This window comes from Micropterus salmoides, unplaced genomic scaffold (assembly GCF_014851395.1).
Source record: "Micropterus salmoides isolate LMB-PRFRI ecotype aquatic unplaced genomic scaffold, ASM1485139v1 Ms_hic_scaffold_17, whole genome shotgun sequence".
Lineage (NCBI taxonomy): Eukaryota > Metazoa > Chordata > Actinopteri > Centrarchiformes > Centrarchidae > Micropterus > Micropterus salmoides.
The window spans coordinates 3,698,691-3,816,159 of NW_024040817.1; the positions used below are offsets into that span (position 1 = coordinate 3,698,691).

General features: G+C 41.4%; 1 protein-coding gene across 1 annotated transcript; it reads left to right on the plus strand.

Moving 5' to 3' along the window:
• Positions 1–2,053: 2,053 nt before the first annotated feature.
• Positions 2,054–101,162, plus strand: LOC119908149 (glutamate receptor ionotropic, kainate 5-like). The gene is made up of 19 exons (XM_038725904.1): positions 2,054–2,206; positions 19,401–19,565; positions 24,155–24,252; positions 30,303–30,468; positions 34,741–34,919; positions 37,803–37,856; positions 42,451–42,612; positions 47,654–47,806; positions 52,364–52,468; positions 56,598–56,705; positions 56,799–57,002; positions 67,332–67,445; positions 76,778–76,887; positions 77,763–77,936; positions 80,272–80,437; positions 82,329–82,554; positions 88,835–88,963; positions 94,114–94,328; positions 97,053–101,162. The coding sequence occupies exons 1-19, from the start codon at positions 2,098–2,100 to the stop codon at positions 97,821–97,823; spliced, it is 3,408 nt and encodes a 1,135-aa protein (XP_038581832.1). The 5' UTR covers positions 2,054–2,097; the 3' UTR covers positions 97,824–101,162.
• Positions 101,163–117,469: the final 16,307 nt, after the last annotated feature.

Genomic DNA, 117,469 nt, shown 5'->3' on the forward strand with positions numbered 1-117,469 from the left:
GTGGTTACTCTGCAGAGTCTCAGCTGCTCTCACCTGTATTGTGTTTTCATGAAGTTGAACTTTTGATTTAGGTGTTGTAATCAACAAATAATCCAGAAATAGAAACTTTTTTTTAATTGCTACCACTACCATGTGATCAAATGATCTGACCAGAAACTTGATGCCAACTTTTGTTACAGTTTTGGATATTCTGCGGTACGGCCAAGTTTCAGTTGGTTCCAAAAAAGTACTGAGATTTGACACTGGATGAAATGATCCGATTTCATTTGTCATTATTTTTGTTTACTTAGTGGTAATGAATCCTCCTGTCCACCAGGTGGAAGTGCAGACAGCAAGGAGACGTGATAAAATGAGCAGCCTGTCCCTACAGGTCAATTAATATACAGACACCCATTATTTATGTTATTAGCAACCTCTAGTGGCCAAACCTAGCACTTTCAGACAGGAGAATGGCGTTTAAGTCCCATGTGAACCCAAGTAAGTGTTTTAAAGAGGTGGTTTTCTGCTTTTTGCCTTGTTCCCTCTCCTTTATTGACTTATATAGGCCTACCTTTTTTGTGCATGTACTAGGTTTGCAAAGGGAGTTCCAATCTCCCAGAGAAAACTCTGCTCTGAACTGCCTGAAAACAGCTCATTTGTAGTCCGGCCGCTTCCCTTTTGAAAGCTAAATGCGCCTCATAAAACGCTCGCCAAGCGGCTACTCCGACACGCCCTCAGAAACAGCGAGCTGCAGCACACAGCTCTCCTCTCCCTTCCAAACACTAGCTACCCTCCAGGCAGTCAGTGGACATAAAGTTGATCCTGTGATGTAGAGACAGAGCTCAGTTAAAACTTTATGGATACAGATTAATAACTCACCGCTCTGAAACTCTCGCTCCAGTCCGTGTTGCCAAGCCGGTCGGCAACACGTACGTCTGAACCCGAGCTGTTACCGGCTTCTCGCTGACCCGCCCTACTCTGCTTCTGATTGGCTAGTAGTCCTTAACTAGGAACTGAGCATGTGCAACTCCCAACAAAGATCATTTAGAGACAAGATGTATCACTCCATAGCTAAAACGAAGCCTCAACACAGGATGAAAAGAGGAGCTGCAGCAATGTGCAGTATGACATGAAAATATGGTGTTTTTGGAAAATTAAACCATGTAAACTTGTTCTGGTACAACCTCCGAATAAGATTTAGAACCTGAAAGTGAGCAGAATACCACCTCTTTAAGTTAAATAGCGTTTTTGACTTCCGTCACGTGACTTTCGTAACTTTAACCCAACCAAAGATCTCCTCTTAAACCTAACCAAATAGTTCTGTTGCCAAAACTTATCCAGACTAGGACCCTTTTTAACAATGTTTTCCATGTGACTTACATAACATACTGACTGTCTGGTAAGCCAGACGCTGTCACTAGACTGACACGGCAACTGCGCATATGTGTCGTTGGACTTTCCAACAGCCACATGTCATTTTGGGACCTTTGACAATCGATCCAATTTTGTTGTTAAGCCATGAGGACGTGTTAAAATTGAGTGATCACAGGTTTGTTGTTGCAATGGCAAAAATATGAAATACCTTGATAGACAATAGACCAAAAAGCAGGACGTATAAAGCATATGTCTGTCGCTTACAATTCCAATCAGTCAACAGTTCAAACAGAGTCATCTCAAGAGTAAATAACAACGGCTCAATGGTCTTCAGTTTTACTTTGAAAGTATTTTCACTTAACTTCTCACAGCTGATAAGGTTTCTGTGTCTGTGCTCCTCTGTAGCTGATGAATACAATGACAACATGCTGTGAAGCTCATGAAGATTGTGACAGTGTGGTGTGTGTGATGCTTGTTGTGATGTTTGCTCATGGAGCGGCTGTGTTGACTGTCAGCAGAGAGATTTGTATGTCTGAAGGATGTTTTACAGGCGCTGGTGGTATTTAATGATCCTGTAAAACATGTGTAGCAGTGGTTAAATTTCAATAATTAAAATCAAGACTCATAGTCGGCAGATTGTAATATCATACGATATGTTCTACATGTTGTACTAATGAATCATCCTGTCCTGCAGGTGGCGGTACAGGCAGCCAGCAGACCATTCTCCATGAGGAGCAGTGGAAGATGCCGGCTCTGCCAGCACTGCTGCTGTCGATTTACGTCGCCGTCCTGCTGCTGACCATGGCACCACTCTCCTTCAGCCAGGCCAACACCCTCTCTGCTGTCCGGATGGGTGAGTACATCACCACGACATGGGTTTGAATCCAACCATGTCTGTTTTTCTGTCTGCTGTAAACACCGGTGCTGCTAACACGTAAACATTTAAGAGGCTTAATTTTGTTGTTGAGTGAGTCTTGATACAGAAATGCTACATAAATTCCCAATCATTTAGATTTCTTGCCAACAGTGCAGTAGCCTGTTACAGCCAAGTTATTTTCACTTGAATTTATCTCCCAGAAGATTTAAAGTCAGGCAGGATAAGAAGCCACGTCTGGTTTTGATCTTATGACCCTCTGGCTAACAACCACAACACCATGTCAATTGAGGTCATGTCAGTGTTGGTAATGTGGGAGATAAAAACCCTCAGACCGGGCCAGAGGCCTTATGGGCCTTCACTCTCACACTCAATTCTCTTAAATGTAACTGTAACTTGGACTTAGATGGATTGTAGTTATTTTAATATAAATGGTATTCTTTTCAATGAGACACAGATTCCAGGTTCCATGTTCTTGTGCTGTGCCACATGATGACCTTCACAGCCTTCAGAGTTGCAGTCCACTTGCAAAGGTCTTTTGTATTCATGTGTCTTGTATTTTATCAGGCCAGAGTGCAGGTGCTAGCAACAGTTTGTTAAAATCCATAAAGGGCCCATTGTCCCGCAGTCGGAAATACAATCAATTCCAAATTATAGACTGAGCCTCTGATACGGGCTGCAAGCAAACCTGTTCAACTGGCCGGGTGTGTGTGTTCTTTACAAAAATGTGAAGGCCATAGCCTGAGAGCAACAGGCTGTGAACGTGTTAAACATTACCCTAGTATTTAGTCGTTATCAAGCTAGTCATATGGAATATTCATCATGGCTAAATGCAAAATAAAATCAGTAAATTATCTTGATTCTAACTTTTCAGGGTCCCTAGATATTTTGGCGAATCTGGAATCAGTTTCCTTTCTTGTGCACAAAGTATTATGACTTGCCTACCTGTGCATCGTTGTGTTCCATCGCTGCCAGATCCAGGTAGCGCTTCCTACGTTGTTTTCATTACTCGTACTGCTTACCGTTCCTTCTACTTTAAGCAAACTGCTCTATTAAGCTACGTGATGACATCGGAATGGGTGGATAGCAACGACCTGTTGTTTGTCTGGGGGATTTTAGATGCTAATAGAAGATCTGACAGAAATAAGCTCCTGATAGAAAGTGTCATTATTGACCCAGAATCCCACAGTATCTATGAATAAAAACGCACACACAAACAGATCTTCTGCATTAATCCTCTCTCCTGTGTGACGGTGTTAACATATAAAAACACACACGTCGCCTCTATTTTTGAATGCTCTTCCCTCGCTCGCTCCGTTTTGTTGTTTTTCTATCGCTCTCATCTTGTGTTTCCTTTATGTTTTGTTTCTCCTCACCACCCATCGCTGTCTCTGTTTGCCATGCTGAAACCTCTCACACAATCTCTTTGCTTTGTTTGCCCCCCCTTCCCCACCCGAGGCTTCCCTTTGTACCGCCGCTTGCTCTGCGTTTTCATTTCGTCTTCCCTCCTCGTTTTGTTTCCGTCCCAGGGTGGATAATTTGTAAGTGCAAATAAACGCGGCAGAAACTGGATCAGGAACGTCTCCATGACTTTTCTTCATGATTCTCGGCGAGACCTGAGCGCCGCTCTGCTATCAGCGCCTCTTATTTCCCGTCTTCATCATGCCCCGCAGAGGAGGATTAACTCCAGTAACTTTACTTTACGTTGGAAGTTCAGCTCCCTCCCCGCAGCAGATTAGAAAAAAAAAAAATCCTGTTCATCTCTCAGCCCTGTTGGCCCTGAGTTCAAATCCCTGTTGCTTTTATCAGGCAGGGCTGCTGCAAAACCGGCGGGCACTTACATCCAAGCTGCCATGGCAACCGGGTCACCTGGCAATGTGTAATGGCTCACCTTTCACTCTTCCATTAATTTTAGCTGACTGCACCACACACTCTCCCTTATATTCTTTTGTCTGATAAGTGGAGTTACAGAAGTCTCACTTTCACCCTCACAGATGATGATATGGAGAGGAAGTTACTGTTTATTTAGAAAGAAAAAATAACAATTGATCTTTAAACAAGTCCCAAATGTCAGTCCGACTCTCAATATTTCCTGACTTCCTGTCTGTGGCTCTTAGGTCCAAGCCCATTGGCTCTCCCTGAAGACATAAATCTTTAAAAATTCACAAATTTATAATTTCAGGTTTCAAAAGGCTCAGTAATTTCCTAAAACAGCTGCTCACTGTAATTTTTATCAAACAAACAGGAGGAAATGGTGCATTTAGATGCATTCAGATTTTGCTCTAGTGAGTGTCTGGGGCAGCAGGACAATGGATGTGGCACTGAGTCAGAATAATTGTAATAAATTACAGTGTGTGTGTTCATGGTGATAAAGGAACAAGTCAAATTATAAGAGTGGAAAGTTCTTGTTGTTTTTTCCAGTTCATTATGAATAATTCTCAATAAGACTTTATTGCCCCACAATGGGGAAATTCACTTCAGCAGCTTCAGATACAACACAACAGATACGAAAATACACATTAATTAATTAAATAAAAGGCTCAAAACTCAGTAACTTGCTAACTCAAGTAGACATCTGACAGGAAGGCTGCTGGTTACACTGATTTTGAAGTAGGAAAAATAAGATAATATCTATTGCTGTTTCCAAGTTGTTGAAAGACAAAAAAAAGGCAAATCAACAGACTGTGTGTGTTTGTTAAAATTCAGCCAAAAATGCTTTTTGACTGTGTTCAGGTGCATGGATGTTTCCTTTTAGCTGCATTTCTCTCTTCAAGTGGTGGAAAATCTAATTTAGTTCCACTCAGCTATAACCAAATTCTTTTCAAGGGTCGTGATTCAGCAGCTGAGAAATAAAAAGGACTGTGTGAAAGTGTTTTGTCATTCAAGGACTCGGGTCATGTTGGGAAACAGCCAGCAGTCACATGCTGGTACAGTTTGTCCTGCGGCGGATACTGTAGGGCAGAGTTATGTGCTGCTATGGCAGGTAACCAAACATCAAGCGATCATCAGGGGGCACACACATGTTCATCTTTGATCTTTGCAGGTGCTGGCTAACAATCATCTGAACAAAAGATAAAAATACCCGCTCACCACTGTCTCATTCTCAATTCTTCTATGTTCAACATTGACATGACAACATTTTGACCACAAATGGCCTTCCTCAGGTCAGTCAGACCTGGAAAACCTGTGCGATCAGCCTCTATACAGCCAAATGATGTATCATAGGAAAGAAAAAAAGAGTTGTGGTGAGTCAAGGAGCCGTCAAATTGTATCTAGATGCTTGACGAAGATGGCGTCCTTTTGTGTCAATGCAGGTTATGGCAGGGCAGAAAAGAAAAAGCCACCACTAGTTTGAGAAGCAAATGGTTGTCATAGATAGACAGCCCTTAGAAGTCAGCATCTCTGCACTGTAAGACATTTCAAGGTCGTTTAACTTGGAAATGCAAGTTCACCTGCTCCCTTGAAAATAATAAATAAGTTAACTCAACATGACGATTGCATTTATTTCTACTAGCAAATTAAAGTCGATAGAACGGTCTCAATGTTGCTTTTTTAGTTGATTAAACGTTTTGTAACTTCTTTAAATGAAGATGATTTATATTCCAAATTTGTTTTTATTTAATGTATAGGGATTTTCTCAGGTACTCACTCAACCGGTGGCATTAGTCTTTTCAGGTTTTCCACAAAAGTGTCTACATTTAGTTGGAAATTAAATACATGACTTATCGGTAATGTATAATTAGTTAATTATTATGTCCATGCTTTAACTTTGTGATGGTCAGGGCTGGACTTGTAATCTGGCATACCGGGCAAATGCCCGGTGGGCCGACGCACCTTTGAGGCCGGTGTAACATAAATTATTTATTTATATAACTGTTTTTTAAAAATGGGCCAACAAATGACCCATGAAGCCAAAAATGCCAGGGCCGATGTTTTGTTTCTGTCCAGCCGTGGTCATGGTTGAAAGAAGATGCAGTAACTATTTTTTTCTCTTGCTCCCATCCTTACACACCCACCTTTTTTTTTCAACTGATAACATACCCAAGTTCAATCAGCACATCTGACAACAGTCTCAAATAGTCAATACAAGGACTGAATGCAAGTTTAATTTTTTAAAACTTGCTCGCTGAGTTAAAAAGAAGTAGTAAGTTGACGTATCTTAACAGGGCTGTAATGAATAAGAGTGAGGGGTTAGCACGTGTTCTTTATCATCAGTCATTCACTTTTTTATGTTATTTGGAATTAAGTTCAGCAGTTGGAAGTCAGTTTATTCCTGTAAGAGTCAAAATGTAACTAAAACTATTTGGTTGAATTTGAGCTTGACAATGTTTTTTTACATGTTCTTTGTCAGTAGACATTATTTGATCCACCTCACCCCTGTTAAGGTCAATTTTTAAACCAATAAGGATGAAAACTCCTCCGAATCATGGTGGAAAGCAAGTAAGTGGACTGTGTGATGAGATTGTTCTGTTACTCAGTGGCGGTCTGGCCATCTGGAGTACTGGGAGTACCTGTACTTTTTTACTAATAATAAAGCCCCGCCCCATCCGTCATGCTAACACACACCCCAGTGACACTGACAGCTGGGAAAAGAGCTACAACAGAAAATGGAAAAGTAGATTTTAATGTTATGTTAAGAGTCGGGCTGAAAAGTCCAGAGACAAAAGAGTCAAAGGTCTTTGCTGAAATGCACTTCTTGGTTAAGGTCAGGTAAAGGCCATGGTCAAAAAAACTATGCTGACTGTTGACAAGATACACAGATAATTTAGCAAATGAGGATACTTTTGGACCTTCTCTTCAAAAGTAGATGGACAGAACAGATTTTTAAAAAAGTGCTTGAGAAAGAAACACTGCCTATTTCACACACTCCGTCCTATTGCTGCATAAATTGTGTTTCAGAAAGTTCACATGGCAACAGGGTTCGGAGAGGGAGGTTGGTACGAAATCTGACAAGCATTTTGTTTAAAGCAAACTGAGACCTGAAGAGGTTTTGCATCTGTAAAGCATCATGTGACTTCTCCCTTTCTGCTGAGAGAGGAGTTTGAGGTGTTTTGAGTAAACATCTCATGCTGATGTTTGCTGGGGGAGGACAGTATCTGTAGAAAACAATTTCTCATTTGTTGAATTTGTTTTTGTGAGTGGCTTCGATTGTTGTACTAGAAAAAAGGCTGAAAATGGGAGTATAATGATTTTGGTGCTCATGTACTTTTTAAGTAGCTTCAAATCATCTTGTTTTTTAGACTACATCAGACCTGTAACTGCTAAAGTAGGCATATTTTCCCTGCCTGAGGAAACTGAAGCTCTTTTATAAACAGGTTCCTATGATGAAATTTCTCTTTTTAAGTATATGAGGAAACAATTCTCGTGTACAAACCCATGAACACAGCTTGCCTGATCAACAGTGATCCCAGACAATCTATCTATTTACCCAACATAATGACAAACCTGGATACCTTAACGAAATTTGAAAGAAGCCAAAACACAAACTGCATTCTTCTAACAAACGAGCAAACCCGTGTGCCAGTGAATTGTATTTACAAGAACAACATCTGTACAAAATGTGTCCTCAGACGACTCAAGCATCTCAGTACATTGCCAGTCTTATCCATGGAAACAAACCGTCCAAGAAAGCAATTATAACCAGCACTTCACATGAGCAGCAATCAATTCACAAAACAAGAACAACCCAGCTTTAATTATCAATCACATACGTTTAACAAGCAGATTCATCGCTGTCATGCTGAGAAACAACCCAGATGAGATCAGGAACTGTGACTGTAATTAGAGCACTTAGAACTTTTTGTTTATGTTGCAGGTCTCCGGCCCAGCCGCCACACCAAGTCCCAGTCAAAAGCCAATTAGTGTTCAGAGAAACTGATACAAGAAGAGAAACAAACAGGAGACATTCTGTGTCCATCAGATGGTTGACCAAGAAGTTATCACTTTAGCACAGTTGATTCCAACAGTGTGACACGTTGAGTGTCTGAAGGTGCATAAAATTGTCTTCAACTTAGTTTTCAACAAGACTAAGGGGAGTTTCACACCTACCTCGTTTGGTCCGGACTTTCTAACTTTTCAGTCTGAAACAAAATTACAGATGTGAAACCTCCCCGGACCATGGACCGGATCAAACAGACAAAATTTGGTCCAACAAAAAAAGGCAGTCCGGTTCATTTCTAGTGTGAAAGCATTTTCTGCATGGTTCAGACATTCAGACCATTTACAGGAAGGTCGGTGGTCTCTGTGTAAACCAGCATTTAAAGACAGTATTAATAATCTCCCGTGACAGCTCATCTTTTGAAACAGACGACCACCATAAAAGCAAACTACCGCTCACGTATTTGGTCTCTCCTCGAACGGAGATGGAGAAAGATGGCTTGCAGTGTTCTCCTGCTTTCCTGCCGATATAGGTTAATGTTTGCACAACGAAGATGTTCATTTGGTGAATTTAAACTAGCCTCGAGTATAGTTGGTGCTGCAGGTAGTAATGCCATAATAACAATATACAGGCAAAGATGTGCATCTCTCATTCAGTCATTCTTATTAAAGCTACCCATGGAACTGTTTAAAAACCAATCAGTGTCAAGGAAGGGGAGACCTTGAGAGTGGTTTAACTATTTCTTGACGAACAACAGTGCAGTGACTTCAGGGAGTCTTGTCAACCAATGAATGGATTGGAAATAGTTATACAGTATAACCCCCTCTAAAACCACAAGCAACCAGATGTGCTCTTTTCACATCTCATACAGATTCAACAAAAAACAATACACCATGTTTATAGGTGAGCTTTGGAGTTGGCAGATATAGGTGGATTTTTGAACTTTGGACAGTGTCAGGCTAGTTGTTTCCCCCTTCGTCCACTCTTTATGCTAAGCTAGGCTGAACACATTCTGGCTCTAACTTCAGGTACACAGACTGATTGATATTTACCTTTTCATCAAACTCTCAGAAAGAAAGCAAATGGTGAAAGCATGGATGTTTTAAAAGAGCGGGACACCATGCAGTCGCAAGTTAATTTATTTCTCTTTGTATTACATGTATTCAAACCAATGTTGTTTTCTGCGTGAAATAAAAGTCATCCTTTAATGTTACTTTAATGTAACTTAACTTACGTATCTTTAAGTTTTTTACCCCTAACCTTTTTCTTAAACCTAACCAAGTAGTTTAAGTAAATTGTGATGTTTGACAACGTTAACCATTAGTTTTGTTTTGAAAGTCTAACCAGACGTTGCATTTTTATTATTTCTAACTTGACCAGACATTGCATATTCATTGTTGCTAACTTGGGGTACCCGGGACGTTAAAAAGCGACTCTAAGGGGTCTTGACCAGGAGTCCATATGTGACGAGTTGGTGAGTGAGAATAAGTTGTCTTTGGAATTAATGGAACAGATCTGTCTTGTATCAGTTCTTTTACATCCTTGCATCAAAAACGTACTGCAGTGATGTACATGTGTACACCAGGAGCCTGCGGCATTGATGTTACAAGCGCTTACAGGTGCAACAGAGTACACTTTTGACCACAGCCAAACGTACCGATCAGTGATGCTATCTGTCGTCAGGATTGCATTACATAGCTGTTCATGTTCCAGAATCTGTACTGATATAAAGCGGTGACTTATAGTGTTGAACATCAAAAGAGCATGAGATAAATCTTTAAGTGACATCAGCGTGCAGTTACTTTCTCCTCTGGCAGGATTAAAAATCAAGTCAAGGGCATAAATATTGTACTGAAGGATTTTAACGATTCAGCCGCAACAGTGTCCTCCAGCTGCTGCTAAAAACCTCCATGAATTACTTAAACCTGTGCCATCAGTCATTCTGAACGATTCATTAGCTTAAGTTCGTCAATAAATATCTCTAAACTACAGAGGAGCCAGTGTGTAAAAGGTAGTTTGTCACCGCAGTACGTCTGTAAGAGTAATCCTTCCAAAATGAGCTCAAAGTACATTTTCAGATTTGGGGCATACGTCATTTTATAAGTGAAGGTGTCAGTTTTTATTTGAAAAGGTGAATGTCTCATTTTGGAGGAAAACCCCTGAAAATAAATGTCATAGGTTTTGGGGAGGAGACTTGTTTTCTATTCCATCCGACCTCTGAGCCTCTTAATAAACCCAGAAGCTCAATATTAAAGGTCAGAAACATTACAAATGTAGTACAGAAGTAAATAAATACAATACAAAGATAAATACATTGATGGGAAGAGAAGAAAGCACTCAGAGCGGAAGGAAAGAGAATCAACCCTCTAGAGAAATGAGAAGTAAACTAATCCTTTGTTGGCCCGGAGCTTTAATCTGAAGGACTTGCTGTTTGAGAAAAGTACCGACTTTTTAAAAACACACCCTGCGGCTCGACTTTAACAAAGTATCTCTGCTTAATGCCTCTCAGACTACAACTGCAGCCTTTGTCTGTGATATGAATGGTTTTACTATTTGGGAATGCTGAATATCAGCACTTTTCCCAAGAAACTGGAAGGCCAAAACTGAAGCTGGATTTAATCAGAACTTAGACTTAATCAGAAAGTTAGATAATGGGAAAGTGATCAAATTAACTCAAGGTCCACTGACCTGGGCTCAATATGACATGACTTAACTGGCCAATCAGACTTATGTGCTTGTGTTCCAACAAACTAACAGTGAGTAATGATTTTAAAAAAAAGTTTTCTTTACCAACAAAAAAGTTCCCTATGCTTAAAACAACACAACTTAATTTTTGAGTGTTCTGTTTATGTGTAAATTATTGCTACACAATGAAATACACAAAAGAAATTGAGGAGCTGCAAAAAATGAAACAACATGTGGATTGTGATGACGAGGCTCCTGAAAAAAAATCAGCGTTAAAAGCGTTATGGATTAAATGGATTAAAGGATTTTAAGAGACTGTGGTGGGTGAGCGTCGGACCCTCTCGGGGGGTCCGAGGGCAGGCCCCCACTTAAGAAAATTTTGTACATTTTAAAGTTAAATGCATTAATTTGGTGCAAAATCAAGAGGCTATCTATGAAGAACTTTGCACTATTGTAAACAATGTTGTGCTCTTGTAATCTATTTGATCATAAAACCATTGTATCGCTATAAATGGTGATGAAACAGCAACAAAAGTCAACAAATTTATTTAATCTTTTTTAAGAATAGAAAATAGAATAAGTAATTTCCCGAACATTTTATTGTTGTTGTTTTATTTAATTAATTATTTAATTGAATATAATCCAATTAATCTTATTTCCATCCTGTATAGACACCTTATTTTGAAAACCGGGCGTTGTCACATGTGTATGCTCGCGCTGAATTCATCCAGTCTGACCCAGTTTGATAAATAATGTTGTATGTGGTTCTCGTAAAATGAAGACTTCACAGTCTCTCTTCGGGCAGGACTCTCATACTGCAGCACTTGTCTTTGTAAAGAGACAAACTGAAAGGATAAAGTCTCTAACCTGCCTGTCAGCACGCTCTGGGCCGCTTCACTTACCGTAAAGGCTTGAATATGTGTGCACTGCAGCCGCAGTTGCTTTTCTCCTGCTGCACAAAGTTGGAACCACACTATTGCCTGGTCTCAGATCAGTCACTGATCTCAGCTCACAGTAAGCTCACTCAGGTAGAATGTGTCCGACTTGACGGCGCCGTATTTATGCCCCGCCCCTGCAGTCACATGCAGCTCACATGAGACTATCAAGTCGCGAAAGTCAGCCGCCGTCATCTCGAACACACCTATTATTACAGTTTATCCTCATTTCATCACAAGCCATCCAACAGATGTTTTAGTCTGGACCAAAGGGGTGGACCAACTGACTGAACTTACCATCCCTGCAGACACATCACTAGCAAGCCTAAAACATCTCAAAAATGGTTCCAGATTTATTGTGAAAGTTCAGAAGACTGAAGAAGAAGAAGAAATAAGAGTCTCCAAGCTCTCACCTCCTTGTTTACCTCCATGAGTAACTGAATTCTTCAGGTAACAGTTTTCCTGTCACATCGCAGCTCTCCACTTAAACCAAATGTTACATTGTCAGGGTGGCCCACTCAGAACAAAAATCAATACATCTGTTAAAAACACACTTTTATACACTGGACAACACACACAGAGTAGTGTTTTCCTCTGAAAGGACAACAGCCACCAGGGGCCGACGGAGCGATTTGTTGTTTTTAGACTCTATTTTGTCTGGTCCCGGGGAATCTGACGAACTACCTGCAGCCCACAGAGTCCAGACTTATCAAAGTATGTCAACTGCATGTAGCTCAGAGGTGGGAAGTGACAAGAAACCCTATTAGTCATTTTTACCTGAACTTACAACGCCTCCAAGGGTGAAATAAAATCAGTCTGAAGAGGTCTGTCTGCCTCCATAAAAGGTTTTTTATCGCCGTGTCTCAGGTTAAATCCAGAACAAAACGCACAGCGGCGGCACTTCGACTCGCTCTACAACCTCTTTACATAAATACAAGATGACGTTTGTGCACCGGCAGGTAGAAAGATGGGAGCGAAGGTGTTTCACCACAAGGGTAAGAAGTGAATTTGAAACAGCATCATTTGATATTAAGTTTGAGTGGGGCTTGTTTTACTGCTCAGTTGGTAAACAGGACTGTCAGGAGGTAATTCACAGGGGAAAAAAGGAAACACAAAGAGAGGAATAAAACAGAGTGAACAAGTTTATCACAAAATGCTACAAATGGGGTCAGAGCAGTGAGTATTTGCAGATGCTCACAGTGTAAATGGAGAGGAAGTGAATTTAGAGTGTAGGAAAAGGAACAGGTGTTTCATTTTAAGAACCTGTTAGTTGTATATAAAATGATAAGTAATTTGCCTCACTTCCAGAATCTATGGGAGATGTTTCTCACACTGCCCTTAAATACATCAGTGAGAAAACATTAACTCCTACAGATAAATCCTTTAAGAAAGTTTAGCTAATGAGTGAAAGAATGGCTCAAGAAATCTCTGTGCTTTATTTGTAAGGGATCAAATAAAACTAGAGCTGGGCAAGTTAACGCATTAATTAATAAACGCTTTAAAAACGCTCCTGCACTCCTCAGGTGAACAGACAAGGAGACAGGCGCTCTATGGATAGTAGGGGAGAGCGGGGTATGTTGTCACACTTTTCACACCATCTAATATTTGCTGAGCAGCGTACATCACAATGGTACAAATGTCATACCAAATGAAAGAATGAAGTTTTGTACTCATTACATCTTCATATCTTATCTCATTATGGAGCTGTAGACTGTTGAATAGAGAGTGTGCACTTCAAACTATCAAACAATTAGAACACTTAATTGTGAATATTGATTTCAATTTCAAATTTTAACCAGAACTAAAAGTAAAATCAATCAACAATCAAGCCTAGAGAATTTGGAAATTAAATAATTTAATTAAAAACAAAAATGTTGGCAGAGCTCACATTAAGTGGGACAACCTCTTTCTTTGAACTTTAAATTCAAACGTTCTCTGGAGTGCAAATGGATCTGTCGTAACTGAATGTGATGCTGCAGATGTTTTATTATATTATTATTATTATTTTATTATTAAATGTATAACTTTCAGTTATAGTTACAGTCTCTCTTAAAATGAATTGTGCAGCGCGTCCCGTTCAAAAAGTTCAATACAATTCAACTTCAGCGGCGCTTGTCGCTACGCCTTGTGAACTTCACCTCACTCTAACTGGGACACTTGCTAGAGACTGTTTCTCCTGCTCCCTGATAGAAGAAAAATGTTTTTGCTGAAAACTTTACTACTTTAGAATTCATTATTGAACTTTGTGCATGACAATAAGATGAATCTCAATTAGAAAAATGTATTGTTGCCCAGCAATAAAATTGAATAAAATAAAACTTTATTTACAATGCAAAATCACCATGCAGCATGGTCCCAGTACACTTTCCAAGGAATACAGAGGATAAAATGCAGAATACACAAGATGAAGCACAGCAAAAACAGCAAGAAAATGAATAATGCTAAATTTAAAAACATCAGATAAGAGGCACTGGATCCAACATGAATTCTAGGAGAGGCTATAATGATTTGAGTATATGTGGACTAAAAGGTTTTCAGTCTTGACTTAAAGATCTCTACTGAACGTGTTTCCATATAATGGAAGGTCATTCCATAAATAGGGTGCACTGTCTGCAAAAGCTCTGTACCCAGCTGATTTTTTGTTAAACAAAAGAATGACCAGGAGACCAGTATTGAGCAAGCAGAGAAGGCATGCTGGTATATATAGTGTAATTATCTCAGCTAGGTAGGATGCTAAATGTAAATACTCTGTATTTGTATAGAGCCTGTCTTAGTCCGACCACTCAAAGCGCTGTTACACTACATCGCATTTACACACATTCGGACTCTGAGGCTAAGTGCTCAAACAGAAGTATCATTCATGACACAGCCATCGGGGGAAATTCAGGGTTCAGTATCTTGCCCAAGGACACTTCGACACGGAGGAGCCCGGGATTGAACCGCCGATCTTCCAATTAGTAGGCAACCCGGGGCTGCTGGAGCCACAGCCGCCCCATTCATGGATTAGAACTTGTGATGGGATTTTGGCAGTGTTAACACCTTCATGGTGTGTTTTGGTTCCTTTTGTCTCTCGACAGGTAAATATTAACGAGCACTGAGCCGGTAACAAAGATGGCTGCGCAGAGCATCATTACAGAAAGAAACCAAGAGAGTGGCTCCACTCCAAAACCCTTCAGGACCGAGTTCAAGCGTTTGACCCTCTGTGATTACTTCATCTTCTCTGTCCAGTAGCTGTATGTGTGTGTGCGTGTGGTCGCAGTGACCCAGAGAACCAGATATTGTGTTAACACAGATAGTGTCTGAACAGACTCCTGACTCCTTATCTTCCCTTTCATCTTCATCCTCCCTCTCCTCTCATCGCCTCCCTGCCTCTGATCTTTCTGGGAAGATACTGAGCTCCAACTCTCTGTCCTTGTTTGCTCCAACAAACCTCAGCTTTTTCCAGTGAGACTGAAGATACTGGCTGCTCTAACTCAGATTTATACCAGGATGTTGTCAGAAATATTCCTCCTTTTCTGGCTTGTTGACACAAACTGTGTCTCAGTTCCAAATTAGGGGTGTGACGATACATTTAGCTCACGATACGAGACTATGCACAATATTGTGTTCATGAGAACAAGTTAATTTTTTGAATTCTGGAGACATTTTCTGCACCAGTATATGGTGAAAATGTCTTTATTCATATGAAGAAAAACACAAAATTCAGGTGACAACTCAAAATATTAAAATATATTGGAACATAATGCAGTAATCAGTAGCTTGGTTTTTTGGTTAGCCTATTTTTTTTGACATTTGTTTCTTCTATATTTACACGGCATTGCATGTTTTTCTTATTATGCAAATAAATCTTTCTCAAAGCATTAACATTTCTTGTTGCAAGATATTTTTCAGAACATTTTTAACAAATGTTTTCGAAAAGTTATGGGGACAATATCACTCATTTCAAAAAGTGGTGGGGACATGTCCCCAGCATCCCCAGTGTAAATGACCGCTATGCATTTACTCTAAGCAGGTTTTGAGCGTGTGATGTGAACACACAGGCTTTGTGACAAAAGTAAATAAACTTACAGATATCAGTATATAAACTAAAGAGAAAAACAGATCTTAGAAATTGAAATATACATATTAAATTGTTTGAAACATTTATAGTAGTAGTAGTTAAGTACATTGATTTTCAAATAACTGCAACTTTAGTACTGAACTTTAGTAAAGTATGTACTTTACTAAAGTTCAGTACTAAAGTTCTGTTTACTGTTTGTTAAAAAACACACCAGCAGTGTATGATGCGTGATGAAACACCTGCACCCGCTCACACATCAGCAGCATCTTGACCTGCATCGCTGATGTACTCTTCAGAAAAACAGCTTTTTTCCTTTAGCTGCAGTAATTTGCACATCTGTCTCTTCTTCTAGATGATGTGTCCAGTGTGTGATGGACATCAGATGACATGACGTTCCACAGTTCAGCCAGTGTGTGCTGAACTTTTGAATGAAATGCACTTTTTATTTATACTAACTGGACTAAAACCTTTTGAGAATTTGGATCAGCCTGTAATGTTTTTTACTTTCTTCTTCTGGTGCTGGTGGTGGATTTTGTTACCGCTGGAAAGAACCAAGCTAACTGTTTCCCCGTATTTTCAGTCTTGATGCTAAGCTTACCAGCTGCTGGCTGTAGCTGCGTATTTATCATACAGGCTTGGGAGTGGATCTCTTCTAACCCTCTGCAGGAAAGTAAATAAGCTTGTTTCAAATGTTTCCTGTAATCAACGGATTTAGTAGCCTGGACTTAAAACAGGATGCAGCACATCTTCAGTATCAAAGTCCTGAGCTTTGATAACCCACCGTTCACCTCAGCCACCGTCCTCCAACTTTTGTGTGGTACACGAACATTTCCTCATTCAGAAAATGTTGACAGTGAACATAATCCAGGCAGTGATGATGTTTCCTCCGAGTCATATTTGGGCGACGATTTAGTAATATATGAATGTTATGGACAGGGTTGCTCAATGGGAAAAGGCTCTATGTACCTTTATACAGATCCTCAGATATTAGTTAAACAGCCTCAGAAACTACCAATTTGTATTTTTGTCCTTTTTGGAGTTGCGTTCCTGAGGACATCACCACACCATGGCGACTCAGAGAGCAACACGAACCATCTGTCTCTCTTTGTATTTTCCTAAACTGCAAAAACCCACAACAGTCTTTTTGAGGAAGGACACGGTAAATTGCCTCCTAGTTCGCCCCGAGAGGCGTTAATTATTTAAGAAACACAAATCAAATCCAGAACAAACCCCAGCGGCAGCAGCAGACTTTCTGCTTGTTACTGAGTCTCAGCAGCATATTCACTTTGATTTTTAGTCTTGTTGTGTGGTGTCTTTGCTCTGCGGCGTTACAGCTCAGTGTCCGCTCAAACAGGGAAATAAGGAAGGATGAATTATAGTGTAAAAAAATCCATCTTAAGGCTTGTAATCAAGTCCTGAGTCTGAAATTCTTTAATTCTCCTCTTCCTCTGTGGTTAAAATAGAAAAAAATTGTTGCTCTCATCTGCTAGTTTATTTAACACCTCCACTTTCTATATAATGAACTGCCTGGTCGCTCTCTCCTGAATTTCCATCTGCTATCTCTGTGCCTTCTCGTCCTTTGCATTCTGCCACCTCTCTCCGATCGTGCGGTCACATTTTGCAGTGTGCTCAATATTCAAAGCAGGTGAGACAGCGGGGAGGTGGTGACAAAAATAAACATGGCAGGTGTTACTGTACACAGGCACCAGGTACCCTTTCTTTACCATTACGAGCAGGAGGAAATAGAAACGATGACGAGTTGCTTTTATTCGCTGTTTAAATCCAAGGACGAGTGTTAAATCTATTTTTGGTACGTCATCTTGCTTGCTGTGATGTTTTCTCTTCTCACACGCTGTACAGGTTGTGTTTCACCTGGCGGAGCTCCAATCATGGTTGTCCCATTTACACCTGTAGTAGAAGGCAGTTCGTACCTGGTGATTCCATGTGTTTTTGTGCTCTGCAGTGTTTTCAGGTGAAGAAGACCCACTTTAAGTGACTCTGGGGTTCAAGAATGGGTTTTGATCAGTGTGCAAAAACACAAACTAAATACCATGAGAAGTAGACATGCTATAAATATTATAACCACAGTTCTAAGTCACTGGATGGTGTTTATTCAGCTTCACATAACAAATAGCGTACAAAACTAACCTAATAATCATTATTACCATGATGAAGGTAACTGACTTATCTCTTATGTTGAGACATCGTGGTCAAGATTTATATATCTCATCTAACTATAGATCACTTACACCATGTGTAGTCAGAATGTAGGAGCTCCTGTGAAGCGTGCATTTCCATCAATATTAATATACAGTCGCCTTTTCCAGATAAGAATTCATACGGGTTTTGTTTACTTAGGTTCCAAAAACAGCATCCTAAATAGTTCTCTTTTGTCCAAAAATACCATCAAAACCACGCACAAGTTAGTAAGGAAGTTTATAAGGAACTGATGACAAAAGCCGTCTGAACAGCCTGTCATTGGGATGAGGAGTTGCATGTAAATAGCCCATGAGCTGTCAAAGTATTTTATCTGTCGGGCAATTTCCTCTGCCAAACAGAAGATGCTAATGCAGAAATGGGTGTGAAGAGGGTCCAGTGAAATTGTTCTCCACCCCACAACAACAAAAAATAGTTGTCTGCCCTAAAATAACCATGGTAAACATGGCAAATATGACTCGGCACAACACCGGTGAAGCTGCGACTCCGTCTCTTCAGCAAGTGTTCCTCTGCTGCCACTACACACACACGCTACGCCTACAGGAGCGCGCTGACGACCCAGGGTTAGGGTTACAATTTTGGATTTATTTAGGCACTTTTATTGAAAGTTTTTTTCTTTCTACATGTTGAAATGTGTATTGTAATAGGCTGTATATTAACTTCTATGTACAATCAGACCTTGAGCACCCCCATATCGCCAAAATGGCGTGATCCTTGTTTTGCTGCGAAGCTTCGACTGTGAGATTGACAGTCGAATCAGGCTCCGCCCATTGAAGCAACGAATCTTCAACTATTCGGGGTCAGCCCTAGAAAATACAGTAGTTTAGAGGATAATATAGAGAAATGAGCGCATTCTGGAGGATTCTGGTTAGTTAAAATAGTGAAATAAAAAACTATAAGCTGTACAAGATGTTAGCAAAAACTGTCTTTTTCAGTAATGTCCTGAGAGCTGCCCAGCTCCACTGGGGGTTCTGGGTTGTTTCTAATGAGGGCTGCTATTTTACACCCCCACCCTGCCGGTCCGGCGATCAAATCAGCAACCTTCTACGTACCAAATCTCTGCCTTAACATTAGAAGTCACTTATCTGTCCCATTGTGTTTTTGTTCTGTTCGTCATTCTGACTCCATGATGAACCCACATGAACAGATTGTGATTAATCTGAAATTGTGAATTCTCAGGGTATAACAAAGACCAGCAGTTATGGTCTTGAGTCATTTTAAAACTTTGAAGTGAAAGCTTTTCCTTGGATTTCATGTCCTTTAACTTTTATCTCATAATCCAGTCACACCAGCTCCATTAGTAAAGTGACCTCCACTGTATCGTCTGACATCCACATAAAGACATAAACACATTTTTCATATTCATTTCTCAACCTTCCAACCTCTCTCTCCCTCCAGCGGCCATTTTGGATGATCAGTCAGTGTGTGGTCGTGGTGAGCGTCTGGCGTTGGCTCTGGCGAGGGAGAACATCAACAGTCTGATGGAAGGCACCTCCCAGGCGAGGGTGGAGGTGGACGTCTACGAGCTGCAGAAGGACTCCCAGTATGACACCACTGACACCAGTAAGTCACTGTCCTCTCCTTTAGCTTCATCGTGTGGCAGTAAGTTTCCCTTCCAGCTGCAGCAGCTCTTCACGCAATAAAGCATCAAACTTTATTTAACAAGGCAGGTCAATAGTGCGGCCGGTGCAAATGGTTCTTCCACGCTCAGTGAAGCTGCACTTTAAATATCACACATTTTCAGCAGAGCTACACACCAGGGAGGACACAGTCTTTACAATGAAGGGTTAAAGGTGCTTAAAAATGCATTTAGGCGTCGTAATCAATAATAACTCCCCTACATATAAATCTAGATTCCCTTAAGTCACAGACAATGTCATAATGACTTGTCATAGCAGGTAAAGCACAGGTGTGAATAATAACATCTATAATAACTCCCTGTTAACGATTTGCTCATTGTCCCCGAGCTCACTGCTTCCTATCCACCTCATTTAAAAACCCAACAGCAGCCTGAACGCCTCTGCATTTTAAAAACAGGAAGAAGGAAGAACCGAGGAGATGAAAACAATGACACACGTGCTGTAAAAAGGCGACGTGCAGCCGTTGGCAAAGTTATTAACAGCGAGACATCATGTGCAGTAACAATATCCACATCACTCTTTCCTGTAGACACTCCTGGAATAAATTAAGATAACATAAGATAATCCTTTATTGATCCCCCAGAGGGGAAATTGGGGTATCATAGCAGCACAAACACGAAGTACAGATAAACACAGAAACTCAAAATAAAAGTACGTAAAATAAGAATAGAATAAAACAGAAACTATACAAGTGCAATTAAACAAACTTGCAGGCGATAGCCGTACCCATAGAGTATACCCACAACTGGATTTGTAGATGAGCAGAGCGACTGTGCAGTACCATCTCAAGCAAACAGCCACCTGTTTTAAGCCTTGCAGAAACTGTACACATTATATTACATTTATTTAGATGCAACTTTTAGCCTAACGACATAGAATCAGTACACTCCAACCACCTGGATAAACTCCCAAAATGTGCAAGAATCATTCAGGTAGATCAATTTCAGCAAATAACTTCCTGAAGAGCTACACTTAGAAACAACAAGAGATAGAGAAAGGGTTGCTTTTTTATGGGCCTTTTGCAGTCTGAACAGATGTTTAACTCTGCGATGGACGATGTGTAGAGTTTCTGCTGTCCTGATGTCGACAGGGAACTTGTTCCAGCATTGTGGAGCCAGGACCGCAAACAGCTGTGATTTTGTTGAGCGGCGGCCGGGCCCCCCTCTTTGTAAGGAGGTAGAAAGCCAATTGGCTGTAGCAGAGCGTAATGGACAGGCTGTGGTGTTTGTTTGTCCACGTCCTGGATGTAGGATGGGTCTGAGCCATTCGCAGCATGGTGGGGAAGTACCAGTGTCTTGAGTCACAGATTCAGATTAAACCTGATTTGAACCCTGAATTAGTCGCCACCAAACTTTCCTTCTTTTTTGGAGGGTTCCAGCTACCCCCACAACCCAGTTGGTCTCCCTCCAGATATCAGATTAGTTGATTCAGGATAAAGTTAAATGTATTTAGCCATTTCTGATGAAACCAGTTTGAGTTAATCTGGTTCAGAAAGCTGCCCTCTGTAGAACTATTACAGCCGTTTTTAGGTGTTTAACTAATCAATAGTGTTCTCAAGTGACAAGGTTTGTCACACTGATGAGTTTCAGCTTGAACATGATGGAAGCAGACATACAGACAGAAGGACAGATGGATGATGGCGGTGTTTTACAGATTCAGATCATGTAAGAGCGAGGTCATCGTGACCGCAGAGATCGCGGCGTTCTGCACGAGCAGCTGCTATGGATGTTTATTGATTATGAACTGCCAGCGGCACACAGAGAGGCAGTTAATGTTTTCTGGCAGAGCAGAGCAGTACACACACATTCACACTCACACGAACAGAAATTGAGAGGAAGCGGGTACAAATTGTGTAGTTAAAACAATGCATTGCATGGAAAAACATACAAACCACAGCACAATAATGAAAACATCCATATTGATACAGAAACAATCTGATCCGTACGCTCTGTTCAGTCCATGTCTGCTTTACAACAACAAGGTAGTTTGTTCCATTCAGTGATGCACTCTTTTTTTGGTTATTTACCTACTGAGTGAGTGGATCTGACGTGTTTCTTTCAGAAATAGTACTGAAAGAAAAAAAAAAATACAGATAATGGTTTCCTTTTTATGTAAACATCCAAAAATATAAACAAGAATAATCTTATTTTTGTGAAGCAGGAAAAAGGGAAACCAGGGCCCGTATTTATCAAGCTTCTCAGATTTACTCATAAGAACGCTGCTAAGAATTGATTCAAGAGTAAAAAAATTCTTGGCTCAAAGCTGAGCTTAAGAGTTAGTTATCACGCATTTCAGTCCTAATTTAAAGTGGTGTGTAGGACTAAATGTTAAGTGTCAGTCTGAGAGCTGATTCACGACACTTTGCTGTGCCGCACACAGGATTTTGGATGACGACATACGCAATGATGAATCACTGAACAGTTTCCTTATTTAAAAATATTCTCAGATAAATTCACATTGAATGGTGAAATTTCTTGTAGAAGTTTACATTCAACACATTTGATGATAAGGAATTTTCAAGAGAACACGTTAAAACACATTGAAGGATAGTGCTGATAACATGGAGTGAACAAACAAAAGGGCCCTGGCGTCAGTTGCCAGTGTGTCTCTTAAGGTGTTGGGGAGTGAAGTTTATTCACTGCACAGCCTCACTGGCGTCCGTCACACGCGCTTATACAATATGTAAATGCTCTGTATTTGTATAGCGCCTTTCTAGTCTTTGTGACCACTCAAAGCGCTTTTACACTACATCTGCATTCACCATTCACACACTGAATGTGCTCAAACAGAAACTAACATTCATACACATTCATACACTGGTGGAACAGCCACTAGGGGCAGTTCGGTGTTCAGTATCTTGCCCAAGGACACCTCGACATGTCTGGGATCCGGGGATTGAACCACCTCCTGAGCCACAATGCAAGACTTTGGGAAAACTTCTCAGTTGTTTCTGACAAAAATGAATGTAATGATTTATGTCTGTTATTCAGAACGTTTAGCATAGCCCAAACATTTGTGTCCTTTTTTACTCTGCATGTCACAATGTTTGCAGGAGCCGGCGGTAACGGTCACAAAATCAGCGGCAGTGGGATCAAGTAAACAGTCCGCCACAGGTCTCTAATGTGGAGCTCTAAGTGCCATAAGTGTTTCCATGACTTATATATCGATGGTTGTGATGGCCCCAAATCATCAGCATTGCATTGCTGCATTTGTTCTTTGGCAAAGAAAGAAGCGTCACCACCACCTTCAGTTTAGCTGATAACGCATTGCTGTGTAAAGTCAGTGGTGAGATGACGTCCTTCACCAACTCGCTGACAAAGATTATGCCTGCGCTGTCCGACCCCGTCTTATTAACTGCGCGTCGTCAAATAATTCAGGAAGATTCTTCCTCTCCTGAAAGACTCACGCATGTCTCTGTCTCTGCAGTTCCATCACAAGCCCCTACTGGCAGCTCCTAACCTCTTGAGAGACCTCTGGAGCTGCCTTAAATAACTGGGAGAGTAAGAGTCATTCTTAGCTTTAAGAAATTTGAAACTTGCTTTTATTCTTAAGTTTGAAAGTGGGAGTAAATTTCATGAATTCTCAGCACAAACAGTAATTTAAGAAGCTTGATAAATACCCGCCGAGAGCTTTTCACTGACCCCAAAACAAATTCTGGTCAGGGTCAGGCAACCGTGCCAAACTGCTTATTAGTCTATTTGAGCAGGGATCTGCTCAATGGTCAACAGGAAAAAAACGATTAAAAAAATAAACAACAACAGTGCAGCTTCCACCAGTCAATATTGTTGCAGTATATCACATGATAATTAGCTACAGTCTGTACTGAATGAGCAAAGTATTACTGTGCCCTTACAGGATTAAGTTGTAAATGTGTTTTATGCCCTGGGTTTTGCCTCTGAGGTTATCTACAGGCTGCCCTAACATATCCCCTATTTGCTCTCCAGCTTGGCCCATTAACATAAAAATGTCCATTATAATCAATAGTCTTTATAATAATGTTGTATCAAATGACAATGTGAAAACAATGTTTATTGTAAAAGGGGTCTCTGGTAGTTATGAAGCTACAGAGAATCATCAGCTGACTCTGCAGCTTGCCTGAGCTTAATAGCTTCACTATAAAGTGACTTTCAGCTAATTGTTTATCTGTCTGGCTGCTGCTTTCTCGTTCTGCTTCACTCTCGGCGCTCGTTTCACACATGTGCCTCATTTCCAGAGACAAAGCTTTAAAAAGCTGCTGTACACGAGCTGCTCAGCAGCAAACAGCAGCTGGTGAACATAGTGGAGCATTTAGCAGCTAAAGAGCCAGATATTTCCCTCAGGAGCCGGTGGAGACCAGAAACAGAGCTCTACTGGACTCACGTTCATCATGTGACACAAACACGACTCCACATGAATGACCTCGTGGCTCTGTAGCTGCTGGATGTGGAAGCAGCTGTTTGCTCGGATGTCTTCCAGTTATTGCAGGTTTAACTTCTGATATATCTTTTTTTTGTCTCATGTTTTCTCTCTCAGTGTGTCAGATCCTGCCAAAGGGCGTGGTCTCTGTGATTGGCCCCGCCTCCAGTCCAGCCTCCGGGTCCACCATCAGTCACATCTGTGGGGAGAAAGAGGTGAGTCACATCACAGCGACACCAGATGAGAGCATGAGTACGTATGAGTTACGTATGATGACTTCACATCCACAACTCTGGTACTATAATAATGTGTACAAAGAGTAGTACTCTTATTATTATAATCTTCATTCACACTCCAAGAGCTACTATTAATATTACTAGGACAATACTATTATGTGTAAATGTTATTACTTTACAACTTAAAGATACTTTAATACAAGTAAAAGTCCTCCATTTAAAATTTATAGTTTGATGTACCATTTTTACCAGTAATAATACTTTCTGACTTGCCTTTCAGATGTGGCTTCATTAATGTTTTAGTAGCATTTAAATATCAATCTGTACCAGCGCATGCTATTTCATTAGCTGATCCCTTACAGTAACATCTGCAAAGTAACTACAGCCGTCACATAAATCCAGAAGAGAAAGATGTGTTATATTATTTCCCTCTGAAATATATTATTGTGTAAAGCTGCATAAAATGGAAATACTAAAGTTAATTTCCCCGTTCATGACAACTGTGCGGGAATTCATTTTTATAAATCTCGCCTGGTTAAATTATATTAAGGCTATAATATTAAGTTGTCAATAATTAAGAACATGGCTGCTTTGAGTGACAGGTGGGTGCTCTCTTAGGTAGCTTGCAAATGTTTAAGTTAGGCACAGCCAAGATGGCACCGGCCTGAGCCCCCTGGAAGCGCCCACAACAATGACTCTTCAGAAACCAAAGGGTCACGTCACGCCAGAACGAACACAGGAGCTCACACGTGGTCGTGATAATTGAATGAATGTAACCTTAGTTATTTAAATCTCATACTACGAGTAATACAAACTGTATTTTATGTGTGTACTTTATTTGGAGGTCTGTTTCAAAGTTAAACATGAGGCATGAAAGTATAAATTCCATTTTGATATTGCAGCTAATGTGGAACCATAGATGAAAACAGGTTTGATGTTGTAAGAATATCTACAGGAAAGGTGTCAGTTGCCAACGCGTTCTCATCTCAGTGTGTCATTACCTATGTTTTCAGACAGCGTGACAAAGTGTAATTATTTTACGCTAAAGGTTTTGCTACGTCGCCGCTCCGCTTGCTATGCCACTGCTCTGCTCATGGCCAATGTGCACAGCAGGAAAAGCCAGTCGACATGCATAAAGTCAGTGACTTAGATTTAGGCACTAAGATTTCTGATGGTTATGATGAGGGTAGGGGGCTTCGGGGGGCTGTCAACACCTTTAACACGAATGTAGCTAGCTAGCTAGCTAAATGCTAAATGTTCTAGCGTATGAGACGCCCCACAGTATCTCATCCAGAGCATCTCCCACAGAAGCTAAAGGGTACCTTCGTTAGCGTTGGTATTGGACGCCCTGAGAGGAGAACGGGCTCCAGTTGCAGGTGTTGAGGAGGATTTGACTGCAGTGACACTGAAACTGCGGAGTTTTAAAAAAGATCAGCTTTTTAAAGCCTTTAACTTCTGATTAACCATTTTCCTGCCTGAGTGAATCTACATGAGTCCATCTCCATCTCCTTCTAAGCCATTTAACCGTCGTGATATCCCCTTCCCCTTTTGCCTGACAGGTCTCATATTATTGGATTCTCTGCCTGGATTTAAAATAAGCTCTGCAGATCAGAGTGAAGCCCAGCTGAGCTAATTACAGTTTACTGTTTAAACCTCTGCAGGTACGAACTGAGCGGCAGATCACACAGGACGTTTGGCCCCTGACCTGATTCTTTATTCATCACTGATGTGATTAATTTTTCAATTTGTCATTAATTTTTCAGATTAAATACAGACACTGTCTGTCACAGGATCTTTGCTCTGTGGAGTTTAAATTGAAACAGAGCAGCTTTAAAACTCTGTGTGTGTGAAATCAGAGGGAAAAGCTCTCAGACTTGTTAAAGTATAGATTTTTTCATGTGAAGTCCAGTTTTCAGATGCTTTCCCACGTTTACATCCACGTTTATTTTTGGCGATCCAAAGGAACCTACTTGGCAACAGAACTAAACTTAGGAACTTAAAACGAGGGATGTATAGATGTCAGTTGCCGTCCACACTGAAGTCTGTACCCCTATAGTTCCTGGGCCATCAGAAGGCAAAACCTCAGTGTAGGGACATTTGGAGGCCAGGAACTCCCAACTCGTCACATGTGGACGCTTGGTCAAGATCCTTTGGTTTGGGTTAAAATAACTGCGTACATCAGTTAACACATAAGTTAACTAACATAACTTGAAACTGTAATAAAAATATTTAATGTTTATAATGTTGACTTTTTGTTTCACACAGGACACGAACCCCAGTCTCCTGGTTCAAAGTCGGGACTCTGGCCCTCCATCCACCCCAACCACCTCCTTTTTATTTTATTTTATTTTATTTTTTTTTTACTCTTTATTGAACATGTTAAAAGACAACAACAAAAACTGAATAAAAATAAACAATCAACAAAAAAAGATCATCTGCAGATGGTCCAAATAACAGTCATGTTCAAAGGGGGTAGGAAGAAGTTAGAATAACTTTTCTTGTCCTATCACCACTTCACTGATATGTTTTAGTTACCTAAACTTAACTAAATAAAGATCAAAAAAGAAAATCACTGTTCCAGCTCATATCCATCAAGGATTCATTTTTTCAATATAAGTTTCAATTGCAATAAGTTTTTACATAATTTTAAATCATTATTGCTGTTGTTCCACAGGATAACACCCTGGGTTGTTACACAGTGGAACTTAGTATTTGTTCGAATTAGCGGTCTACTAAACTTTGATATTCCTCTGAAATTGTACGTGTTTTCGTTTTTTGTGTGCTCTAAAAACTATTTGAATAGTTTTGTAGTCAGTCAGATCTTTCAACTTTAATATTTTGAATTTAATAAACAATGGGTTTGTTGATTCTCTATATGTAGTTTCATATATGATTCGAATGGCTCTTTTTTGTTAGATGAAGATTGGATATGTATTTGTTAGTATGTATTGTAAGTGTTCCCCCATACTTCCACACAATAAGTCATGTATGGGAGTATGAAGGAGCAGTACAGCATATTTAGAGAAGCCTGATTCAACAGGTCTTTGGTTTTATTTAATATTGCCAATGACTTGGATATTTTGGTTTTAATATACTTTATGTGAGGTTTCCAGCTTAATTTGTTATCAATAACTACCGCGAGGAATTTTATTTCAGATACTCGCTCTAGTTCTATACCATTTATCATTAGTTTCTTATCTGTGTCAGTTGATCGGTTTCCAAATATTATAAATTTTGTTTTACTCAAATTCAGTGTTAATTTATTTTCATCACACAAATCTTCATCCTACTCACTTCCTTTTCCATGGTATCCAGTAGCTTCTCCAAATTTTCACCACAACATAGTAGGTTTGTGTCATCAGCAAAAAGAATGGTTTCCACAGTTTGCAATACTTCACATATATTATTTATATAGAGGTTAAATAATAATGGCCCCAACACTGAACCCTGTGGCACCCCACATGTAACCTGCAGCAGTTTTGATTTATTGTTTTGTATGTCAACATACTGTTTTCTGTTCTCCAGATAACTGGAGAACCATGTCAGTGCAATTCCTCTAATATCATATTTTTGTAGTTTTTTTTAATCAATAATTTGTGATCTACAGTGTCAAAAGCTTTTTTGAGATCTAGAAATATCCCCACTGCATATTGTTTCCTGTCTATTGTGTCTGTAACTTTTTCTATAAATTCTATCATTGCAAGATAGAACACAAGTAAAGCCACTCAGTCTTTGCTGTTAAATATCATATACCTACCTTTACCGTCAAAAACTGACGCTACAGGGCTTCCCCCACTGCGTTGAACTATGACGCTATAGGGATCCCCAGTGCGTTACAAACTGATGCCGATGGGTTTTGACCATGCCTCCATATGTAACGAGTCGGGGAGGGAGAACGTGTTGCATAAACACCTCTGTGCATGCTCCTAGCTGGCACCCATCTGTGGAGGTCCAAGCCACGGTGTCTCACAAGGCTTTACAGTGCAGCCTCGCCCACTTCAAGACCACTGTAACCTTTTGCTTCTTGCAACAAGATGAGATGTATTTTTCCGTGGTTTTATTCATCTTCATCAACTGTGGTAACTTCATTTGTGCTGCTATTCCAGGCTTTTACCGCAGCTTCTTTCACTTCTTGTTTGTTTCGGGGCGTTTCTCTCTTCAGTCTCCTCTTAAGGAGGTGAAATGCAGCTCTATTGGGTTAAGGTCAGCTGATTGACTTGGCCAGTCTGAAACCACTTTTTTCCCCTGATGAAGTCCTTTGTTTTGTTGGCAGTGTGCTTTGGCTCATTGTCCTGCTGCATGAGAAACTTCCTCCCCATTAGTTTCAATGCATTTCTCTGTAAACTGGCAGACAAAATGTTTCTGTCCACTTCTGAATTCATTCTACTGCGACCATCATCAGTTCCATCACCAATAAATATTAATGAGCCTGTTCCAGAAGCAGCCATGCAGCCCAAGCCATGACATCACCTCCACCATGCTTCACAGATGAGCTTGGATGCTTCGGATCATCAGCACTTCCTTTCTTTCTCCACACTTTGGCCTTTCCAACACTTTGCTAGAGATTAATCTTGGTCTCATCAGTCCATCAGATTGTGTTGCAGAACTTTTGCGGCTCATCTCTGTACTTCTTTGTAAATTTCAATCTGTCCTTCCGATTCTTCCTGCTGATGAGTGGTTTGCATCTTGTGGTGTGGCCTCTATGTTTCTGCTCTCTGAGTCTTCTTCCAGCAGTGGACTGTGATACCTTCACCCTGCACTGTGGAGGTCGTTGCTGATGTCACTTCCTGATGTCACTTCCTGATGTTTTGGGGGTTATCATCAACTACTGTAGTTTTCCTTGGCCGACCTGTTGGACGTCTGTTGCTCAGTACACCAGTTGTTTCTTTCTTTTTCAGGACGTTCCAAATTGATGTGCTTGTTATGTCCAATGTTTGTCCAACGGCTCTGGTCGATTTTCCGTCTTTTCTCAGCTTGACAGTGGCTTGCTTTTCTCCCACAGACAGCTCTCTGGCCTTCATGTCGGTTTATCCTCTTTAACAGGAAATGCAGTCTTTATAGGTTTGAAGGATGAAAACTTAGACTAATCATGCAGAGCTATTTAATGTTTGGACAATCACCCTAAAAGGCAACACCTGGGCAACAAGAAACATCTGTCAGTCACATGTTCCAATAGTTTTGCTCACTTGACAAATGGGTGGGTTCAAACAAAGGGTGGTTTGTCCTGAGTTGTTTAACACATCTAGACATGAATACCAGGAAATGAGAGCTGAAATTCTGAACTTTTGTCTCAGACTCATCTTTTGATACCCAAATGTCTTCAGTGAACAACAAAAACAAAGGAATTTGCCTCACCGTTCCAATACTTTTGGAGGGGACTGTGTATTGTGATAACTATCGATACCAAATGATATGAAATGTTTTTATAAACCCTTTTCACCTTGCTGCATTTATATTTTCCTTCTTTCTTTCTTTATCTTTTCTCATAAATCCTTTGATATTAATGTTTCGGCTGAGTGGAGGTGAACGCAAACTCTCTCTGTGATTCCCAATATCGCTGATGATCGAGGCTTTGCTTCATCTTCAGATTTTCTTTTTGAAACCGAACCAAGACTTGATTATCAGCGAGGGTCAGAGTCTGATTAAAGCTTTCATTTCTGTTATCTGAACTCCCAGTAAAGCCTGTAAGGTTTGATGAATTAGAAAAAAATGCATTCCCTTTACTGAATGTCATCACCTCTCTTTCTTTTTTTCAATCTTTTTTTCTTGACTTTCGCTGTCCTTTCTTTTCATTTTATTTCCTTTTGATTTCTGCTCCTTTCTTTCCCTTTTTTCTCCCATTTCCCTTTCCTTTCACTACTCCTGATTTTTTTTCTCTTCTCAATCATTTTTCGTCCCTCTCCATATTTTCTTAGATCTCCAGCATAAAGGTTGGCCCGAAGAAAACCCCTAAGCTGACATTTCCTTTTCCTTCCTGTCTTTTTCTTTCCTTTCTAATCATTCTTCTTACTCCTCCCTCCTTCCCTCAGATCCCTCATGTGAAGATCGGTCCGGAGGAAACCCCGAAGCTGCCGTATCTACGCTTTGCCTCTGTGACGCTTTACCCAAGCAACGAGGACCTGAGCCTGGCCATCGGATCCATCCTGCGCTCCTTTGGCTACCCGACGGCCAGCCTCGTCTGTGCTAAAGCAGAGTGTGAGTCCGTCTGTGTAGTGTGTTTTTATGTTTGATGGTTAAGCTAGGTTTATGCCTTGCGTTGAGCAAAGTAACTAGGCGCCCTAGGTCCGTCTCTACGAACCTCTCTACGACGCTTCCTTGAGAGACCACAGGGAAAGCAAAATGACTCAATTTGTGAAGAGAAATCACCACCTCACCGGCAAAAGAAGAGTCATTTTATTTTCTTTTTTATAAAGCCATGTTGGATAATGACATTGTTGTTGTACACCCCCTGGGGTTTTGGAGAATACTGCAACGAACAATGTGTAGAGCATAAACCATCACATTCTCACCCCCGACTCGTCACATATTGACGCTTGGTCAAGGCCCTTTGGCGTTACTTTTTAACGTCCTGGGCCTTTAGCATCATTTTTAGATGTTTAAGGCTCTGCAGTCAAGTTAACCACAACAAATATTCCACATCCAGTAAAAGTAGACACAATGAATATGCGTCCGGTTAGACTTTCAAAATAAAACGCTAGCGTTTAGAAACATCACCATTTTGAAACGGCACGTTATTAAAGTCGTGAAACGTTGCAATTTGGTTATGTTTAGGCACAAAAAGTACTTGGTTATGGTTAGGAAAAGATCGTGGTTTGGGTTGAAATAACTACATAGGTCAGTTAACACGTAAGTTAACTAACGTCAATTGCATAACTTGTGCGACGTACGTAACTCGACTTTGACTTTTTGTTTCACACGAACCCCGAACTCCTGGTTCAAAGTCGAGGTTCTGGCCCTCCATCCACCTCCTTACTCAGTCTTTGCTGTTAAATATCATATACCTGCCTTTACTGTCAGAAACTGACACTACAGGGCTTCCCCCACTGTGTTGAACTATGACGCTATAGGGATCCCCAGTGCGTTACAAACTGATGCAGATGGGTTTTGACCATGCCTCCATATGTGACGAGTCGGGGAGGGAGAACGTGTTGCATAAACACCTCTGTGCATGCTCCTAGCTGGCACCCATCTGTGGAGGTCCAAGCCACGGTGTCTCACAAGGCTTTACAGTGCAGCCTCGCCCACTTCAAGACCACTGTAACCTTTTGCTTCTTGCAACAAGATGAGATGTATTTTTCCGTGGTTTTATTCATCTTTCTCGGGAGCTTTTTTCAACTGTGGTAACTTCATGACCTGAACTGATGCTCCTGGTTCATCACTCATGTTGATCTGCTTGCCTCTGGATGTTCAATCGCTCAGTGTTGCTCTGCTGGTATTAAATACTTTAAGAAGTGCTGAGAGGCTTGGTGCTGTACCAGTTGGGTTTTTAGAAGTTTTTCAGATGATGCAGTGTTCGCTAAGATTTTGTTATTTTAGCCAGGAGTTATAATCATTATTTGAAGCCAGGTGACGTCAAATATCTTGAAAATTAAATTAATAGCTTTCTTCCTCAAAAAGAACCACAGGGTGACCTTTTATGTGATATTTTGATCAGCTGGATTTTGGAAAGGGTGGATTCCTGTAAAGTAAAGTAAAGACAAAAGCTTGATGAAGATGTCTGTAAGATCAGAACATTGCTGTGTTACTATGAGCAGTGTTTGCATGATTTCTGCTTTCAGTCCCAGTTTTTAATCCAGCACCTGTAAACCTGTTTTGGATGTGTTCACTCTCTCTTCTGCTTGTCTTTTTGGTGTATTGCTATTTAAACATTTCCTCATGTATCTACACACAACCTTGGTGCAAATGAACAAGTTCACCAAAGTTGAATTCATTCACTAATCGGGGCTGTGAAAGCTTGCAGACCTTTCCCTTTTACTATTCTCTTTCCTTTGCTCTGTCTTTTGCATCCTCCTCCTCCTGCTCTTTTTCTTTCCCCCTCCACTTTTGCTTCATCCATCTCTGTCCTGTTTTTCCACCCGACTGGGCTGCCCCGGTTTACTGTTTTAATACTCCTCTGCTCTTGCTGCAGACTCTTTAGCAGTATCCTTGTCCTGTTAACGGTGGTGTTTAACAAGCCTGTACTGTTGTGGAGAATGATGCTGTTGGCCAGTTAAATCCAGCGTCGTCGCAGTGCGCGCTTTATGGCGGCGATTAGACGAGACACGCCTGCAGCTACTGTCATTCACGGACGGGGAGACGAGATGGAGGCCAACCGGAGCTGAATGTTAAAACTGAGAAGATGCAAGTGCAGCAGCCTTTTCTAAAAGTTACTGCGGAAATATTTTAATTAAGAAACTTTTTAAATCTATATTTGAACTATTCTATAATCCCCCTCCAGATGTATTTTATATTTTTATATAATATTTATGCCATAAACTAAATAAACAGTAATACATTCCTGTGGCTCTGAGGGATCTGATCAGCAGTGCTTTTTATTTTTTTCCTTTAACCTTTATTTATTCAGGGGAGCTTCGCTGAGCGGAAGCCTCTCTTTTGCAGGAAGCAATCACATTCACATTGTTACATGTTCACACCTGAGAGCTGCCCAGTACAACCGCAGCCTGGTCTACTGGCCACTAAGCAGCTCCACCGGAGCTGTTGGGGTTATGGGCCTTGCTCAAGGGCACCTCAGTGGTGGTAAATGAGGGAGGTCAGGCACTGTTTGGTTTACTTTCCACACCCAGATTTTATCCTCCCGGTCTGAGAAGCTCGCTTCTCTAACCTTTGGGCCAAAACTGTAAGCGGTGCTTACAAAAATAGGAAATTCAAACATCACACACAGGTAGTTGTGAAAATAAAATAAATTGTTGACATGTTTTTGGTATTTCTGTCAATGACTAACCATTGAGCAATATTAAAGTATATTATTAATAATTTATCGATTTTGTAAATTATTGTATTATTCATTAAGTTACATTATTATCACCCAGATTTACTTTTACTGTTAGACCAAATTCTCTAGTGGCCTTATGATGTAGAAAAGGTGATGAAGTATAAAGAGCAAGGAGGTGGAAGGGGTGGATCAAACCCAGGACCTTCACATAGTTAAATAACGTTACCGAGGTGACTTTGGTCCCTTACCTAGGTGAGTTAAGTCAGGTGACTTACATAATGTGTGTATATTAACCCAAAGCGCAATCTTTTCGTAAACCTAACCATGTGATTTTATTGCCTAAATCTAACCAATCTTCAACATTAACCATGTGTTTAACGTCACATGACTTAATAACGTGCTTAAGGTCCGTCGCGCCGGTCGCTGGATTGGTACTTTCTAAAAGTCAAATATGTCGTTTTGGGACAACTGAGCTTTGTATGCATGGCTGGAGTAACCTGTTTGGTGGCCCCGGTTCCCATCAAGCACATTACACACAGCACAGAATAGACGACGAGAGATACTCCCTGGCCTGGGTTTTCTGTATGTCTGTACTTAGTTTGTGGTAATTTGATGAAACACAACTTTATTTAGGAAAATGCACTGTGACCTCAAAATGATGCAGGGTGTAGTTGATATTACTTTAATGGTCCAAATTCCATTAGCAAGAAATCAAATGACCAAAAACCATCTGACAAGCAGCAAACCTGGAGCTTTTGGGACCCATGGAGGTCTGGGAACAGTTGTCTGGTTAATTCAGGCTTGATGTATCGACCGTGTGTGTCTGTTTGCATCACAGCCAAACAAACAGAAGGGTGAGAGAATCTATAAACTCACTGTTGACTAAAGACGACAGTCAACAATGTTAGACATTGTCTCTGTGCATGTACCAGCGTTCTCCTTCTGCGCCGTGTGCCTGCATGCATTGTTTCCTTTGAGATCCTTGTGTGGGGGCACACAGTTTGAATCCCATGTGGGGAAGGCAGACTCTGCCAGTAAAAGTGACAGCTAATAGAGAATAACAGAACGAAAACTGAACGGCTATTGTAGAAGAAATGCTGGTCGTAAATAGTTTTTAAAAATTGTGTTTGATATAATGAGGATTTCAAGGATTATATTTGAGTAAGCCTCAGTATCCTGAGAAACGTGTTACTCTCTAATAATCAGCTGTGTCGGAGAATCCAGACGTTGTTTTTTATGGACGTGTGCAAATGGAAAATTAATGGCCTTTCAGCATAATCACCTTCATTCCCGTCTCTGTTTACTGCAGCTGCTCAAACCTGGAGGTTTTTCACAGCAGAGACAGTTATTTGTCTCTAAAGACTCTGAGTACCATCAATTTCAGGAACCTTATTTTTTTCCAAGTCAAAGCAATTATTTTACAAGTAAACAAGCTAAACACTGAGGCGAGACTCATTTATGGAGTTTTAGCCCAGTTTTTACCAGAAGTCCATGTTTGGGAAAGGCTGATATATATTTGCTGATTCCTGACTCAGGCCTGCTGCGATTGGAGGAGCTGGTCCACCGCTTCCTCATCTCCAGAGAGACGCTGTCGGTGCGCATGCTGGACGACAGTCTGGACCCCACCCCTCTGCTGAAGGAGATCCGTGACGACAAAGTGGCCACAATCATCATCGACGCAAACGCCACCATCTCCTACCACATCCTCAGGAAGGTCAGGATGTCCGAGATTTGCTAGCAAACTGAAGAAACTGTTGATGCCGTTTTGTAAATAGCTATTGGTCTTATTTTTTCCAAGCGTGCATTATTTTATTTTTGTGTCAGTATTAAAAGTATTCTTCTGATAGTTTTGTTTCTTAGTAGTACAAATTGGAACTGCTACCAGCCGATGCAGCATGACTTTACACGGTGTAATGTAATGCAACAACTAGAGCCGACTGATTTTTAAGACCGATAGTGATTTTGATATTTGAGGATTTTAAAATCAAACTATGCAACAAAGGTAAAGGAGTAAAGGATCCAACTCTCTGATCCTCATAAATCAGCTGTTATAAATACCGATTTATCTGCAATTAGCTTATATCGGCCAATAATATCAGTCGGGCTCTAGTAACAACTGTAATATTAGGAAAATATGGGTTCAGGTGAAGCTGGGAGCCAACTGACTTCATGGCAACATTACGTGTCCTGTTTACACAAAGCATAAAGGAAACTGTATCACCAACACACAGAAAAAGAAAAAATAGGAATGACAAATCCCTAGATATTGTTTTTTTCCCATTTTAGACTTTCGTAAAAATACACCACTAACGCTCAGAATGTCCCATTCACTTGTTTTTTTTACATACCTGAGTTTATTCTGATGTTCCATTCATATTGGGTACCGAGTAAAGCGTATTATGGTGCCTCACTTAAAAATAGCGCCTCCGAGTCAGTAGAAATAAACACACCTTTATCAAATAGAAGGCACTCTGAGCAGTCCCGCTCCTCTGTTTCTTGTGTTTGTCTGCTTCTTCCTCTGTGGTGTATTCAGAGTAGAACAGGACCTGGTCTTCTGCCAAACTCACAGACTTTACAGCCGCAAACTTAATCTACCAGCTTTTGGCAGGTTGTAATTTCACTCTGTGCCCAGTAACCTTGGGCATATGAGAAGTTTTGAATAGGAAATAAAACGGATCAGTAACGCTGTCATGTTTGTCTTTTTTCCTGTAAAGCTCAGCTGCTGAAGGCAGAATCCAGCAGAGATAAGCTCAGGGTGTGTGGGAGGTTAATGGATTAATAACAGCGTCGGGCTGAAGCTTTTCACTGTGAGGTTTCCAGTTCAAATCCCGGCCTTGCTTTGAACATTTATACTGGTAAAGGTGTTGTGTTGTCGGCAGTCTGAAGCAGAGAATTTGTCTCGAGTGTCTGTGCTGTGAAATAGGACAGCGAAGTATCCTGACATGTTGTGATGTGCGTGATGCACCTCAGGGTTTTCTGGGTGTTATTGTGGAGGTGCCCCGTAAAGAGCACCTTTATGAACATCAGAAGAATTATGACATTTTTATGAAATATAATATTAGGCTAATTAAGCTTCAGGGAAAATGAGCTGCGCTTCCCCACACAGCAAAAGCCTCGTATTTAATGAATGAGGCGAGTGCTTAAACTGTCATCTCGTAACTACAGTGATAACGAGATGTATCAGGATCTGTCAGATTCAGCTGTGATTGATCGATCACAACAAACCTTCACTTTCCAGTAATTAATCAGAGCCGCATGTTGCTATGTCGGGAAAACAAAGAAAACATCCATTTTTGCAAGTTGGGAAAAGTCAAGACAAACAGCTCAATCAGTCACAGTGGGGAAGAATTAACCGCCTGACTGCAGCTCAGACACCAGGCTGAAGTTAGACAGATCATCAACAGGTGGACCTTTTACCCAGTGGAGTTTGCATCAAGCACCAAGAACCTTGTGTGTTTGGGTGAATTATGAATAGATGAAAGTAGTCTAGCCACAAAACTGTGTTTGTCAGTCGATCCACCACAACCTTCCCGTTGCAAAGCATGTTGTATTGTTAGCCTGGAGGCTGCTGTTTGCTTTGTGTCCCCACCATGAACATGATAGTTCTTCTTTTAATCAAGAAGATGAAGGTTCCCTTAACCCAAACCATGATCATCTATATGAGCCCACATGCCAGTGACACCATCATTGCACAACAACGCGTACTAGCTTTACCTTAAAGTGATGAACCCAATGTTTTAACCTAAACACTAAACCTAACCAAACCTTACGCTGATCAGGCTTTGAAAGACCGACAAATGACGTCGTCCGCCTGAAAGGAGGATCAAATCAGAAAGACTTCTGTGTGTTGTTCCAGAGGGCAGGGACAGACTACTTATTTTTTCTTTTAATTTGGAGGTTTGAAAAATACAGTAATTCATCGTGAAGGAAAAAAGTGAGATCTAAGAACTGATGAAAAAGACAAACTGACTATATGACAACAGTCCAGACTCGCATTCACCTCCTGCACATTGTTCTGTGGGGATCCTTGTGAGCAAGCATGTCAAAAAGCATCCTGGCTTGGTACCAAAGGTCTGGTGGAGATGTGACAGCTCCGGCGAGGAGCACTGTGCTGTTTTCAGTCAGCACTAAGTTCTGGATTTGCAGTTGAAAAGATGCTTAGACAACGATTATAATTCAGACGTCTACAGAACGACAAATTTAAGATTAAAGACGTCTAGACATTTTTTTCACCTGCAAGTTGCTTCTCCAGCTATTATTCTCCTTCTTATTATTGCCTCCCCAAACTTTTCTGAACAGCTTTTCATCACTGACAGATCCTGTAGTTGTATTCTGAGACATAATCACTGTTTCAAAGTTGTTTCATGTTATTAAAGAAGCAGGAACGCGCCGACACAGACTGTCAGGGTGAAACATAATTGCCTCCAATTTGAGACAAACTGCAGCGTTCATTGGGGAAATATAGAGCAGATGGTTCCTTTTTTAAATAAGCTGTGACTCGCGTTTCTTCGGAGAAAGTTTGAGGATGTTCTTGTTTCACAGCACTGACACGAGCTTCTTCTTGTTCTTCTTCTCATCCTCCTCTGGTGACCTGCAGGCGAACGAGTTGGGGATGACGTCGGCCTTCTACAAGTACATCCTCACCACCATGGTAAGGGCTGCACGACCACAAATATTACTTTTAATATTCCTTTTTTGTTTCTTCTGTTGTCCTCCTCTCTCATCTCCTACTTTAATACTGTCTTAAAGTCATTTTCCTTTCCTTCCCTAATCTCTGTCATACCCTAATCTATCCTCTTGTCCTTTCCTCTTTCCATTTATCCTCTTATCTTTCCCTAAATCATCTTGTCTTTTAGCAACTTTTTCTGTTGTGTCGTCAACTCTTTCATCCTACCGACCACTATAAAGTAGTTTTTTACTTTTAAGCTTTGTGGGGCACATCCTAAAACTAAAGGTGTCCAGAGGTAGAGGTTTCACTCCTTTCTTCTGCTCTCTGCCCTCACCCACTGCCTGCATATACAGTATCTCCTCTTTACCCATAACTCCTTACTCACTGCTCATCACAGATGCTGGCCCCGACACCGTTTGTCATCATTATAATTTCACTATCCGGTGGCGTGCCCTTGTGTGAAGAGACTTTGCGTAGATAATAACTCGTCTCGATCTCCGCCTCGCAAACCAAGGGCGAATCTGCCCCCCCCATCCAGCAGAACCCTGGATAGAAACCAAAAGTAAAATCATTTATTCCCCCACTTCACCCCTGCCACACACACTCGCACAGCTGCAGCGCTGTCTTTGACCTACCTTTAACTTTGTATTAAACACGCTCTGCTGACTGTGACAAGACGAACGGGGAGGACGACAGACGAATTCAGCGCCACTGTTTGACTGTGAGACGTCCGATTGGAGAAAAGATGGAAAAACAGGACAGGGAATAAGGTAGACGCTGCCAGACTCGGCGGTTATCTAAATTAAACAAGGTAATCCCAAAAGCCAATCTTATTGCATTTAAACCTCTTAAGAAAATCTTGATCAGGAGTAGTGCAGCTCCAGACGAATCACACCTCTTAAAGTTGCACTGATCAATGTTTTTACACGAAGGATGGAGGATGTGTAATGAGAATTGTCACCAACGCTGAAGTTTTGTTTTGTCTGGTTCAGTCTCAGTGCGCTCATCAACTGCAGCCTGATGAGAGCACTGAGACTGAAGCAGACAGAAAATGAGCCCAAAGTATGGCTTCCATGTACCATAAACTGTGTATAATGAGGGTCAAACCAAACATTAGATTAAGTTAATTACATTTCAGCTAATTGACTGCAGGATCAGAAATTTCCTCCAGAGGAATGCCATCTGGACCTCCTCCTTTATTTATTTGCGTGATGTTTATTTGCGTGAAAATTTGTACTTAAGTAAAACTACAGTTTTAGCAGCAACATATACTTAAAGTGCTAAAAGGGAACGTACTCATTATGCAGAATAGTCCATTTCAGAATAATATTAATGGAAATATTTATGCATGAATGTGATACTAACTTTAATGATGCAGCTTCATAGTTCAACGCACTGGGGGAAGACCTGTAGTGTGACTTTTGAACGCTGAAGGTAGGTGTAGGATATATAACAAAACGGTCATAGTAAGGACATGTTTGGGATGTTTGGTGGGCCAGAAACCGGACTTTAAACCAGGAGACTGGCGTTCTTTTCCCAAGTCATCACTGAATGTTTCTATTTAAGTTACGCAGGTTGCGTAAGTTATGCAAGCAACGTTACTTAAGGTAAGTAAGTAAAGTGGTTCTTTTAACCCAAACCATGATCTTTTCCTAAACCTAACCAAATTGCGACGTTTCACAATGTTAACAAGTTCTTTTACTATGAAAGTGTAACCGGGCGTTGCATATTTATTATTACAAAATTGACCACGGAGCCCTAAATTTTGAAAAATGACACTAAAGAGTCCCAGGGCGTTAAAAAAATGCTGTTTTTCCAGTACCAGCTCAGCTCGACTCGGTTTGGCTGTGCTCCGTCAGCGATCCACAAACAGCTGTCTCTTGATTTAAAAGCCACAACGTTTGAACCTTCCTCAGAATGTAAAGACAGATAAGCGGTATGAAAAGCTTCCAGCTGTGTTTTCCTCTGCCGTTGTTGCTGCAGCGGTCTGTGTGACGGCGGGAGCAGAGGGCTCTGTGAGCGGGCGGCTGGCCGGCCTCACACGCTCCTCCCGCGGGTCACAGCATTATTCCCCCGCAGCCACTCACGGAGCTCCTCAACTCCGAAAATATTCAAGCACATTTTTGTTCCACCATCAAACTGTCAATTCAAAATCTACACAGCTGATTTCTCAAGTGGATTTAGTGATGAAATAACGTGTGAAAATTGTAAAATATCAAACTTTCTGTTGCTGGCCTCTGTCTGGTGCAGCAATGATGATAGAATAGTGAATATTCTCTCTGACCAATCAGCAGTCTGCTGTGTTTTCACGTCACATTTTAGTATCCCTCAGCTCGCTTGTACCTCGATGGAGGTGATGTGAGTCGAGCTGGTACCGTGCAGTGGAAAAGGGGCTTTAGTGACTAGTTGGGAGTGAGAACGTGTTGGTTATAGTGGATCTAAGTCAACAGCTTTATTTGGGAAAATACAAAATTTATTTTTCTGTTAAATTTTTGTTGTTAATCTGTAACTTGTAACTAAAGCTGTAAAATTAAATTTACAAGTGCAGTATTTCCCTGTGAAATGTGGTGGAGCAGGAGTATGAAGTGTAGTACCTCAAAATTGTAGTTTTACTTACAGTCCTTAAGCAAGTGTACTTTGTTAGTTTCCAGCAGTGTGTACAAAGTGTATAAAACTTTACTGAGTCATGAATAGAATACTATGAGCCAGGAGGCCAGAACTCGCTCTCTGTGGGTGAAGTAATCAGTGAGTCACAGGTACTGATCAATAACCTAATCAAACCCCTGCAGATATATGACGGTCATGTTCTCCTGAATAGGGTAGGAAAGAATCTAAATCTTACTTATTACTCTTTGAAACTCCCACAAATCTGAGACAGAGACACTGTCACATCCTTTCTTCAGAGAGCACTGAACTGACCTTGTACCGCCCTCATCGGCTACTGAAAACCTGCTTCTGTCTAAATGAACGTCCTGTCCAAACTGTGCTGCAGTCACAGCATCACTGGCGTCCTTCTGGGATACTGTCGCAGTGTTTCCTCCCTCAGCAGTGCTGGCCTGGTCGCTGGGACTCCTCCAGCCAACAGCTCTTTGTCACAGCTGGCAGGCCTACAGTCTGACAGCGTATTTGGCTGTAGCTGAAATTGATTTGGCAACTGGCAACCACACCGGCAACAACAGCAACAACAGCAGCAGCAGCTTCCCGACAGGTTGGGACATGGTTAAGTAAATAAGTGTCGACGAGATTCAGGGAAACAGAAATTAACCTTACACACAGGTTAACAGCTGGACAGAAAGGGCTCTGAATATGCTCTGGATGTTTGACTAAAGCTCAGTGACTCCACCACCTCACACCTCGACAGAAACAATTTCTGCAGACCAGAGAGTTTCTGTGCCAGAATATTTTAACCCCGCTAGAGACCAACACTTTGGTCCAGAGAAATATACACGACAAAGACAGTAGAAGCAGTCAAAAATGTCAAAACTCAACTCGATTTGAAGGCCAATGAGTAGGTGAGTGTTTAGCTTGAAGATGTCAGCAGTCTGAGCAGTTCTTATTTGAACAGGTAAAATATTCCAAAGATTAGGAGCAGCCACTGAAAAGGCTCAGCCACCTTTATTTTTTAACCCCGAGGAGCATCTGATTGGATGAACTCGGTGCTTTGACAGAAGTGTGAACAAGTAAAAGTTCTAATAAATAAAAAGGTGCCGATGCATTTTAAATCTCTAACATGGACAGGAAGCCAGTGGAGTGAGGCTAAAACGGCTAAAAATGTGCTCAAAAGTATAGTAAAGCAGTGAAACAGTAAAGAAAATGAATAGATACACAAATAAACTATATAATACAGCATTTCATCCAAAAGTTGATCGACAAGCACACCGATCATTAATTGGAGCCTCTAAATTGCAAATAGAAAGTAAAAGCAGATTTATGAGTGAGGTACATGGAGCTCATTTCATTGCAGTGATGTAAAATTAACAAGCGCAACTTCAGCTGGTGAACAGATACGAGGGGAAAGCAGCAGGTGAAGTGTTGGGTCAGTATCAGTATCTGAAGGTGGTAGCGACCCTGCCTGCATCCACTTCACAGCTGAAGCTAAATGTTTCAGTGTCAGCATCTGTTTCAGAGCAAACACAAACCCTCTGAGGGCCGAGCAGCAGTTTGATTCTGGTTTGTTTCAGCAGCAGAGCTCAGCGTGACACCGGCTCGCCTTCATGGACTATTTGAAGTTCTTTGAAATTCCCCGGCGTTTGATGTCCGTCTTTTTTTAAAACCCTTTTTTTTCTCTCTGTTAGCTTGCTTTGGATTTAAAAATTAAACTCGACGTTGTGCAGCCTGCAAAAGAAACCCCCAATCAAGCCCTCCGTTTGTTTCTATCCTCCTCATCCTGCTTTTCTTTCATCCTTCACAAGTCCGGGAGTTTCTCCCCGCTGTGATCTTAAATGGTTGTTGATTCAGCATCTCACCACTCTTACTTTTCTCCACATATTGTTAACATATATGATATAAGACAGAAAAAAGACTGAACTTATTTTCTTTGCTCTGTCTCGCTCTCTTTCTGTCTGTCGGACTCCAGGACTTTCCTCTGCTCCGGCTGGACGATGTGGTGGACGATCAGTCCAACATTGTGGGCTTCTCCATGCTGAACAGCAGTCACCCTTTCTACCTGGAGTTCATCCGGAGCCTCAACATGTCCTGGAGGGAAGGCTGCGATGTAAGCCCATACCCAGGGCCAGCGGTGAGAGACCTTTACACACTGGTCCACAGGGAGAGGCAAAAAGAAAGCAGAAAGACAAACCTGCCTGCACTAGAATTTCATCCCTGTGTCGTCACAGGGATGAAATGGAAGTGGCTGGACTACAAACCAGCTGTTTTCAGTTCAGAGCAGAGTTTTCTGTGGGAGATGGGAACTCTCTTTGGGCTTTTTCACTTTGCAAACCTGTTACATGCACAAAAAAGGTATAAACTCAATAAAGGAGAGGGATCAAGCCAAAAAGCAGAATATCACCTCTTTAAGTTGTTTGTGTATGGTTATTATTGGGGGAGAAATATTTTTTCAGCAGAGAGTTTTCAACCAAATCTTTTTTTGTTATGAATGGTCAATAAAAAAAAATTCAAGATGTTTTAAGTTGTTGGAAAGCAAAATTAATGACAAGCAGAGATAATGAAATAAAAAAATTTGATCACTAGTCTTAAAATAATGCAAAAAACTTAAATGGGATTTCCACATAATGAGCTGAATAATACAAGATGAGCGCTATATTTTATCTTAAGAGGAAATAAAGGTGTGACCTCAACAGTTAAATATTTCAAAATTACAATCAAGTTCTTGCTCAGATTTGAATTAATGTATTAGGTAAAATATATTCAAACTGATTGTGTTTTTGAGGAAAATATTTAATTAAATTTCAAATAAAGATTTTTTGGAATAAAAATCCACCCATTGTAGTTAAATAAAACATTTATCTAATCCCAAATAGAGAGAACATTGAGTGAATTCAAATTAATGTAATCAGGCAAATTTTAATTTAAAAGCACTTCCTGTCAAAGTTTTTTTAAGTTTTTTAAATGCAGCAGGCTATCACCCACAAGACATTTGAATCTTGCAAAATTTAACTGGTTGACTAAGGTAAGAAAACTTCTGTTATCATTGGGCTAGTAAGAACAACGTATGTAGTGGTATATTACAATATAAAATGAGCTATCACAGAAAAAGTAACTCGGCAGCAACACAAAGTTGGCTTCTGTTGGCAAGGCTATATATTAATGTAGTAGTGTGATTTTTTTGCTCTATGAAATGAACACAGCATTATACATTTTGGAAGAATTCATATGTATTGAAAGCCAAACGATTAGTTTGAAGGATGCGGGTTAGCGTTTCCGCTATCATGGTTCCTACGTCCTTTGCTTGTTGATATATCCTGTATGTTTTTATGAAATTGCGTAAATAAGTACATTGGGTTTAATGTTAAGGTTAAACACGTTTCCATAAAGAGAAATATTGGGGGTTATAACTGGAAGATCACCTTATGGTGGTGATGGTGCAGTGGATAAGACACATGCCTTTGGTGTGAGAGACCCAGGTTCAATCCCCCACTGTGACCCATCCACCATTGTGTCCCTGAGCAAGACACTTAACCCCTAGTTGCTCCAGAGGTGTGCGACCTGACATGTATAGCAATTGGAAGTCGCTCTGGATTAAAGTGTCAGCTAAATGAATAAATCTAAATGTTATATTTCAGATGGCACTTGCCGCACTTCCGTCGGCATTGGTTAAATTCAAATTAATGTAGATGATTAAGCAATTATATATCATTGATATATAGAATTAAATTATTTTTTATTAGTACTATTTACACATAGGTGAGTTTCTTTTTCAAATCAACTCAATATATAATTATATACCGTTTTCTATTCAAACTATTAAGAGTCTCACTTAATTAATATTTACTCAATACCAAACATTGTCAAATTTAATTAATAATATTGCTTGTAATCTGTTGCCTCATTTTTATTGAGTAGTTATGGTGTATCTTGCATTACAGTGCATGTTGTGCAGTTGTAGTAATGCCTCATTTCTTTCATTACTCCTCCATCGATCCTTCTCCCAAAATCTTTCTCCTCCTCCATAATGAAAGGGCCCATCAGGACAAATCAATCTCTTCAGAGCTGAGCACACTGCTTTGATGAAGATAATAGTAATGGCAATAGTGTTTGTCTCAGTAACTAAAGACTCCATCATCACTGCAGAGAACATCTCCTGGGGGTATTTTACTCATATTTATTTGCTCTGAGTGCTTGAGGGGGTTTGAAAAGGGCCATAAATGGGGTTGTTTTGATTGGAATGAACTTTATTATTGTTATGATTATGGTCATTACGTGATGATCAGATGAAGAGTATCAGTCTGAAAAGACTGCTGGCAGTCTATTCCTTACAACGCTCATCCAAAAACAATTAAAAGCACATGAATGGGCATCACTGTCTCCTAGCAACTGCATCTGATATGTTGTGGAGGGAAGGTAATTCACGTCTGCGTTTACTTGCAGCGTTGTTCCCAGCCCACGAACTGCTGTGTTGTTGTAATGCACAGGAGCCATAAGGAGGGGATCTGAAAGCAGAGACCGGGTTCACATCCTGCATCTGACCTGTTGTTGGGTTTAGAGTAATAACACTTGGTTAAAAGGTGCAGTGTGAAAGAATTGAGGCTACTCTCCACATGTCAGTTTAATACTAAAAAAAACTAACTGCATCAGAGGGGCAGCGACAGCGTGTAGAGCAGAATATTTTCATATCCAACTCGGTGAATTAAGGATTCATTTCAACCAATCCAGAGTTGGTGATTGTCGGGACACTGGAAAGACTAGCCAAGACAGTTTTGGTGAGTTTGATTGAGTTTCTGTAGAGTCTGAATGAAGTTTGTTTTACGTTGAGTTAACAAAGCAGTTAGTTCAGTGAAAGAGAATTCAGAAGGTGTATTTTTCTGAATATTTCCTCTCTTGACATTTTGAGAGTTTATTTATTAGACTAAAAGAAAAAGCTAAAGAGAACTTGTGTAACGTAGCAAACCCGCACACATCTCCCAGCTCTAACTACAAGGGGAGAAATGAGCTATAGACCTGGAGGTAGAAATGGTATTAAAAAAAAAAAATAAAACACACAGGACGGGCCGGGGCTGGCAGGTTATGCTAAGGTCAGTAGGTATCTCTGCAAAACATTACATAGACGTCTTTGACATGACATAAGAAGTGTTACCTCACATTCTGTTGATAATGTTGGTTAACTTTTGAGTATTTTAAAGATTTAAATTCTTACACATTGCACCTGTAAGGTTGGATTGTTGGTGGTTTTGGTAAAAAAGTAAACACGTTCGGTCTCGTGCGTCAAGTCAAGGCATTGACCTTTTCAATATATAACCAAGACCGCCACCTTTCCCGAACTTGAAGTGTCACGCGATCTGGTTGCAAATGTTGGTGGACCCAAATGCAGGACACGGATTCAGCAAGTGAAGTTCAAAGATTTAATTAAACACAGGGCGAGCACACTTACAGAGAGTCCAGGGTAATCAAAGTAAATTAAGCAATCCCAACGAACAAATGATCCAACTGGTAATCCAAGAACTGGCGGGGGAAAACGGGCAGACAGAGGAAATCACAGGACAGAGCATTACAAGCTACAATGACCGGACAAGGACTGAAGACACGCAGCAAACATTTAACACCAGGGACTAACAAGCAGGGCGGGAGCAACACTGGTGACCGGGATCAGGACTAACGAGGCAGAGAGACAGCAGGGGGGAACAGAGAGACAGGCATGCAGAATGATCAAAATCAGATTAATGAAACTTGCAGAGAACATAAATTGACACCTGGCAAACAGACAGAACCCAAGCATGATGGTACAGAAACTAATACATGAGAAAGGAACAGGAAAATAGCAAAACACCACTAAACACCAGCTGACAGATAGTAACCAGATAAACAATAACATCAGGTAGAGGACGCACACTAAAGGTAGCAAGCAATCAACAAATCAAATGCATGTCTTGGAGAAGTGGATTTGGAGGAGGTCTGATGGGAGGGCATTTTTTTTCTCCGTTACCTACACTAGCTTTTTTTCAGCTGGTAAATTAGACATTAACATTATCACACTTTCAGTTGATACTGATCTGATTCTATTACAACATAAATTTGTCTCCTTATTCCAGAGAAAATCCAGTAATTATGCCCCCGAGACCTAAAACCAATCATCACACACCCAGAACAATGAGGCAACACCATGTCCAAAATTGTTCCACATGACAACACAGATCTCATAGTGTGGGCACAGATCTTTAACATTAAGCAGGTAAAGAGCTTAAATACTAAATGTGAGTACCAAAAATGATACATAGTTAAGTCATGATCTCCTGATGATCAGCCTGATATTTCAGGCTATAAGGAACGTTTACTTAAAGTTGCTGCATATGTGTACAAGAGGAAACAGCTGCAGGACCAAACAGACAGATTGGTGAGAGCTGCCAATTATTTTTCACTCTTTCTGTCTCTATCTTCCCTCTTCTATCTTTCTCTCTTCAAACTGTAATTAATTATCGTCATCCAGCCCTGAAACTATCGACTCGGCGAGAACTTCAATCACACTCAGTCAAACATCCATCTTCTTTATCAGCCGTCGACAGACTGTGCAGCTCTGCCTCCATACAATTTGTCTGATTCCCTCAGAGTGTCAGTTTGAGTGACAACTGACCAAACAGACCAGAACGTTGGACTCTGATAGGATCGCCGAGCTGTACGAGCCGCACACTGAACGCCACTGATAGCAGGAGCCTTTCAGTTTTTCTGCTATCATTCTGACGCCCTTGTCTGAGCATGAACATACACACAACCACATGTTTCTATTGTTTGTGTAAGATTCATTGTTTGTATGAACAATATAAAATCAGATGACAGAGAATAAGCACCCACTCTGCAGCTCTGCAGAGCTTTTTAGCCTCTTTTAGCTCCTAGTTTTGTTTTTGCGGCACATTTCCTTTGGCTTAGCAAAAGCACGAGGGAAAACGCTAACTGCTATGCTTAGTAGTTGTAAGCTAACAGTTTGCAAAACCACAAAGTCTCATTTTCTGTTGAAGTAAATTGATTTGTTGAATCGCACAAGAAGCTAGTGGGGGCTGTTTGGTTTGTCACAGCAACTTTAGGAGGCGTAAGAAGCCAGTTGGCTTTTCACAGGCAAGTTTCCTAAAATTCAATTTTGTTCATTGTTTTCTTTAAATTTTGTGTTCCAGTTATCATCCGCCCTGATGTTTGATGCCATATATGTGGTGGTGAGCGCTGTGCGTGAGCTGAATCGTAGTCAGGAGATCGGAGTGAAGCCACTGAGCTGCACCTCCCCGCTCATCTGGCAGCATGGGACCAGCCTCATGAACTACCTACGCATGGTAAGCACACACATGCTGGGAAACCACAAAGGTGTAATATCTTTTAAACTTCCTCAGAGCCACGAGAAGCTGGTTTTATGTGTGAGAAAACCAGTAAAAGCGAGGCATACAGTATGCGCCGGGTAGGCAGCTTTCACTGGAATAAATGGGTGCCATCTTGGAGTTTGGTATCCAGTTGTCATAATACTTACATGGTCTTCTCGTCCAACTCCACAGAAACAGTTTCATGCCTAGTGTTTCCTGTACGGAGAAAGGTCGAGGATGTTTCAGCCTAGATAAAAGACTGGAAGCAGGGAGAATGTGCTAGCCTAGCTCCATCAAAAGAGAAAAAATACACAGCTCAGCAACTGCATTACCCCTCAGGCAAAATCTTCAACTCTTGCTTGAATTCCTAATGTTGTAGTGGTACAAATAATCCCCTGACAGTGTAGTATTAGTGTTATAGAGACTGTCCTCACCAGAAAAACTATAGCAGTTGTCACTTATTAAAATTCCTAACATAAATTGACCAGATTTCTGAAATGAAAACCGAGGACATTTTTGGTTTGGTGGTCAGTATGTCATTGAAAAATAGTTTCATAATCTTTCAAAAATAAAACATTTTCTGAAAGTCATTTTGAAGCAGAAACTAGCTTTCAGTCAATAAGTAGAGGCTGCAGTCACTTTCTGGCAAGTTGAATACGGCATTTTATGTGTTGTTTTGGCCATTTAAAGGTATTTTAAGAGGTAAAAAAGTACTAGGTGAGTTAAAATCTGTCAAATTTAACCCTCATGAATATAATCAAGTCATTTCAGGGAAGAAATAAGGTTTCAGCCAATAATTAGAGGCTTCAATCACTTTCTGGCAAGTGGAATACTGCATTTTATGTCTTGTTTGGGCCATTTAAAGGTATGTTAAGAGGTAAACAAGGACTGGATTGGTTGGTACACAGCAAGTTAAATAATGTAGAGTAATAAGGATCATTGCAAAAGAGATCATGTCTTTATTTTATATATAACTCAGCAGAAAGTCATGTTAATTATAGGCTACATTCCGTTTTCTAAATGTAAACAAGGATATTAGACACACGCCCACCAAAGACATTTTCCATCAGCAGCAACAGCAGCTTCTATTATTGCCTATAATCACATAAAGGTCACACCTGGTTATACTATGAAATGCAAACACTTGTTTGGCCACAATTGTGATTATTCTGTTAAAAGAACAGTTAACGTATTACAAAGAAGACAAACCTTTGCGACACAATGTGATATTGTGTAAGGGACAGCTCCAGACGGAGACAGGCCACCAAAACTGGAAAATGGGGATGTCTAGTCAGTTTGGAAGGAAATAGCACACAAGATATGTTGTAGTTTAGTTTGGAGATCTTCGGTGTTGCTGGAGATCATTCTGCCTATTTCTTTCCTGTTTCATTTCCATGTTCATGACATTTATTCTCGTCCTCCTCTTCCCCTGTTTCTGTCTGTCTGCCTCTTCTTGTTCCATCCATCCGCTGAGGATGCTACCCCCCTCCTCCATATTGTTTTTGTTGCTCTCAGTGCATCACTTCATCATCTCCACACTGTTTTTGGCAGCAACCAGAGACCTCTCTCCCTCTTTCTCCAACTCTTTCTCTCCCTCTCTCTCTCTGCGTCTCCCTCTGTCTCGCACTCTCATTTTTGGGATGTAATTCATCTTGAGTCATGCAGATACGCACACATTCATTCATACTGTACGTGCACACAATTTCACATAAACTCAGGCACGAAATGCACACTTGCTGCACACGTCTCACACTCATTTGCACATTTCTGCAAACACACACACCCACCCACGCAAACACACCAGCAGCTCAGTCACTCATCTGATGAGCTGTCTGTCTGCCTGCTCTGCTTCTTCATTTACTACCAAACTTATTTTTTTCTTTTCATCTTTTTCTCCTCGTCAACGTTTCCATTCTGAATCAATAATCGTCTCTTCCTTTTTGTGTCAAATTAAACTGCAGCCAGTTCAACACTTCTGGTTCAGCTGCTACAAACATTTTGTGTCAGCATGTTTTGATTCTTAAAGAGCAAATTGCCGGTTTTTAAACTAAATGTGTGCTTAACCTTTCCTGATAATTACTATTTGAAAAGTTAATGCAGAATTTTAAGTTTTTCAAGGACAAAATTCCGAGGAAGAAATGACGTTTAAAGTAATGCTCTAAAAACACTTCATATTACCTAACAAAAGGGAGTTGTTATTCAGTCTTTTGACACGCCCATGGTTCCCCTCCTGACTAATCCCCACCTTCATAGCAAGTGTCACCTATTTCTATGGAAAACTCAAGTGAACGTTGTGAGATCGACCCTTCGAGGGCAGAGGGAGAGCGTCATTAATGATGGTCACTCAGTGCTGCATTTCCGCTATGACGTCAATGAGCTATGTAGTTATTCCCAGGATAATTTGTTAATCCTAAAATTGTACTTTAGGCTGTAGAATTTATGCTACTGTTCTAAGCTCACAAGAGAAATTTCTGAAATTGCAAGCCTGCTGCAGACGAAAACATCGTCACCTCATTGATACGCATCAGTAGTTATTGTGAAGTAGAGCAGGGAACAATAAAGTGTCAACGATTCATCATGTAGCTTACCTGCCGACTGTAAGAGAAAAAAAGAAGTCTTAAAGTCTTAAAAAAATGTTGCTAAATGCAAATCAAATGCTGGGAGAAATCTGGTATTAAAAATCTGGTAGTAAACGTGCAGTGTAGGTCACAGTGTGTCCGTTAATAAAAGTTCCCAAACTGCTGGAAAAGTGAAGGCGGTTAGAGCTAGCTAACATCTCCTCTGTACAGCAGATATGAGAACATCAGGTACAAGCTTAGACTAAACTGGTGTATAGCTCTGTCCTGTACACTTACTGTGCATCCTGGTAATAACATTTCAGTTTTCAGAGGAGTCTGACAACTGGTTGTTAAAGAAATGAAGGTGGTGACCGTGGAGCTGAGGTGAATGAAGTAAATTAGGAGATGGATTTTAATGCGCAAATTAAATGCTTAGTAATTATCCAGAGATCATGTATAGAAAAAAATTATGCATTAAGATTTTACCGATAGTGATTTTATAATCGCGTCGCAGCCCTCTGAATTGGAATCAAATCATGAGGTGCCCACAGATTTCCACCACTACACTATTTTAAGCCTGATTTGCAAGTCAAGCTGTGATCGGGGGCCAATCAGCGCCAACTGGCGCTTGCCAATCACAACAAAGCATTTTACATTTATTCATTTAGCTGACGCTTTTATCGAAAGCGACTTACAATTGTATACTGAATACATCTGGAGCAAGTAGGGGTTAAGTGTCTTGCTCAAGGACACAATGGTGTCTCACAGTGGATTCGAACCCAGGTCTCTCACACCAAAGGCATGTGTCTTATCCACTGCGCCTCTAACCCTCTTTGTAGCACAGGCAATCCCTACTGCCCACATGTGCTTATCAATTCTTTCACCCATATTCTTTGCCTTTATAATGTTCACATTTAAAGCAATTAACAACTTGTGTTTCCCGCGTGGTTCCAGTGTCAGTTTTCAAGTAGTTTTCTTGACAAAACGTTGTTTGGAGATCAGTTGTCGGGTGACAGAAGGATGGACTTTCAGCCAACGATGTAGGCCTAAACAGTCAACATTTCGGTCAGCTGTTCTTGTGATGCTGGTGGAGTAAGTGGGTCGAACTCTAAACAGGCTGTCTGTGTGTTAAAGTCCTCAGCATAGACCACAGGACAACGCATTCCTACTGGAGTTCTGAGTGATGGAATAAGCCAGTGTGACGCAGCACAGCCCTCCTAATTATGATGACGGCGGTGGCCTAAAAAGAAAAAGCTTCCTCTGCTCTACTTGTTTTTGGGTAGCATGACAGCAAAACAAAAGGGAGTCGATAGTATACTTCCTTATTAAAGTGATGTTTTACTAATGTATACAGCTCAAACGTACCACTCTGTTCACACCAATCCAACTTTTTGCTGCGCAACTGGCAACAGCGTAGATGCTGTAGATGTCGTTGGCCTTTTTTTGATGCAAGACACATGCCTTTGGTGTGAGAGACCCGGGTTCAACTCCCCACAGTGACACATCCACCATTGTCCAGAGGCGTGCAACCTCTCACATATATTATATATAGCAATTGTAAGTCGCTTTGGATAAAAGCGTTATAATAGCATCTTCCAAGCTGGCTAGCATGTTAGTGGTTAGCTCGCTAGCTGCAGAAAACCAATCTTCTTGAATCACTTATATTGTGTCAATTCACAGATTAATCTCGCTGTGCTACTTTCTGGTGTGACTACAGGGCCTTTATTCTCTTAATTGTGTCAATTCTGAGTCTGGGACTAGCTAACTTGGCATTCACCAACTTAGTTGTGGAGAAACAACATACTTTGTCGGGGCATTTCATATAAATCCTTCTGGTTATCTCACAATCTGACACAAAAACAGAAATTAGCTCCTTGGATTAGCTATTGTAGCTTACTGCTTTTGGGTAACCTGTCTTACTGGTTGCAGCCTGTCAGCTAACATCCTTTGTTGGTCTCTCTGTTTGTCTCATCAGGTGGAGTACGATGGTCTGACGGGTCACATTGAGTTCAACAGCAAAGGTCAGAGGACCAATTACACACTGAAGATCCTGGAGAAACACCCTGGGGGCCATAAAGAGGTCAGAGGTCAAATGGGGTCCAGTGGCAGGCAGACAGGCCAGAGGTTATGTTAGCATTTAGCTGCAGGAATTTCCCAAAACTGTGTATTTCATTCGTAAGTGTTTTTTAATCTGTTAAAGTAGCAGGTTGGTACATTTTTACGAGGTAGAAACAACTTCCTGTAAATGGACAGAAGGATCAATACCGTTTTGTTCCTGAATGTTCAGGTCTGCAGCCACTGCCAGTCGCAGTAAGCATCTCTATCATTAATCCGTCAATAAAGTCAATGCTTTATGACCTCAGGTGAAGATTTAAAGGTCAGAAATCATGTGAGGTCACCACAGTCAAATGGGGTCACAGGCCAGGGCGCGCCGTAAAAATTAATGCAGTGGTGAGGATTCTCACTTGATTTATACGCTGACTTAAACCACTAATTTCAACAAATTAAGTCCAGTGCAAATTCTCTTTATTTTCTCTGGTAAGGAGCTTATGTTTTCTGTTCTGTTTGTCTGTTACTAAACTGGAAGTTCCTGCACCACCCTCAGGCCACCATGTCTACAGTGAGTAAAACATTAGTTTAAGGAAAGACTTAAAAGAGGATACTGACATTGCCCGCCTCTACAACAATCTACTTTAAAAGTAATATGCACAGGATTTGCACAAATTCTTCTTAGTTGTAAAAAGTACCGTTACAATTGTTTGAACCTTTTTAGATGAAGGTTCAAATTAGAACATTAAATTAAGATTAAATAGATCAGATATTAAAATCCCAATATAAAAACATAAGTAGTCTATAGAGAAGAGTAAATGCATAATTAACTGAATAATGAAATATGAACAAACCTGACTTGTCCCTGGTAATTATTTCTACCACTGCCAGGAACCGAGTCTCAAATGAATAGTTTGACATTTTGGGAAATATGCTTATGCACCATCTGGGGGAGAGTTAAGACTAGATGTTAAGACTGAAACTTAGAGTGGAAATGGGGTCTAAAGGTAACCAAATCTACCTACCAGCACCTCTAAAGCTCACTAATCAGCACCTTGTATCTTGCTTGTTAATCAGTCCATCCTGCAGACAAAAGACTGAAATTGTCCTGCACATAACCCCCTATAAAAACCAAAACTTGTTATATTAACTCCTCGGTTTTTGTATGGATTACATTTATTTTAGATATAATATAGTTACATTACTTTTGGATTACTGTGCAACATCACCTGTGATGCAAAATAACCATATAAAGGCACACCTCATATCTGCTCAGATCAACGCAAATATTTATTATAATGAGGACATACACAGGATCTGTCTTTTATTCTCTTTAATACTACAAAGCTGACAACAAAGAACATCAGCGCAACATTTTTCAAGAGAAGAACAAGGCTACAGTACAGCACTACAATGCAACAAAGAACTGTAATTGGACATTTCACTGGAAACATTTATTTTTTTAAATATTGAATTTCTTTACAATACAACATAACTCAAAATAGGTTGTCCTTCCAACCATCTAGTGCAAATATTAATTTGTTGAAAATAATATCTATAAAAACAAATAAGACACTGGCCCTCATCAAAATATCAGATGATGCTGAGACTTCAAAAGAAAAACAGTAAGAGGGAAGAATTTAGAAAAGTGTTCCGCAAACACGCACATAAAGTGACATTATGCAGATAGTTCAAGAACCAGTTCGCAAGTAACGCAATGATTTTGTTATTATTAACTGTAATGTGATTACTGAAGTTATCAACAGTAATGCGTTACAGACAAAAGTAATCTGAGTACAGTACCCCCAACACTGCCTGTAGTGGAAGGTTGTTTAAGAACAACATGCATAAACTAGAACATAATGAAAACATTTTTATGCTCAGATAATCAATCAGAGAAATAAGAGAGGAAAGTTTGTGGGAGGTAAACAAGGAAACAAAAAAGCCCATAAGACAGACATGAAAGGGTGGACATGATTTAAGGGAGGAGAGGATGGGAAGACACCTGAAACCTAGATGAGTTTTCACATCACGATGGAAGTCGGGAAGTAGTGGCCCCTGCCCTTTATCGGCCTGTCCCTGGGAGACAGCACAGTGAATGCTCACACAAACAAGAGATCAGGTAGGTCATGAGGTCAGGGGATGTGACGGGGTTGGTGTTAGGTCTGCAGATGGTCGTTTACGTGCTAAAGTACTTATCTATGACCTTATTTAACCCGCTGAATGCGCCGGGAGGAGTCTGATACTCCCTCATTGATTTTACCATTGATTCTGAAGATAGGATTATTCAGCTTCCTCTGTGGTCTGTCTCTCTGCCTCTAATAACCCACTTTAATGATTTTTATCTGTTTGTCTGCTGCCCTTTGTCCTTGCTTTCTTTTCTCCCATCTTTCTTATCTTTAAGTGAGCACTTTTATTTCTTCATTTCCATCCGGTTTTCTTCGTGGCCCATCCCCATCTTTCTTTGGATGCAGCAAGATTTATGACCATTGAGGATTTAAATGAGACAATGCAGACACACTCTGGCTGTGTCCAAATGCAGTCTCTGAACAACCTGATGCCTTTAGTACCAGGTTAGGTTTCAACATCAACTTTTCCTGCCTCAAGTCTCGCAAAGCCCAGAAATAACTGTGTCTTCGGATGTTCCTGGTCAACTCCTATACTCCCAAATTTTGGGCACAAGGTTCATTTAGTTGTTTTACTAGAGCTTTTGATCAGATGACATGTTCTTCACCAGCAGATGGAGTTTGCCCAGTTGTCATCATAATTTAGATGTTCAAATTTCAACCTTTCTAAGCTTGTCTGGTACCACAAACTAATCTCACAAACTAAAGGTTAATTTAGTAGCTGTTCTGGTACTTTCCATCATATCACATGATCTTCAACCTTATAATTCATCCTTAATCTGGGCAAGATTACTGCTATTTCCGAGGTGAAGAGTGCTTCTTTGAAACTCAACTTTTAAGCCAATGTGGGATGATCATCATGAATTTACACCGTGCGTGAGTATTTGCACCATCTACTCCTGTGTCAGGACCAAGCGGGAAGCTTCCGGCCATGCGGCATTCAGACCAAACGCGAATTTAATCCACTCAACGCTTTCCTTGCGGGGGTTTAATCGCTGGAACTCGGCATTACTACAGCTGTAAAGTAAACATTTTGCTGTGATTTAATAGCAATAAACGGGTCAAACTGATGCCGAAATAAGTACAACATGATGCAGATTTGTGAAACATATGAATTCATGCTTTGTCAGGTCTGTCAGCAAGACAGCAGGACAACAACTTCTAAAATGTTTGTTTTCTGAATGGAGTTCGGATCGATCAGGGCTATGCTATGCTAACATGGTCCCAGTAAAGTACAACGATAGCTGGAATATAGTTCGGTACACGTGTTTTCTGAACTCACCAGGTAGTTCAACCTCTTCGCTTTCTTTTCTCCAAGTAACGTCCAGTTTTGTCCGGTTTTTATATAAATATGAAGTAGTGCCAAACGATGCTAAAAACTCGGCCTAACTCGAGGCTTCAAAATGGCAGTTCACAAACCAGCGGGTGACGTCTCGATGACCACGTCCACTTCTTGTATACAGTCTGTGGTCAGAACCGTCTGTAAACCATATGTCTGTTGTGGACTGGTTAATACCCTTTTCTGTTCCCCCAGAGGTCAGCAGTGTCTAGACAATTAGCTATTGTTCCACAGTGCAAATTTTCAAGTTAATCAATTTTACAGTTTTAAAGGCTGGTGTGACCAGGCCTGATGAGGTTGTGCAGCGCTATGAGAATGTCTCCTTTGCAGAAGAAGGTCATTTCAGACACTTCAACAAACAAGTGATGCTGTCAGGGTTTTTTTTATTGGTCCACTCGATGTCATCGACGTACCTGTGACCCATAGCCACCCGAACACATACACCTGGAAAATCCAACGTGGTTATGCAATATTTTCTGAGATTAAACTTGCCTGAATGCACCGTTAAATAGTTTATGGGCTGATTAGGACACTCAGTTGTTGTCTTTCAATTGTTGGTAACAGAAGGCCACATTTGGACTATAGTTGTTGTCATCTTTTAAAAAAACACATGCCTTTTCAAACTTTATTCTTCCTTTCATCTTACCTCTTCCTCCTAACACCTATTTGTCCTCCTCTTCTTCTTGGACGGACAGATTGGTACCTGGTACTCCAACAACACATTGGCCATGAACTCTACTTCCCTGGACCTCAACGCGTCAGAGACGCTGGCTAACAAGACGCTAATCGTCACCACAATACTGGTAAAAAAATAAAAATGAGTCATGTGGATAATGTAGCGCAAAATACGACTCGTTTGAATCGGCTGCTTGATGATGTCATATCTCATCTGACAGGAAAACCCATACGTGATGCGTAAGTCCAACTACCAGAACTTCCAGGGTAACGACCAGTACGAGGGTTTCTGTGTGGACATGCTGCGGGAGCTGGCCGACATCTTGAAGTTCTCCTTCAAGATCAAGCTGGTGGACGACGCGCTGTACGGGGCCCCAGAGCCCAACGGCAGCTGGACCGGCATGGTGGGAGAGCTGATCAACAGGGTGAGTAGCGGCGGGAAAAAACAGACGCAGAAATTCCTTGAATCCACCAACTGACAGACACCTTATATTTTAAAATTGAATGCAAACATCGTAACATTATAATTGTTCACTGTACTAAATGAACTGAAATCGCTGGCTGCTGCCTGAAAGGACGGACCTCTAAATATGGATATACGGTTTGGGACAGGGTCAGCAGTAAAACTGATTTTCCATTAAACTTCTTGTTTGTTAAAGACATCACCTTGTGTTCTGGTGCTTGATAGATTAATTAATTTATAAAACATATAGCCGGTTTCAAACTTTCCAAAAGGGTGCTGACTCTCCAAAGTGTCCTCATTTCCCAGGCTTGACTCCCTTTTTAAAAAAATGTAGTGACTTTTCATGAATGTCCTCACTTTCAGAAAATGTCCTCTCTTGCCAAAATAGTGTCTGACTTTCTTAAAACCCTCTCACAATTTGTCCTCACTTTTGACTTTTGTAGGTTTAAAACTCAAATTGGTCCTCACAAAAACGCGTTGCAAGGGCAGCTGCATACACACACTTCTCCTTATCGTCTTTACTTTCTCTCACAGCTTTGTTGCGGGCAATTCTCTGCACAGCTTTAATTGGACTCAACTTGACTTAAAATGAGCCACTTTCCCTGAGAAAACAACTAACGGGGGAAATTGGGCTTCAGCGGAGCCACTTAATACCTCCTCAGCATCTCTGTGTCTCTGCTGCTCAGGGCCGAGCAGCTTTCTAACGCTCCACCACTTTTATAATTGGCTGACTCTTGTGTTGCAGTTAACTGTCAGCGGCTCGGAGCCTGCTTCTCGCACCCCTCACCCCGCCCACAGCCACCTGTTGCCTTAAGAACTGACGCAGAACCGGTGTTAAAGCAAACACAATCACCGGAGAGTGTTCGTGTGTGTGTGTGTTCGCTTTGGCCAGACCCAATATGCAGCTTCAGTATGCTAAATCTTTTCTAAATCTTTGAACTTGATGATTGACTGAAATTCAGTTAATCTGTTGAAGTCTTTTCTGTGTCTTCTGACAGACACTAAGATATCTGAAGTTTAAACCAGGCAGTCTTCTAGTGTCTAAATAATATTCCTATAATGTTGTGACTAATTCGTCCCCCTTACCTCATCTCACCTGATCTCCTTTCTTCTGACATCAGGTTAAATAAGGAATTTTTAATGTCCATAGTTAGTTATAAAACACAGAGAAGCTACAGCAGGTGCGCTATTTAGTTGAAAAAATCCAATGCCCTAATTGCAGTTTAAACCAGCTGTGTTGTATGTTTTGGCAGGATATTAAGTTCATAATAATAATATTAGGGTACAACATGCCTCTTTCTTGTTTACACCTCGTCGTTCATTTGCACAAAGTCAGTGTGAACACGAACTGGACCAGAAGAATCATTTCTTCCATTGCTGAGGATATGGCTACGTGCATAGCCTACGGCGTAGGTACGCACGTAGACCCTACGCAGGAGTATAAACGGGCCTTTACGCTGTCGTTCTGTGGGAAACACTGCGGTAAATCAGACAGCTCGGTAGAAAAACATTCTTGTCTCAAATGTTTGTTCAACAGGTCTGCTAGTGTGACCTTATCACATTTCAGTTTGGCTAAGTAACGTTTCTTTTCTTCGACTGGCAGCTAAAGTTAATTACTTGTTATGGATCGCTTGCGGAAGTCTGCTGGAAGTTTGGGCCAGAGTAATGCACATGCGCAGTACTGTTTGTTTATGTTGTTACCGTTGAAAGCGTATAAAACTGTCTAAAACTATAATATAGTTAACGCTAATTCTAATGGTACCTTTGGTTTTTGCAAAAAGGGGCCACTTGAAATTGTAGTTGATACCAATGGTGGGTTTTTTTTGAAACACCCAAAAATATATTTTAAATGAATAAGCAAAATAGCAAAACTATAAAAAAAAAAAAAAAACACATTGTGCACTAGACTTGTGATCTCCAAAATTATAAATGTATTGTAGTCAGTGCAGATCCTCACAAATACATGTGTGTAAATCTAGTCCACATAATATAAAAACTGCACTGCTGTTTGTCACACTGGCTCCTGTCTAATACTGCGAATAACACACACACACACACACACACACACACACACACACACACACACACACACTAGGTGTTCGCTACACATAATGGCAATGATAATGGTGATGGTGGCTGATGATTGTGTGTGTGTTTCTGTGTGTTTTTTAGTGTGTGTGTGTCAGAAAGAGGAAATTGGAACACAAGCAGGCCATTAAGAGGCTAATCAACTGTCTTTTTTCTTACTAATTATACAGAGCTGTTTCAATTACACTGCGGGATTCCTCAGCATGAGCGCACACACACACACACACACACACAGGCCAGCAGGTATTCCCACACTTTTATATGTAACCAGGGACTCTTTATGTGTTTTATGCAAATATGTTAAAAATTACAAATGCTCTTCATCTCTCTCTTTCTCTCTCTCTCTGTTGCTTCTTTACCTCGATCTACCCTCTTGCTCCCACACAAACACACTCTCTCTCTCTCGCTTTCCATTTAGTGTTAACCTTGTCTCGCCCCTCACTGTTTTTTCTCATCTGAAATTTCAGAGGTGGAAGCTCATAAAACAACCACACACTTTCAAACATATTCAAACACACAGAGAGAGAGAGAGAGAGAGAGAGAGAGAGAGACTTTTGATGAGGCCCAAGAGTCTGATGAAAGTGGATGAAATTCGTTTAACAAGTGTCTACTCGTTAATCAATTAAGTGTTAATTAAGGAGCAGAGAGGTGTCTGGAGTCCAGATAAACGCTCCACTACGGATCCACTCTGAACTTAATGAGATTATCTTTCTACTTTAATTTCACTCTGCCATGTTTACCCAGCAAGGTTAAATCCACATTCAAGTGTGAAACTGGAAAAACACGTTGCTGGAAAAACAAATGCACTTTGATGTTTTCTCAGTTTAAATTGGCAGAAACGTGGCAGAACGTAGAGATTTTCTGTATGCATTCAGCGGCGGAGCGACACCAGCCACGCTAGCAGGGGAAATTGAGATACCATTATGATTTCCATTAAACTTTTCATTAAAAACACAACAAAGTAAAGTCCCAGTGTTGTGAGAATTGGATAATAATGAGAAATCTGCTGAAGAAAGAAGCTCTGCAACATGAACAAAATTTATCACCGGTACAAAATCTGAATGTTTATCTTAGTTGTTGTCATTTAATTCATATTCATTTTCTTAGTGGGCTAAGAAATGACAACTATTCTGATACATGGTCACTTCTGATAGTCATGGATGTTTTCATTCATCCATCCATCGTCAACAGGGGTACACCCTGGACAGGTCGCCAGTCCATCGCAGGGACACACATAGACGAACAACCAGTCACACTCACACCTGAGGACAATTTAGAGACACTAAGTAACTCCACTTTAATCTCGAGAAGCTGCAGTGTCTGTTCATTATTCACTGTAACATACATTCACATTTACAGGTAATTCTCTCTGCTCCGCCCGCCTGCCGTTCACCTGTCTTCTGCAGAGTTTTTCGTGCATGGTTAATTCCAAGTAACTTTTTAAAAACGATTCTTTGTGTGGTTCATCAATTGTGGTAAATGATCCGAACTCTCTTCCACTTCTGCCACACACACACACACACACACACACACTACTCCCACACATGCGCATTAATTATCCTGGTTTCATAATGTCTCTGCAAAGCTTCAGCAGTGAGATCCGGGTCTGCCCATCGAATGGGATCAGCCCTAGCACGACAGACGTGATATATAGAATATGGCTTCCGGCCTTCTACTTTATCCCAGTGATACCTCGTGAAATCCCCATCATGTAGTATTACACCTAATGTTGTTGTCAAAGTATGCAATAATGAACTAGATTGGCATATTGTAACATAAAACTACTCTTGGTGAATATAAATGACTGCTGTCGGCTCCATTTCCAAATTGATTTTATAGTATCTTAATGAAACACAAAATAATGAGGACATTTGTGGACTGCAATAACAAACTTTAACAGTCTACTTTGAACTCATTTTCTCATGCAGACATTTTATCACCACATTCATTGTTTCCTGCTCTTGCATTGGAGATGTTATTGCATAAATACGTCAAAAATAATGCTTCAGTGCCTACAGATCTGCAGAGTACAAGTTCTAAAAAAACACTGATTCAATAAAATCCTGAATGCTTGAGCAGCACCCAGGGATCAAGGTCCTCACACACCTGTAAAAGAAATAGTGGATGTGTAAATCCTATCCTAACCTGCAATCTGTCCAAGTCGTGATCATTTGAGGGAAACGATTATAAAAAGTCCCTCTCAGCACCAGTAGCATTTTCAAGTGTGCCCTAGCTTGAAATGGGACCAGTATGAGCTCCATGATTTACCCACTGAGCCCCAACAGGAACAAAAGCTCCTATCTGGCAGGTTTAATGCCATGCTGTCCGCTGAATAACAACTCATTGTTAACTTGTAATGCATTCAGTAACAACTGCGCCCTCAACAATGACTTCTGTACAATAAAAATCAATATTTCATTAAAAGCCTCAGAATCTCTGCTAAGAAGGTTCAAGCATTTGGAACAAAGGTGCTGCCTTTAATTGCGGTTCCTGTGGCTGAAAAATCAGGAGTTCAACTTTGTAATAAGAGTTGGCTGTTTAATCGGAGATGAGGCCGTCTCCTGATCAGTTCAGCGTGCCAGAGGATCAGTCAGAGCAGACAGTAATCATCATCTGCACATATGCTGCTGCAGAGACTATTAACCTTGAAAACGCATGGAAAAAAATAGTAAGTGTTCCATTTTGTGATGGTCCAGAAGGAGGCGCGGCTTTGAGATTGTGGAGCGCAGGGAAACACTGCAGGAGACCAACGCACGCCGGCCAAATCAAGGAGAGGATTACTAAGATGTTTATAAAGAAATCACACAGACCGCGAGCCTGGTTCCGAATCACACATCTCTGATTTGTGCAGTGATTCAAATTCATCCGGTGTTTGTGCTCGTTCTGTTTCCTCTGTTGGAAAAACAACTGACCAATCAGAGATTTTTTGCTGGGATCCATCTACAATGTTATCTTCCTGAGCCAGAGACAAAAATAAATTGACAGAATTGACAGAAAAATTGCCACACGCCTGGATGAGAAGAACAGGTTGTCGGGCTGAAAGACAGAGACCTCAGCAGAACCATGAAAAAGTAAGAATTATTAGGAAATTATGTTGATTTTTAAATCACCTCAAATCAAGGTTGCGGCCAGATTTTCTTTAAATGAAAGTCTAATCAGGTATCCATTCTTAATGCTCAGTAGCTTTAGTTCAAAGTCTGGGTGAATACTTCTTTCTGATTGGCCAGAGAGTGTGTGTGTGTTGAACCATGTAGTGAATGTAGTCTAAGCCACAGATATAAATGGAAATACTTGCTTTTAATGTGATTTTAATGAGTGCTTTCAAAAATAGACATGTTAACTGATTATATTTATCAACTACCAAAATACTGAGTGAGAAGATAAATCTAGATCAAATCAATATTTAGTCGAGGGGGTGTTTCCAGATGTGCTGTCCAAGCTCTTTTGAAGGAGCACAAAGAAACTGGCAACGCTGAGGACAGAAGACGCAGCGGTCGGCCAAGGACACTTACTGCAGCAGAAGAAAGACACATCACGCTTACTTCCCTTCACAATCAGAAGATGTCCAGCAAAGCCATCAGCTCAGAACTGCAAAAACACTGGGACCCTGGTCTACTGTCCAGAGAAGTCTGGTCAGAAGTGGCCTTCATGGAAGACTTGGGGCCAAAAAGCATCCGACATGGAAACAAGGCCAAACTACTCAACTGTGGATGAAAACAGAGGAGGAGGGTGGCAGAAAAATGGCAGCAGGTGCTCTGGACTGACCAAATGTGAAATATCTGGCTGCAGCAGAAGGCAGTTTGTTCGCCGAAGGGCTGGAGAGCGGTACAAGAATGAGTGTCTGCAGGCAGCAGTGAAGCATGGTGGGGGGCTGCATTTCTGCAAACGGAGGTGGAGTTTTGGTCAGAATTAATGGTCTCCTCAATGCTGAGAATTCCAGGCAGATATTTATTCATCATGCAGTACCATCAGGGAGGCATCTGTTTGGCCCCAAATTTATTCAGTTCAGTTCTTTATTGTCATTCAAAGATGTAAAACATGAAGGAATGAAATTTGTTTGCCGGGTCCAGCAGCGTACAGAAGAAATAACAAATTAAGATAGGTCCTATATAAAAACATTTAGATAATCTTAAGCATAACAAACCATAGTTAAAACCATGCGGCATCATTAAAGTGCAGGAGCAGCAATGTGAGAGCAGCGGGCTGGAGGAGCTCTAAGCCACAGAGTTCATAAACCTCCCAGCCTCTGGGGGAAAAGGTGCACGTTAGCCTCGGTGTTCTTGATTTTAGGCTGCCTTCTGCCAGAGGGGAGGGCGGTAAACAGTTTGTTCGCCGGGTGGGTGGAGTCCTTCATGATACCTGATGCCCTGCTTCTGCACCTGCTGACGTAGATGTCCTCTAGGGAAGGGAGGCTGTTATTTGTTGTTATTTACTCGTGGCAGCGCCTTCCTGTCAGCCGCAGAGCAGATTCCATACCAGACAGTGATGGAGGATGTCGGTGTTGTCTCCACGACACACCGGTAAAAACAGGTCGGGAAAGCAGGGTTGAGGCCGGCCCGCTTCAGCCTCCTCAAAAAGTACAGGCGTCGGTGGGCCTTCTTAATAATGCTGGCTGTGTTGGTGGCCCATGTGAGGTCACTGGAGATGTACAGGCCCAGATATTTAAAGGTGGAAATCATCTCCATAGTTACTCCATCAATGAAGAGGGGAGGAGGTGGGGTATGACCTCTCCTCCTAAAGTCCACAACCATCGCCTTAGTCTTTCCCACACTGATGCAGAGATTGTTTGCTCTGCACCAGACCACGAGTTCATCCACCTCCTGCCTGTACGCTGACTCGTCATTGGTAGATATCAGTCCAACCACAGCCGTGTCATCTGCAAACTTCACCATGTGGTTGCTCAGGTATTTTGCAGAGCAGTCATATGTGAGGAGAGCGAACAGAAGACGGCTGAAGACACATCCTCATGGGGAGCCGGTGTTGATGAGTTTCAATGTATTGTCTATTAAGAGATGGGCAAAGAAAGGATTGATTGGTTTTACCATATGTATTGGCTGCTATTGGCAACCAATGGCTGTATACACATTGAAGAAAATTAGCTAATTAACACACGTAAATGTCTAAAACATTTACACGTGTCGAATGACAAGACAAAAACAATTACAATCAAATGAAAGTTCTTCTTTTAGCAAGATAAAATTACACCACAGTAAATCACTGAAGAGATTTGCACAAAATCCCCACAGGACAGCGAAATGTAGACATTCAGTTTTTCTACCACACTTGCATTCCACTGATAGATTCTGATAACATGTTGTATTAACACATTTAGCCGCTTCTATAATTAGTATAGTATAGGCTAAGGAAGGAGGCCCACCGGCCCGGAGGTTGGCCAGCCATTGGGAATAGTCCCAATGCTCCAGATGGCCAGACCGCCACTGGACGCTGAGCTGGGAGGAAATGTTGGGATTTGTTGCAGGGAAAAAACATAAAGTTCCTTCGGGCATTGTGTTTCTCCCAAAATGTTTTCTGTTAATGCAAAATAGTTGAACATGAATGTAATTCACTGGAGGTTGTTCAGCTCATTACAGAATAAATTAGGAGCCATTAAGCAGTTGGGAACAGAATAAGAAATGAAATCCCTCTCCCTCTCTGGTCTCTGTGCAGTTTCAGTTACATTTTTATTCACTTTATTTACTTTGTTTGTTTGTGAATATAAAAACATATTTGGTCTTTTATCAGCTTAGACTGAATATTAGACTCCTCATTTTAAATAGACGTCCTTCTTGTTCCTTCAGTTACTGTGTCTGCTTTTGTTTTCTCAACCTGTACATATGGACGACTAACTCCACCTGACCCCTCCTTTCTTCTTCTGTCCTTTCTTTGTTTTGTTTCTCTTTCCTCTCTGACCTCCTCCAGCATTTCTCTCTTCTCCTGTTTTCTCGAGGTTGATTCTTTTTTTTTTTTTACCACCTCTCCCTCGTTTCCGGCTCGTCTTGTTTTTCTCACGCTCCGCCAGTCAACCTGAAAGTCTCTCTCTTCCATGATCTAATTCCCTCTCTTGTTTGCTCTTGTTTACTCCTTTTCCTCTGTCTTCTTCCTCCTCACCCTCTCCAACTACCTCCTCCTTCCTTCATCACAGCACTTCCCTTCCTCGTCCTCTTTCGGCTGTCAATTCAACCCGGTTTCATTTAAAGTCCAACAGAAATTAATTAGCCTTTTCTTGTGTCTGCTAAGCTACATATCTGCTCTATAAACCACCAAGAAATCTGTATTTTATATTCTTTGGTTTCATGATAGCATCCCTCGATTTGTATTAATTTGCTGGAATACCGTTCGATCTGTTGATGTAAATGGAGAGAGTGAAGCTAACTGCAGCTGCGGCATTTATTTGAACTGACACAAATAATGATGATGTGACAGAAATTTGTCTGTATAAACTGCCGTTCTGCTCTGTTCAACATCATCTCACTGCACTTCATTGAGTCTAGCACACTTACAGGCATTAAGGACAATTAATTACATGTTGAAAAGGCTTTTGTTGAAACAAATCAGAATCAGGTTTATTGCCAGGTACATTTTCACATACGAGGAATTTGCCTTGGTATGATTTGGTGCTTACAGCACACATAACATAAATATAGTAATATAAATATATGAAAAGTAAGGAGATCAAAAGTTTACAAAAAATATAAAAAGATACAATAATACTATAACACAATGCTGACAAGTATGTGCAAAAGTTGGCAAATACTAACATTAGTAATGGTTATTTAGTAAATTCCTCGTGATTAGCGTTCCTTAAGAGTTTAAAATAAAAGATGTTTTCAGATCTCTCAGCTCTGTAAAAGTAACATCGGTGGCTGAAATGTAAATGTCGTGGAAATTGTATATTGCTGGTGAGGGATTAAGCAAATAATTAACAACCAACAGTTGTCCATGAAGAATTTATTAATAAAAAGAGAACGACAGAGAAGTACTATAACAGAAAATCAGCTGCCGTCTAGGGCAGCTTCAGGCCTCGAGCAAAGTAGCATAATCATTTACACGGTCACGGTTTCTGTGTTTCTGTTGGGAACAGTAAGTAAGGAAAACACCAAAACAATCTCACAGCTCTGACCTAAACCCCAGTTAAATGTGGACAGACCAACATAAGGAGTATAGAGGAAGGAAAAGTTAAGGATAGAAACAATCAGGGCTTGACATTAACACCCGCCAAATACAGGGCAGCCACAGTCCCTCAGACCTGTAGACCGTCAGCCTCCCGCCTGTTTTTAACCTGATGGTATGATCTCTGTCATCACACGCGACTGGTCACATGCACACACACATCAACACAGCGTTCAGTCAGTGCGAGAGTGTGCGAGGCCGAGCAGTGTGGAGAAGAAATGCACAGGAGAAGAAGAGAAAGAGAAAAGGCAGGAGGAAAGTGCCCTTAAATGCTGTAAAATTACAGAGATCTTTATGATTAGAGAGATGCTGTCACATATCGTCATATCACAACGACCTTTCCAGAGTTGATTCTATGTTTTAATAAAAGTTGGCATGCCATGTATGTAAGCAGGAGATGCGTTTGTATGGGAATAATCGGGAAAATAAACCTGTATACTGGTTTTGTATCTCCAGTTACTCAGAGCTAGCAGAGTTTCATGGTGATAAACATAGATCCAGTCAGATGCAATGCAGATGCAAAACAAACAACCCAAAAGTGCACAAAAATGATATATGCCTACATAAAATTTAATCCTATTGCCTTAATTGTTGCTCTTTGTTGGTTTCTTTCTTTTTAGCCTAAGTGCTGTTATAAATAAAAAGGATTTAGACTGTGTTTCTGTTTAGTTTTCTTTTCAATTAATATTTCACATCCATGCAGCACTTTTATTATATACAATAAGAAGCTGCTCTTAATGTGTTTATCTTATTAGACTACATGTTTTCACAAAAAAAGGAGCTTTACACACAATCTTTAATTTCCCATCAACAAAACTGTGGCTACTAAAAATACTGTGTAGCTAGTAACTTTGGAAAAGTTGGCTAGTGAGCAAAAAAGTTAATGTCAAGCCCTGGAAACAATATATATCATAAGACATAACAATAATAGTCAAAGATTAAATGTAAGAGGAAGAATTTTCTGCCATAACAGTAAAAACCTTTGCTGTTGCTAAAATGACCTCCTGTCTCTTCCCCCTCTGTCTCTCTGTAGAAAGCGGACCTGGCAGTGGCCGGCTTCACGATCACCTCAGAGAGAGAGAAGGTGATCGATTTCTCCAAACCCTTCATGACTCTTGGGATCAGCATCCTCTACAGGGTTCATCTGGTAAATTCTGCACCCTTCATTGTTTTTAATTTATGACCTTGTAACAGATTTTACACATCAAGCTGCTAGTCACGGCTGCTACTAGCTGTGAAAACAGCTGAATAATGAAGCCTAGTGCATTGGTGAAAATAGCTCTACTGTATTTTATGTTGTTGACTTGGGTTCATAAGTCGGGGGGGCGGGACAAAATGGGCATAATGGGGGATTTATGAAGACATAAATCTTTAAAAATGCTCATTTAATCAAACAGCTGCTCACTGTAGTTTTTATCTAACAAACAGGAGGATATCGTGCATTTGTTGGGGACTATTTTCAGTGAATCCTCTAGTGCAGTAGTCGGCAATAGGCAGCAATAATATCTGGCAGCCAGATTGCTTTGATAGCAGAAAAATAAAAAATAAATAAAAATGAATAAATTGATAGCGGCTGATGCTGAAAAAGACAGAAACAGTTACTCACATAATCACTTCCTCTTAAGTGATTGTGCCTCCAAAATAAAAGCGCAAGAACGTTTTTTGAAGCAATGCTTCATGTTGAGTTCATTGAGAGGTTTTACTTTGAAAAGTTCTGAAGGACATTCGAAAGAGTCTCTGGCTTACTTGACGCACCTCTGAAAAAGTCATCCGTAAACGTGTCCATAGTTTTAGGAATGCAGATCAAACGACAGGACGCATATGCACTGCGGCACATGCTTTATTGTGAGCATGTGAAAAACTGTAATTTGTTTAACAAGGGAGAAATAAAACAGTCCGCAAGATTTTGGGATCGATCTTACAACTCCTCCAACGGGAGTCCTGCACTCTACTCAGCTAAACGTGCACATGAGTTTCCAAGGGTTTGAAATAATTTGACTGAAATAATGTTCTGGCCCGCCGCGTAACGGCTTGAAGAAAATTTGGCCCGATGTCAGACTTATTTGCCGACCCCTGCTCTAGTGAGTATTTTGGTGGAGCTCTATGGCTCAGAGGAAGAAGAAACATCAGGCTGTGAGATACAATACTTGTTTTGCTGGCCGCACACTTTAAGAAAAGTGGGACGATATTGGCTCTGATTCGCCCTCCAACCATCGCGTAGGCATTCCTGAACCGAGGCTGGTCTGGACCGATTATTGGCCCAAATGATCCTGTACTGTGAAGTGTACCGATTTCAAATCGGGGACCGAAACCAATTACGATTCCATATCAGGGTCCCTCTGATCAGAAACCCAAAACAGCCAATGAGATGTGAGTTTACAGGGAAGCGTCACAAGCATGTTGTGTATTTGCTTGCGGTATAAAATGTCATTACCACGCTGATTCAGACTCAGCCTCGAGTTCTACAGCTGCAGTTTTATATTCTGTTTTTTTGTTTTCCTTTACAAAACATAGCACACACAAGTGCAACCAACTGACGACGACATGCCAAAGTTACGATTTTACGACCAATAACTGAAGGACATAAAGACGTGTGTTGGACCAGAATCGCTTACCACCTTTAAACCGTAATAACCTGCTGCAAAATCTACTTTTTCTGTTGAGGACTCTCTCTCTCTCTCTCTCTCTCCGTCTGGCCGATGATTTGATGAATTCAGAGTGAAAACGCTGCACTCACAACAGCAGCCGCCTCCTCAGCAGGAGCTCCGCTGCTGGAGGCAACAACAGTCGCCGAATGCACAGGTCACACAGTCAAACTGTGAGTTCAGGACGAAGCAACAGCAAATGTTCCTGCGACCAGAGAGATCACACAGGGGGAGAAGGGCTGGGAGAGCTGATAAAAGCAGAGCTGAGGACACAGATAGAGGGCATGTTTCTTCTTCTCCTTTTTCTGAAGAGGAGAGGGGATAGGCTTCAGTTGGAGGGGAGATGACAGGAGTTGCTGCTTGAAAATATGAGTTTTTCAGCCTCTGAGGGAGACTCTGCCTCCCTGACTGGAATTTGAAACATGGACTTCCTGTGAGTCTGGCAGAGGCCTCCTCAGGATGGAAATTTGGGTGAACGAACGGCAACCAGGCCAGCAGCACCTTTTTTTTTATTTGCAAAGCCGACAACTCTGTTTCCTGTAAATACAGAATACATTTTTTCTGCTTCCAGAGGAAAAGGTGGTGAAATTCTGCACAGTTAATGCTTTTTTACTCTGTTGTGTGTTGTATATGTACAGTAGTTATCACTTTCAGTGAATGCTACTTGAATAAATAAATACAGTTAGTGTTTAGCTAGTGTGAAGCTTTGTGAAGCTGCTGTAGAATCTCTTCCTCTCTGGGGTCATTACTGCATCCACCTTTTATACAGGTTTTCTGTTGTGAGTCCGTAACATGAACCGTCTACATCAGGTTGGCTTAAGCCATGCAGAGAACAAGTAAAGGATCATTGAGATAATCAGCTTGTGGATTTGGTACCATTCTCAAGATCCACATCCATCCAACATGATGAATATAGCAGCAGTCTTTGGGATGAGCCAGCAGCTTCTTAGAGACCAATTCTGATCATTTATAGTTAGGGGCTGAAATGTTTAGCAGTTATAAGTCCTTTTTAATTCTACATCTCACTGCTAAGTTTTTGTTTAAAAACGTCTCCGTACGTTTTCGCCTGCACGAGCCGGTTTAAACAGGAAGCAGATTGTCTATTCTGCAGAAGATTTTGCGAAAGAAGAAAGTAATACTACAAACAAATAAACCACACCAGAATTGTTTTTTGCATGGACCGACAGCGAGGTGGAACTGTTACTGTCCAAGCGACTGTGGCGGCAAAAAACAGACTGGGAGTCACCGCAACAAAAAAAAATACGACAGCAAGTGTTATTTACACAATACAAAGCATTTTACTAGAAATACCAAAACTAAAAAGACTGTAAGTAGCATCCTGTTTTTTCTTTGCATGACCGATAAGAGCCAATCAGGAAGCTGGATGTGAGTGTCTGCGTCATCTTTCTAAAACGCTACCCCAGAGTTTTAAAACGAAAACAGGGTCCGTTTTAAGTCTCCGGGTCCGCTGTTTTTGTCTGGACGGGAGGTGCAAACCTAGTAAAAGGTCTCACAGGTGTCAGTTACACTGGGGACGCTGGGGACGCTGGAGACGCTGGGGACGCTGGGGACGCTGGAGACATGTCCCCACCACTTTTTTAAAGCATGATTTGTTAAATTTCTAAAATATAGCTTGCGGTTAAGTAACAAATTAAAATGCCTTTAGAAAGTTTTATGTTTGTGCATTAAGAAAACATGCAATATACTTAAAATATAGAAGAAACCAATTTTTTTTGCATTGTTCAAAAAAAGTAACTCAAGCTTAAAAAAAACAAACAAGCTGCTGATTATAAAATGACCCAAAAACGTGCAGCACCAATCAGTAACTGTAACAACTTCTGGACACAGTTTCTTTTTGGCAAAGTTTTCTGTTCTCTCCCTGTGAACATGACAAAAGAGGAGGGAAGACTAAATCATGCCTGCGTATGTGTTGCCTCAGCAGGGACGATGATACATGAGAAAAGTTGATATACAGGAGAAACAGATCTGAAAGCAGCACAGAATGCCTTAGATTCTGTTATATTGATATATATTAAAATGTCACCTGCCACCTGACTTTTGAGTTTCCTTTTACATAAATAAAAACATTTCCACCATAAATTAGTTCAGAAACGTTCACCAGAATGCGGGAAATTCAGGGTTTAAAGATGTAACTTTCTGTGATTTCTCGCGAGCGAAGTGTCTCTTCACGCCCCCACCGCTTTCCAACACAGTGACGCCCTTGAAAGATCTGCGTGTTTAAACGAAAAGCAGTGCGGATGGAGCCTAAGTCCTTAAATGTGGCAACTTGTGTTAATAAACCATTTAATTGTCGTTAAAACGTAATGATGCGTCTCCTATGAAGGCAGACTGATGACGTGCTGCACTGTCGCCGCCTGCAGATACTGTACATCTGCAGCTCATCCGTATTCACCTCCACCACCTGTCCTGCATGTTTGATCCAGTCCACCGTTGGCGCCTCAGAGTATTGACTCAGTGATCAGTCAGCTGTTTAATGTGTGTACAGCCGAGGCCGTCCTCACACAGAAACGTCCCAACTTCATTTCTTAAGTGTTTGTTTAAGGATTAAGTTGACTGTGAGCACGTTTGTTCTCACAGTAACGGCCTGTAGCGGCGATTTACAGGCTCACACCGCAGAGCTGACAAGCAGTCAGAGATCTGTCGTCTCCATCAGGAGGAGAACTTTCCTGGTCCAGTCTGAGTTGGGGGATTTGAACCGAGGCACCATTAATTCACTCCACTGAACACCAGGCTGCTGTTATCAAGCGAACCACTGGTGACCATTATACACAGTAGATAGACTGGCTAACAGGCCATGCTGATGACACACACACACACACACAGGACCATGGCTTCCTGTTGACCCCCCTTTCCCTCATTTGATTTTCAATTAAATTTGCATAATAGTAAGTGTTGAGTTTTTTCTTGGCAGGTGCCAGAGGTGGAAGATGTTTTACTTAAGTAAAACTAGTAACACCACAGTTTAAAATACTCTGTTACAAGTAAAAGTCCTGCATTTAAAATCTTTCTGAAGTACTACTCAGGAACAATAAACAATACAATGGTGTTTGAAAGTATGAGGAGCTTTGTGCACAATGTAAAACACACACACATCATCTATCTGAATAGCTTGCGAGCACACTTAAAGATGGTAATCTTTTTAATTGCTCAAGCTGTTGACTTATGCACACGCATTAGGGAAGTGCCATCATGTTTATCAGTGTTCTTGCCCCCTGGTGTTGAACAGTGTAAATTTATGTCTGCAGTTGCTCCCAATTCATTAGTACTCAATATATTATCACACTGCTATTCACTGCATCTGAGGCACAACAATTTATTACAGCTCGTACAAGGAGCTCTGACATCATCGCCAAGGAGATACCAGCAGGAGAGGAAATGACATCGTTACTATTTAGAAAAATGTGTCACGCTCCTGTGCACAAAGTTTATGATCTTTAATAGAAACCTAGACAAATGGTGATTACACAATTTGTTTGACACAAAAGACATAAAGGATCAATAATATTACTGTTAAATATATTTTAAAGCATATTTCTATCGCATATCTCCAAAATGTAAACTCCGATGTTTTTTTCATATAAACCCAATTATTCATTACGTTTCTTTGAAAAAGTAATCACATTACTTCACTAATTCCTCAAAACAGTAGTACTTAGTTACTGCTTTCCTTACTCACCACAGCTCCATCAAACAGCTCCAAATCCTTTTCAACCAGGTCACATACATTACCTCATTTAGCTGATGCTTTTATCCAAAGCGACTTACAATTGCTGTATGTCAGAGGTCGTACACATCTGGAGCAATTGGGGCTAACTGTGTTGCTCAGGGACACATTGGTGGGTGTGTCGCAGTGGGAATCGAACCCAGATCTCCCACACCAAAGTTACTGGCCACAATAAAAGGCCACTTGAAAATGTGCAGTTCCATCACGCAGCACAGCGCCACAGATGTCACAAGTTTTGAGGGAGCGTGCAGTCGGCATGCTGACTGCAGGAATGTCCAACAGAGCTGTTGCCCGTGAATTGAATGTTCATTTCTCTACCATAAGCCGTAACGGCGTTTCAGAGAATTTGGCAGTACATCCAACCAGCCTCACACCCACAGACCACGTGTAACCACACCAGCCCGGGACCTCCAAATCCAGCATCTTCACCTCCAAGATGGTCTTTTTTGAGAGCAGTAGGCCTTTTGTGTACATGGAGAAAGTGCAAAAACAAAAGTTTCACAGAGCAAGTCACAAAGTGCTGTACAGAAGTAAAATAATAAAACCACATATGTATATTAAGAGATATCCCATAATACAAAAAGAACATAACTGGTTTGAAGAGTGGGCTAGTGGTGGCATACGGGTGAAGCAAGTCTGAGATGTACCCAGGTGCTGGACCACGGGCTCTACCTTTATGTACAAATGAGCACCTTAAACTGAATCCTGAACCTGTGAGCCAGCCGGGCCTCATAAGCCAACATCAGTGTTGGACCTCACTGATGCTCTGGTGGCTGAATGGGAGCAAATCCCTGCAGCAGGTTCAACATCTGCTGGAAAGACTGAAACCAGAAGGCTGATAGAGCCGCACATTAAGGAACACGGGTTAAAAATATAAAGTCTAACTGTCACATAAGGGTTTGGGTGTCCACATACTTTTGGCCAAATAGTGAACTTTACTTTACCGCCCTGCAGTCAGAACTTTAAGGCTGAGACTACAGAAAGGAAAGCTCTTGAAAGTGAGTGTAATGAGTTTGGATGACCGACAGCTTGCCTGACACACGTCTGTCCTGTCCTGATGCTGTAAACCTCCTACGGTTTAAGAAAGCTCTGCGGTTTGTGGCCATCTGACCTGCGTCTGTTATTTATCAAGCACAAACTTAGCGTGACCTCCTGCACAGCAAACAAACTCAGCAAATACAGCGTCAGAGGACATTAGGTTTTTGCAGTTTGAGTTAAATAACTGTTTAATGTTCCTCCGCTCCTTTCTTGTTCAGACCAAAAAGAAACCTCTACAGAACAAATTAATCTGTCACAGTAAACATGAAGAAACGTTGTGTTTTCAGTGGTTCCATATCAGTGCTGTAAGTTTATTGAGGGCATCTGTGTGAGCCGGCGCAGAAATTAAACTAAAGTTTGAGTGAATATAAATGTTAGAAACTTAAAATTACCTTCGTTGTTGTTCAGTAATTGGGAGGAAATGGAATGGCAACTTAACTGAATGATGCCAATATTCGACTTTACTGGAGTGTGTGTAGTGTGTTTTAGCCCACTCACTGTAAATGACACTACTGTTTATTAGATTCAAACTGTGCTCGTGTCAGACTTCTGATAGAAACCATTCAAGATTTCCCCAAATAGAAATTTAAATGAAAAAATTAGATCAGAAAATTCCAGCTATAGTGAGGTAAGGTAAGTTTATTAGTCATTATTATTATTAGCACAAGGCTGCATAACGAAACGAAATTTGTATTTCCTTCATGCCATACACACTACACATAATTAAGTGCTGGCCTATATTAAAATATGGTAACATCTAAACTTAAACAAAACAATATATACAGTTATTTATATATATTGGTGGTGATGGAGTAATGGATGAGGCACATGACTTTTTGTTGCTCCAGAGGCGTGCGACCTCTGACATGTATAGCAATTGTAAGATGCTTTGGATGAAAGCGTCAGCTAAATGAATAAATGTAAATATAGGACACTCAAATATATTTGCGTACATGTATACACCCCAAACATTCCACAGTGCATTTTTTTAATTTGCTTATGGGGTGAATGTAAACAGCAGCAACCAGATGATGATATGAAAGTTTCATCTTCACAAAAAACAGTCTGACATTTCCACTTCCTCTCATCTTGCCGGAGTCTCGCACTGCGAGCTGGGAACATGGACCACCTGCCGAGTGCTTGATCCGGGACGTTGATGTGGCAGGTCTATGTAAAGATGGGAACTACTGTCTCTTAATTGACCCTTCACTAAGCAACTGCGCTCCATTGACTCTAATGCAAAAGGATCTGGTCAAACGCTGTTCCTGGGGCACTTGTAATAGTTACAGTCGCTACCCAGAGAGGCTGAAAGGAGAAGTAAGATTTATACTTTCCAAAACCTGAAACAAATCCAGAAACATGTCGGCTGTGGATTGTTCCTAGTGTGATGTTAGTTAGCTAACGCTAGCTAACTTCCTACTGAATGCAACGTAATAAAGTCCTGCTGTTCTGCTTTTTAATGATTGTAATAATGAATAGAGGCCGACCAGCTGTACAGGAACAGTGTTGATCGTCCATGTCCTTGTCTTTCCTCTCAGTCATCGGGGGATGCGGTGGTTCACTTGTACTGTGTGATCTGTAGGCTTTAGCTTCTATCTTTCATTTTTTTCATGTCCATTTGAGTCCGTTTTACAGCCTTCAAATGTAAAATGCAACTGCAAAACTGTCTGCTTCTTTCTGAGATCGCTTTTTCCAACACATTTGACAATATTTCTCCAGGGAGTGCAGCGATAGACAGTGGAAGCGACGAGTAACTAAGGAGGGCGGGGCTTAGCGAAGGGTCAATTCCGTTGCTTGGTCAACTTGAGTCCCATTTTGTCCAGACCGGCTCTTTGGGAGCAGAATTAAGTCCAAGCTGGGCCAGCATGGCCTGGCTCTCTTTCCTCTCCTCTCTAGTGTCAGGTCCGGTTTTTTTGGGCTGGGTGGGTCGTGGTCTGCTGCTCTTTAATCCAAAAACCCCGCCTTCATCTTCCAATGAGTGTATGACTGCTTATGTCAGAGGTAATGCATGTTTTGGCAATAAAGCCGGAAAAAAAATAAAGGTATAGCGAAGTTTGAAGGAGCTACCGGCTGCTGCTTCTCCGAGAGCTGCCGGTAGGTGGGAAGGTTGGACAGTTCTGCAGGAGATAATTAGGCCATGTTTTGAATTTTGAAAAAAATTAGACAAATAAATCAAGTGAACTTGATGTCGAAAATGACAAGATGAAAAACAGCTCAAAAACAGCCGAGTCCCATCAGATGTGAGGCCTTGGCCGGCCTCGCTTGGTGTTTTTTAAATGAGCCAAAATGGGGGGGGAAAGCAGAAACAGAGTTGATTGGGCTCCATTACAGCTCCAGTCATCTGCTGTAATTGGGTCCAATCTGGGAGTTCCTCAACTCTCCTCACTGCCAAATCCTTTTCAGCGGACAGAGGGGGGGTCAGAGGCGACATAAGCAGCAGGGAGGGGAAGTGATGAAAGGGGCCGTCGTTATCGCTTGAAAAGCCTGTAACTGCAATTTGCAGATTTATCTTGTTCTGTTTGAATTGCGGGTTTACATGCTGAGAAAATGTGACGAGCTGAAGGGGCGAAAACAGGAAACAATAGAATTCCAGGAGTGTGATTTTTTTCTGAATCGCGTGGCTGTCGACCTGAAAGCGAGGGCTGTGTTCCTGATCCTCAGACGTTGACAGCTTTCTGAGCGCTGTGGCCGACAGACGGTCGTTATCACGTCTCACTGCTGCCAGACGGAGGCATCAGAACTTCCACTGGTGTTTATGTTTTTCCACGTCAATTTAAAGTTCATGTGGTTGCGTGAAATTGTGATGCCACTCAGTATAAAACACATGCAGAACTCTTCAGCATTAGAAAGATTAAACTTCAGAAATTAAGAACTACTAGTTGATCATTTTCTGTCACACTAAGTGGGACGTTTGCACTTTTTATGCAGCTGCGTAACACTGGACAGTAGAAAGTACAGGTGTGAATGTGGCCAAATGTAGACGGACACTTTAAACATTTCTAATTCTCATGGAAACAAAATGAACTGAGGGATTTTGTTTGTGAGTTTCAGGGTCGTAAACCGGGTTACTTCTCCTTCCTGGATCCCTTCTCCCCGGCTGTCTGGCTCTTCATGCTGTTGGCCTACCTCGCCGTCAGCTGCGTCCTCTTCCTCGCCGCCAGGTAACTCACCTGCGGCTGTTTGTGTGTGTGTGTCTATCACCTATAAATAAAAGCTAATCACAGTTTTGATTTTTTGTTTTCATATGTGTCCCGAGGGTTGGAGGAGAGGTTGTGGGTTTGTCTGTGGAACAAGACAAAACAACATGACTGTCTTGTTTCTTTCTGTTGTTGTTTTTTAGTCTTTGTGTCTGCCTCTCTGCTGAATTCCTCTCTGTCACTCACCCTTTTCTGTTTCTTATCTGAACTCTGAGTCAAGCTGAGTCTCAGCTGTATTACATGGAAACACTTTTTAAAAACTTCCTCTTACAAAATCATTTTAATACAAGGTGTACTCGGTAGTAAAAGTGCTTTGTAAGAGCCCCTCACATAGTGCAGCCAATTTACTAATGAATGTGTTTCACTGTTATTTGAAGAATTGAATTTAAATTAGAATTATTATGGCGTCTCAGTGGAAGGAGCTCCCTAGCCATGTTTCCATCTACTTGTCATGCGAAGTTAAAGCGGACTTGACGCAAAAATGTGAGAAATGTGAAATAGCTGCTTCGGAGCGAATAAACACTTATAAAGACATCTGAGTTCCAAACCAGAAACAAAACCAGTCGCATGAACCTGATGGCCACTGATGTTAGAAAAAAACGTAGAGAAACTTATTCGACTAAAGTGTTTCCATCTCCCATTAGCATTAGCTCTTTTTCGACAAAGGCAAAAACCACGTCAAAGCAAGCGTGAAAACTTTTTTGCGAAATTAAAAATTTCTTTTCAACCTTCTCTAACGCAACCGTGTAACTTCTGTACCGTGTCAGTGTTGGTGAAAGCTCGACTCAGAGGCTTCTTCTGACTTTTGTAACAGAGTTTTTCTCCCTCCCCCCCTTCAGGCTCAGCCCCTATGAGTGGTATAACCCTCACCCGTGCCTGCGGGAGCGGCGGGACGTCCTGGAGAACCAGTACACGTTGGGGAACAGTCTGTGGTTCCCAGTGGGCGGCTTCATGCAGCAGGGATCAGAGATCATGCCCCGGGCTCTGTCCACCCGCTGCGTCAGCGGAGTCTGGTTGGTACCGAGGAGGTGTGGGTGGGGTGTTATGGAAAGGGAGGATTAAATAACACCAGCCTGGAAACCTGGTATCCCCAAATCCTTCAATCTGATGAGGGTTTTACGTTTATTTCAGCTTCAGAGAATAAACGCGCCGAATCAAGCAGCAGATGAAGCTTTTTTGGTCTCCTTCACTCATCAGCTTTCTTGATTGCTGCTCACTATATATCTCGCTTTTCAGACTCAGTATAATTGCTTTTAACATCAGGAAAGAGTACATAACAAACATTTTTATTTCTTCCCCTTTAACCTCAGAGAGATCAAACAGGTTAAATCGCTTCTCAAAACATTCAAGCTTTTGGGAATATTTCATGTTTTTTCATTTTCTACTTTTAATATTTTGTGGTCCCTGCGTTTTATCATTACATTTCTTCATTTAACTTGTATTTGCTTTCATCTTTAATATTTTTCCTACCTTTTCCGTGGAAAGCACTTTGTAACTCCTCACGTGCCTCCGTTGGCGTTCTGAAATCTGTAGTTCTTCGGGAAGCTTCTGGTGTCCGTATATTTACTTTTTACAAACACAAAGTACACAGTAGACAGGAATGCAAACAAATGTATATCCCCCCTCTGTCCCCTCTGTCCAGCCCTCCCTCCTCAGGAACATTAGCTGAAGGTGAACAGATGGGAAACTGATGAAGTCAGATTCTCTTCTCGTGTAGTTTCCGCTCCTCTCATGTCCTCCGTCCTAATCCACCCAGCATCTGACCCTCATTTTTCCGCACAAACAGATTTTGCAGCAGCTCATAAATATGATAAACTGTGTGAAGCATTGTTCAGAGAGCTTTGCTTGGGTTGGATGGCTTTTGGTTGTGGGTTTTCAAAGTGTATTTTTGGTAAAGCTTTATTTCTTTGGGTCTGTTGTTTCCTAATCATGTCCTTATATATTCCAAAGACGTCTCCTGCAAAGAACTAGATTATATCCATATTAAAACTTTCTTTATTCATTTATCATTGGATATGTTAAATTAAATTTTTTGCATATTCAGGTGACCTCTATCTCTTTCATAATTAGTATAATTACTTCTCAGGAAATTATGGAAATCTAATCTTCTTTTGTTATTGTTGTTGTTACTGGTTAATTGGTGACTAAATTGCCCTGTGGGTGTGATTGTGAGTGTGAATGGTTGTTTTGTGTCAGCCCTGTGATGAACTGGCAGCCTGTCCGAGGTGTACGCCTCCTCTCGCTCGGTGTCCAGCCCCCCCGGCGACCCTGCCCGCGATAAGCGGTTACAGGAATAAGAGAGAGTGGATGGATGTTTTGTCAGTGGCCAGCGACATGTGTGCACAAGTGTTACCATCTGTCTACACGACAAGCTCATGTTTACACCGTGATGAGCTATCATTACCTCGTCTACCACAAATATTCCCTTCAACAAGAAGAATATTCAAACCAAACCTCCGACCTCCTGCTGGTGGTGGAGAATGAAATTACGATTACTCTCCCAACTTGTGTTCTTCCTTCCTCATTCCCAGTAACTGCTGTCAGACAGATGGTGGAGTGATGCTGGAAGGACTGGAGGGGCCATCAGCATCTCTTCTCTGACAGCTCTCAGCCTCGCCGGGCACTTAGCCCCATAAAAACTCATGACGGCTGTGGCACAAACTGCAACATGCTGAGTTCTGTCTGTCTGTTTATCTGCCTGTCTGACTGACATGTTGGCTGAGAAGCTGGTGGGGCTGAAGAGGTCAAACTCCAGCAACACTCGTAGTGTGAAGAACTGCTTTTTACCACTTTATTTTATTTTTTTTACCTCCTGTTGATCTGCACACGTTCCTGTTTGTGTTGTCTTTTTTTATTAGTTACACAAATGACATTAGCTCCAAGCACACTGTTGCTTTTCATACTGGTGCATTTATTTAGATCTGTGCATCATACATGTCTAGTTCCTGGACGTTAATCGCACCTTTCCACCAATCACAATCAAGAATTTTCTCACTCTCCTCACCTCTATTCTCAGCATCCTCTCTCCATCTTTTGCTCCTCCTCCCTCCATCTCTCTCTCTCTCTCTCAAACCTCTCCTCCCGTCCTAATTCCCTTGCTCATCACTTCCGTCTCATTTCCTCTGCGGTGGAGGTGTCCTGCTCCTCTCTGCTGCGGCCGGGGTTCATGTTTAGGTTGATGATTTTTAACTAACAATCCTGACGTTTCCTGCAGTGCTCTCCATCTGTCCCTCTCCTGCCTTCTACTCACAGCTCTTAATGAAAAGGGGGGGAAAAACACAGGGATGGTTTGAAAGTTTTTCAGGGTAAATAAAGGTTAAAGCTGTTTCTTTTCTCTGGTCCTCTCAGGTGGGCGTTCACCCTCATCATCATCTCGTCCTACACGGCCAACCTGGCCGCGTTCCTGACCGTCCAGAGGATGGAGGTTCCCATCGAGTCTCCAGACGATCTGGCCGATCAAACCAACATCCAGTATGGGACCATCCACGGAGGATCCACCATGACCTTCTTCATGGTGAGACAAATTTTAGATTTACTTTTTTGGTTTACTTTAGCGGTTGTGTTTTTAACGAATCATCAGCAGTTCTGACAGTGAAATAATCATTTGTCATTTATAACAAAACAACGTAAAAACAATGTAAAGACCAGTGTTGGGCATGTGATATTTCAGTTTTTCTTTTTTAATACATTTGCAAAAATTTCTACATTTCTGTTTTTTTCTGTCAAGATGGGGTGCTGAGTGTACATTACTGAGAAATAAAATGAACTTTTTTGATTTTTGGAAAATGGCTGCAATGAAACAAAGAGTGAAAAATTTAAAGGGGTCTGAATACTTTCCGTACCCACTGTACGTTACTATATTACTTTCCAGTGTTTCCCACAGAATAACAGCGGGGGGGGGGGGTATTCTAACTTTGGACAGGTTTGTGCAGCGGTGTTCACGAGAGAGAGGGAGAGAGAAACAGGCCAGGAGGTGCTGCACGAATATATGCTCCTCAGTACGGCATTTTAATCAAAAATGATTTTAAATACGCCTAGTAAAAATTTGGAAAATCAATATGTGGCGCGTCCCCGTTGATGATTATCCAAATTATAGGCTAATTATGGGAAACACTGCTTTCCCTACCACCCCCTTCACCCCCAAACAAAGCGTCTCTCCCCCGACTTTTTAACTAACATCATATCCATATCAGCAGCAGGAGTGTGGTTCTTACAGAGCATATAGCCTGGGCCTGACGTTTCTTTACACCACCAGCTGAAATAAAAAAATAAAGCAAGTAAATCCCGACTTTTAAACAGCGGTTTTACTGCACATGTAGTTTATAAGAGCAGTATTCAGTAGTTACAAAACGTTAACGCCACTCTCTCCCGACGAGTCCAAGCATCAGTGGCAGCAGCTGCCGGAGTTTCTTTCTGTGAGTTCCACGTCGCTGTGCTGCTTCAGCAGATGCTTCAATAAATCAGATGTAGAAATGTTCGTGGTTGAAAGCTTTTTGCTGGTCACACAGAGTTTACAACAGACGACAATGTTCTTTGCATCTTAGACTGTGACACAATAATGGCAGTAGCTGCTTACAGCTGTGGACAGAACGCCTCTCCCCCTCGTTTTACATTCTTCATTTAGTGTTTGGCTCTCAGCGGACAAGAACAACAAAGTCCGGTCCCGCTGAGCTGTCGTGGATTTACATCAAAGATGTTCAGTAACAGTAACGCAGCGTTACTTGCCTTATTAACTAGTAATAATATTACCGTTTTAGAAAAGTAATTAGTTACACTACTTAGTAATATATTTTAATACTAACAATGGTGAAGACATCCCCTTGGGCTCAGGAAAACTATGACTCCCATTGGAAGTCGATTTTTGTAGACTAAACTTAAACTTCATTTTACATTATACAGTGTAACAGTACAATTCATTTAATATTTACTGGGAAAACAATCAATAATGAAAAGAATGCGTCTTATACAGATGCATATGGCACCCTTTAGAGTCTGTATGAGATGCACAGGGCTGCCAGAAAGCCTTCAGGGCGTCAGGTGAGAATACAGTGCGAGAAAGAGCGGCGGTTCAAACAAACAGGACTTTGACCCAGGAGACGTGGTTTGAGTCCCGTGTGAAACCAAATGTCAACATGAACTTCTCGTGTGTGTCACACTCCAGAGTAATATCAGTCAAACTGGGGTTATTTTATGTATTTATCCTGTAAATCAGTATCTGCTGCTGAACTGGCAGTGTGTTTTCATTTAAAGTGTAATAAGCCCGTCCAGACGTAAGTTAAGTCATGATCTCGCAGACCCCCCCCTCCTCAGTGTGACATGAAACTCACTGTTTTGGATGGCCTTAACTGAACCTATAGAAGAGGTGGAATAAATACCCACCCCGTCTCCACCCCTCTCTCCTCCAGAACTCGCGGTACCAGACGTACCAGCGGATGTGGAACTACATGTACTCCAAGCAGCCCAGTGTGTTCGTGAAGAGCACAGAGGAAGGCATCGCCCGCGTCCTCAACTCCAAGTACGCCTTCCTGATGGAGAGCACCATGAACGAGTACTACCGCAGCCTCAACTGCAACCTCACGCAGATCGGAGGACTGCTGGACACCAAAGGATACGGCATCGGCATGCCTCTGGGTGAGTGGAGGAGGAGCCGGCTTATGATGTCTCTGCCACATACAATAAGACAAGTTTAGACAGTTCAGAGAGGAAGGAAAGCGAAATGGAAGCTTTGGAAGTCAAACTTCAGCGACAGTGTCACAAAAGGCTGATCGGAGAACACTTGAACTGGTTGAAAAACTGCCAAATTAATCTATATCATCAATAAACTTAATTTGACAAACTTGATGCCAAGACAAACAGCAAGCAAGCTGCTGCAAGTCTAAATACATATCCTAGATTTGTACCAAAGACCAGTGATCATATGAATGATTCTAATTCCTGTGGAAACCGTTTCTATGATGTAGGTGAACAATGGTATTTTGTATGATATCCATATCTTGTGTCTGGTCAGCTTTCTTCATGCCAGGCATGAAAGAAAGGACAGAAATGCAGGTTTCAGACAGTAAGAGGTGTGTCCGAGAGTCGTAACTGAAAATTAAAGTGCGCAAAGTCTGAAGGCATAGAAACGTCTGCTGCTCACCTGAGGTGCTGTGTGTTTGGAGGGGGTATAAAGCTGGGAACTTCAGTCACAAAGCTGCAGAGACTAGCTGGTCTTTGCCAGACCAGGCTGTACAAAACAGGCACTTCTCCCCTTCATTCAGAGATCAGCATTTCTTCCTACACTAACAAAAAAACTATCCTATCACTGCTGGCTACGGTCAGATAAGTGTTCTCTGTGGAACTTTTAAAATTTAATAGATTAGTTGACGCTTTTTTCCAAAGCAACTTACAATTGCTATATATTTCAGAGGTCCCACGCCCCTGGAGTTGTCTTGCTCAGGGACACAGTGGTGGATGTGTCACAGTGGGAATCAAACCATAGGTATGCGGCTTATCCACTGTTCCATTGATCTTAATGTCCCCAGACAGAGATGCCCTGACATACGTCTGCATCACTGTAGCAACCACTGGAGGTCAGCTGTTGGTCTTTACGAAGGTTTGTTTGTGTGCACGGGACAGCCAGGGAGTCACATGCTCATGTAATCCTTCACTGATTGGTTCAGTGTGTAACTGACTGGTTTGGATCGATTCTCAGTTGATGTTTTCCAGAAATAAATTTAAAACTAGAAATGCACCTGTCCGTTGTGGATGAAGCAACAAGCAGCAGCGAGCTAAGTTAGCTTAGCACAAAGTAGGCCTGGGCGATATGGACCAAGAAGTCATTCTGTTTTAGCAGCTTACTATTTGTAGTAATTTAGCTTGTATCTTATTTTACCATTTTAATTATACTTGATTTTCCATCTTAAGTGTCACTCACTCACCGCCTCCTTCAGTTATCTTCACACTCACAGACCTAACATGTTCTGCTGCAAACACGCCAGCGTGCCAAACTTCTTGCCGTCTCTCCCTGCATGTCTTATCCGGTGGCTTTCTCCATCGGTAGTAGGATACATTGTGTAAAGTCTTTCTTCCACCCACAGCGGCGCCACATGTTGAGGAGGCGTGTTGACAACATAGCCTATCAAAACAAAACCAACGTGGTAGCTTACGAATTACATCTGCACTATTGTGTTCACCGTCACTTTACCTGGTCCGTGCTTGTAAAATATCCCCCGTGTTGATTTTAGAGACTTTGAGAGTAGACGGCTGCGTGCAGAGGCAGAGGGAGGAGTGGGGCTGTGAGGTGAGGGAGAGAGACGAGCAAACGCTGGCAGGACTTTATAGAAACATATTAATTAACTCAACATCAAACTATATCGGTATAAACGGTATTGTCTAATTTTATATCTCTTTTGAAATGATATTGGGATACCTCATTATACAGATATACCGCCCTGCCCTAACACAAAGACTGGAAACGGTGAGCCTGCCTCCAGAAGTCGTTTAATCCACACAAACAAAATGTGCTAAAAGTGTAAAAACAACAGTTTGCTGTTGTACAGGTGGTTGTTTTTCTGGTCCGGTCTTTATGCTGAGCTTTATGCTAAGTTAGCAAGCTGCTGGTGGTATCATTGTTCTCTCCTAACTCTTGGCAAGCAAGCAAATTTCCCAAAATCCTTTCCTTTTAATCTTGTTGTAAACTCTAAATTCGGGCCTTGAGTGATTTCTGGATTTTAGAGTAAGATTGCAGCTATTGCCGCCAGATGTTTCGATTCCTCCTGGAAACGGAGCACTAACCTGCCATTGTGTGTATATTTTCTACTTTGTTTATGTGAAGTGTAATTGGGTTTAGTCTTCTGTCACAGCACATATTGTTTGTAATATATTGAGGCTGCGGTACCTTTTTTCCGTCACCTTGTGTGTCGGTTCTGTTTTAGCAGTTAACCAGGTCATATTCTTTGTGCAGCTGCTGTTCTTGGCAAATTAAATCCATCCTGATTCCAATTTGGCCTTGGTGTGCTTTCGCCAGTGTCAGGCCTCGCCTCATCATCTGCTTCAGACTTGTTTCTGGTGTTAAGTGTTAGTGCATAGATTAGCATAGTTAATGGAGGAAGGAGGAACAGATGTGGAGAGAGGAGAGGGAACAGCGGGAAGACAGAAAAAAAAGGAGTTTTTGGGAGACCGGCCTGTCAGTCAACCTGCCTGTTAAGTGGTGAAAATAAAAGCAGCAGAATCACCCAGGTGCCCCTGTTAGACGTCGTCTCCCATGCTGACCGCGCTGACTGACAGTGAGCGATTAGCATCAGCTTAAAAAGGAGAAAATGAGAATTTGCAGCTGCCTTAAATCTAAAGCCAGTTTGGTTTCTGTGTTGTGGGAGTTCAGTTTGTTTCCATCATCATTCCCTAAACTGATTATTAGTGTAACCATCACAACAAAAGGCCCCCTAACCCTGATGAATTAGCAAGTTTAACCGAAACTCAGATCTTTGCCTAAACATAACCAACTTTTAAAGCAACAGGCAAATGATCTCGTCCACTGTCCCTCTTAAGGGCAGTTACAAACTACACGTTTTGTCAAATAATTTGTAGGATTTGTTGGTGTTGACTGCACATGAGAAGCTTTTGTTCCCTGACTTTAGACTTTGTAAAACAGAAAGAGGCACTGAGTGAAGGACAGACTCTGGGAACAAAAGTCCCTTAACCATCCTCCATCCATAACCAGCTTCATGAGGAGGTATGAAGGAGTATAGTTAAAATAGACAACAACAGAAACACAGCAAACACAACAATGGACACGACACTGATGACAGATAATAACTAGAGAGAAGATAAGATTGACGGGACCTAAACGTCAAAGATGAGGATAAAAAGTATCTTGCACATATCAGGTTTATTGCCTGTCAGAGTTTCACATAAAGAAAAACTAAGCATAAAGCACAGCAAACAGAAAGAGTCTGAGATCTCGGTAGAAGAATGAGAAAAATCTGAAATCATTTCCATTCCCTGAAGTCCGTCATACCTTTGGAAATATGCCAAACGAGGTATTTAGCTTCAATGGGAAGAGTTCTGTTTCCAAAGAAAAAGGCACATATCAATTATGTTAAGAACAAAAAGACAAAAGGAAGTCAGGATGTGACAAATGAATCATCCTGAATCTCTAAAATATGGAGTATCTCACCAGTAAAAGAGTCATAATTTTGTCATAGACTTAGATTTTACCTTGAAAAACACCCGTACACTTCCTGCTGTCTGTCATTTTGTGAAAGTCAGTGTCACTTTTTAATGGAATAAGAAAGAAGATGAATGGGCGAGAGCGGCAGGGAGGAAGTGAGGACGAGGTAAGGATGAAACCGTGATAATTTACAGCTGTAGTGGACAAAATATTAACGACAGGTACCCATATATTATATCATAAGATAGACTCAAGAATTACCATAGAGCTGACTTTGGTATATTCATATGTCTAGAATTATTTACTATTATTATTAAAAATGCTCCTGCTGTACTGTGTCAACCCGTCCCCAAGAAATTGCTTTGGTGATGTAAACGTCTGCTTCCCATGCCAATAAAGCCCCGTTGAATTGAATTTATAGTCTACAAATTTATTTAGCCAGTTACTTTTTCTTAGATTATGTTCCCTGGCAAAATACTATTCTAGTGAATCATGGTGCAATGTGTTTGTACCGTACGTAACTCACGGGGAAACGGTCGTTGGATGGTGCCAGAGGGGGAGGAAACAGAAAATGGAAAGAATCACCGACAGCTTTTGTGACTAGTGCGAACATGTTCCTGGCCGGCTACTCTGTTACAAGCAACAGTAGTTCATAATCGCACACGGTGCCTGTATCTGAGATGTTTTGGCTGCTTTTTTGTGCAGTGAGAGGAAGTGGAGATGCTCTCATGCATCTTTGTTTACAGTCTGTTGCTAATTAATAGTAAACTTAATGTCTCGGAGACAGTGTTGGTGGCTGACGCCTGCTGCTGCTGCTAAACAAACATCAGTCAGCGAAACCAATGTTCTCACTCACAGAGGTCTGGCTTTAGATCTAAATATAGCAGAACACAGGGCTCAGGTGCAAAATGAGATTCAAAACAGCAGCGGGCATGTTTGATTTGTATAAAAGGTGCAGCTGCCGCTTCATGTCTTTCTCTGCTCTCTTAACATTTCTCACTTTATCAGCACATGTGCTCCCTGGAAGGAAAATGTCAATATAACAACCCACAGAGCCGTAAAGACCACGCTGTGCCTGTGAAGACCACGCTGTGCCTGTTAGTGCAGCTCAGCACATGTTTAACAAAGGAGAGGTGAACTGTGGGTTTTACTTTCTTTATTCTTCATAAACACACTGCCTCTTCAATAAATACGCACGCCGAATGTGTTAGACTTAGCAATCTGCAGACCTGCCTTGGTCATGTTAGAAAGTTCTTTTAGTTAAATATTAACTCACATTTTCCTTCAGTGGCATGTCTTTCTTCTTCTTCACTAGCACTTCTCTAGGAATCTATGGTGCATTTTCAAACTGCTTTGAACAATATATCAACAGGGAACTCATTCACTGGACAGTGTTGGTGATATTTCAGCCCCACAAACAGACCCAAGCTAAACACGTGTTGTCACTCTTTTTTGCTGTCTTGTTGATTGTTACCCAAAGATTTACATCAAGATTGCTTTCTCTACAGTTCATGACCAGCAGTAGAACTAAATAGTAGTTTAGCTTTTGAATTCATGTTAAAATCCCACATCTACTATCTGCTGCTAACGAAGCGACTCTGGTGGCTCCGTTTTCATTCACACCACAAACAAACTGCACCAATCGAGACCGCTTGAAAAGCCGCTCCTGCACTCTGATGTGGCTCATTTGTGGTTTGAGAGCAATAAACTACTATTAAATCCATATGTTGCACTAAAGCAGTTGGCCTGAGCTTGTGTCCTAATCTGTGTATTAGCTGTTCCCCGATATGATGCGAGTGAAACTGCAGTAACTACCCTCCCGTTACACTACGGGAAAAATCCCCAAACCACCACAAAGAGACGCAAATGGCCACGATTGATTGGACAGTTTTGGCAGTGTCGTTTTGTGTCTCTTTCAGTCTGGGGGTCTTTTTCCTATGTAGTAGAGGTAGGGGCCTTTTACATGTCTGTGGACCCATTCTCTTGTTATTCATCCATGCAGCCACACCAACATGTACCCTGCTGTATTCTGCTGAGTGACTGAAGCTAAGCAGGTTGGGCCTGCTGGAAGAGGTGTTGGTGGGCCAGTAGGGGGCAGTCTTCCCTCTGGTCCTAACAATAAGATCTCTATGTCTCAGTGCAATGATGGGGAGGCTGTGGGAGCTGCCATCTGACTCATTGTGTTCCCATGGAACTTGTCGCAAAGAGTATAGGGGGGTTCTCTGGCGTCCTGGCAAAAATTCCCAACGTGGCTTTCTCCATCTGGCGAGCTAATGATCCAAGTTTCCTTTCCTATCCACCTCACACTGATGCGTGGTGAGCGTCTGGTGCAAACTGGCTGCCATGCATCATCCAGGTGGGTGCTAAACATTGGGGGTGGTTGTGATGAGTCCTCCCCCTTCGCTCTGAAGCGCTTTCAGTATCTATGATAATCGCTCGGTCAGGACCAGAACTTAAAGGCAACGATGGATCATTTTTGTTTGTTATGGACTAAATGAACAAAAGTACAGATGTGAAAGAGACTCAAGACTCAGATCACACTGGATTTCCTGGGGCTTTCCTCCATTTTTGGTGGTGACAGTTACCTACTGTCCTGTCCAGAGAAAACCCAATGATGACCCATTAAAATCACTTTGTATAAAGTATAAAAAGGCGCCCTCCTCTTCTAACAACGTAACAAATCTGAATGCCTCCTGAGTCGGTGCAGTAGAGTACTTGTGTCTACATTGAATTCATGTTTGTTTTCCTGTTCTCCCTCCTCAGGCTCTCCGTACAGAGATGAGATCACTCTGGGGATCTTACAGATGCAGGAGAGCAACAGGCTGGAGATCCTGAAGAGACGCTGGTGGGAGGGAGGACAGTGCCCCAAAGAGGAGGACCACCGAGCCAAAGGTGGGTTTTGCAGGACTCCTTCGTACAGAACAGATACAAGTGAATGCCTCTTTCAGGATTTATTGAGCTGGATGCTAATTGACCCCGATGGTCAGGGCCAGATCAGGCTAGCGTCAGTCCAGGCCAAGCAACAGGCCACGTGTAGGCGTTTTGTAGAAATATATATAATATAGTTAAAATCAGCCAAGTGTCACTTCCATAATGAAAGCAACGGGAATAAATATATCATTTTTGTGTTTGTTTTGCACCTGCCGTTTCCTCAGAGCTCTGTTTATCATCATGAAGCTCTGGTAGCTCTGACAGAAAACGGTATCCAGGTCTTTATTTTCCATAAATAAGCATCTGTAATCTAAAACATAGAACCAGGTATGATGTGGTGAGGGCAGCCCTGATGGTATGTGTTCTTTTTTAAACACTAACCACATCCTTTGCTCGTGAGGATATCTGTAATTTCCCAGCATTTAGTTGCACTTTGCGACTAGGCTTTTCTCCTTTTAATGCGCTCCCTCTCAGCTCCCTCGTTATCTCTCTCTCTCCTTTGAATCTCCATTTCTTCTGCACACTGCTCGGCCACACACACACACACACTTCCTGTACTGACTAAACGTCCTGTGTTTCTCTTTGATTTATCCATTTCATGCAGCATTATTAACACTGGCCTGACACTCCAGGTATGATGTTCATCATGTTCAGCATCTTAGGGTAGCACGTTAACAGCTGAGGCTGATGGGAATGTCATTATTTCTGCAGGTATTTGGTCATAAATAAGTGTTGACCGGAGGATGACACTATGAAAAGTCAGAGGATCACCAAATTTATCACAGTTCATCCTGAGGGGAGCGTGAAGGTCTGAACCACGTTTCATCACAATCCATCCAATAGTTGTTGAGATATTTCACCCAAAACCACAAATGCCAATCTCATAATGGTGCTAGAGGAAAAGTCAAAGAATCACCAAAGTCAGTTGGATTCATCCTCTGGGAACCATGAATGTCTGTACAAAATCTCAAGGCCATACATCTGATAGTTAATATATTTTAGCCAGAATCAAAATGGTGGATCAACAGACAGACATGGTACTGACATCCCTTGCACAGCCTGGATAAAAACAATATTTTTTTCCTAAGGAGTCATTGTCATTCTCTCGTTGCCTCCGGCTTGCATTATGTTTCATTCGGTAAAAAAATGAGACAAAACATTAAAACAGCCTCTCTGATGCAACACAACAGCCATCATTTTATCACCCGGTATGTCTTTTGTCAGCGTCCGCATTGATCACGATGACTGGATTCTTCCTTTATTGACACACACACACATGTTTTTTGTTTCTCCTGATGTTTCTCGCCGTGACAAGATGAGGCGGTTTCTGTTCATCGACTTTGTCCACTCGTATTTTACAGCCCATCATAATGGGAATGGGAGTCCTGTCTGAGTATTGATCAGCTGCTCGCTGTCATCTGTTCGTACAGCTTTCTTCATTCCCAGAACAAAATGATGTGTGTGTGTGTGTTTGAAAAGCCTGAGAAAATCAAGCCATTAAGATCCCGTTAAGACCCATTAAGACTAATCAAGTGGCTCTTTGTTTCTGATAGCGCAGTACAGTTTGTGTGTGTGTTGATGCTCCCTGTGCCCCAGATGTCCTCACAAAGAAAGAAATGTACTGTAAAGGAAATCCTCCAAATGAAAAGCATTTCAGTCCTTTCTCTGAAAATCATGAGATCAGGAAGTGTGTCGTGATTGTTATGAGCTGAGGGTGGTATGAAGTCTAGATGTTTGGGGTTTTTTTGTTTCCTTTCTGATGTATTTCTTTCTCTTTTATTGGAGAATTAACTATGTAAAGTAACACCAAACAAGAGGAGACAAGTAGCTTTTGCTCAGTTATTCCTTTTCCACTTTCACAATGATTTTTTTTTTAACCTAAAAACTAAAAAGATGGAAAGATGTTTATATATATATATATATATATATTGCTAACTGGACATAGCTTAACTTACAGTGTTGCTTAAATCTGCAAACATTTATGCATGGTTGAAACTTAGCAAGCTAGCACTAAAGTTTGAATGTTTACTAATCTTATATTTTTAGCCACACTAGCAGCACGTGGCTCTGTCTCTGCCAGATGCTCAGTCGCTTCACCACATCATAGTTCAGACATGTTCTCCTCAGGATAAATTATAATAACTACATAAATATTTGGTGATCCTCTGAATCCAGCGCCTTCACCAGGTCGAACATTTAATTTGTCAATTTGTTTGGTTTATGACCAAGTATCTGCAGAACTAATAATATTCCCATCAGTCTCAGCTGTACTTTGTGTTACCTGCTAATTAGAAAATGTTAGCATGCTAAAATGCTAAACTTTGATGGTGAACATGATAAGAATCATATCTGCTAAACGTGCATGTTAGCATTGTCACAGTGAGCATGTTAGCATGCAGAGTCTCTAGCGCGGCTAGAAGGTCAGTTCAGACAGAGTTTGTGTTTAACAGATACTTTACTGACTGTGCCATGGACTGAGTATAAACGTGGACTATCTAACCCAGCTCCCCAAAAACATCAAGACAAACAAAATTTCTGTTACTTCAGTCATTTTGGACTCACCTCCTCCACTGTAGTGCCCAGCACCGGAGCCCCCCAGGGCTGTGTGCTCAGCCCCCTCCTGTTCATGCTGTACACCCACGACTGCATCCCCCAACATGGAGAGAACCCTGTTGTGAAGTTTGCGGATGCCACCACCATCATGGGACGGATTTCAAACAACGATGAGACTTCATATCGGGAGGAAATTCATAATCTTGCAGAGTGGTGCTCAGAGAACAACCTACCGCTCAACGTCAGCAACGTTAAGGAGCTGATCACTGATTTTAGGAAGAAGGAGATAAAGACACACACTCCTGTCTACATCAGTGGTGCTGAGGTGGAGCAGGTGAACAGTTTCAGGTTCCTGGGAATCAGCATCCCAGAGAACCTGACGTGGTCGTCTCACATCTCCACACTGGTGAAGAAAGCTCAGGAACGACCATTTCTAGAGGAATCTAAAGAAGGATAAATTCCCACGGCAAGTTCTTGTCAGCTTTTACAGAGGAGCAACAGAAAGCATCCTGACTGGAAACATCACTAACTGGCATGAGATGTGAACGGCTCGGGACCGGAGGACTCTGCAGCGGGTGATTAAACCTGCTCAGAAGATCATTGGTACCCATCTCCTGAGCATCAGTGATATCGGTGAGATGAGGTGCCTGCAGAGCCCAAAGGAAACTAAAGGACAGCACCCACCCAGCCACAGGCTGGTCACCCTGCTGCCTTCTGGGTAGAGATATAGAAGTTTCAGCTGTCACACCACCAGACTTTTTCTCCCAGGCTATGAGACTCTTAAATTCAAATTCATCCTCGGCACTGCTCCTCTGATGATAGTTTATTTCTGTTTACCATTTTTGATGTATTTCTTTTTTTCTGCTTTTGATATTTGCTGTCTGCTATGGAGCATAAGGGAGTTACAAAGCTCCATTTCATTATATAACCTGTTATATTGTGACAATAAATGCACCCACCTACCTACTTTAGGTAGTTTTTATCATGCAGTTCAAGTGTTCATTTTTCTGATAAGTTTGCTTTTAATTCGTTATTTGATGCTATAAAACATTATCATGGCATCATGATTGACAGCTGAGCTCTGCGTGGGATTTGGATGTATGGTTGGGACGTCGATACCGCGGCTCCAAACCTGATCTATACTGCACAGGCTCTGGCGCTGGCTCTGGCTCTGGCAGCGCTCTTAGGATATTTTGGCTTCATTTGGAGACGTGACGTCCATCTTTATATACAGTTATGCACAGACATTAGCTGCACCGCCTCTAAAACACACAGCATGGTTTGCTTGGTAGATTTTGTTAATGTCTTCAACAGATTTTTTACATTAGAGTGATTAAATGGGTTACTGTTTTTAGTAAATCCACTTTCCCTCAACCTGCCTTGACTACTTCCACATCAGTTAGTGTTTCTACATTTACCAGAACTCAGACTATGTTGTGTGGAAAGCGTTTAATGGGAATAACAAAGAAAAGTAATGATTATGGTAATGCCAAGTCACAACAGACTGTTTTGTTGAGGCACAGACTGAATTAACAAATCATACATGTTAGAATATGACTTTAAAATAAATATATTTGTACTGTCCACAGTTTATGTGTTGTATATAGTTTGGCAGCCAGCTAAACTCCTTTCTAACATCAAGACTAGTGTTGTAGTCAAGACCAAGACCAGTTCCCCACATTACATTACAAATGTGGAACGAGATCACAGGTGCTTCTAAAATTGATCTGAAAGATCCACATTCCCATTAAAACACCCACATACAAACACTAAGAGCTGAAATCAACATAAGCATCTTTATTCAACGCTCCTTTTCCATGTTTACCATCGCAGGTCAGGGGGGGCAGTCATTAACGGGAACAACACATGTTTAATTAGGGTTATTGGTTGCATTTGAAGCAATACGTTTTACATCCAATCAAAGTTTGGATGACAACGCAAAAGCAATTTATTGATATTCCCAAAGTTATGGTCTAGACTGGTCTAGAAATAAAAGTCCTCAATGTCCGAGACCGAGACAAGACCGAGTACAAATGCAGTCGAGTCCGAGACGAGACCAAGACCATCAAAAAGTGGTCTTAAGACCGGTCTCGAGTACTACAACTGTAATCAAGACTCTGAAGACAGTTGGTCTCTTGTCCACAGGTTTAATGGCGTTGCAAGAAAAGGTGAAACTACTACAGAGATACATAATATGCTAACTCTAATATGAATATGGCAGATTCTGATATCAAACTTCACAAATATAAAATTGTCCCAAAATAATAAACTCAGAGGTTGTAGATAACAATAAAGAATCAATCCATACTCACGATGCTGCCAAAGGCGTAAGATGTCTGCAGATGTCGCTGGATTAGCTCAGAGGCATCTTACAACGACTGCTGTCTGTGCCATGCTCACTTTCTCCCTAAACAACATGATGTACTTCCTTGTTTCTTAAAGTGACCACAATGAAATATAGGAACACATAAAGAAATAGTTTTAGAAATAATCGAAACAGGGTTTCATTAACTTAGTTGTCACTCTACTGTACGTTACTGTGTTTATGTGCGTTCCAGGTCTCGGCATGGAGAACATCGGCGGGATTTTTGTGGTCCTGATCTGCGGCCTCATTATCGCCGTCTTCGTCGCCATCATGGAGTTTGTGTGGTCGACTCGCCGCTCCGCAGAGACGGACGAGGTAAACCTTCATCATCCTCCTCCTCCTCCTCTTCCTCTCTCGTCCTCCTCCTCCTGCCCCGCCCCCGGCCTCAGCCTCAGCTCAAACACCTCAGTAGGTCATCCGCCTGTGTGTCTGTGTGTGTATGATGATCAGAATGTGCTTGATTCAAAAGTTCATACAAAAAGTCACAATTTAAGCTCTTCCAGCCTGCTCACTGACTCCATCATCAAACCCATGTTGTTGCTGGTTTTTTTCTTCAAAATCAAAGACCTCCGAATTATAATGGAGTCCCAAACATAGGTGTCAATTACACTGGGGACACTGGGGACACTGGGGACGTGTCCCCACCACTTTTTGAAATGGCTGATTTTGTCCCCATCACTTTTTTAAAGCATAATTTGTTGAAAAACAGTCTGAAATATAGCTTACAATTAAATAACAAATGAAAATGCCTTTAGAAAGGTTTATTTGCTCATGAAGAAAACATGCAGTGCAATTAAAATATAGAAGAAACAAATGTGCATTGTCCAAAAGAAGTAATTAAAGCCAAAAAGAAACCAAGCGACTGATTAGAAATCAGATGACCCAAAAACGTGCAGCACCAATCGGCAACTTTAACAACTTTTTGACACAGTTTCTTTTAGGCCACTTTTTCCGTTCTCTCCCTGTGAACATGACAAAAGAGGAGAGAAGACTAAATCATGCCTGCATGTGTGTTGCCTCAGCAGGGAGGATATTACAGGAGAAAAGTTGATCTACCGGAGAAACAGATCTGAAAGCCTGAGAGCTTCTGTTATATATTTTGTAATGTCACGTGCTGCCTGTGTTTCCTTTTACATAAATAATAACATTTCTACCATAAATTGGTGCAGAAACATTCACCAGAATGCAGGAAATGAAGTGTTTAATACTCCAAATTTCTTTTTGTCCGCACCATTTTTTAACACAAAGTGAGATCCTTGGTCAAAGTTTCCACATGTGTCTGGCAGAAGTTGGGGAAAATGTGAATACAATGGAGTACAGGATGGTACAAGTTTTAAATACCTTGTTTCTCCCCCAAAAGCATTGTGTTTATCCCAGAGGCCTTACAAATGTGTTGAACGCTAGATTTTCTACAGACAGTATACCACGACCTCCACTATGTGTCCTCGAGCAAGACACTTAACCCCTAGTTGTAAGTCGCTTTGGATAAAAGCGTCAGGAAAATGTTTTTATAATTCTTTTTTTAAAGGACTGTCACAGTTGTTGAGTCATTTTTTTATTGTTTGAACTTGGTGAAAAGCTGATTACTTGTCAGAGTATTAAGTAGAAAACTTTGATATGACTAACTGTTTGTGTCTAAATTAAAGCATGTTGCTAGATTGTTGTCTTTTACCAAATAGCTTACACCAATCGATCAGCTGTTTGACCCACAATAGCTCGTCTGTTGGATCGGATCACACGGGCCAGGCTTCGCTCCCCATGTGCATCTCTGGCCCTGTTGCTGTTCCTTCGTCTAGCCATCACAGTTTGACCCTCATCAGAGTCGCTCAAATCCTCACGTTTGCTCATTTTTTTATGTATTTAAACAAAGTCACACTAAACTTTTAATTCCAAATAAAAAATGCGTTCTTAGTATTAGAAGGTTGAGCTTTTTACTGACCACCTGTTCTGAAAATACGCATGTAAAAGTGTGACAGGATAATGAACTTTGCTATCTAGGATGTGAAAGCTCAATGTGTGAAAATCACTGAGAATGCAGGTGCAACCTTATACTGCCATCATCAGTGGAACAGACTGAAACTGGAGTAAAGAAATCGTGTTATGTTGCAGCACTTGTGCACATACACTAGATACAAACAAGTTGAGGTTCCCCTCATTAACACATTGGCTTCATAGCATGTAATGTAAAATATGTATTAGTGTGGCTTTAAAAAGAAGCTAAAAGAGACTTCAATGCTTCGAAAATGATTTAATTCCAGCCCAAACAGGAAGCTGTGCTTTGGGACAGAGTTGTATTTCTCTCTTTACTCGTATCTGTATTCCAGCCGTCTGGTGTGACCATTTATTCGTCCTCTGCAGATACAGTTTCTGACTTTCATTTGCTCTTCATTTATCTGCCATTTATTTGACTTTCGGCCCCAACAGTTTTTTATATGACAGATGATAGGACACACTCACACACACACACACACACACACACTCACACACACTCATACAATATTTACAGATAACACTAGTTTGAGGTGGGAAACTGCAGAGCATTAAGATAAAAACATCCAGAGCATAATGTGTTCACGTCTCGCTCACTCACACATTCACTCTATTTCCCCTTCATCATATGCGAAGGCACACATTTTCTTCCTCTCTCAAATTCAAAAGGGCTTTATTGGCATGATCATATCCAGATACAATATTGCCAAAGTAAGAATACTGATATTAAAATAAAAAAAAAACGTGTGTATTAATATTTAACATTGAGAAAATGTTAATGCTTTTAAAACCTGCCACAGCAGGTTTGTTATATTATTTCAGAACATGAGCATAAAGATTAAATGAATTAGTCTGAACACAAATACCAACATGATTAATACGAGGAAAGAAAAGATCTAAAAGAGTCTGATATCGACCTACTCAAGCAGTCTGTTTCCTTGTGTGGTGGCAACAGAGACAAACTGTCCTGCAAGAACACAACTTTGATTTCCACACTTCATTTTGGAGCAGTTATTAAACTGTGTGTGTTGGTTTGTGACTTTTGGGGTTCCCTGGCAGTGCACCTCTACAGCAGCTTCTGAACACCGTGTTGTCTTAGATGTGCGCTCATGTTTCATGTTTCTGTGTGTGCTCCTCTCTCAGGTCTCTGTTTGTCAGGAGATGCTGACGGAGTTTCGAAATGCCGTCTCCTGTAAGAAAAACTCTCGCCCCCGTCGCCGCCGGCCTCTGAGCAGCGCTGGGGGCGGAGTTCTGCGTCACCCTTCCCGCCTGGCTCTGGCCGCCCCGCGCCCCATACGTCTGGTCCGTGAGATGCGTCTCAGCAACGGCAAACTGTACAGCGGCGCCGGCCCGCTGACAGGCGGGTTGGCGGGCCTTGGGGGAGGTATGGGAGGAGGCCCTGATCTGGGCCCGGGGCCACAGAGGCTCCTTGAAGACCCACTAGGCGCCAACGCCACTACCGGCACGCCACCTCCTCCGGCGTCAGCCCTGGTGGCTCCTCCCGCTCCGCAGCGCAGCGTCCTGCAGGGCTGCAGCCACGTGCGAATCTGCCAAGAGTGCCGGCGGATCCAGAGCCTGCGGCCGGCCACACATACTCCTCCCCCACCTCCCCCCCCCTCCTCATCGTCCTCCGCCTCCTCCTGCTCCCGGATCCCTCCCTCCATGGCGACGCCGGGTCACCACCATCGCCACAACCCCCACCCCCACCACCACCTCCACTACCACCATGGCTCTATGTCGCTGCCCCGCCTCCCACCGCCGCCTCCTCCCATCCCAGCAGACAGAGCTGACAGCGACGGGGGCACAGCAAGCCCGCGGCGGGGCAATAACAAGCCGGCGCCACCGCCCCGGCCTCTTCCCCCTCCTAAAACGCCGACACGCCCACCTATGGACTTACTAGGGGGGCACGACTGAGCAAAAAGACGCTGTGTGGGCCGTCATCAGAGGGGTCAAAGGTCAGTGAACTTTACTTTTTGGCCCCAATGACCAGTCCAAACTGGCCTATCAGCAGGGGTGGATGGGAAAAACCATTTTGACCCATTTGCAGGGCCGTTCATAAAGACCCAGCCAGTTTCAATGGATCATACCAGTAACCTTTTCATAGGGGTGGACGGATTAAACCACTGTAAACCAAACCTTACATTTTGGATTAAACCAGCCGAGGTCTTTGGATCGCGGTACCGCAGCGGACGGACAAACAGGAAGTGCCTGCCAAATGGACACAATCCTGGGGTCTTGATTGTTTCGGCCACATTCAGTCCTCCACCTCTTGCCTCGGCCAATCATCACACTCCGTGCCAAGTGAGGAGGATTCAGAGACACCAAGAGAGAAAGGCTTGTGTTTACTGTTTGAATACTGAACCAGGTGTTTGTATAGAAGGAGACCAACACACACACACACACACACACACACACACGGTAGCAGCAGAGCAGCTGTACAGTGATCACGGTCACCTGTCCGTCGTTTGGACGTCTCTGGAGGATGTAGCTCTTATAAACCCTGTCGCTGTTTGTGCAGACTCCTGCTGACCTGACGTCTGGAAACGTGACCAACCGGTGCTGTGATCCACGAAGCAGGAAAACGGATGCATCACCTGAAGTGTACCGAGCTGTGCTGGGGTAGTTCTTCTTTTCCATGCAGCATCTAATTCACTAAGTAAAGGACGCACAATCAGAAATCTTAAAATGTCAGACAAAGTAAATCTTTCCTCACGAAGTTCATTATTTATATTTGTGAGAGGACCTTTGGTTTCGGTGTCTGGTTGAACAGTTTTAACAGTTTAACAGAGAGCCTATCAGAAACTAGTATTATCTCCTGTTTTTAAATGAATAGTTTCAACATTTGGGGCAATACGGTCAATCGCTTTCTTTCCAAGAATCAGATGTTCAGATGGATAACATGGTGTGTTTAGTACGGAGCAAGAGTGAGGAGGTGGTTAACCTAGCTTAGCATAAGGACAGGCTCCCCTTAAATTATTATTTTTGTACAGATTAAACAAACAACTTAATTAGTGCTCTTTAGCCAAGCTAGCAATTTCCTACTGCATCCATTCTTTATGCTATGCTATGCTAACCACGTGCTGATTATAGACTGTATAAAAGATCATACACACGTAGTCACTGTGACGTCCTCCGTTGGTAGACTACCGTTTTTAAGCCTTGAGTTTGGCATTTTGGCCGCTGCCATCTTGATTATTTGCAACCAGCAGTCGTGACGATAATTGGACATGACAGTGGCGCCAGCTAGCTTGGTTAGCAAGGTGATTTTAGCCGGGATGCTAATTTTGGCTTGCGAAAAACAGGCTTAAATTAAATGGTCTCTGTTCCTCTAAATGGGACCATAATTTACTAAATGAACATCATGCTGTGCTGAAGAAGACCTAAAACTAGCGACTGAGACCATAAACTCATCAGGAAAGTGTTTACTGAGGAAATAAATCAGCTGAGAAGTAGCCATATATCATTATTTCTATAGGGACTGGACTTCTTTTTGCAACCAGTGGAGCCGCCCCCTGCCGGCCGTTAGAGAGAAAGCAGCTTTAAGGTACTTTTGCATTGGCTTCCCTTTTTAGACCCGGAGGTTCCCGCTTGGTCCTGACATGAAAACCAAAAAACTCACTCTCACAAACAAAGAAAATGTGCGTATTTTCCAAAATGTTCCTAACTATTCCTTTGAAGGTTGAACTATTTGAACTGTTCACAAGCCGCCAAAGAACAAGGAAACATCATGCTTTGCCTTTTCAAAGTAAAAGTCATAAATCAATCATATGTAGCTAAAATATCTTAAAAGCAAGCTAAATCTGACAAGAATAGTTTTCACGCTCATGCCAGACTTGTGTTGAATAATTCAGCCAAATCAGCTAAATTTCTGGTCCGGCATTGGCCACAAATCTGGCAGCCATATCTGGGCCACAGCCAGTTTACGATTGGAAACACAGTGCTAAAACACAGCCGAGCGTGCTGACCGATCTAAAAGTACTTTTGTGAAGCCGAAGCCGACTGTCAGGGACTCTACGAAAAATATTCAGAGCAGCTCTTTTGGCTGAAGTGTCGTCTTTTTAGATGTTTTTGGGAGAGCAGGGGAGGACTTTTATTTTCTCATGGCAGATTTATATTTATTTAAACCTTCCTTTGTGAGATTTATTGTCGTGTGTTGTAAACTAATTTATCTTATATTGTGGAAATTGGTGGCTATTGTGACAATTTAAAGGTTTAAAGTGAGTACATCATCTCAAATTCAGTTAGTTTTTTGTGGTGAAGCAGGTTGTAGCAAGTGAAAACTGCTTTATAGTTTAGATTTTTGTTGGGGGGGGGCTGCTTTCTTTTTAAAAACTAAAACATAAGGTTCACCCCCTCTCACCAATGCAGCCATTTTCATACAGTCCCTAAAAGCAGAGGAACTACCTCAGTACAGTTGGGTGAATTTGTTTTTGTGCCTGTGATCAAAGTGCAGGTGTAATTTTCTTTTTCAAAACAGGAAGTCAGTGGAGCTCGGATACATACTACACACACACACACACACACACACACATTTATAGGTAAATTTGGAGGGCAAACTGCAAAAGAAAAAAACTAAATTTGTGATTGTATTTCCTGCCAACGAGTATTGCTTGTTTTCTTTGTTTTTTAAATTCCTCTTTTTCATGGTAACCTTGAGTCCGTTTAAACTGATGTCACGATGATTCGATCACCACGCTGGGATGTCGCAGTCCAAAAGACACCTCCAAGATCTGTACGTCAACAAATCGCATCGACTGATTACGCTACACAAGTGCTGATATTGTCAATTCCACATTCTTCACCGTGGCCCGCCTGCAGGGTCTGAACAACACGGAGCCAAATGGAAATCAACTCCTCCATTTTTTTATTGAAACACTTTGGAAACATGGTTTTGTTTAAGAGCAGTGCCTGTAGTTTTTGTTTGTTTTATTATTTGCTGTTGACATCTTCAGAAAATGAGCCACAGACGACGAAGTGTGTGTGTGTGTATGTGTGTGTGTGTGATATTGAATGAATCCCGGTGGTGCGTTGCATCGTATTGTCTGCTGTTTTATTTTATTTTTCGGCTCATCCCTCAGATTTGTACCAGCAGTGCTCAGCTCATCAGTAGGACAGAGACAACAGATGGATATTATTCTGATGATTCTATTGTTATCATTATTATTGATATTGACGTGTGGGGTGATTGTAGGAGGGGACCAGCCCTCTGATGTTCAATATATAGACAAGTTTGGAATAAAAAAAAACAGTCAATGTACCAAAAACACTGCTGTTCAGGTTTTTATTCATCTGACCTTTGACCTTTTCTTTAAACAGTGCCCGGGTTTGTACAATGACGTTAAAAAGTGAACAGGTGTGTCCAGGTGTTCTGACTGATCGGACATGGAGTTAGGCAGAGCTTCATCGTGCTCCTTAGGACGGTTCTTCACTGACTAAAGTGACCCGGAAGTGTTTAAGTGGCAGCCATGATTAGAGGGGCGAGTTCAGCGCTGACAAAATGTAGCAAAACAGAAACAGCCCTGTCGTGTACTCAAGCGCCCTGCGTTTTCCTGCCTTTTTAACCACGTTGTGTTTACAGACTGGTGGTTCAGGGAACACCTGTGACACGCCAACCAAACGTACCTCGAAGCCGGTTGAGGAACGTTGCAAGGAAACATGTCGTTCAACCCGAAAACATTGCAAACCGGTGCAAAACGTTTTGAGATTTTGGTCGAATTCTAAGGAAAGTTGTTTCAATGCTTCCTTTCTTATCTCCTTTAGCGTAGGATACAGCGGACTTTCCTTTACGAAAGGAGATTCCACAATTACTTGTGGCAGCAGAATTTAAAGCGACGCACGTTCTCAAACTCAAACAATAAAATCCGTCAGGCGTATTTTGCTAAATTCTTGCAATACATGACTGACAAGAATAACCACTAGTGTTAACTTTTTTCTTTATTGGACTCATTTATGATTCTTGAATAGGACGCTCACAATTTCCTTCTTTCTTTTAGTTTGGTTTCTTTTGCTTTGCTGTAATCTGATACTGTTTTAGCACCATTTTATGTTTCAAGAGTTGTATTTGAATTTTCTACAATAAAAAAAAGAAATCCGATGACCTAACGGATAAAGGACATCGATCAGTAAGTTACCATCGTCTATTTTGCCTTTTCTCTCTTATCCCATAACTTGTTTTGAACTGTCAACAATAATTGAAACCCGTATGCGAGCTGTTACTAATAAAATTATAAAAGTTAAAGGTGAGGATCAAGCTGGATGACCTCCTGAGGAAATGTAATGTATTATTTAAATACAAGATTTGGGATTCATGTTGATAAATCGGGGTGGGCAGGAGGCTGAGTGTCAGCAAGCATTCTCAGTGTGACAATCATTTAGATTATTTGGTGTCTAAAGGTGGACAACGCAGCGGAAAATATTAATTCTACCCTAAATGCCTTTTTGCAACCTCGGTAATGAAGTATTATTTTCCACCGTGTTGTCCACCTTTAGATGGTCTGCGTTAAAACAACACTGTAAGGTAACGCATCTTCAGAACATCGTAGTTTCACCATGGTTTAGGGTCAGTAGCATCCACTGTGCATAATTACATTTCCTAGATAAGATCAATTGAATTCTCTGAGCCCTGCGGTTGTCTTTTCCTAAGTCCTTATGTATTCTCCTTCTCATTTTTCCTTGACCTCACAATGTTTTCCATCGAGGTCAAAGAAAAGTGGTTAGGAAAGGAAACTTTTCTGACTTTTTTGACCGCAGCCCATGTCTTGCATGGAGGGGGAATGTTAAACCTCCATCAGCTGATCAGACGGCAGCAGCTGATCTGAATATTAGGTCATTAATTTATCCGCTGTTATGCTGCTGTCTGTTATGGAGCCCCAAAGTGTTGATTAAATTTTATTATTAAATGGAGAAATATGAAACGAAAGTTGAATGAATACGTTCAGTAAAATACAGAATTTAACTGATGATTTATTAAATAAGGAGAAAAATTACACTTCAGCTCATAAAATGTTCTTTTATTCTCTTGAGTTCATTTGTTTTTCATTATAGACATTTTTCAAGTACACTAACTCAAGTACTGTACTTATGTACAAATTTAAGGTGATTTAACTTTTCTTTTCATGCCACTTTCTACTATCGTCACGCAGAAATTTTACTTCACTTTACTTCAGTATGATTAAAATATTTATTATTATAACTTGTTATTTTCTTATAAATTAAAGGACACAACAGTTTACACAAGTACAGCTAAAAATGATTAGTTGAAATTAATTGGCAATTATTTTAATAATGGTTTAAGTGTAAAAACATTTCATGGTCTCAAATGTGAGGATTTGCTGATTTTCCGTTCAAACGTTCAGACTCTTTACACTAATTTAAAAAAAACAAACACTTACTTAATAGAGAAATTAATCAGCAGATAACTACAGCTATAATGAAAATAATAATTTAATCAAATCAGCTCCACCTCAACAGCTACGACAGTAAAATCCAGCTTTTGCATTAGTATATGAAGAAGAAGAATCTGATAATAGAATATTTAACAGTCACAGGGGACATTTTACAGTACTTTTATACTTTAAATATATTTTCCTGATGAAACTTACATAAATTGTTAAAATGTCACATATTTTTATTTTATTTTATTTTAGTTTGTGTTTTGTTGTTTTGTGTGTTTTGGTTTAAAAATTAAAATTATAATATTCATAATATATTCAATATTTTTTGAAGACAGTTTTTGTTTTAAAGCATGTTAGTTGGTAGTATTTTACTTTCTACATTTTTGTTGTGTTTGTTGTTTTTACCAGACTAAGTTGTTTTAGCAGGAAATCACTTAAGAACATCCTTGAATATAAAATCAGGAGGTTTCTGTTCAGAGACTTCAGGTCGTGTTAATGTTATGAAGAGAATCAGACTGTTGTAATGTCAGTGAGCAGCCAGCAGAGGGCGATGCAGACCAGAGGGAAAACACTGCAGCAGAATTGAGTGTGTTGTCAACTCAGCTTCATATGTACTTAGGTCAAACCGAGCATCAGAACGGGGAAGAAAGGGTATTAAATGACTTAAGGGAGCGTGGCATAGTTGTTGTTGCCAGACAGGCTGGTCTGAGTATTTGAGAAACAGCTGATCTACTGGTGGGATTTTCACGCACAGCCATCCTTAAGGTTTTACAGAGAATGGTCGGAAAAAATATATATAAAATATCCAGTGAGCGGCAGTTGTGTGGTCGAAAATGCCTTGATGTCAGAGTTCAGAGGAGAATGGGCAGACTGGTTCAAGATGACAGAAAGGCAACAGTAACTCAAATAACCACCCGTTACAACCAAGGTAATAGGGTCGCATGATATTAACAAAATGTGATATTGATCATGAATATTGCGATAACGATATTCATTTCGATATTCTCAAACATACACTGAACAAAATTATAAACACAACATTTTTGTTTTTCCATCCATTCAGTATGAGCTGAATTCAAAGATCTAAGACTTTCTCTATGTACATTTTTGAGTGTCCTTTTATTGTGGCCAGCCTAAGGCCTTTTATTGTGGCCAGCCTAAGGCCTTTTATTGTGGCCAGCCTAAGGCACACCTGTGCAATCCCCATGCTGTCTGATCAGAATCTTGATATGCCACACCTGTGAGGTGGATGGATTATCTCGGCAAAGGAGAAGTGCTCACTGACACAGATTTTGACAGATTTGTGAACAATATTTGAGAGAAATAGGCCTTTTTTGTACATAGAGAAAGTCTTAGATCTTTGAGTTCAGCTCATGGTGAGTGGGGGCAAAAACAAAAGTGTTGCCTTTATAATTTTGTTCAGCGCATGTAAAAAACAAAAACAAAAAAACAACACAGGTACATACATTTCCCCTTCGATCTCCGCTGTTTTGTTGTTTGCCTCAGTCTTTTCTTTCGCTCCTCTGACTCGCTTTGCTTGGCTTTTCCCCCCGTTCTCTCTCTCTCTTTACTCACGCTGCAGAAGTATGCACATACATCACGTGGTATGCTCTATAGGGTGTGTTTGTGTAGTGGAACCATGCGCTCAAACTTGTATATGGAAGGGCACCAGGCCAATGAAACATGATCATATAGCCGTTTCAAACCGGTTCTAAAGTGAACACAACTATGCCAAACAGTCAATAGACGCACGTCTCCACAAAATAACAGAATATGAATACATCCTGCCTTCTATCAACAGTTCAGGCTGGTAGTGGTGTAATGCTGTGGGGGATATTTTCTTGGCACACTTTGGGCCCCTTAGTACCAATGGAGCATTGTTTAAATGTCAATATCGACCAAAGTCTCTGAGGAATGTTTCCAACACCTTGTTGAAAGTTTATCCATCCAGTTGAAGTATCCACGAAGAATTAAGGCAGTTCTGAAGATGAAAGGAGGTCCAACCAGTTACTTGCAAGGTGTACCTAAAAAAGTGTCTGGTAATGGTCAAAAAAATTACTAATTGATACTCCGATGCTTTCGCACTTGTTAAAGAGATTATACTGAAATGAGAGGTTTGATGTGGTCACTCACTTTTCTGAATCTTCCGTCAAGTGAACAAACAAGACAAAACTATCATTCCCTTCAATTTTTACATACATTTTGATAATTTACTTCTGGCTGTTGAAGCAATTATCTGCAGATTTTAGGCCATACATCCGAAATATTACAATAAGCCAAATGATGAACAATAGTAACAAAGAAAGTAAAGTAAGTAGTCAGTAGTCAGTAGAGCTACTAAACCCAAACAGTCACAGTAAAATGTCACAGTACACGTATGACATATTAAGCAGTTAAATTCCCGTTGGTTGCATTGGTTGCATCAGTGGAATAAAAGGAGAAAAAGAGGGAGTCATTGTGTTTGTTAACACCTGTAACCATGAAGAGAGTTACCATTACACTTAATGTCCCTGCACACATTTCTCTGTTACCTTTGTTTTCAGCCTGATCTCATACATGCTTATTAAGAGGAGCTGAAGTCAAAGAGATCACAGCTTCATTCACGACATTCAAGCAGAGAATATTGAGTAAGTACTTCTATTATGCTATTACATTTCTGCACTATAAATCAATGCCGTTTGTTTTAGTTATTTTGCAATGAACGTTGCAAGACTTAAAAAAAACAGATTTTTTTAAATTACAAATTCATCAGAAAATGTTATGAGCAAACAATTTAAGTTGAGTCTTACAGCCAGTTGTTAAAAATTATCAGTTTTATTTTTCAGTGTGCAGAGAGAACTGTAACTGTATCACCATAATCGCAAGAGAAATATTCATTCCAAGTAAAGTTTTAAAATGAGTTTAATATTTGGGACTAAGTGCAAAACTGATGCATAATTTTCTTCTCTAAACAGCCTCTGGCAACGCAGTCACAACTCAACCGCAACAATCACAGCTGCAGCCACTGCCGTTTTCTCTGCCCCCATCAACAAAATCAGTCTCAGTGCACTTTACTCAAGGTGTTGAGTTTGCAAAATGCACCTTAAGGACTCTCAGACTCTCATGAGAAACAAACTTCTCTGGTCTGACGACTGATTGAACTCTTTGGCCTGAGTGGCAAGCATCATGTCTGGAGGAAACCAGGCGCTGCTCATCAACTAGCCAGTACCATCCCTACAGTGAAGCATGGTGGTGGCAGCTTCATGCTGTGGTCATGTTTTTCAGAAGCAGGTACTGGGATTGAGGGAAAGACGAATGCATATATAGGCAAGGCAAGTTTAATTGTATAGCACAATTTAACAACAAGGTGATTCGAAGTGCTTTACATAAAACATAAAAGCAACAGGGAAATATGTAAAAGTTTAAAAGCAACATAAAATATAATAAAAGTTACAGTGTTACAATTAGGGTTAAAAGAGTTAAATGGAAAATAATAAAAAGCTAAAAACAAAGAAAAAGAAAACAGAACAGTAAAAGTTACAGTGCAGTGTAAGTTATCAGTAAAAAGAAAAATCTTAAATATTTAATTAAAAGCAATGGTTAAAAGAAAAGTCTTCAGTCTTAATTTAAAAGAACTGAGAGTTTCAGCAGACCTGCAGTTATCTGGGAGTTTGTTCCAGATATACGGAGCATGATAACTGAACACTGCTTCTCCATGTTTAGTTTTGACTCTGGGGACAGAAAGCAGACCTGATCCCAGACGACCTGAGAGGTCTGGATGGTTCGTAACGAAGCAGAAGATCGTAAATGTATTTTGGCCCTAAACCATTTAGTGCTTTATAATCTAACAGCAGGATTTTGGAATCAAATCTTTGACAGACAGGAAGCCAATGTAAAGACCTCAGAACTGGAGTGATGTGATCCACCTTTTTGGTCTTAGTGAGGACTCGAGCAGCAGCGTTCTGAATCAGCTGCAGCTGTCTGATGGATTTCTTAGGGAGCCTGTAAGGACACTGTTACAGTAGTCAAGTCGACTGAAGATAAATGCATGGACAAGTTTTCCAGGTCTTGCTGAGACATAAGTCCTTTAATCCTTGATATATTCTTCAGGTGATAGTAGGCTGACTTTGTAATTGTCTTAATATGGCTCCTCAAATTCAGGTCTGAGTCCATGACCAAGATTTCTGGCTTGATTTGTGGTTCTTAACGTTACAGACTGAAGTCAAGCACTGACTTTCAATCCTTCCTCCCTGGCTCCAAAAACAATAACTTCAGTTTTATCCTTGTTTAATTGAAGAAAATTCTGGTGCATCCAATCGTTGACCTGCTCAATAGAGTTACTCAGCGCCTGTACGGGATCATAGTCCCCTGGTGAAATGGTTATGTAAATCTGTGTGTCATCTGCATAATTATGGTAACATATTTTGTTGTTTTTCATAATCTGAGTCAAGCATGTAAATATTAAACAAAGAGGTCCCAGAATGGAGCCTTGGGGAACTCCACATGTCATTTTTGGCAGCTCAGATGTTTGATTACCTATAGACACAAAGTAGTCCCTGTCCTTTAAGTAGGATTCAAACCAGTTTAGTACTGTGCCAGAAAGTCCAATAATACTAAGACTGAAATTCTGCCACTGTCAGTGTTTAAATGGATGTCATTGAAGACCTTAACAAGAGCCGTCTCAGTGCTGTGGTGTGGTCGAAAACCTGACTGGAAGACATCAAAACAGTTATTTAGTGCCAAGAAAGCACTAAGCTGTTGAAAAACAGCCTTTTCAATGATTTTACTTAAAAATGGGCAATTTGATATGGGCCTGTAATTGCTCATTAGTGAATTGCCTAGATTGCTCTTTTTTAAGAGTGGCTTAATGACTGCAGTTTTCAGAGCCTGTGGGGAAAAAACCTGAGAGGAGAGACATGTTGACAATTTGTAGTAAACCTGAGGCCATGTATTTAGAAACATTTTTGAAAAAAACTGTCAGCAGAATATCAAGGCAGCATGAGGAGGATTTCAGATGTTGTATTATATCCTCCAGGTTTTTATGGTTAATAGAATCAAATTGTCTGATGCTATATGACTTGTTTTTAAGTGGACACAGGGACAAGACATATCCTGTTACTGACATGGAGGCACTGATTGCTTGTCTAATTGTTTGAATTTTGTCTGTGAAGAAGGAGGCATATTCATTGCAGGCCCTGGTGGATAGAAGGTCAGAGGCTACAGACACAGGAGGGTTGGTTAGCCTGTCCACAGCAGCAAACAGGGCACGTGCATTATTAATGTTTTTGGTGATGATGTCAGAGAAGAAGGACCGCCTTGCATTTCTCAGTTCTAAATTATAAATGCAAAGTCTCTCTTTATAGATGTCATAATGAACCTGGAGATTTGTTTTCCGCCACCTGCGTTCAGCTTTTCGACACTCTCTTTTTTGAGTTCTAACCAGCGTGGCATTTCTCCATGGAGATCTTCTCTTACCAGAGACCACCTTCACCTTGGCTGGTGCAATGGCATCAATAACATTTGTAATTTTAGAACTGAAATTATCTACAAGCTCATTGACTGAGGCCCGTGAGAGGGCGGGTGTTGAGGAGAAAGCCTCAATAAATTTTTCACTAGTGTTTTCAGTGATATGCCGTTTTGTGATCACCTGTTTGTACATTTGTGTGCACGCAGATAGCACTCTCAAAGAAAACACAGGAATGATCAGAGAGAGCAACATCAGTCACCACAACCTTGGAAATGACCAGAATCTTGGAGATGACCAAGTCCAAAGAGTGCCCCTTATTATGTGTGGGCTCCATCACATGTTGAGTCAGTCCATAATTATCAAGAACACAACACACAGTTCTTTAGTCCCTCTGTCCTGGGGGTTGTCAACATTAATATGTTAAAATCACCAACAATAACCACACAGTCAAAGTCAACACAGATTATAGACAGCAGTTCACCAAAGTCATCAAAAAAGTTTGCATAGTATTTAGGGGGCCTGTAGATAGATAGGAATTCAGCTGAAGTGCCACATATTCAAAAGAAGCAAAATTCCCATAAGACATCTTTTTGCAATGGAGGGAGTCACAAAATGGCAACTCCACCTCCTCTCTTATGCACTCTAGCTTCACTCATAAAACTGAAGTTGGGAGGGGTAGACTCGATAAGGACAGCTGCACTGTTATCTTGGTCCAACCAAGTTTCAGTTAAAAACATGAAATTAAGATTGTGAGTGATTATAAAATCATTGATTAAAAATGTTTTTCCTGCCAAAGACCTAACGTTTAACAAAGCTAATTATAGTGTGTTAAAAACATTATCTGGCCCACACAGGCTGCGGCTGACGAGGAATTAATACTAAATTTGCAGGATATGTTTCCTGTTTCTTAACACATTCACCATGCTTTTTCTGTTACCTGTCAAGACAGGGATGGAGAAGACTACCAGCACACTGGGCCCCGGCTTGTCCTGGGAAGAGTCATGAGTGCTATTTTCCTTGTAGCCTGGACCCAGCACATATCAGACAGAGCTTACTGGGCTTTTTCGCCATTGCGGAGCGGGAAGGCGGGTTGTGCGCTGAATTTGTGACACATGTGTCAAACCTGGAGGACTAAGAACCAGTGGTGGAGGTGGACGGTGAGGGGGTTTAGGGTGGAGAAAATGGGAGTGGAGCGAGGGAAGGTGCGGGGAGTAAATTTGGTCCCAGCTCTAACCAGGTCTTCCATGTGATCAGTGAAGTCCAACAGGGGGGAGAGGAGAGAAAGGGTGTCTGGAGATAAGGGTGACCTAGATGGGGATTGGGGGGGTAGAGATGGTGAATCCTCACTGTTGGTGAGGATAGAGACATTCTTGATGAAAACCAGCTCCAGAGTGCTCTGGACCTCAGACTGGGGCGAAGGTTCATCTTCCAACAGGACAATGACCCTAAGCATACTGCCAAGATAACAAAAGGAGTGGTTACTGGAATTTCCTTGAGTAGTCCAGCCAAAGCCCAGACTTGAACCCAATTCAACATTTGTGGAGAGATCTGGTAATGGCTGTGCACCGACGCTCCCCATCCAACCCGATGGAACTTGAGAAGTCCTGCAAAGAAGAATGGGAGAAATGGCTTCATTAAAATATTGAGCAAAGGTTGTTAATACTTAATAAATTTGCAAAGATTTCAAACAAACTTCTTATTTAATCATGCATTTTGTTACATCTTGGGAGGGTTGACTATAACATACCAAAGTAAATGAAGAACATCTACAAAACTATCACATCTAGTTCAAGTATGACCACTGACAGATAAGAGGAAAATGTGAGCCAAGAGTGTGTAACATTGCCACTGTTTCTGCACCACAGTTCATTATAAACCGCATAATAGATGAAGTTTACAATAGCAGTCAGGTGAGGATCAGTCTCCACTTTGTTCAATTAGCAAATTTTGCAAAGCCAAAATACAGCATCAGCGAATAACGTTACATGAAAATACAATCCAACTACATGTTTTACAACACTGACAAGTGAAACACGTTAGTTCTCTCTGTGATTATGGCCCATCGCCAAAACTGCCCACCAGCAATTATATCAAATTGTCCCGTATCGCAGTATTACGGTACAGCAAAAATAACTAAATAAATAAGTAAGATGGGATCAAGCTCACAACCTTCTAGGGGAGAAGCTGGTACTTTACCAACTGAGCTATCTGAACACCATAATATTCAGTTTAAATATAGCGTGTTTTGTTCTGCCCCCCATCTAAAGTTGGCCCAAAGCAAACCTTACTTTCTAACATCTGCTGTATATTATTACCAGAGGTGGAAAGTAACGAATTGCAATTACTCACGTTACTGTAACTGAGTAGTTTTTTTTGTGTAATTATACTTTTTAAAGTACTTTTTCACTAATTTTACTTTAACTTAAGTATGTTTTGTTTAAACAAAACATACTTAAGTTAGAACCACTTACTGCACTTATGTCAACAACCAGTCAAGAAGCAAAGATGCTAACAGGTAAAAAGCATCAGACATATTCTTTTATTCCATTTCTCCAATGTTGAACAAAAGTTACTGTAATGTTTTAGACACATAAAAGCTGCATGGGGGGAATTCACTAAGGCCAGACTTATTGTAGGCTGTGACTTAAATACTACCCAGCTGCTCACGTGTGATAAAGTAATACCATATCTAATTCCTCTCTCTCTTAGATTAGTTGCAGGTCCAAACAATGCAACTTAATTTCACTAATTCCTGTTTCTGCAGTTTAGATTGGTTCAATCAGTGTGATTTTGCTCTGTACTTTGGCTTGCATACAAACACATATACGTAAACTGTTGATAAGGATCCTGTTTAAAGTGGCTACTGTCTCAATTTAATAACCTGTAGGGGTTTAAAGGAATAAAAGATTTGGAGTAATGATTACTGTATGTATGATTGCTGTCATTTTATTTTCCTGTGTGTACATCTGTGTAAACATAGATGTATTGCCTCGCCTACATTTAGGCAACATCTACATATTTATTTAATTTATTACAGCCAATAAATGCAGAAAGTTCAATTAGAATATAGCAAATATGATATCATGACATTTAGTTTCTGTGTCTTGGTGCCCAGACCTGCCAACTAATGTCTGTTGTTACAAGAAAACAAGACAGCCCACATTTCCCTAGACCTGCAGACCATGACAGACCTGCAGACCACGACAGACCTGCAGACCACAACAGACCTGTAGACCCAAACAGACCTGCAGCTCACTACTGACCTGCAGACCACGACAGACCTGTAGACCGCAACTGACCTGCAGACCACGACAGACCTGTAGACCCAAACAGACCTGCAGCTCACTACTGACCTGCAGACCACGACAGACCTGTAGACCACAACAGACCTGTAGACCCAAACAGACCTGTAGACCATTACTGACCTGCAGACCACTACTGACCTGTAGACCACTACTGACCTGCAGACCATTACTGACCTGTAGACCATTACTGACCTGCAGACCACTACTGACCTGCAGACCATTACTGACCTGTAGACCACTACTGACCTGCAGACCATGACAGACCTGCAGACCACAACAGACCTGTAGACCCAAACAGACCTGCAGCTCACTACTGACCTGCAGACCACGACAGACCTGTAGACCCAAACAGACCTGCAGCTCACTACTGACCTGCAGACCACGACAGACCTGTAGACCCAAACAGACCTGCAGCTCACTACTGACTTGTAGACCACAACAGACCTGTAGACCCAAACAGACCTGCAGCTCACTACTGACTTGTAGACCACAACAGACCTGTAGACCATTACTGACCTGTAGACCACTACTGACCTGTAGACCACAACAGACCTGTAGACCCAAACAGACCTGCAGACCATTACTGACCTGTAGACCACAACAGACCTGTAGACCCAAACAGACCTGCAGACCATTACTGACCTGCAGACCATTACTGACCTGCAGACCACTACTGACCTGCAGACCACTACTGACCTGCAGACCATTACTGACCTGCAGACCATTACTGACCTGTAGACCATTACTGACCTGCAGACCATTACTGATCTGTAGACCATTACTGATCTGCAGACCATTACTGACCTGCAGACCACGACAGACCTGTAGACCACTGCATATCTCCTGCTTCTCTCTCTCCTAAAATACAGTCAGTATTAATGGTGCTCACACAAGTACCAGTGTTTTCTATAGCCAACTAAAATATCCCCTCTCCTTTACCTCAGGTAAACGTAGCTTAAGTTCAGCAAGTAACAGTCACTAACAACAACTTACAGTTTCACTCTGTATCACTCACTGCGCTGAATCAATCTTCCTTCACCATGTCTGTGTGTCGCCGCATGTGCGTGTGCAGCAACATTGCTTAGCAGCTCGGCAGAGCAGCAATGAAATGCAGCCTCCCTCGTTGTCCTCGTGCCCGACTGCAGTAGGGATTTAAACCAGAGAAGATAAGATTTTGGATCACTGCTACACTACAGTAAGCGGTGCGTATCACGCCGTCCCCTGAGCTCCGTGTCACGGTCCACCTGATTCCTGCATACAGACAGAAATTAAAGCTCTGTAAACCTGTGGTGAGGAGTCAAAGCAGTGGAGCAGTGGCGCTGTAGAGGACCTTCAGGCGTGTTTGGACTGCGCTGGCTGGGATGTTTTCAGGACTGCTACCAACAGTCTGGATGAGTACACAGAGGCTGTGACTTCCTACATCAGCTTCTGTGAGGACGGCTGCACACCAACATGCAACAGGGTGAGTTATAACAATGACAAACACAGCTAAGCTCAGACAGCTGAGGTTGGAAAAGGAAGAGGCGTTTAGGAGTGGAGACCGGGCCCGGTTTAAGGAGCTAAAGCAAGGTGGTGCGAGATGACAACATCACTTCTCAAGAAATAACTCTGCTTCTGTCTGGAGAGGCTTCCCGAACAGTCTGGAGCTCAACACTCACTCAAGACAGTGGAGATGGTCGTGGACTTCAGAAAGAGCCCAGAACCACTATCCCCCATCATCCTGTGTGACTCCCCAGTCAACACTGTGGCCTCCTTCGGTCTTCCTGGGCACCATCATCATCCAGGACCTCAAGTGGGAGCTGAACATCACCTCCCTCACCAAGAAGGCCTGTAGCGTCTGTTTTCCTCCCCTCTTAATCACAAAAGAAAATAACACCAGAATTAGGCTTGATTAAGGGTTAGATACAATCAATAATTTAATTGTTAAAAATAATGTATGACAGGGGGGCGGCATGTTGGCGCAGTGGTTAGCACTGTCGCCTCACAGCAAAGAAGATCACGGGTTCAAACCCCAGTTGCCCCAGCCTTTCTGTGTGGAGTTTGCATGTTCTCCCCGTGTCTGTGTGGGTTCTCTCCAGGTGCTCTGGCTTCCTCCCACCATCCAAAGACATGCTAGGTTGATTGGTGTCTCTAAATTGTCCTTAGGTGTGAGCGTGAGTGGTTGTTCTTCTCTGTGTGGCCCTGCGATGGACTGGCAACCTGTCCAGGGTGTACTCTGCCTCACGCCCGATGTCAGCTGGGATTGGCTCGGTTGACGATGGATGGATTGTATGACAGGAATTTTAGATGAAACTAGGTTTTGGATAAAACAACATTTATTTTAATCTATCAGAGATGGAAACTGACCCGGGTGCCGTGAGATCTCTTCCGCTGTAGACCTGACCAGGCCCTCCCTTCTGTTCTCTTTAATGGTGCTATGAAATCCGAGACCACATACACACTCGTGGATTTTCTTTTACTGCGCCTCAATTTTGGCTCAGATTTGGATCTTCCCATCCTGCCATGTTGTGCAACTGCGCAGGAGCTTTTTTGGTCAATAACAAGCTCTTTTCTCCTTATCAGGACATGAGAAACATCTGTATTCTTAGCCTTTTTCCTATTACATAAATGTTTTGGACTGGCTATTACATTCCTAATCTTTTCCCTGGTACACTGCAACGTCTGCTTTCAACAGCTTATTTTATTCAAAGGTCTCTTTATCCTCAAAAGACCTGCTGTATCCGATACTAAACTGATTTTGAACTATATGTGAACATTTATGAACAGATTCATTACATTTCAGCTGGCAATATTGGACAGAGGATGTACTTCCCGCGGCAGTTCAGCCTGCCAAAGACAATGATGGTGCACTTCTACACCGCCATCATCGAGTCCATCCTCACCTCCTCCATCACCATCTGGTACGCTGCTTCCACCGCCAGGGACAAGGGCAGGCTGCAGCGCATCATTCGCTCTGCAGAGAAGGTGATTGGCTTCAATCTTCCATCACTTCTGGACCTGTACACCTCCAGGACTCTGAGCCAGGCAGGAAAGATTGCAGACGACTCCTCCCACCCCGGACACAAACTGTTTCAGACTCTCCCCTCTGGCAGGAGGCTGCGGTCCATCAGGACCAAAACCAGTTGCCACAGAAACATCTTGCAGTGGGACCCGGGTCCCCACAGTCACTGACTCTCATGCCCCCCTACTCCAATACACACACACTCACACACACTTTGCAACAGCGCTTAACTGTGCTTCGTGCTCATGTTGTGAACTTTTGCACATACTTCAGCATTGTATTATAGTACTATTGTAATTTTTGCATACTTTTTACTTTTTATATATTTCTATTTCTATTTATGTAATAATAAACCAGATTCTGAAAATGCGTCACACAACAAGACAACCGTCATTTTCAGTAGTTTTCTGACAGCTCACAAGTTTGAAATATTGCAGTAATTCAACAGTCGGCAGCAGACAGAGTGAGATAAAGAGCTGCAGGCGACAGGCTGCTCACCTCCACCTGCCAGCCAGGTAACCGACTCCTTTCACTTTGGCTGTTCACAGACTCATGTTGTGTGCAGCATAAAGACGGATCATGACTGCTCACATAATTATGGAAAATATCGAAATAACGAAAATAATAGTTTCACTCCTCAGTGAACTGCTTGGCTGCGGTCTGAGAGCATTTTCTAGTTAAGTAGGCATATGTAGATTTATCATCGTGATTCTGTTCACATTGACATAAGCTAATTAAAAACGTTCATTTTGCAAAAGCTGAAAATATTAAACAGTAATATGGCAAGTATTTTTGGAAGTCTGGCCCCCACAGTATCTGCTCAGAAAGATTCGGGCCCTTGAACAAATGCAGTTGAGGACCCCTGAAGTAAGTTAAACAATAGCCCACTTGTACCATTTCACTGATGGTTAAAAATAAGTTTTTATAGTTCGGAAAATAGCCAGAAAGACATTGGTTGTTGACAGTGTTGGTTGGCATTGGCAACCTGCCGGTAACTAATTATTTATTAAACTAATGCGTATGATATCGCATTAAAATGACCACCTGTTTGAATGTAAGTTGGGATTTGACTTCATATACTGTCCAGTCCAGTGTGGCGCTCCATAGTCTCCTCAAAGTCTCATCAAAGCAAAAACATTCTCAAAAATGCCTCTAACGTTGTTTTGGCAAAATATCTGTCAAACAAATGAAAACTATAAGCACAATATGGCTTTGTTCCCTTATCAAACTGCGAAAGACTGCAAAGATATTAAATCAGTATAATAAGTTATTTCAGGAGGTTAAAAAAGTAAAAGAGTTACTTTTTTTTTAACGTGAGTAGATTTTTATACCAGTAACTTTACATGTACTTAAGTAAAAGTTCGTCAAAGTACTTTTACTTGAGTAGAATATTTTTGTACTCTTTGCACCTCTGATTATCTTCTTCTTCTTCTTCGTACATATGTATTCAACGTAGTGATGAGTGTCTACACTGCCGGAATTCTACAAAAATTAGGAAAAGAAGAACGTAGTGAACAGAAATACAATAAATTGCACAAATATGCAAAACAGGTGTTTAGCACACGTAATGCAACTAATCCATGGCTTCATTTGTTGGAACAGGTCTTGAGCTAGTTTGTTGAGCGTCACGTTGGACTGCATTTTAGAAATATGGCTTTGTCAAAAGAATGGTCCCAATAGTTAAGAGATGAGATCGTTGCCCTTCATAAACAAGGAATGTTTCTAGAAACACCTTAGGAAAAATGTTTTGCATGTTCAAAGTGAAATTACAGTAGTTACACTACCTGCGCGGGACGGAAAAAGGAAGCTGCAACCAGAAATCTGAGAAGGCAGGTTGGGAAAAACCCTTGAGGGTCATGTGAAGCAAGACTTGATGGCAACAGGCACTGAGATTCATGAGCACAGGAAGGTGTGTACTGAAAGCAGATGGATTCCGCATTGTAAATCATTACAGCCCCAAGTAGTTACGTCCACTTCGAGAGCTCTGACAAAGTTTTGTATTTTGAACTCAACTGTGTGAGTTTTTGAAAGTTGCATTAATTCACTGTATTGACTATTTGAGGCTTTTGTCAGATATGTATGTGTTGATTGAACTTGAGGATGTAAATGATCACTTGCAAAGTGGGTGTGTGGGAGTTTGAGAGAAACACTATTCTTTAAAGCATGGCAACATGATCAACTAATTGAACTCCACTGCAGGTAAGACTAAAATATAGACACATTTGTGGTAAACAAGAAAGGACTAGTGCCACTGGTGGAGGGGTGACAATGGTCTTACATCCATCCATCCATCCATCCATCCATCCATCGTCAACCGCTTATCCTGCGTACAGGGTCGCGGGGGGCTGGAGCCAATCCCAGCTGACATCGGCCTTATACCTTGCATATTGAAATAAATGTGGAATTTAAATCAT

Excerpts from the sequence above, each read along its gene's own strand:
- LOC119908149 (XM_038725904.1), top strand. The coding sequence starts at position 2,098 with ATGCCGGCTCTGCCAGCACTGCTGCTGTCGATTTACGTCGCCGTCCTG. Across the intron at positions 57,003-67,331 it reads TGGGAGAGCTGATCAACAGG|AAAGCGGACCTGGCAGTGGC; the intron begins GTGAGTAGCGGC and ends GTCTCTCTGTAG. Across the intron at positions 94,329-97,052 it reads GCCTCAGCTCAAACACCTCA|GTCTCTGTTTGTCAGGAGAT; the intron begins GTAGGTCATCCG and ends CTCCTCTCTCAG.